This window comes from Eurosta solidaginis, chromosome 3, assembly GCF_040869045.1.
Source record: "Eurosta solidaginis isolate ZX-2024a chromosome 3, ASM4086904v1, whole genome shotgun sequence".
Taxonomy (NCBI): Eukaryota; Metazoa; Arthropoda; class Insecta; order Diptera; family Tephritidae; genus Eurosta; species Eurosta solidaginis.
The window spans coordinates 169,973,394-170,107,384 of NC_090321.1; the positions used below are offsets into that span (position 1 = coordinate 169,973,394).

The window sequence follows — 133,991 nt, forward strand, 5'->3', positions numbered from 1 at the left end:
TTCTATGACAGCAAGTACTTTGCTTTGTCCTCATTCACCATCAAACCCATCTTTACCGCTTCCTTTTCCAGTTTGGGGCAGAACATACGGCGTGGGTGTTCATTCCGCGTATGCCAGTAATTGAACGCTTTTATAGAATATTGTTCCAAATCGGTTAAGTTCTGCAGCTAGTATAATTTTCTCCAGCATCAAATTAAAGGAATCGCACGATAGGCGGTCGCCCTGTCTGAAAGCTCATTTAGTTTCGAACGGCTCGGATAGGTCCTTCCCAATTCTGACTGAGCTGATGGTCTTGCTCAACTCCATTTTGCACAGCCGTATAAGTTATATGTATATATAGGCAGCTCCTTTTCGTGCTGTTGAAGGCGGCTTTAAGATCAACGAAGAGGTGATGTGTGTCAATTCTTTTTTCGCAGGTTTTCCCATTATTTGGCGCATTGTGAAAATCTGGTCGATGGTAGATTTACGAGGTCTGAAGCCGCACTGATTAGGTCTAATCAACAGGAACATTGGTCTGTTTCATTCTTTAAATATCAAATGAAGGGGATGTATAAAGCCTCACCCCAGGCCAATAGTTTAGAGCTGATGCATCTATCGGAAAATATGGGTTATTACAGCCGATTGGTTTCTTCTTAACTCAAGACAAAATATTTAATGCATTATTGTTGTATGTTACATCGTTGCACCGAATATGAGTGACAGTCACGCAAGGCGACAGTTTTGCACTACAGGTTTAATGACTACTTCCGAGCTGGTACTAATCGAATGTAGGGCCGAACAGTTGGCACCCATCCTTATATGTATTATGTGCAGTAAAGAACTCGTTTAAAAGGTCTGCAATGAGGGGCAATTGCCATTTCGTGTGTAGTTGGGTTAGGTTGAACTGGCCGGCCCATGTGTAGTTGGCTACAACGCACAAAATATTCAATTCCACTATTAATGAATTTTTAGTGGTGGCCAGCTATGCTTGGCAGATGCCATGCCCGAGTTGGAAAAACATGTAAGCCCTCCACTAAGTTTTAAGTGGTGAGTGGAATTGCGGTGTCACAAATTTAGCAGTGAAAAAGATGTGTGGTAATGGAAAGTAAGTGCACTGTGCCCAACTATGATTTCGTAGGACAGCAAAGAGTCAGTTAAAAGTACTGCGATAAAGCAATATTTCTGCGCTGTTGTTGTTGTAGCAGTGCTTCGCCCTATCCAATGGGCGGCCGATCACAAATTGTCATCAATATCCTCTGACGGGAGTCCAAGAAAGCTTGATGATTCAACAGGTGTGGACCATAATGAGAGGGGTGCTAGAAGCGTTGGTTCCACAATACAGTTAAAGAGATGGTTGGTGTCATGTAGGGGCACGTTATAAGCAGGACATATGTTTTGTATGTCGGGGTTGATTCTGGATAGGTAATAGTTTAACCTGTTACAGTATTCAGATAGAAGTTGAGCTAGAGTGACTCGCGTTTCCCTAGGGAGTGTGCGTTCCTGTTCTGCAAGTTTTGCATATTGTTTTTTAAGTACAGGATTCACCGGACAATTCCTGTCATAGAGGTCCAACGCCTGTTTGCGGAATTCAATGAGGAACTGCTTGTGTTTTTTGGCTTCATACGGATGTGTTCTCAGGTACCGTATTTCCGCATAATGCTTACGGAGATGACTCCTTAAACCTCTGGGCGGTTTTGGCTCATCAATCAGATGTCTTTTGGGATGCCCAGGTTTCTGGGTATTCAACAGAAACTGTTTGGTTAGCATTTCATTTCTCTCCCTGATGGGGATTATTCTCGCCTCATTATGTAGATGGTGCTGTGGGGACATAAGAAGACAACCCGTGGCGGTTCTGAGGGTAGTACTTTGGTAGGCCTGTAGCTTCTTCCAGTGAGTGGTCTTTAGGATTGGCGACCATATCGGGGACGCGTAGCAAGAACTGCCAGCAAGAGATTTGAGGATTTTATTGTGGCTCTGGATTTTCAGTACAATTGCCACTGCATGCTGACCGAAATGTAGATCCCGATCGAACGTCACACCCAAGATTTTGGCGTGTAAGACAGTCGGTAGCGTAGTGCCATCGACGTGGATATTCAAAATGGTCGACATTTGGGACGTCCATGTTGTAAATAAGTTCGCCGATGATTTAAAAAAAAAATGTAAGGCGCGATAACCTCCGAAGAGATGTAAGGCCGAGCTTCTCTTCCAATTTGCGTCGAGCTCCTCTTTATTTTCCCTACAAATTGGCTGGACGGGACCTACATGTTTTATGCCGACTCCGAACGGCATCTGCAAGGCAGATGAGTTTTTACTGAGAGCTTTTCATGGCAGAAATATACCCGGAGCGCTTGCCAGACACTGCCGAGGGGCGACCCCGCTTAGAAAAATGTTCTTCTAATTGAAAAACCTTATTTCTAAAATTTTGATGTTGCTTTGCCCGGGGTGTGAACCCAGGGCATACGGTGTGTTAGGCGGAGCACGCTACCATTACACCACGGTGGCCCCCACGAGGACGAAACTAACTGCGCTAGTTCTAAACTACAACTTTTCCAACTGTATTTCGGAAAAGAACAAATGTATTTCAGATATCTTAATTGCATTTCAGAAAACCTCAACGTTATTTAAGAAAAGCTCAAATATATTTCGGAAAAAGTGAACCGTGTTTCAAGTTTTCCAAATCTATTCCAGAAAACCTCAAATTTATTTCAGAAAACCCCAAATATAATTCAGAAGTTTCAAAAATTATTTCAGAACTAGTCGAATGTATTTCAGAAAGATTCAGATATTACATAAAAATCCATCGAAAGTTACATTTAAAGGTTCACGCACATTATACGACGCGACGTGTAGCGACACGTTCCGCCAAAATATTCGCGGCAACGAATATGGTCGTGTCGTGTCGTACGACTGTCGCTAGGTGTGCATGGTTCCATAAGAATACATGCAGAGATTATTTTGTCGCTAAATATCACGTCGTATAATGTGCATGAACCTTTATTCTAAATAAAAATTCAAACAAGTTAAAATATGACAAAAGCAGCGTATTAAATAAAATTTGAAAAAACCCTATTAACCCGAAGCATCTAAGAAAAGTGGTTCAGTGATGTATAGCGCGAACACAATCAGGTGTTGCAGGTCGTTTTTTTTTTTGTTTTTTTTTGTTCTCCAAATAACCTCTTCTACACATACTACAAACGTTTTTAATTACGCATGTTTATTCATGTAAGGAATTGTCATATATGTGCCTCTTTAAGAATAATTTTATATTTACCATGAATATTAAATTGTATTGAGCAGCAGTACTGGCCCAAACCTAAGTAGATCTGTCAAAACGTTGCCTAATGTGGTCCTCTTCACTAACAGTTCTTGAACTCTTTCCGCAGTTTTCCCTTTTTTAAATGGGCAACAACGCATTTCCATGGAAAGCACACTTCATGTGCTTATATGTTATCTCAATGGACGCTCGAGTTCCAGACGCCTTGCATCTCCTTAAATTTTAATAAAAATTATTCACTTTTTCACAGCACGACTCATAGCCAAAAATTTCTTTTTGGAAAAACATTTCAGCTCTTTTGAAATACGTTTGGATTTTTCTGAAATACTTTTTCCATCTTCTGAAAATATTTTTTCTGAAATAAATTCGTTAAATCTGAAATACATTTCACCTTTTCTAAAATAAAATTGAGATTTTCTGAAAAACAATTGGTTTTTTCTGAAAAATAGTTGGAAAAATTTTAGTGCGATTCGCTGCAAAGATCTCCAATGAAAAATGGAAACTTTCTTATTTAGTTATGTGTTAAGGCGGTCAGGTAAAGCGCCGGCGGAACCAATAGTATTTGAAAAAACGATCTATTACCGAAGATATCAATGTTTATTGCAATAACAAAAAAATAAAAATAAAATTAAAGCATGATTACGCAAAAAAAAGTTCCAGTGAAAAAAGTAAATTGTTTACACGTTACACGTACGAAGTTTAGTTTTTAAATTCTGATTTTCTCATATCACATGTTTTAGAATTAAACCAAATTTTTTATTTTTGGAAAACACATACGAAGTTTTTTTCATATACTACACCTTTTCCAACTGTTTTCCAGAAAAAATAAATGCAAACTTCAGTAAATTGAAGCAAAAATTAATTTTTGACTACCGCCTAGAAATCTTGCTTCAATTAAGATAACGGCGATATGATCACATCAAGTGTGCTTTTAATGGAAATGCGTCGTGGCTTAATCAAAAAAGAGGAAGCTGCGGAAATATTTACTTAGCCATTGTATCCCCAAAACCACCCGCCGTGTCATGGTGATTTTTAGGAAGTCTGTGATAAAAGATCAGCAAATCCTTTAGGTCTGGGGAATCCAATGTTCAATCCAATTTAATATTCATGGTAAATATAAAATCATTCATCAAGACGTATATGACACTTCCTAACACGATTGAAAAAAGCGCAATTAAAGACTGCAGTATGTGTAAAAGAGGTTATTCAGAAAAGAAAAAACACGAACCGCAAAACCTGATTGTGCTCGCGCTATACTGCACTTAACGTTTTTGCTTAGATACTTCGGCATAACGTGACATGTCAGTCGGTATGTAGGTAATAGAACGTTTTCAAATTTTATTTAATTCGCTGCTTTTGTAATTCTTTTAATTTTATTAATTTTTTGTTTAAAATAAAATGTAATTTTTGATGGAATTTTATGAAATATCTGGGTCTTTCTGAAATACATTTGACTAGTTCTGAAATACCTTTTGCATCTTCTGAAAGAAATTTAGAGTTTTCTCAAATACATATGAGGTTTTGTGGAATAGGTTTAGAAAATCTGAAATATACTTGAGCTTTTCTAAAATAAAGTTGAGGTTTTCTGAAATACAATTGGTATGTCTGAAATACATTTGTGGTTTTCTGAAATATATATACCCTTACTTATCTGATTTTACTGAAATACTTTTCTTCTTTTCCGAAATACAGTTGGGAAAGGTGTAGTAGTGCTATATTGCTCCGTATTTTTTTTTTTTTGCTATTGCTCCGGCTCTGAACATGAAAAGAGCATAGACGTTTCCGTCAGTTGAGTAGTAGAAAATGTCTTCTCTGCCCGACGAGTTGAGCCAACTACCAAATATTTATCCTTAAATTTTATGAAAAAGAACTTTTTAAATTGTTTTTCACACCTCAATATAATATTAAGGGGAAAATTTGTATTCATAAATAATACTTTAGAACGTCAAACCACTGTCAGCCTAAAAACCACGTTGAGCGAATGAGGCGAAAAAAAAGCATGCTCAGTAATTGACGTGAAATCCCAACCATTGAGTGGATCAAAAATATTTAACGGTGCGTTTAGAAAATTATCACTCAACGATTCATCAACACTTGTGTTCGCTGAAAGCGCCGGTTTGAAAGTATTGGTTATGAATACAATTTTTATACTCACTTGAAAAAAATTCGATTCAGCCATGTCCGTCCGTCCGTCCGTCCGTCCGTTAACACGATAACTTGAGTATATTTTGAGGTATCTTGATGAAATTTGGTATGTAGGTTCCTGGACACTCATCTCAGATCGCTATTTGAAATGAACGATATCGGACTATAACCACGCCCACTTATTCGATATCGAAAATTTCGAAAAATCGAAAAAATGCCATAATTCATTACCAAATGCGGATAAAGCGATAAAACTTGGTAGGTGAGTTGAACTTATGACGCAGAATAGAAAACTAGTAAAATTTTGGACAATGGGCGTGGCACCTGCCACTTTTAAAGAAGGTAATTTAGAAGTTTTGCAAGCTGTAATTATGCTGTCGTTGAAGATATCATGATGTATGCTTAAAAAATCTGAGAACGACCACGACCACTTTTAAAAAAAAATTGTCAAAATTCAACTCCAGTAATTATATGGTGCAATAAAATACAAAAATAAAAGAAATTTTCAAAATGGGCGTGGCTCCGCCCTTTTTCATTTAATTTGTCTAGGATACTTTTAATGCCATATGTCGAGCAAAACATTACCAATCCTTGTAAAATTTGGTAGAGGCTTAGATTCTAGGACGATAACTGTTTTCTGTGAAAAAGGGCGAAATCGGTTGACGCCACGCCCAGTTTTTATACACAGTCGACCGTCTGTCCTTCCGCTCGGCCGTTAACACGACAACTTGAGCAAAAATCGATATATCTTTACTAAACTCAGTTCACGTATTTATCTGAGCTCACTTTATATTGGTTTAAAAAATGGCCGAAATCCGACTATGACCACGCCTACTTTTTCGATATCGAAAATTACGAAAAATGAAAAAAATGGCATAATTCTATACCAAATACAGAAAAAGGGATGAAGCATGGTAATTGGATTGGTTTATTGACGCAAAATATAACTTTAGAAAAAAACTTTGTAAAATGGGTGTGGCACCTACCATATTAAGTAGAAGAAAATGAAAAAGTTCTGCAGGGCGAAATCAAAAGCCCTTGGAATCTTGGCAGGAATACTGTTCGTGGTATTACATATATAAATAAATTAGCGGTACCCGACAGATGATGTTTTGGGTCACCCTGGTCCACCTTTATGGCGATATCTCGAAAAGGCGTCCTCCTATAGAACTTAGGCCCACTCCCTTTTAAAATACTTGTTAACACCTTTAATTTGATACCCATATCGTACAAACAAATTCTAGAGTCAGCCCTGGTCCACCTTTATGGCGATATCTCGAAAATTTGATACCCATATCGTACAAACAAATTCTAGAGTCACCCGTGGTCCACCTTTATGGCGATATCTCGAAAGGCGTCCTCCTATAGAACTTAGGCCCACTCCCTTTTAAAATACTCATTAACACTTTCATTTGATACCCATGTCGTACAAACAAATTCTAGAGTCAGCCCTGGTCCACCTTTATGGCGATATCCCTATATGGCGTCCATCTATATAACTATGGCCCACTCCCTCTTAAAATACTCTTTAATACCTTCCATTTGATACACATGTCATACAAACACATTCCAGGGTTACCCTAGGCTCATTTTACTACGAGGTGATTTTCCCTTATTTTGTCTCCATAGCTCTCAACTGAGTATGTAATGTTCGGTTACACCCGAACTTAGCCTTCCTTACTTGTTTCTCTTAATATTTTAATTAAGTGTAAAAAATAATTTAAGAAGACCTTTTTAAATGATCATTATTTCATTAGGCACTAGGCTCAACTCGTCGTTCATACAACAAACATTCTTCCACTCAAATAGCGGCGAAAGTTGAAGCGCGTTTGTGAGGGATTGATTGCGCTTGTAAGTACGTTTTTAATAAAAATAAGTTTTTGTGGCAAAATTACGTATTAATGCAGGCGGAAAACATGATTTTCGTACCCTTATATATAAAAGTATATAAAAAACAAAAACCGAAATAAAAAATCTGATGCTGTATTAAAATTTCCCGAACCAACGACCTTTCGAATAGTACTAGCTAATTTCTGGGTCTGGTATTTTTTCAAATTTTGTTGGCCTGTGTAATCGTAGATAGTGGATCGCCTACAATTGATCACACAGGCCGACAAAATTTAAAAAATAGTCAAGACTCAGAAATGAGTCGATACTTTTCCAAAGTCCTCTTGGTTGTCGAAATATTCTTACATAAAAATACGAAAACACGTTTCTCGGCTGCATGCAGACCTTTAGAGACCTTTTAGATTTAGTGCTATGTATGCTTTTGCCTCTACGTTCTTGCAAACAGGCAAAATTTCTTGCACGTTTTCAGACAGGCTTTTCTATATTAGGTTGGGAATTGTGCAGCAGATGGAGTAGTTTATATGTGACCTGGAATCATGAAGCGACCCTATTGTGCGAAAATACCGTTCTTCACTTTTTTCACAAATCGCATTTAAAGCCAAATCGGACCACAAATACGATTTTTTGAAATATTTCGATCCATGCGCCACCTATTGGAGTTTTTTTCTTATTATTGCATTGTCATCGGGTTCTGAACTATATTCCAAGTTTCAAGCTTGTAGCTTTTCGGGAAGTTAATTAATCTTTAATTACAAAATTCGTTCACAACGGCCAGCCGCTACACAGTGCAAGCTAAACGATAACATTAAACGCGTTTTCTCGAAAACTTATTTTCGCACTTTTGTCGTTTCATGATCCCAGGTCACATATAATTAATTGTAACTTAAAAGTTCGCGCTGCTGAAAGAAACGGTTCTCTGTTCGTGCCTTTGTTTCCGACGTCAAGGCTTCAGCTAGTAGGGGCGGCAGAGCTGCCAGATCTTGAGGCAGCAATTTGGCTAGATCCTAAAAAACTTCTAGTATATGCCAAGATGACGTATGTAGTTATTTCGTATGCCCTGGTACCTGCTACAGTTTTTCCGTTTCAGCAATAACAAAATTAAGCAACCTGCATCGACAAGTTTGTATTGTCCCACGAGTGCGATTAGAGTTCCCCCTGCTGATGCACTTAGTGCCTTAGTGGGAAAATACCTCCCTATTCTAATAGAGAAAGAGGCAACATTTTCCGCACTTCAAAAAATCTCTGAGCTTAAGAATAAAACATGACCGGACATATGAAAGTTATAATAAAATTCCTAGGAAAGCCCGTATTGCAACACTACGTGGTGCGATAGCCCCCACGCTCCGAATCCCAAGGTGTTTTGAAGTGTTCACTGTGAACAGAACTCTTTGGGGAATTCACCCTGATTCAGAGACCTAGTTAACGGATTGATCAAAATTTGATGAAGGAAAAACGGGAGCTGGCTTCTATGAACCGAACTTCAAAAAAATCGATACCAATTATACCAATAATTGTTTATACTCCCAGCCTCATCAATCTAAGCAGAGAAGCCCTACGAACTCCCACTGGGTACTTTACGGAACACTGTAGTCTACGATATCACCTAAGTAAGGTAAAGCTATCCGACACAGAATGAAACGCCGGTGCACATTCTCTGCTAATGCCGCTCTGACAAGGCGGAGTCTCTCCGATCTAGATGTGGAGTAAAAAAAGCTTAAACACATTAAAAGCCTCCATATACAGTAATGGGCTGAAAGGTCTCAAGCACAATATATCTAAATAAACGTGGCAGTGTATCGATGCCTTATAATATAATGACTTAAAGTAGACTGCAAATTTGTAAAAAAATTATCGAAAATTGCACAAACCTACTACACCTTAGAGGACAAGGAAGCATTGTCCGTAGACGTCCCAATTAGATTAGGCGGGATTATCGAAGATAATGTGTAGGTCCTACAACCTTAAACTAACAAAGTTACTCCTATCATAAAAAGAGAGGACTGCAGACTCATGACGGGTATTCCGATTGTACACTGAGTTCTGGCACCACATGCCTTTATATAAGACGTGGTAGCAGATAAAGGAAGTACGGGTTGCGGGAGCAAGTGGCAAAGGTGATAGACGGCTTCTAGTAATTGCCTAGAGGACGAAGTTATTTAATAACATAGATGCTGATTTTTGAAAGTGGTTTTCAGTTTGGTCGTTAAAGAACCTTCTGGTAACACTACGGACTCAGTCAGTCTGAGGTCCTCACGGTCCGGCCAGTTCAACCCATGAACTAATAAACAGATCACGCATTAAAAAAAAATTAGAGAGCGAATAAATAGTTGTTAGATGTGAAATAAATTTTCTCGGCGTAACGTCACAATTTTGACAACATGTTTCATTGCTGACGCAGTGGTCAGAATTTACTCCAATCGGAGTATTTTGCTCCGCTCTTACCTCCTACTACATTTTTTATCTCAAAAGTTGATTTAGGTCGAGTTGAAAACTAAATAATATTACTACTTAACTTCTTTTCGTTGAAGTTTTCATTGCATACGTATTTAAAGCTGATTGTTTACAAGTGACGATTGGACAAATTTTTTTCGACGTGGACTCATTCGCGTCTTAGGACATGTTTGTTCACAATTTACCTACAGTTTTTGTACTTTTTTCGTACGGCATGAGTATGGAAGGAGTAAAATGTAAGCAAACAAGTAAGGAAGGTTAAGTTCGGGTGTAACCGAACATTACATACTCAGTTGAGAGCTATGGTGAAAACATAAGGGAAAATAACCATGTATGACAGGTGTATCAAATGAAGGTATTAAAGAGTATTTTATGAGGGAGTGGGCCTTAGTTCTATAGGTGGACGCCTTTTCGAGATATCGCTGTAAAGGTGTACCAGGGGTAACTCTAGACTTTGTTTGCACGATATGGGTATCAAACGAAAGGGGTTAATGAGTATTTTAAAAGGGAGTGGGCCTTAGTTTTATAGGTGGACGCCTTTTCGAGATATCACCATAAAGGTGGACCAGGGGTGACTCTAGAATGTGTTTGTACGATATGGGTATCAAATTAAAGGTATTAATGAGGGTTCTAAAAGGGAGTGGTAGTAGTTATATAGGAGGTCGCCTTTTCGAGATATCGCCATAAAGGTGGACCAGGGGTGACTCTAGAATGCGTTTGTACAATATGGGTATCAAACGAAAGCTATTAATGAGTATTTTAAAAGGGAGTTGGCCTTAGCTCTATAGGTGGACGCCTTTTTGAGATACCAACATAAAGGTGGACCAGGGGTGACTCTTGAGTGTGTTTGTACGATATGGGTATCAGATTAAAGGTATTAATGAGGGTTTTAAAAGGGAGTGGTTGTAGTTGTATATGTGAAGGCGTTTTCCAGATATCGACCAAAATGTGGACCAGGGTGACCCAGAACATCATCTGTCGGGCACCGCTAATTTATTTATATATGTAATACCATGAACAGTATTCCTGCCAAAATTTCAAGGGTTTTTTATTTCGCCCTGTAGAACTTTTTCATTTTCTTCTACTTAATATGGTAGGCGTCACACCCATTTTACAAAGTTTTTTTCTAAAGTTATATTTTGCGTCAATAAACCAATCCAATTACCATGTTTCATCCATTTTTTCATATTTGGTATAGAATTATGGCATTTTTTTTTATTCCTCGTAATTTTCGATATCGAAAAAGTGGGCGTGGTCATAGTCCGATTTCGGCCATTTTTTATACCAAGATAAAGTGAGTTGAGGTAAGTATGTGAACTAAGTTTAGTAAAGATATATCGATTTTTGCTCAGGTTATCATGTTAACGGACAAGCGGAAGGACAGGCGGTCGACTGTGTATAAAAACTGGGCGTGGCTTCAACCGATTTCGCCCATTTTCACAGAAAACAGTTATCGTCACAAAATGCCCCTACCAAATTTCACAAGGATTGGTAAATTTTTGTTCGACTTATGGCATTAAAAGTATTCTAGACAAATTAAACGAAAAAGGGCGGAGCCACGCCCATTTTGAAATTTTCTTTTATTTTTGTATTTGTTACACCATATCATTATTGGAGTTGAATGTTGACATAATTTATTATATACTGTAAAGATATTAAATTTTTTGTTACAATTTGAATTTAAACAAATTTTGTTTTAAAAGTGGGCGTGGCCATTCTCCGATTTTGCTAATTTTTACTAAGCATACATATAGTAACAAGAGTAACGTTCCTGCCAAATTTCATCATGATATCTTCAACGACTGCCAAATTACAGCTTGCAAAATTTTTAAATTACCTTCCGCCCATTGTCCAAAATTTTACTCATTTTCTATTCTGCGTCATAAGTTCAACTCACCTACCAAGTTTTATCGCTTTATCCGTCTTTGGTAATGAATTATCGCACTTTTTCGGTTTTTCGAAATTTTCGATATCGAAAAAGTGGGCGTGGTTATGGTCCGATATCGTTCATTTCAAATAGCAATCTGAGATGAGTGCTCAGGAACCTACATACCAAATTTCATCAAGATACCTCAAAATTTACTCAAGTTATCGTGTTAACGGACGGGCGGACGGACGGACGGACATGGCTCAATCAATTTTTTTTTCGATCCTGATGATTTTGATATATGGAAGTCTATATCTATTTCGATTCTTTTATACCTGTACAACCAACCGTTATCCAATCAAAGTTAATATACGCTGTGAGCTCTGCTCAACTGAGTATAAAAATGTGCCCGGACGCGATCTGTAAGTCCTGCCAAAATTCAATATACAGCACTTCTAGAAGTTCAATATAAAAATTAAGTACGTTGAGTCAGTAGTGGTAGAGAGTGGTGTTTATTTTTTTTTTTAATAAAAGGATTTTTAATAAAACAAAAATGCTTGATTTTTCTCAAAGGAAACATTTAATCGAGCGCTACAATCATGTAGAAACTTACATCATCATCATCATTAATTGGAGCTTAACCGTGAGGTCTCTCCCTGTTTCACGATAACAGTCGCCAATTGGGAGCACCAAGCGAGGTCAAATCTTCCTACAACTGAATCTCCCAACTCATTGGAGATCTTCTCCTTCCTCTGATTCCAAACTGCGGTTACTTTCTTTCTTGGCCGGAGCGTATGTATATATTTGCATAACATGACCTAGCTAGCAAAGCTTTCTGTTTTTATTCGCTGCACTATCGTCATATCTGCGTAAAGCTCATACAGCTCATCATTATACCTCCTTCGATACTCGCCGTTGACATCACGGACCGGACTATAAATCTTCCGGAAAACTTTTCTTCTCTCGACAATGTCCATGATTCCGAGCCATACATCAGCACAGGTATCATGAGCAACTTGTAGAGCGAGACTTTTGTTCGTCAAGAGAGGACTTTACTTTTCAATTGCCTAAAGAAGCACTTGTTCGCAAGATTTATTCTCCGTTTGATTACTAAGCCGACGTTATTTTTGCTATTAAAGCTGGTTCCCAAATAGACGAAATCCTTCACAGTATCTAATTTATATTCCTCACCAGTGACGTGGCTACAAAGGCCACGTCTTATCGTCATTTACGGCAAGACCCACTTTTTTGCTTCTTTATCTAATACCAACTCTTCGGAATTTGCCCCGGGTCTTGAAACCTTTCGTCATTAAAAGAACATGAATATATACGTCAACCCGCTTCCCGCGGCAGCCGGTTCTTCGTACCGGAGCTACTCGGAATTTTTTTCCCGACCAAGGATTTTCATTTCAGTACAACCCCATTTAATTTGTTGCGTCCCTCCCACAAATTGTCATTCTCGCAGCAGCTTCTTGCTGCTCCAGGAAGGTATTGAGCCTAACCCCGGTCCTAGGCTGTGGTTCTGCTGCATATGTCGGAAAAGGATTTATCTTAGTAGGTCCTACTCTTGTCAATGTGTTACGTGTAAAAGATGGTTGCATCGTTCGAGCTGTTTTGGGTTAGAACCCAACGTTCATCGCCCCCGAAATTTCTATAAAACCTTTGTGGCTCCCTGCTATTCACGTCCAGAGAAGTTCCGCGGTTCACTCTCAAATGTACCTCCGCCACCTTCTAGCAGCGACGCTGCTCAGCAGTCCACATCAACCGTCCGCTGTTCCAAACATTTTTGAATATAAAGATATTGCATGCGCGAACTTCGGTGGAAAGCAGTGGAGCGTAACAAAATTCTAGTAGGTCACTGTCACCACACCTAAACTTTAGCACAATTTTTAACATAATTTAAGCACAGAAATACACTGATTGGAGTTTTAGTGAGTAAAAGTTAAAATTCTGAACACATTAGCTGAATAAAAAGTGTACAAATAATTATTAAATAATAAATACAGACAGTGGTAATTTAACAAACTCTGCTGTGGTAAGTGGTGAATGTGACCTACTAGAATTTTGTGAAGCTCGCCTCACACGATTTTTCATCTATGCAATGTCTCTATATTGTATCGTTTCTGCTGTTGCTCGCGCCAAATGGTGCTTCACCTAACGCGGCCGCTACAACCCATCACTACAAGCTACGTAACATGGATAGTAGCAATGCCGAGCACCAGCTTTTACCGCCGTCCTTTCCCTCCCTTTCCGGCACTCGTACTCGCGTAAGAAGGAGTCATCAACTCCTTGTCCCCCACACCATGTGTTCCGTATGCCGGCTCAGAGTTCATGCCTTGGCCTATGCTACCTTCATAGATGATCTGGGCTTACAAACGGAAATCGTCCGACCGGTACATTCGTTGCACCTTGCCGCCAAAACACTAGTACCATCTCATTGACACCAGGTACACCAGCAGCAATCCGATAGCACACTCGACAAAGCCTATATTCTTCAAAGCGCCTTCATCCACCTCTGACTCCCAGAGTGACGACTGCCTCCCTATGCACTTCAGAATTCTGCAACTTAAATGTAACGGTTTAACTGACAAGATCGCGGAGATAGTTTATTACGTGAATAAAAATAATATCCGTATAGCCGCAATTCAAGAAAAAAAGCTAACTGCCAGATCGGACCTCCGAACTTGCGATGGCTACAACATTTATAAGAAAGATCGCACAAGGGGTAATGGTGGTGGCCTTGCCTTTATCACTCATCACACCGTGCAATATAGTATATTTCAAACTAACATCAGCCGCAGGGATAATACCTTAGAAAGTCAAGGCATAACCATCCGGTCAGGCGATGTTGACCTAGAAATAATTAACATCTAATTCCCCCTGCCACCTGATGTCCAAGTGGCTATCGCCCTGATATCAGTACGCTACTCTGTAGCGAAACCCGTCTTATCCTTGGCGTTTTCAACGCTCACCACGATATCTGGCATTCCAAATGACAACAGCGGCAGGCAGCTAGCAGAGCAAATAGACAATACGACTTTCTGCACGATAAATGGCGACGCCCCCACCAATATTGCAGGTTATTGCCACAGTTCACCTGACATCTCAGTCGTCAATGCAGGGCTCACAAATTGCATTGAATGGCAACCGATCCTTACTTTAGCTTCTGATCACCTGCCCATACTCCTTTCAATTGAGCGACATACCAATTTTATCACCTCTGAAAAGCGGACTTTCATTAATTTAGAAAAAGCCAATTGGGAAGACTACACAACCTTTACAAATCAATATTTTGCTGATCTTCCCATTCCGACCGATGTCCGGCAGGGCGAGCATGCATTCCGCAAGGTCATCGCTTCTGCACGCTTCATCCTGATCGGTAGAATACCTGAAATCATACCGCATTTCCCGGCCGAAACCGCAAATTTAGCAAGAGAACGTGACCTTTCGAGACACCTCAACCCTAGAGAGCCCTTTATTAGGAGTCTTAACTTGGTTATCATGCGGCTGCTAAATGAACATAAACGTACCAAATGGGAGGATCATCTAAAGAACTGCAACCTCTCTGCGGGTGTTGGTAAATTGTGGTCAACCGTCAAATGCTTGTCTAATCCAACTAAACACAACGATAAAATATCTATAGCCTTCGGTGATAAAACTTTATCTGATTCGAAGAAATGCGCGAGCGGCTTTTGCCGACAATTTATAATGCCTTCTTCTATAGACAAAGCCAGACGTCGTGCTAAGAAGCTCATAAACTCATAAACGTAAACACGACGTCCCATGGGTGCACCCATTACCATCACACCCACAGAGGTTGAAGCAGCCATCCGTAAGTCCAAGCCCTCCAAGTCGGTAGGCCCCGACGGAATAGCCATGCCAATGCAAAATAACTTTGGCGATGAGGGAATAAAATTCCTCACACATCTTTTCAACCTGTCACTGGAATCCTTCGTTATTCCCGAAAAATGGAAAATGGCAAGGATAATCCCGCTACTAAAGCCTGGCAAACCGGCTAACGAAGGCGAACAGCATTGGAAACCGTTCTGCTCCCTCATTTCACGGCAAATCTTCGCCTAGTCACGCACCAACATGGCTTCCGTAAAATGCACAGCACCACCACCGCGCTCAATGCCATTAACGCTCAGATTAATTACGGATTAAATCAGCAAAAATCCCATCATAGGACGGTGCTCGTGGCACTTGACCTGTCAAAAGCTTTTGACATATAGAAGGCTCACACCTTCCCGCTTGTCTAACTTGTCTAAAAAGATGGACGAAATTTCCAAACCTAGAAAAATTAAACAGGGATTTCCACAGGGTGGTGTCCTATCCACGCTTCTGTTTAATTTTCACATATCAAAACTCCCTTCCCCACCAGACGAGTTACAATCATTTCCTATGCTGACGATTGCACATTTATGGCTACAGGACCTGGCTCTTCAATTGATGAATCAGTTTCTAAAATAAACAGCTATCTCCCCGATCTTTCCGGTTTCTTCACCTCGCGCAGCTTAGTATTATCACCTGTTTACGACGTGGAAGGAACAGATGTCGCAAAGATTGGACGTACGCGTCGATGGTGTCACACTACCGACTGTCAGTCACCTAAAGATATTAGGGGTAAAGCTCGATAATACTCTAACCTTCAAGGGTTATGCCACCGAAATTGTAAAGTACAAAGTAGCAACAAAATCCTCAAGTCGCTTGCCGGCAGCACATGGAGAAAAAATAAAGAAACGTTGCTAACCACATACAAAGAAATTGGCCGGCCGCTCATGAGCTACGCGTCACCAGTTTGGTCGCCTGGTCTTAAAAATACACACTGGAAAAGGCTACTGACCGACCAAAATACTGCAATCAGAACTCCCACCGGATGTCTCCTTATGACCCCTGAACACTATCCACACAGTGAGGCTAAAGAGCTCAATATTAAAGAGCACAACGAAATGCTGAACAAGTAGTTCTTGCTTAATTGTCACAAACCAGGACATCCTAGCAAACTGCTCCTTCATTTAGCACCGCCTCCACGGAGATTAAGGGAACATCTCCTAAAGCACTATGACGAGATTCGGCACCTGCCAACACAGCCGTTTGACCTACGCCTCCAACACCAATCTCCCTATGGTCCGCCCCTGTTGAAACATCCAGTTTCCTCGGACTCCCGTTAGAGGACTCTGATGACAATTTGTGAGTGGTCGTGCCCATTGAATGAGGCGAAGCACTGTTGATACAACAACAAGAACATCAACCATCCGGCCAGTCGTACTTTCCCCCCCTTCGGTTAGAATCATTGATCCTTTTTCAACTCAGCCGCTCGTGGGTTCAAGGGTTAAAAACTATGTGTCAGGAATCGTAATTCTGCCCGTAAAGTTGCATGCTGGACAACCTGGATGGACGTAGCCATTGACATATTCAGTAAATTTAAGACCCTTAGGGACCAGTCAGTTCAACCACTACATTGCTAAAGTCTGAAGTTAACTTATTTCACGGCTTCCTGATACGTTACTAGGTTTAATAATAAAACATATCGATCGCTGCAAATAACTGATAGATTTTAAACTCAATTTTAACTTCTACCTACAAATATATTTTTGTGTGTGTATGCGTATCTTTTCACTTTAGCCGGGTGTACCATAAGGTCCGGATGTACATACATCCGCCCAAGTACTATCAATATAACTGCTCACCACAAAACTATAAGAGGGGAGCGTTTTCTGCTGTTACAAAAAAGGAAAGAATGACAAACTTAAATTTTACGCATGCACCGTGAGTGCAGTTTTTTTTTTTTTTAACAAAAGAAAATGTTCGATCAATATCACATACACACATACTTTCATACATATGTATATTCCTCTATCCTTACGTATGTATGCATGTATATATTTAACTACCACCGTTAATTATGTTAAGTAATTGAATTCTAACGAATTTCGAAAATAATTATTTGCGCTTGGAAAGGGCTGTTTGAGCGTTGTTATGAGTAAAGAGGAAATGAGTATCTTTTTCGAGAAAGAAAAGTAGAAAAGGAAGAGCTTGAAGTTGAAGTGCTGCAGAAAACAACAACAGTAAAACATACTCTGTGACTAATGAGTATGTTCTTTCTAGCATAGCGTCAAACTCCAAAATCAGTGATGCACACAGGGCCGTAGAGAGAAAATCCGGGCATTTAGCAATTCCAATGGTGACAGACCTTTATGAAAATTTGCTTCGTAAATGTGTTTCAAGTGAATTATTTCGCATTCTAAGCTTTGAGAAATCTCCGACTTGTATTTTTCAACAAATTTTGCTGCGCTCGCCCGAAACTTAGTTTCATCCATGTCTTCAAATTGCCACAAAAAGGAAAACGTCTCGCTCAAATTTCTCATAGCTGCAAATCGTTCAGTAATGCCAGTGATTACCGAATCAACGATCAGCAGGAATGTATTGCTTTTAAAATCAGACTCTGAATCATGCGTTATCATCTCATTTAAATTATCTTCAGAACGTCTTTTGGATTTTCTCTTTGGAATGTCCGGAAACTTTGGCGAGATGAACAATTGAACAGCAACTGTTTTGCATTCGTTTAAAATTGTTTCCTATTGATTCCTGATCAACCTCAAATCAGCTAATAAGGCATCTAGATGTCGGACCTCAACATCTATGGTGGCGTCTCTAGCTTGAAGGACCACGTTTCTTTCATTAATGGTAGTCAGTATTACAAGATACATTCGAACTTGTTGATGTACTTGAGAATGCCGGTAACATCGCCGTATGCTTGAGCAGTCAAATTTGGCTTTTGGCTGAAAGACTATGAAGAGAGCTCGGTATATTTTTGTGAGGATGTCCCATCATTGTGGAGTGCTGCTGAAAATAGTAAAACATTTTTGTACAACTCCGAAGAATGTAATTGCAGCCATACAACATTGTGCAACATCAACACCACATAAATTGGGACTGTGGGTTGCACAAGGCGAGTAATCTTACTTAATTACTTACTTAATTGGCGCTTAACCTTCTAAACGGTTATGGCCGTCCAACAAGGCGCGCCAGTCGCTCCTTCGCTCCGCCAACCGGCGCCAATTGGTCACACCAAGGGAGTTTAAATCGTTTTCCACCTGGTCCTTCCAACGGAGTGGGGGCCGCCCTCTACCTCTGCTTCCATAGGCGGGTTCCGATAGAAACACTTTCTTGGCCGGAGCATCATCTTTCATTCGCATAACATGGCCTAGCCAGCGCAGCCGCTGCGTTTTAATTCGCTGGACTATGTTGATGTCTGCGTATAGCTCGTACAGCTCATCATTAAATCTTCTTCGGTACTCGCCATCGCCAACGCGTAGAGGTCCATCAATCTTTCGAAGAACTTTTCTCTCGAACACTCCCAAAGCCGCTTCATCTGCTGTTGTCATGGTCCATGCTTCTGCCCCATATAGCAGGACGGGTACGATAAGTGACTTGTAGAGTATGATTTTCGTTCGCCGAGAGAGGACTTTACTTTTCAATTGCCTACCTAGTCCAAAGTAGCATTTATTGGCAAGATTTATTCTTCGCTGGATTTCAGTGCTGATGTTGTTGCTAATGTTGATGCTGGTTCCCAAATAAACGAAGTCTTTTACTATTTCGAAATTATGGCTACCAACAGTAGCGTGGTTGCCAAGGCGCATATGCGCTGACTCTTTGCTCGATGACAGCAGGTACTTCGTTTTGTCCTCATTCACCATCAAACCCATCTTTACCGCTTCTTTTTCCAGCTTGGAGTAAGCAGAACTAACAGCGCGGGTGTTTAGGCCGATGATATCAATGTCATCAGCATATGCCAGTAATTGCACGCTTTTATAGTATATTGTTCCAGTGCGGTTAAGTTCTGCAGCTAGTATAATTTTCTCCAGCATCAAATTAAAGAAATCGCACGATAGGGGGTCACCCTGTCTGAAACCTCGTTTAGTTTCGAACGGCTCGGAGAGGTCCTTCCCAATTCTGACTGAGCTGATGGTGTTGCTCAACGTCATTTTGCACAGCCGTATAAGTTTTGCGGGGAAACCAAATTCAGACATAGCGGCATATAGGCAGCTCCTTTTCGTGCTGTCGAAGGCGGCTTTAAAGTCGACGAAGAGGTGATGTGTGTCGATTCTCTTTTCACGGGTTTTTTCCAAGACTTGGCGCATTGTGAAAATCTGGTCGATGGTAGATTTACCAGGTCTGAAGCCGCACTGATAAGGTCCAATCAGCCGGTTCACGGTGGGCTTCAATCTTTCGCACAATACACTTGAAAGGACCTTATATGCGATATTAAGAAGGCTGATTCCACGATAGTTGGTGCATTTTGCAGTATCCCCCTTCTTGTGGAATGGGCAAAGAACACTTAGATTCCAACCGTCGGGCATGCTTTCGTCCGCCCATATTTTGCTAAGAAGCTGCTGCATGCGCCTTACCAACTCCTCGCCGCCGAACTTGAATAGCTCCGCAGGCAATCCATCAGCGCCCAAGGCGAGTAATCAGCATTCGAGTTTTTGTCGAGAATTTGACGTTGTGCTCCGTTGTAAGCTCTTTTCATATCGGCGCCGTTATCGTACCCTTGTGCACGACAATCTTCAATCAAGTATGGCAAATTAGATCAGCTATTTTCTGACCAGTTTTTAGGTTACAATCCACGAAAGCCAAAAACCGTTATTGAATTGTAAAATTTGTTGCTTTCGAATTGAAATGGAGTTAGCGCAAAATGAACGTAGTCAACGTAGCATCAGGCATAGCATCAACGATAATAGCAAAATACTTGGCTTTCTTGCCTTGATCTAATATAGTTTCCCTCACGTGCTTTGCACAAATTTCTATAAACTCGTTCTGAATGTCTGGGGAAAGATAGTGAACTTGCAAACGTCTGTGCTGCTGTTGTGATTTCCAAACTTTCTCCAAATTATCTATAAGTATCGGATCATATTGGCTTATGAGATCTTAGATGCCCAAAAAATGTCCATCGTTTCGTTCACCAAGATATATACTTTCGCCTTTGAAAGCTAGGCCTCTTTCACCCAAAAATAAAATAATGTCCAAAATTCTATATAAAATTTCTTTCCACTTTTGAGTTTCAGTGATTAGTTGCTCATTGATAAGTGTATCAATTGTAGCCTCCTTTTGAATTAGATTTTGTAAAGATCGCCATTGAATATAACAATTAATGTGATCTTGAGTATTTTCGTGTGATGGCAGTTTATCGTATAGCTTCTTCCATACCTGGAATTTCGAATATCCGTAAAACAAATTTTAGGTCGATTTAAAGTATTGGTGCTTAACAGACGACATGGTAGGCAATAAAAAGCATTGCTACTGGCACTCCACACTAACCAATCATGCTCCACTTTCTCTCCATTTGGCAAGATTCTGTTTAACAACGAGGTAGGAAATGCCTCGTCCTGACAATCACGTGGAAAAATAACAGAACACTTTTGATGACCTCGACGAATTATTTCGTTGACTTCTTTATATCGCAAAAACTCATTATTCACGGTACCGATATCGATGTCGCTTAAATATTCTGGACTTTGATACAGAGTTGGTGGTATTGTTGGAAGACTTTTTGAAGATGAACCTTCATCAGTGTCACCACGAAAACTTTACGATTTCGGATTTATGTAAACATACATTTTTGTTTGATGTTTTTATTGTGTCCTCAGGCCCAGGCAAAAAATCATTATCAATATTCGGCTTAAAATTTGCACATGGAACAACTAAAGACTCATGAATTTAAAAAAAATGTCTTAGTACCTCTAAACCCCGGGGCCGGGGGAATCCCCCCCATAGACCTATTCATGGGCTCACAAAGACTTTTCTAATCGATGCCTGCTAGAACAAAGTAGACAGGTTGTAGAAATCAATAACATACTGTGAATGGTTCACCAAGTCTTGATTGTGGCTAGCTTATACAAAACTAGGCAGTGCCTATATGAACAAATCTAGCTTTACCTAAACAGACAAAAAAGCGTTAAAAACTGTCAAAGAAAGATCTAGCCAGGCCCTTAACAAAATTGAGCAATATTTTCTGGTCGGGTTGCAACTTCCCCTCCATGTACAAATTGCTTCTACCCTAGTATCAACGAAAGCGATACAGTCACAATTGGTACAGGTTGTTGCAAACTGTTTGCTCGCAGAACACAGCTAAAATTTGCCCATAATGATATCTTAAAGCAAAAGTCTTTGCTGTTTAAAAAGTGAAGAAAGGACTATTCACGTTAATGCAAAAACTGTCAGGACTAGTAAATATATCTATTGGAATGTATTGTCGCAATCTTCAGGCAAACGATGTAACTGAGCAGTGAGATCAAAAGTGCCGCGACGTTCCGGAAAAAAGAACGCTACCTCCACGGCTACTAGGTTAGAAGCGAACGCGACAGGAAGACTGCGGGAATGCTACCGTGGGTTGAAAATGGAAGCGAGACGATTTTTCAGAAAGAAAAGCAGAGGCAGAAAATAATGAGTACGAGGAATTTGAGCTGCTAAAAAATTCGGCGAGACGCCTTTTCAGAAAGAAAAGCAGAGGCAGAAAGCCATGAGTACGAGGAATTTGAGCTGCTAAAAAATTCGGCGACAAAATGAAGGTTTTAAGTACGGGAAAACTCCCCTCTCCAGCTCTACAAACGAAAACAGCGAGCTGGTAACCTATGCCTAGAGAGTGCTGTGCTCCTGAATAGAGAGAGTGATGAAACACCTAGGGAACATGATTAACCTGAGCCCGTAATCGATGATGATGAAATAAATGTTCCCCCACCCGACTAAGACGAAGTCATAATAGCAATAACCTGATTTAAAAATTGTATGACTGCTGATGGATTGTTTGCACAGCTATTTATATACGGCGCTGAGGAGTTGGTAAGGCGCATACATCCACTTCTATGCAAAGTATGACCGAAATGTTTTTTGCCAAGTCCAGAAGAAGTTGGATGCGGCAAACTGCGCACACTATCGCGGAATCAGCCCTCTTAGCAAAGGGGAGGGTACCTAGTGCACTAAATTTTGATTGCAATGCACTTTCATTAGCACTCCACCACAGTGCAAAAAAATTTCCGGCTTCACTACCAATACCCTAAAACTTCGGGAAGTGTCTTTATCGTTAATACAACAACAAGCTCTGAAATCCAACGAAGTATCACTCCTGCAAGTAAATGCTACTTTGGACTAAGTAGAGTAAATTCCTCTCTCGGCAAACGAAAATCATGCTCTGCAAGTCATTCATTGAACCCGTCCTAATGCATACATATATGGCGCAGAAGCATGGACGCTGACAGAGGATAGGTGATGCTATGCGAACGAAGGATGATGGTCGGGGCAAGAAGGTATTCCTGTTGGAACCAGCATACGGAAGCAATGAAAGAAGGCGGTCGCCACTCCGCTGAAAGGACCAGGTGGAAAACGATTTAACTGACTTGATGTTACCAATAGGCGGCGCCAGTTAGCCCAACGAAGAAGGACTGCCGCGACTTGTTGGCCGGCCAAACCCGTTTGAACGGCTATTGGCAATTAACTTTCTTAGCTTGGCACGGACAACTTGTATATAGTAACTGAAAAGCTCCCGACGACTCCTGTATGCATATCTGTTCTCTATAGAAAAGTGCTAATGTTGTTATGACTACAACATAATAACTACTGTTAATCGTAGACGATCACAAACTACGAATGAAAATAATGTGGTTGCATAAAACCGCAGAAACGAATGAGGAAATTAAATCGAAATTACCAATTTAACTAGAAAGAAACCCACACAAAAGTGCACATTAAAAATATCACCCTCATTATCGCTGTAGTTTGTTTATTTCACAATGTCATTATGTGCAGTCCAGAGAATATCTAGTATGATCACATTAAAATACATAAATCGACTCAACTTGTTATTGACCATGAAGAAAAATTATGCACGCGGAAAAGGAAAAGGTGAGAAGTTATAAAACCATATCACTCCCGCATTAAAAATGGATTTTGAAATTTAAAAAATATAAACCGCGAAAGATCCACGATAAAGTTAGTAAAACCATTCGAAACCGTGACTGCTTGTTCAATATCGTTGTGAGAATGTGTGCGATAGCTGTGGTATATTTAGTAAAGGGAGTTATCGAACATACTGAAGGAAAAACTTGTGGTGGGTAAACAGTAAACATTTTAAAAATTAAAAAAAAAAAAAAGAGTCAATTGTGGGCATTCATTCGAGTGTATTTCAGCTTTGAAACGCCTCTCAGCAAAATTGCATCTTTACTAGCTACCGTTCGAGTGGGAAAAAACTGTCGACGGGAAAAACTGTTGACCTTATAATTCTATTCAAACCCATCCATTGAACGTTTTCCATATTTTTGTATTCGCAATATCTCGTGTCTTACACCTCGTATCAAAGTAACTCACAGACATATCCACATAAGACCATCAAGCGTTTGAAATGAATTAATTGGTAATTGTACTAAGGAGCCCAACCTGAATAACATGCCCGAAAAAAGCAACGGAAATATGATGCAGTAGTGGTACAATTACTATATGCTCTTCGTGTCAGACACGGATCTAATTGCAGAAACGGTACAGTCGATAAATGCTTTAACGACCCCTCTGCTATTACAACGACCGTTGGCCGCCGCTCGCCTCCCTCCCCCGCCATCATTGTACGGAAAGCTGCCCTCACTACCCGTCAACCCGTGTGTGCGTGTGTGTGTATTCGTCATTAACACATAACAACTGTGTTCTTATTAAGTGGGGGTTTGTGGGACCTCTACTTGACCCTGGATTGACTGAGTGCTACCTCAGCCTTCGACAAAACCCACCTCATAATACTACGATCGAAATGCAGAATACACAAAATCGAACGATTCGAAGTTGGATCGAAAGAGATTGGAACACAGAATACCAAAATTGCCAAATCGAAAAAATTCCAATCCAAGTGGAAATGCAGAAAAAGGCTGAACAAAAGTTTGAAAATCGGGGCACCTTATATAAAATCCAACCCTTTATAAATATCTTGGTCGATTGTGGCTTGTGGTGGCATATGCATCTATATCATGGCGGAACGATACAAGGTGGCAGCATGGAACAGCTGATTATAAACTTTTTTTATTTGATTTGATACATCAACTTCCGGCGCAGTACGATTTTGACATTTGTCCCTCGTATTTACAAAAACAAAGTACATGGGATTTTTATTTATGTTTGTAGGTATGTCACTATGCTGCCACCTTGTATCGTTCCGCTATGATCTATATGAAAAATTTCATTGTGCCGCGGCTTTTACTATTGTGAACGCGTATTTCAAACATTCGCCAAATGTATGAATTCACAATGGCCCCAACCAATCGAAAATCGAATAACATCTCGCTTTCGATAAATTTTGCAATCTCTAGTCCACATAAAATTTTTCCAATTGTTGATTTTCAGTTTCTTACATTATTTTTACGAAATTTACGTTGCATCTAGTAACACAATGAAGAAAAAGGATGACGTAGATAACTTAATAGATGTAGAGTCAAGTGATGATGACGAAATCTTGTTAACTAAGCCAACAAACAAGCTAGGACTTGATAAGCAAAAAGTGGTAAATGATACTTCTTTTGTTCCTACTAAAGATGTGAATTACCGGAAGTTTCAAGATGATGACGAACCTCCAGCGCTACTAGTTGGTAATGTCGAACCTATATCCTCACCTTCGGTAAGTTACTTGTCTAGGAAAGAGATACCCTTTGGGAATAGGGTAATAGTCTATCACAAGGGTTGTAAGAACACCGCGCATTTGAGGGGCAACAGAAAAAGCAAGAAGGATCATACGTTCAATTAAATGGGGTTTTTGGCAATATGTTCGACCGCAAGTGCACGTCCAAAACTGTTATTATTTAATATTAATGGCAAGTTGCTCATACCCAGCAAACAATTGAGGTAACGTTTTACAAGAGGGTGTCCCATATTTCGGACACCCTTGTGGTAATTTTCTGTTTTTTGTAAATACCTTTCGACAGAAATAAAATTTAGAATTTCCGCTTTCGGTTTCTAAAAATGGAGGTCGAAATGCGTCTTTTGACAATTTTTGATAAAAATTAGGTGGTGCACCATGATTCATACTTGAATCATGGTGGTGCACCGTCTTGTAAAACGTTACCCAAATTGATAACTATACTCGAAAATAATTTGAACGCATGAGCTACATCAACTACAAATTCATGCATACGTTCAAATTAGTTTCGAGTAGAATTCACAATTTTCCTTTAATATTTAATAATAACAGTTTTGGACGTGCACTTGTGGTCGAACAAAATTACCTCGAACAGCTCATAATCGGTTGGTTTTGTTGGTCAGCTTTTCTGTTCGGCCTTGCTCCTGTTTGGCTTTATATGAGGGTGCTGCATTGACTGAAAAATTTCCATTTTTATGCGATATTTTGTTAGTACTCTTGCCATACAAGCTTTGCAATGAGTCAGCTTACAATTGCTTATCACTTAAAATGTTTTAAATATGCATACATATGGACCTGTCTAACTAAAATACATTCTTATGTATTTTGTTGCATCTAACACCTTTATGGGGGGTGGAGTAAAGGCGAACGTTGGACAGCAGCCGCTTAATAATGGTAAAGTCAATAATGTTAATGCGTCAAAAACAAATAGCAGTAGGAGCAACAACAGCATCAGCATACCATCAGTTAATACACTGGACGATAATGGGGAAGGCGATGGTGGAAGGGAAAACGATCCTACATTTTATACCCGTTCTACAGTCAACACACCCGCCCTAGAAGATGATGTTTACGAAGTAAGTTTTTTGACTAAATCACAAACATACATAAATATATAACATTTTTTTTATAGAGTTTAGACTACGACGTGTGTGATAACGTATTATTTAGAGAAGAACAAAAACGCATCGACAATGCGCTCTTCAATATTCGTAAAGATATTATACGTTGGTTTATTTTTATACAAATTGGGGTAGTAACAGCACTCATTGCCTGCCTTATTGATATACCAATCGAAGAATTATCTGCAGTGAAGTATACTTTTCTTAAACAATGTGAGTTCTATAATTGATTTTTTCGTAATAACAAAATTGTAAAGGTTCGTAAGCCGTCTGTTTCTCTTCGGCTATACAATATTTTTAATTTTTTTTAAACTTATATCGTCGGTACAATGCCAAAGAAACAAATATGCCATTTTTGTTTAAAAAAATATTATATATGTCAAATTTTGCAAAGCCAAACCAACAAATGTGGATTTTTTTGAAAAAAAAATTTAAAAATCATTTTTTTATTAAGATTACTTAGTGGTTTACAAAAGTCAACCTTCCAATCATATATGTAATACTCCTATATTGCTACAAAAGGCTCGGTACATTCCCAAACATCAGAGTGCCGATATATTGCTGTTCAAGCGTTTTTGTTTTTGTATTCAATAAGCGAATGTACCTAAATTAAAATTTTTTCTTGTCACACTTATGCTTCTACAATCACAAAAATTTTATAGGCTGACTTGTTTTGATTTCGAATTCAAAACACATTGCGAGCATTTTCTATTAGCAATATAGGAGTATTACATATATGCTTCCAATAGTGGTTGAAAAATACAAAATTAAATCTCTATTAATTAAATCTCTTTTTTTAACAATGTCTTACGCGTTTTTCTCAACACATCAAATATGCACAGTCGTTTCTTTGGCATTGGACCGACGATATAACAATTGATATTTATATAGAGATATTTTTTGGGCTATTTTATATATCTTAAGTTTCTTACCAAGTAAAAGAAAATGCATACAAGTTCAAGATTAGAATAATATCAAGTTTGGAGTAATATCTAGTCACCTTGCGAGTTATTTCCTACCCTTCATTTATGTAGTGAAATTGTTGATTATATTAGTCTTGCGGTTAAAAAAAATCATAAATGCGCTTATATTTTGATGTTGTTGTTGTGTTAACAGCGCTCCATTTAATGGGCACAACCACTCACAAATTGTCACCAAAGTCCTTTAAAAGGAGTCCAGGGAGATTTTTTTTTGTTTTTAGAGATATAATTTCTGTGGTGGGTATTCCTAAGATCCTCATAAACCAGGTTATATTCCGACAGTATTTTCAGTTCAATTTGTTTTTAAATGGCACCACGCCAGTCACAAAATCAGTAATGTTTTTTTATATTTATTTTTCCACCACTAGTACACAATGGTAATACCATAGAAGCCAGAACCATAAGGTAGCAGCTTGCCATTTGGTATTAATTTTTGTAATTGTTCGTATTTTCAATTAAGCTTGGTTTTTGAATGGCTCCATGCCAGGTTATATCCATGTTCATAAAAAAGTTAATTTCAATTTTTGCAATAAAAATTACAGTTTGTTTGATGTATGCACTCAGTATTGCATACTATGTTAAACGAGCTACTTATTCAGCATAAAGCATATATGCGACCAATTTTCTTTTATACGCCGTAATTTGTTCCGTTAGTTTTTATGATAATTTCGAGAATTATCTTTAATTTTAGTATATAAATAAATGTTAATTTTCAATATATGGCCTGTTGCCATGTGTTAACCACTGTCCCGTTACGATCCGTTATATATATAGAGCGAGTTCGTTTTTATATGGCACCACGCCAGTTTTTAAACTTCAATAAGCGATCAATTATAAATTCATTGATTCCTGTTAGTAGTGCAAAACCACCACCCTGACTCTAGGTCAGTGAAGCATTGTATCTCCTAACTCCACCAAAACGCCAGAAGGAAGCACAAAGCCAACCTTAAGGCCTATTTAAATTTTCAGCTCAACCAAAAAGCCCGAATAATTGCAGTTGAGCCGAGGATGACACTGCACGACCACTCCGACGAAACGACTAGACGACGGAGTGCCATAGGGAGATTGGTGTTAGAGGCGTAGGTTCCACATTACCGTTGTAAAGATGGTTGTTGTTGTATTAACAGTGTCATGTGGGGATACATCGCATGCAGGGCATACATTACGTACGTCGGTGTTTATTGTGGACAAGTAACCTATTACAGTATTTAGAACAAAGATGGGCCAGCGTGACACGTGTTTCCCTTGGTAGTATGCTTTCTTTTTCTGCACGAGTAGGATATTGTATATTGTTATTGGGCGCGTCCTGGCAAAGACGTTTACCGATTCTGTGTGGATCTAGGGTCTCCTTATGTTTGTCTGGATCAAACGGGTGTGTTGGCAGGTGAGGGATCTCATCATAGTGCTTATAGAGATGCTAGTTATTATTATTATCTACCGGTCGTAGTCCTCAGATATGTAACAACTTAGATAAAAATTATCGAAATAGAAAAATATATGTATGGTAACAATTTATAATTACAATGACATTATAACAACAATTTTTGTAAGAAATTTGCTACGGCTTAAATAAATACACATGTACAAGCATTTATATATTAATAGGAATACTGGAACATATCAATTGAAAAGAAAGTAATCAATAACATCAGCTTTAAAATCTTTTTTACATGAGTTAAAATGGGCATGATTGCAAACAGAGTTACATAAGGAGATCATTCTGTGAATAGGTTCATTATTTGCAAAATTCGTTCTACGCGTTTGAACGTAGAAAATGTATTTGTCCCTTAGACACCTTTCAGGTGCATAGAAGGGGTGAAGAAAAAGTAGTTCCGGAGAATCGATTTTGTTGTCGTAAATGTCTTTGATAAAGAAAATACCACAAGTTTTCCTTCGAATATTAAGGCACTGAATATTTAAAATTCTACATCTTAGTTCATAAGATGGCATCGATTCAAAAGTGAACATTCGTCGAAGGGCGAATTTGGTGAATCTCCTTTGAACTCTTTCTAACCGGCTGGAATGTGTGACAAAGTCTGAGTCCCAAATGATGCAGGCATATTCCAAAATGGATCTTACAAGGCTAATGTAAAGACTTTTCAGCGTTAGCGGATCAAAAAAGTCTTTGGAATTACGTTTGAGAAAGCCGAGTTTTGAATTAGTATTGGAATTATCCATTGTCGAAGCAAAGATGAAAGGAATATTTTTGAAAGAAATGAAGGTAAAGCCATGAATGCTATATTTCAATCGCTGGATATAGAACGCGCAAATCCTGTTATAACATGCAAAACCGCTAAAGAATTGATGGACAAATTGGAAAGTGTATACGAAAAAAATTCGGGAATTCGTGCCATGATTTTGTATGAAGAATATTTTTCACTCAAGATGAAGGATGATGAAACTGTCGCTTCGTACGTAGCCAAAGCAAATCAATTAGCATCAGAGATTGAGCAACAGGGTGAAAAATTTTCTGACAAAATGAAGATGGTGCGTATTATTAGTAGTTTGCCTGTAAAGTTCAACAACTATAAAACTATTTGGTATAATACAAAAGAAACTCGTAAAATTGATACGCTTATGGCATCTTTGCAGTTAGAGGAGGATAATTTGAATCGAATGAACAATGAACGGAATGATTCATCAGGTGCGGCATTTGTTGCTAGGTTTAAACACAATAAACACAAAGACTCCAAAAAAGATTTCAAGCCAAAGTCAAATGTTGCTGAATTGAAGAATAGAACGAAATGCAATGCTTGTGGTCAAATGGGCCATTGGGCAAAAGATAAAAAATGTCCAAAGAAAACAAATTTGTCGAATAGCAATAAAGCTGCAGACATTGGTGCTTTATCGGTAACCTTATAACAGCTGATTCGACAAACCTTATGGGAATCAATGCAATCGATTATTGGTGCCGCTAAGGTCGTAACCGTATCGTAGCCAACCAATTGGTTTTTGGTTACCGTCGTAACGATAAACAGCTGATTACGTTAGGGATACGACTACAGCGATACGACAAACGGCACCAATGACTGCAGCTTAAAACTGAAAATAAAAACGAACTAGCATGGTGTACAGTAGTATATTCGGACAAATCAAACGAATAAAATCCAGATTACTGGTGTGCTGATTCAGGTGCAACACATCACATGACTTTTCGTCGTGAGTGGTTCTCAGAGCTAATAGAACATAGTGGTCAAGTAAAATTAGCCGATCTTCATCGTGTCCAGATTCATGGAATTGGTACCATTCTTATAGATGCGAAGGTAAACAATCAGTGGGAGCAGCGTCGTCTTGAAAACGTGATGTATGTTCCAGAACTTGGTGAAAATTTGTTTTCGACAATAGTTATGACAGATAAAGGTTTTCAAGTTTTATTTGAAAGTGGTGGTTGCAAAATACTTGATCAACAGCGTAAAATCGTTGCACTAGGTAAGCGTGATAAAATGAAACAAATACGCATGGAATATCGTGTACGTACAAATGAAGTTGCAAATGTTGCAGCTGTTTCGCTTGAGCAGTGGCATTGTCGATTGAGCCACGTCAACATCAATTCAATAAGAAAAATGGTTAAAGATGGTCTGTAATGAGACTTTCGACTTGTCCAACAGTGAAAGATTTTTTTGTAAGGATTGTCAATACGGAAAAATTACGAGATCAACTCATAAGGAATCGATCAAGCGATTATCAGTTGCTGGAGAATACATGCATGCAGATTTATGTGGTCCCATGGAAGAAATTGGAATTGGTGGCGCTTGTTACTTCTTGTTGATTAAAGACGAAGCAACAACGTTTCATTTCACATATCTTATAAAGTCGAAAAGTGAAGTACATGGATGCTTGAGCTCTTTCATTCCAATGGTACAGAAGGCTTTTCGTTTCGACAACGATACTGAATTTGTCACTGAAGAAGTCAAGAAATTGTTAAGAAATGAAGGTATTCCAATCGAATATATTGCACCGTATACTCCATAGCAAAATGGGAGAATTGAACGTGATAATCGAACAATTCAAGAATGTGCAAGAACTATGCTTATTGCTAGTGGTTTACCAAAATATCTATGGTCTGAAGCTGCTCGTACAGCAACGTACTTATTGAACCGCACAACAAATAGCAAGTGTGCAGGGAGCACACCTTATGAAAAATGGGTTGTTCGAAAACCATGTTTGGATCACATCAAAAAATTTGGAAGAGAATGTTTTGTTCAAGTTCCAAAACAAACGGGTCGACAAAAGTGGGATCCAAAAGCGAAGAAAGTATTTTTGATTGGATTTGAGCCCACAACCCAAAACTTTCGACTATTTGATCCGAACAACAGAAAGATATTTCTCAGCTGTAATGTTCGTTTTAGTGAGCAAGTATCAAAAAATGTCGGTTTTAATGAGCAAGTATCAAAAAAATTTGTACTTCGGGATGACATTGATACTGATGATGAAGAATTGTCTGAAAATGCTTCAGGTGAAATCAGCTGATAATAATGATGTTTTTCTTGACGCTGAAGGAGAATAAACTGCGGAAACTCATGAACGGGTTCGACCCCAGAGAAGTAATCAACACTTCGATCTGCGAGAAAGTGTAAAGAGTCCAGATCGGTTAATTGAAAGTGGATTTTCAGCAACAATTGTTGAACCAAAAACATTTGAAGAAGCAATGAACTCACCCGATGCACAACAATGGAAGAGTGCAATGGATGAGGAGTTTAATTCATTGATCAAGAATCACACATGGGATTTGCTAGAGCCACTTGATGATCAGAAAATTATTGATAATCGTTGGGTGTTTAAAATCAAAGAAAATACTGATGGCTCAATTGAGAGATATAAAGCGCGTCTTGTGATTCGTGGGCTCACTCAGCAATACAGTGTCGATTACGAAGAGACTTAGTCCTGTCGTCAAATATACATCGATTCGTGGAATTCTGTCTCTAGCGTCAATGAATAAAATGCGGCTAAAGCAGTTCGACATTAAAACTGCATTTTTGTACGGTGAGCTGAAAGAAAACAAAGTGATTCAGACTCATGCGTTTTCATTCGGCGAAAGGATAAGACAATAACGATCATCGCGATTTATGTAGATGATGGGTTGATGGTAACAAATAACATTACTGAAATTAATTCGATAATTTCATACTTTCAAGACAGTTTTGAAGTAAAAGTTATCGAGGCAAAGCGATTTTTGGGTCTTGAAATTGATCAACGTCAAGATGGTTCAATACGCATACATCAGCAGGCTTATGCTAAAAAGATATTGAATCGGTTTGGTATGATTGAAAGCAAAACTGTATCAACTCCAATGGATAACAATCAGAACCTTGGTGATTTCGCAAGAGATAAACATGATGCTGTATTTTGGGACACGATCAGACATAGGCTACGCAATCGGTGTGGTAAGTCGTAACTGCGGTGAAACGCATATTCAAGTACATTAAGGGCACGATCGATATGGGTATTGTTTATAAAATTGATTGTGTTCTTGATTTGGTCGGCTACAGTGATGCCGATTATGCTGGCGATAGCGAAACAAGACGATCGACGAGGGGGTATGTTTTTCATATTGGGTCCGGTTTCGTAAGCTGGGCATCAGTAAGGCAAAAATCGGTCTCAACATCGACAACGGAATCTGAATATGTGGCGGCTTGTCAGGCAATCAAGGAACTAATCTGGCTTAAAAGTTTTTTAATTAGTTTGTTGTATGAACCAAAACTAAAAACAACTCCCGTCTTTCATAAAAGAACCAAGCACATCGATGTCCAGTACCCCCAGCGGGTAAGGGGGTCAGAATATACCCGCGGTAGGTATGCCTGTCGTAAGAGGCGACTAAAATCCCAGATTCAAGGAGTGTGTAGCGCAACCCTTCAGGTTGCCAGCGCAATATATAGCTTCTCCAAACCCAATTGTCAACCTCACCTATCCGCGGCGAATCCTGTTTCACTAACAGACGAGGCTCTGGCGCCCAAGCTCCTCATGGAACTTTGGGGTGGGGAGGGAGGGGATGGCCTGAAGGTTTAATGTGGCCACATAAATCGTTCCCGAGATGGTCTGGCTAGCACCTTAATGGTGCTGTGGTACCGGAGCGTACCGGATCTGTATCCGGCAAAGGACCTCGGTAACACACCCCAAAGCCTTCGGGGAGCAACCTTATCGCTACAACAACAACATGTCCAGTACCAGTTTATCCGAGAAAAATTTCAAGATGGTCAATTCAGCTTAGAATTTATAAATACTTGTGAGCAGATCGCGGATATATTTACGAAAGCATTGAATAGGAATCGTCATAAATACTTGTGCAGTTTGATGGAGATGACATCATAAGAGAACGTCGCCGATTTTGTTTAAAACAATGAGTGGGAGTATTGGAATTATCCATTGTCGAAACAAAGATGGCAACTCTCTTATTCTGTATTCTATTTCACTATTTTTACCTTCGTTAACTACAGTTGAAATGTGACGTTTATAGAAGAAGCACTTCAATAAAATTTTCTTTCCATAAAAGCGAATTGTTCAACTGTTAATTAAACGTGTTTTCTTTTGTGCGCTTATCTTTTTTATTCACTTAATTGGTTCGGTCCAAAGGACTTCTAAAGCATTTAAAAATTAGCAGCACTGATTATGCACTCCCTATGAAAGTCGAATCTAAGCTTCGAGTCTAAGTATACTCCTAAATCACAGTAGTAAACAGTAGTTGTACGATTGAATGAGTCGCTATCGTTAAAGTAATAGCTGTTCATTATGCATGCGTTTCTCCGAGTGAATGTGATAATATTACACTTGGAGAAGTTCAAGAAAAGACCGTTACTATTACACCATTTTATCAATTCCAAGATGTCTTGATGTAGCTCTATACAGTCGCTAATGTGATTAACTCAACATAACATGAAGCAGCTACAAAATTTAAAACATTGTCAGATGTCATTTATAAATAAAGAAAAAAGTAAAGGGCCCAGATTACTACCTTGTGGCACTCCTGATGTAACGATTATAGGATTGGAGCGATTGCTGCCGATCTTTACTATTAATTTCTTGTTTTGGAGATACGACTCAAGCCAACTTAGAGCGTTGGAGTGGATTCCGAGTTTCTCGAGTTTATTAAGTAAAATATTATGATTGAAACTGTCGAAAGCTTTTACGAAATCAGTGTACAGAGCGTCCACTTGTTTGCCGTCCTTAACCCCGTGGAGGTGGGGCTAGATCAAGCAGTTGTTTGCTAGGGTATCCTGGTTTGTTGGTGTGGCCTGCTCAGCAGCGTTGCTACTAGAATGTGGTGGACGTTGAGAGTGAACCGCGGGATGTCTTTGGACGCGAACAACAGGGAGCCACAAAGGTTTTGTAGAAATTTTGGGGGCGACGAACGTTGGGTTCTAACCCAGAACAGCCCGAACTGTGTAATCATCTTTACATGTGACACACTGGCAAGAGTGTGACCGTCTGAGGTAGATCCTTTTTCGACATATGCAGCAGAACCACAGTCTGGGACCGGGGGTTAGGTTCAATACCTCCCTGAAGCAGGAGGGTATGGAGCAGTCCAGCGGCAAGGAGCTGTTCCGAGGATGACAATTTGTGGGAGGGACGCAACAAATTAAATGGGTTTATACTGAAATGACAGCATTTAAAACCATAAATGCCTTCGCCATAGAAAACTCAATTACCCTTTTGCATAACAGTTCATTTCTCAGTCATACTTCGAATGTAGAATTAATTTGGCAATCTATCGAAGCCTCTTAATCAACAGAAGCCTCTCTGCTATTACAAATGAAGAGGCTTCTAATTAAAGAGCAACCCACTGTCTTAGGACCAACATACTACACATTTTTAAGTCTTTTTCGAGTCATTTGTCTATAGTATTTTGAACATTTTCAAATTGTTTCTTCTGAGTTTTATCTAGGTGCGTAAATATGTTACAGTGGGCATACTTTTAGAGTGAGACCAACAGGTTAGAAACGAATACTACATAGGTACAATGCTAAATCACATATTTGTATATTTATAAAAAAAAGGCCAAAGACAGTAAAAATATTTCAATCCCAAAAATTTCTGATAGCTCTTCGGTTGTTGTTTGGTTTATAAAAAATGCTTTTTAAATGTAAGATGAAGTGACAAAAATGATTAATCATTTTATAATCACTGAGAGAACTAATAAGTTTACGGCGTTTATTCCCTAGAAAATTGCAATAACCTATAGCATATTTTACTAGCTCTGTTAATTTCGATGTGCAAGAATAGCACTATTTACATATTTAAAAAAAAAAAACGAAGTAGCTATTCGTCCGGAACATTTTTACTGACCAGAATGAAGAATAAGGAAGAAAAATGCAAAGTAAGGAATAAAAAAACGGAAATTTGTGTACTGAATTTTCCGGACGAATTCGGCCAGCCGTAAACAAATTACCTTATTTCTTTTATTTTGATCTTTCTTTCATATTTGATGAGGAATGTAGATTAAATATATATATTTTTTTAAATATATAGCTGTTGACAGCAATATAGCTCCTGACATGAATCCAGGAGCAAATTTAGTTTTTCCATATCTATATTGGATGGGCCTGAGTATTGTACCCGTGATATTGGGAGCTACTTTGGTTACCTATGTGGAGCCGATCACAGCTGGCAGTGGTATGCCACAAGTCAAAAGTTATCTAAACGGTGTAAAAATTCCACGAATTGTGCGCATTAAAACGTTGACTGTGAAGGCAGTTGGTGTGGTTACAGCTGTCGTCGGCGGTCTAGTCGGAGGCAAGGTATGCAGCAGAAAAATTAATTTAAGTATAAGATAATAAATATATACACAAATCATAATATTTAGGAAGGACCAATGGCTCATGCAGGTGCGGTTGTAGCAGCAGGCATTTCTCAAGGAAAAAGTACAACATTTGTCAAAGACTTCCGTATATTTCGTGCATTTCGAGATGATCATGAAAAACGTGATTTTGTTTTGGGAGGCGCTGCTGCTGGTGTAGCTGCTGCATTCGGCTCGCCAATTGGTGGAATGCTATTCTCTTTAGAAGAGGCAGCCAGTTTTTGGAACCAAAATCTTATTTGGCGTACACTTGTTGCGTCTGTAATAAGCTCATTTACACTTAACATAGTGCTATCCGCTTATCATGGTTTAAATAATTTCACTTTCACGGGTCTTTTCAATTTGGGAAAATTTGAGCAACCATTAAGTTTTGAATACTTTGAATTGCCCATATTTATGTTGTTTGGTGTAACTGGTGGACTTCTCGGCGCCATGTGGAATTCACTTAATACGCGTATTAATCGCTTTCGTTCACGTTTTATTAAATTCAAACTAGCACGGATTCTAGAAGCAGCACTCGTGGCAGTGGTGGGCGTAACATTAGCTTGTATAATGATATTTTTCATAAATGATTGTCGCCCTCTCGGGAATGATCCAACCGATTATCCAGTGCAGGTAAAAAAATTATATATTTCAAAATTACTTTGTAACTTATTATTCTATTTAACAGTTATTTTGTGAAGACAATGAATATAATGCTGTGGCAGCACTTTGGTTTCAAACACCGGAGGCGACCGTACGTTCACTTTTTCACGATCCACCAGGTAAAATAAAGAGAATTTATGTGTTTCACTCGTGTTCTTTATTTAACCCTGTTCAGCAAGAAGATATATATATAGCTAGAGGCTCAGAAGGTAGGTGTGAAGTTGCAAGATAGAGTTAACGTGTCTGAATCTGTTCCATATAAGAATGACAAAATTAGGCCAGATCGATACATTATAGATATTAAGTGCGGTGTATCTACTACAGCAGCACAAGCTTCCCAAGGCCGTCGGTTCTATGTACCGGAGCGACTCGGGATTTTTGCGGACCAAGGACTGCCATTTCAGTGTAATCCCATTTAATTTGTTGCGTCCCTCCCACAAATTGTCATCCTCCCAGCAGCTCCCTGCAGCGGGTATGCTCCATATTCTCTTTCTCCGGGAAGGTATCGAACCCAATCCGGGTCCGTCTCCTGACCCCGGTCCTGAGAAATGGTTTTGCTGCATCTGCCGGAAAAGAATCTTCTTAGGACGGTCATACTCTGTTCAGTGTGTCTCGTGTAGGATGGTTGCATCGGACAGGTTGTCCCAAAACCAGACGTTCACGTAACTTTTATAAATCCTTTGCGGCTCCTCGCTGTCCACGCCCTAGGACCTCCCGTAGTCTGCGCCTTAGCGCCCCTCCCCTACCTTCCAGCAGCCCCGCTGCTCAGCAAGTCACAACAAGTACCCGCTGCTGCTCGCGCCCCACGGTGCCAACAACTCAAACAGCTACTACCACTCATAACTACTACCTTCGTAGTAGAGTCGGTAGCAATGCTGAGCATCAGCCCTTGCCCCCGTCTCCTCCCCCTCTTTTCCGGCAGCAATCGTGTAGGTCAGGGAAACAGACTCTTAGTCCCTACCTCCGTTTGCACCGTTTGCCAGCACAGAATATATATGTTTGCGACATCCGCCAAATGCAGCTCCTGCCTTGGGTGGTGCCACTTTCCTAGATGTTCTGGTCTCCGCGACGGCAACCCCCCGACGGGTTTAATCGCGCCATGTTGCCAGGTCGCAAACCCAAATCATCCGGGTACCCCAATGCTTGCCCAAGGACGCCCAGTCCCAGGGCCACAACAGCAATTGCGTCCAGGCCTTCCACAACCCAGGCGTAGTCACCCGTCATTTACCCCCAGAGTGGCGGCGTCTCCCCTTATGCACTTCAGAATTCTGCAGATGACTGTAATGGACTAACTGGGAAGATTACGGAGATAGTCGATTTCATGAAGCGGCACAACATCCGCATTGCTGCGTTTCAAGAGACTAAACTCACAGCAAGATCTGCATTGCAGACCTGCTCTGGGTATAATGTCCACAGGAAAGACCACGAGGGCGGAAATGGAGGCGGCCTCGCGTTTATCATACACCACTCTGTGCAATATTATATATTTGATCCTGGCATCGACCGCAAGGTCAATGTCTTAGAACGTCAAGGCCTATCTGTCCGGTCAGGCGATGCAAACCTAGAAATCATCAACATCTACATCCCTGTTGCCACCTGTTGCCCCAGTGGATACCGCCCTAATATCAGAGCCTTACTCACTGGCAACAATCGCATTATCTTAGGCGATTTCAATGCCCATCACGATCTATGGCACTCAAACTTACGGGCGGACAGTAGGGGTGAGATGTTGGCGGATCAAATAGAAGAAACGACGTTCTGCACAATAAACGGAGACGCCCCCACACGTATGGTAGGAAGCTGTTACAGTTCGCCAGATATCTCAATCGTGAGCGCAGAACTCGTAAACTGCGTCAACTGGCAGCCGATGGTAACATTGGCATCCGACCACCTGCCTATACTTATTTCGCTCGAGCGTACCGCCGACTTCATCGTCACCGAAAAACACACTTTCATAAACTTCAAAAAAGGAAAGTGGGAAGAATATAAATCTTTTACAGACAACCTCTTTGCTGCCCTCCCTATCCCGACTGATACCCGCCAAGGGGAGCGTGCCTTCCGTAAGGTCATTGAATCCGCCTCGGCACGTCTCATTCCTGCCGGGAGATTTCCCGAAATCCGGCCCCACTTCCCGGCGGAGGCCGCAAACTTAGCGAGAGAACGTGACCTTATAAGAAAGCTTGATCCACGCGACCCCCAAATAAGGGATATAAACCAACGCATCAGATTGCTGCGGGCGAAATGGGAGGAGCACCTAAGAGGTTGTAACCTCTCCACCGGTGTGGGTAAACTTTGGTCCACCGTAAAGTTCCTATCGAATCCGACTAAGCACAAAGACAAAGTTTCCATCGCCTTTGGTGACAAAGTGCTGTCGGATGCGAAAAAATGCGCGAGTGCTTTCTGCCGACAATATATAATGCATCCTACGGTCGACAAAGATAGACGGAGAGCCAATAGACACGCACATAAACACAAATTTAGCGCGTCACCAATCACCGTCACCGCTAAAGAGGTTGAGGACGCCATTGGTCGTGCTAAACCATCCAAAGCAGTGGGCCCAGACGACATAGCCATGCCGATGCTTGAAAGCCTAGGGAAAGAGGGTTTCATATATTTAGCGCATGTCTTCAACCTGCCTCTTTCCATCTTTGCCATACCCGAAAAATGGAAAATGGCCAAGGTGGTCCCGCTACTAAAGCCTGGGAAACCAGCTAACATAGGAGAGTCGTATCGCCCGATATCTCTCCTATCGCCAGTAGCCAAGATGCTTGAAGCCATTTTGCTCTCCTACTTCAAAGCAAATTTGCAGTAGCCTGTCATCAGCATGGCTTCAGAAAACTACATAGCACCACCGCCATCAGCACCTAGATAAATTGCGGTTTAAATCGAAACACCCACCATAGAACAGTACTCGTTGCGCTAGACCTATCAAAAGCTTTTGATACGGTCAACCATGGCACGTTACTGCAAGACCTGGAAGGGTCTACCCTTCCCCCATGTCTTAAAAGGTGGACCGCAAATTATCTGGGTGGTCGGCAGGCATCGGTGCCATTTAGAAATGAAACATCAAAGCCAAGAAGAATTTAACAAGGGGTGCCACAGGGTGGTGTACTATCCCCAATTTTGTTTAGTTTTTACATATCTAAGCTACCTTCGCCACCAGAAGGAGTTACTATCGTTTCCTACGCCGATGACTGACTGCACAATAATGGCCACAGGCCCAGGCCCACAGATCGATGAGCTTTGCAACAGAATAATCGGCTACCTCCCTGATCTCTCAAGTTTTTTCGCGCCGCGAAACCTGGCATTATCGCCGACTAAATCCTCCGCGACCTTATTTACAACATGGACGTCCCAAATGTCGACCATTTTGAACATCCACGTCGATGGCACTACGCTACCGACTGTCCTACACACCAAAATCTTGGGTGTGATGTTTGACCAGGATCTACATTTTGGTGAGCACGGAGCCGCAATTGTTCCGAAAATCCAGAGCCGTAATAAAATCCTCGAATCTCTTGCTGGCAGTACTTGGTGAAAATACAAAGAAACGCTCATTACCACATACAAAGCAATTGGCCAGCCGATTGCGTCTACGCGTCCCCTATATGTTCGCCAAGCCTAAAAATTACCCACTGGAAGAAGCTACAGGCCTGGCCAAAATACTGCTCTCAGAATCGCCAAGGGTTGTCTTCTTATGTCCCCAGAACACCATCTACACAATGAGGCGAGAATACTCCCCATCAGGGAGAGAAATGAGATGCTAACCAAACAGTTCCTGTTGAATACCCAGAAAACTGGGCACCCCAACAGACATCTGATTGATGAGCCAACACCTCCTAGGGGCTTAAGGAGTCATCTCCGTAAGCACTTTGAGGAAATGCGTCAAGTGAGAACTCAGCCGTATGAAGCAAAAAAACAGAAGCAGGTCCTTGGTGAACTCCACAAACAGGCATCGGACCTTTATGCCAGGAATTGCACGGTGAATCCAGTGCTTAAAGAACAGTACCCAAAACTTGCGGAAGAGGAACGCATACTCCCCAGGGAAACGCGAGTCACCTCAACTTCTTTCTGGATACTGTAACAGGTTAAACTCTTACCTATCCAGAATCAACCCCGACATACAAAATGTATGCCCCACTTGCAATGTGTCCCCATATGACACCAACCATCTCTGTAACTGTAATGTGGAACCAACGCCTCTAACACTCCTTTCATTATGGTCCACCCCTGTTGACCCTGTTTCCTTGGACTCCCGTTAGGGGATATTGATGACAATTTGTGATCGGTCGCAGCTGTTAGGTGGGGCGAAGCACTGCTACAACAACAACAAGTCTGCACCATCACTTTAGATGTTCGATCTGAGGTGAGCAGTGAAATTTTATGTAAACGGCCAAAATGGCTAGGTTTAAGTGGTCTCAACTTTAACTCCAGCTTGAACTCGCACTTAATAAACCATTTTAAAATAAACAAAAATTAAAAAATTGCAGGATTCTAGCCAACTCTAGCTGTAGGTTAAACTCGCACTAACAAGGTTAAACTCTACTTAACGAACCGAACCGATGAACACCAAAAAAATATTTCGTTTTGCTTGAAATAAAATGTCATGCTGTTGTTGTTGTAGACATAAAGACATTCCCAGAAGGTTTTGGGGAAAGGGTTGCGCTATACAACCCCTTGAATCAATTGGGTATTTTAGTCGCTTCTTCCGACAGGCATATCTGCCGCGGGTATATTTTAAGCTCCCTAAACCGATGAGGGCTCCGTAGTTGTTGTTGTAGTTGTGTTAGCAGGTTCTGCGTGCAAGAGACTCGATGATTATGTTACAGCTTTTTACTTTAAATACAAATACTTTGAAGCCAGGACTGGGTAACATAGGTGAAAGGTTGAACTGGCCGGTCAGTGAAGACTTCACATACACTGAATATGTGCCCATAGTGGTACTTCAACTTTTTTGAAAACAAAATGTAAACAAAAAAGTCAAAGGTTATTATAACTGTACTATAAACAGTTATCACAGTAAACCAGTCACCACATTTAACACAAAGCAATTTAGTTTTTCGCCGCGGGGCCAAACTCATCAGCTTTCAACAAAGTCCAAATGCGAACAAGTTCCAAACATTTTTTTATTATGTAACCTGCGTATTACATACATAAAATGTACTTCCTTTTTTATAGGCTCCCACAAAATTTTGACCTTAACAGTATTTACTGTTGTATATTACTTACTCGCCTGCATTACGTTTGGATTAAATGTTTCACTTGGTATATTTATACCAACGGGTCTGGTTGGTGCTGCATGGGGCCGTTTAGTGGCTATGATAATATTTTATATATTTCCTGAAGCGGTAAGGATTAATTTATATTTATTTATTTGTTAAATTTTTATTTATTTATATTTTACGCATATTCTAGACTTTCCTGAGTCCCGGCAAGTATGCACTTATCGGGGCTGCCGCAAACTTAGGTGGCGTACTTCGCATGACAATAAGTCTTTCAGTTATACTTATGGAGACAACAGGCATTGAAACATCATTCTTCTTTCCTTTAATTGTGACACTGATTAGTGCAAAGTGGGTGGGAGATTATTTCACTGAAGTAAGTCACATTCAAGGTGCTTAAAAATGAATGGACAACCTTGCGACCGATGTTTTTTTATGTTATGCTCTTTGAAATAAATGAAAAAAGATAGATCGAAACCTTAACTCGTTTCGAGAGTGTCAAGATTATTTTTTATAATATTGATAAAAATATTTGCTTTTGCTTCATGTTGGTTTTACGAATGGAATAAAAAAATTGCAGTATTTGTTTTAATGTTCTGGTGAAAATTTTAGCTTATTTACTTGGATTCATAATAGTACTCTGTTTTACCTTTGTTTCTTTTTTATAGACATTAAAACTTAAAAAATGTGCAAACAAAAAATTTTATTTTTTTTACTAAAGGTGAACCATCCATTTCTGAACAAGTTGCATGCTAAGAATTTTATATATTATGTGTCTACTAATTGTGTTGTTTGTAAATATTTGAAGGGCATATATGATATACAAATCAAAATGAGTGGTGTACCTTTGTTACCATGGGAATTGTTACCTAAATATAAGGGACGCAAAGCTTCAGATATAATGAGTTCACCTGTAGTTTGTATTAAGAAGCGTGACAGCGCTAAATATATATACAATGTATTACGACGCTGTAAGCACAACGGCTTTCCTGTTGTTGAAGATGTGGAGGATGTAAGTAATGTTTATAACGATGTATATACTTACATGTGAAAAAATTTTTTATCCAATATTATTAATCAACTTTTATTGTACTTTAGGATAAACGACAAAATGGGCGCGTTTGCGGTATAGTACTACGTTCCCAACTGATTGTCATTTTACTGAAATCTCTTTATGAGGAGAAGAAACGTTTTTGGGAAAAAGAAGTATCAATACAAACATTCAGAGATGTTTATCCACGTTATCCATCTATTGATGTTAGTATGTAATTATTGGCGCCATAGAGTATAAACCTGTTAAGGTAACGCTGTTATGGAATACTTATTCTATGAAAAAATTAAGTGAAAAAAAGTTTTCATGCATTTGAATACATTTTTGTTAAAAAATTTTTTCATTTCGCTACTTACCAGAACAAGTATTCCGTCTCAATAGATACTACAACAACCTGGCAATGAATGAAAAGTTTAACAGTTTTTTGCCTGCTGTAAATTATTTTTTATTTGGATTAACAGGTTTACACTTCGAGTCGACTGTGTATTTTTCATAATGTTAAATATAATAAATTAAATTTATTTTTTTCTAATCCTAGAGTGTTCGCATGTTACGTGATAAAGAGAATTATACAGTGAACTTGGACATATTCATGAATCCATCGCCAGTGCGCGCTAGTGAAGTGAGTTAATTTCTTACAAACATTGCAATATCTCGCAAAAAAAATGGTTTCCCACCGTAATTATAAAGTTCGATTACCCCCAGCGGATTAGAGGCTTAGAATACACCCGCGGCAGGTATGACTGTCGGAGCGCAAACCTTTAAAGGGGTTGCCATTGCAATATATAGCTTCTCCAACTCAATTGTCAACCTTACCTACTCGTGGCGACGAAAGTTCCCCATGGATCTAGGGGTGGAAATCGTTCCCGAGATGGCCGGGCCTTAATGCCATTTGAACTAGTCATAAGGTCAATTGACCTTGTGTCCGCTGACTTTATAAATTATCTCATTGTCATTATAAGTTTACAACATTTTAATTAAATCTGTCCGCTTAAAGTGGGTCACACAAACATACGGGCTAATATTAGTGTTTTAACAAGTAAAGGTGTCTTAAGTTCGGGTGTAACCGAGCATTATATACTCAGCGTGAGCTTAAATTGTACATTTTATTTCAGATTTCTACATAACACGTGGCACCGCCCGTTTAAAAGAAAAATGTCTCCCCATTTCCTCTTACAGTAAAACTTGATAAGTGAAATATCATTGATTCAAAACTATTTTTTGCTAAGTTATAGCTTATTATTCTAGACTACGACCCTTTTAAACTCGCTTCCCAAAGCAGTCGGTTCTATGTAACGGAGCGACTCGGGATTTTTCCCGACCAAGGACTCTCATTTCAGTGTAACCCCATTTAATTTGTTGCGTCCCTCCCACAAATTGTCATCCTCCCAGCAGCTCCTTGCAGCAGGACTGCTCCATATTCTCTTGCTCCGGGAAGGTATCGAATCCAATCCGGGTCCGTCTCCTGACCCCGGTCCTGAGAAATGGTTTTGCTGCATCTGCCGGAAAAGAATCTTTTTAGGACGGTGTCTCGTGTAAGGGATGGTTGCATCGGACAGGTTGTTCTGGGCTTGATCCCAAAACCCGACGTTCACGTAACTTTTATAAATCTTTTGTGGCTCCTTGCTGTTCACGCCCAAGGGCGTCCCGTAGTCTACGTCTAAGTGCCCCCCCCCCCCTCCCCACTACCTTCCAGCAGCCCCGCTGCTCAGCAAGCCACAACAAGTACCCGCTGCTGCTCGCGCCCCACGGCGCCAACAACTCAAACAGCTGCTACCACTCATAACTACAATCTTCGTAGTAGAGTCGGAAGCAATGCTGAGCAACAGCCCCTGCCCCCGTCTCTCCCCCTCTTTTCCGGCAGCAATCGTGTAGGTCAGGGAAACAGACTCTTAGTCCCTACCTCCGTTTGCACCGATTGCCAGCACAGAATATATATGTTTGCGACATCCGCCCAATGCAGCTCCTGCCTTGGGTGGTGCCACTTTCCTAGATGTTCTGGTCTCCGCGACGGCAATCCCCCGACGGGTTTCATCGCGCCATGTTGCCAGGTCGCAAACCCAAATCATACGGGTACCCCAATGCTTGCCCATGGACGCCCAGTCCCAGGGCCACAACAGCAATTGCGTCCTGGCTTTCCTCAGCCCAGGCGTAGTCACCCGTCACTTACCCCCAGAGTGGCGACGTCTCCCCCCATGCACTTCAGAATTCTGCAGTTAAACTGTAATGGACTAACTGGGAAGATTACGGAGATAGTCAATTTCATGAAGCGGCACAACATCCGCATTCTGCGATTCAAGAGACTAAACTCACAGCACGATCTGCATTGCAGACGTGCTCTGGGTATAATGTCCACAGAAAAGATCGCGAGAGCGGAAATGGAGGCGGCCTCGCGTTTATAATACACCACTCTGTGCAATATCACATATTTGATCCTGGCATCGACCGCAGGGACAATGTCTTAGAACGTCAAGGCCTATCTGTCCGGTCAGGCGATGCAACCCTAGAAATCATCAACATCTACATCACCCTGCCACCTGTTGCCCCAGTGGATACCGCCCTAATATCAGATCCTTACTCACTGGAAACAATCGCATTATTTTAGGCGATTTCAATGCCCATCATGATCTATGGCATTCAAATTTGCGGGCGGACAGTAGGGGTCAGATGTTGGCGGATCAAATAGAAGAAACGACGTTCTGCACAATAAACGGAGACGCCCCCACACGTATGGTAGGAAGCTGTCACAGTTCGCCAGATATCTCAATCGTGAGCGCAGAACTCGTAAACTGCGTCAACTGGCAGCCGATGGTATCATTGGCATCCGACCACCTGCCTATACTTGTTTCGCTCGAGCGTACCGCCGACTTCATCGTCGACGAAAAACGCACTTTCATAAACTTTAAAAAAGGAAAGCGGGAAGAATATAAATCTTTTACAGACAACCTCTTTGCTGCCCTCCCTATCCCGACTGATGCCCGCCAAGGGGAGCGTGCCTTCCGCAAGGTCATTGAATCCGCCTCGGCACGTTTCATCCCCGCCGGGAGAATTCCCGAAATCCGGCCCCACTTCCCGGCGGAGGCCGCAAACTTAGCGAGAGAACGTGACCTTGTAAGGCAGCTTGATCCAGGCGACCCCCAAATAAGGGATATAAACCAACGCATCAGATTGATTGTGGATGAACACAAGCGGGCGAAATGGGAGGAGCACCTAAGAGGTTGTAACCTCTCTACCGGTGTGGGTAAACTTTGGTCCACCGTAAAGTCCCTATCGAATCCGACTAAGCACAAAGACAACGTTTCCATCGCCTTTGGCGACAAAGTGCTGTCGGATGCGAAAAAATGCGCGAGCGCTTTCTGCCGACAATATATAATGCATTCTACGGTCGACAAAGATAGACGAAGGGCCAACAGACACGCACATAAACACAAATTCAGCGCATCACCAATCACCATCACCGCTAAAGAGGTTGAGGACGCCATTGGTCGCGCTAAATCATCCAAAGCAGTGGGCCCAGACGGCATAGCCATGCCGATGCTTAAAAGCCTAGGGAAAGAGGGTTTCAAAAATTTTGCGCAGGTATTCAACCTGTCTCTTTCCACCTTTGTCATACCCGAGAAATGGGAAATGGCCAAGGTGGTCCCGCTACTAAAGCCTGGTAAACCAGCTAACATAGAGTCGTATCGTCCGATATCTCTCCTATCGCCAGTAGCAAAGACGCTCGAAGCCATTTTGCTCCCTTATTTCCAAGCAAATTTGCAACTAGCCTCCCATCAGCATGGCTTCAGAAAACTCCATAGCACTACCTCCGCGCTAAATGCCATTAGCACCCAGATAGATTGCGGTTTAAATTAAAACCCCACCATAGAACAGTACTCGTAGCGCTAGACCTATCAAAAGCTTTTGATACGGTCAACCATGGCTCGTTACTGCAAGACCTGGAAGGGTCTACCCTTCCCCCATGTCTTAAAAGGTGGACCGCAAATTGTCTGGGTGGTCGGCAGGCATCGGTGCTATTTAGAAACGAAACATCAAAGCCAAGGAGAATTAAACAAGGGGTGCCACAGGGTGGTGTCCTATCCCCACTTTTGTTTAATTTCTACATATCTAAGCTACCTTCACCACCGGAAGGAGTCACAATCGTTTCCTACGCCGATGACTGCACAGTAATGGCCGCAGGCCCAGGCCCACAGATCGACGAGCTATGCAATAAAATAAACGGCTACCTCCCTGATCTCTCCAGTTTTTTCGCCTCGCGAAACCTGGCATTATCACCGACTAAATCTTCCGCGACCTTATTTACAACATGGACGTCCCAAATGTCGACCATTTTGAACATCCACGTCGATGGCTCTACGCTACCGACTGTCCTACACCCCAAAATCTTGGGTGTGACGTTTGATCAGGATCTACATTTTGGTGAGCACGCAGCCGCAATTGTTCCGAGAATTCAGAGCCGTAACAAAATCCTCAAATCCTTTGCTGGCAGTACCTGGGGAAAAGATAAAGAAACGCTCATGACTACATACAAAGCAATTAGCCAGCCGATTACGTGCTGCGCGTCACCCATATGGTCTCCAAGCCTAAAAATTACCCACTGGAAGAAGCTACAGGCCTGCCAAAATACTGCTCTCAGAATTGCCACGGACTGTCTTCTTATGTCCCCAGAACACCATCTACATAATGAGGCGAGAATACTCCCCATCAGGGAAAGAAACGAGATGCTAACCAAACAGTTCCTGTTGAATACCCAGAAACCTGGGCATCCCAACAGACATCTGATTGACGAGCCAGCACCGCCTAGGGGCTTAAGGAGTCATCTCCGTAAGCATTTTGAGGAAATACGGCACTTGAGAACCCAGCCGTATGAAGCAAAAAAACACAAGCAGGTCCTTGGTGAACTCCACAAACAGGCGTCGGACCTTTATGCCGGGAATTGCCCGGTGAATCCAGTACTCAAAGTAAAGTATCCAAAACTTGCGGAAGAGGAACGCATACTTTCCAGGGAAACGCGTGTCACTCTGGCTCAACTTCGTTCTGGATACTGTAACAGGTTAAACTCTTACCTATCCAGAATCAACCCCGACATACAAAATGTATGCCCCGCTTGCAATGTGTCCCCACATGACACCAACCATCTCTTTAATTGTAATGTGGAACCAACGCCTCTAACACCCCGTTCCCTATGGTCCACCCCTGTTGAAACAGCAAGTTTCCTTGGACTCCCGTTAGAGGATATTGATGACAATTTGTGATCGGTCGCGTCTGTTAGGTGGGGCGAAGCACTGCTACAACAACAACAACAACCCTTTTAAACTTGTTTCGTATAAAAGTGGGCGTGGTCTTAAACCGATCCCGTCCATTTTTACTAGAAATATTTTCTGCTATAAGGAAAATATGTATACACAATTTCATTAAGACATTTTAATTTTTCTTCGAGTTATGGCTCCCGAAACATAGAAAATTGCTTAGTCATAAATGGGGCGGTACCACGCCCATTTTTTCAGATTTAACGTTTTTCCTATTTATTGTTATACATCCACTTGGGAAATGAAATACCATTGATATAAAGCTCTTTTTTGCAAAGATATTGCTTATTTTATTCGTCCACGACCCTTTTAAAAATCTTTTATATAAAAGTGGGCGTGGTCCTTAACCGATTTCGTTAATTTTTCTTCAGAGGATTCCTTATAGTAAAGGCAACCGCTCTTTTTTTTTTTGATTTATGATTAATATTTGTAAAATTGATTTTATCACATGTGGGCGGTGCCACGCCCATTTAAAAAAAATTTCCACATTTTTATCAAGAGTCTCAATATCAGTCCACATGTCAAATTTCAACATTCTAGGTGTATTATTTACTAAATAATCAGGTGTTTTGTTTTTTCCAAAATGTTATATACACTCATGGCCAAAATAATAGGTGTACACAGCTTTGGTTCTATATCATTACAAGATTTTGCGAACGAAAACAAATTTTGTATGGTAATATTAATAACTTTATTTTATGTTAATAATAATGAGCTTACAGGCCGTGGTTAAATAAAACACAATGTTTAAAATTTCATGACCTCCTAAGACAAAACAGAAGGGAGGCAAATAGACTGAGAGCAGAAATCGATCACACTCTTAATTCTCACCATTCAACCAAATTCTACGAAAGTGAAAATATACTGTTGGACAACCTCACAAGCAATATTAAACAGAGACAAACAAAAAAGTACGAAAAACTAAGACAACAAGAGAAGGAAAAACTCAATATTAGGGTGGTACCACAATGGTTCCGAAATACCACACAAACTGAAATACCACATGATATACAATGGCTGTTATCGCTGGGCCCGAAATATGCCCTCTCGACCGAAAACAAGAAATTTCCTCTATTTAAGTTTATAGCAGACGGGGAAAACATTATACAAACGGCGAAAGATAAGGAATCACAAGAAGTGGCAAGAAACAACTTCACGACACTGATAAACGACCATCTAAAAAACAATACGATTTCCACACGAGACAAATTCACACGCAAAATACTGGAAGAGACAAAACGGTTCCTCAAACACAACAAACAATTACTTGTACTGAATGCCGACAAGGGCAACGCTACAGTGGTGATAGACAAAAACGAATACGATACAAAGATTCAGACACTGGTGAACGACATCTCTACCTACAGAGTTTTAAAACGCGATCCGACAAACAAGCTACAAGACAAAAACAATGAGATTGTTCAAAGGATGTTCAGCAACGGTGCCATAGATATCCAAGAAAAGAACAACCTACTGTGTAAAAATGCTATTAATCCCAGAATCTATGGATTACCAAAAATTCATAAAGAAGGCATACCACTCCGACCTATTTGTTCATCTATCGACTCCCCGTCATACAACCTCTGTAAATATGTCGTGAGAATACTCAAAAATATCACTTGTTCTTCGAAATATAATGTCGATGGCTCAACAGAATTTAAAAGTAAGGTCAATGGCACATATATTTATGATGACGAAAGCCTTGTTTCCGGTTGATTTAGTCATTGAAATCATATCCGCAAAGTGGGAAAACATAAAAAAATATACATCCTTAACAAGGGAACTATTTATCACAATGGTGAAATTTTGCATAAAAGAGAATCGATATTTTAAATACAATGAAAAAATATACGAACAACGTACAGGAATGCCCATGGGCTCACCAGCCTCCCCAGTCATAGCTGACATTGTCATGGAGGAGCTGCTAACAAGATTCGAAAATGAAACTACTAGCAAACCACGCCTACTTACAAAGTATGTAGATGACTTATTTGCCATTGTAAAAACTGAAGAAATTGGAAACGTTCTCACTGAACTCAACAGCTACAGCAGAAGCATTAAATTTACAATAGAAGTTGAGAAATATGGTCAACTACCGTACTTGGACACGTTAATCAATAGGAGAAACAACAAATTATACATTGACTGGTACAGAAAACCCACAGCTTCGGGAAGACTAATTAACTATTATTCAAAACACGAAAAAAGTACAATAATAAATACCGCCAAAAGCTTCATAAGACGGGTACTTACAATAAGCGACAGAATGTACCACAAGAAGAATATCACGATCACCAAAAAAACTCTAGAGGATAATGAGTTTCCAAGTAGCTTGGTCAATAAACTGGTCCGAAATTTCTATACCAGAGCACGTAATGAACGTAAACCCGAAGAAGCAAATAACAAAATATACAAAGCGATAACCTATGTCCCAAGAATAGCAGAGCGGATCAAGAGATCGGATTTATATGCCAAAGAAAAGGTCAAAATAGCGTTCACATACAACAATACATTGAAACAAATTTACAGTAATACAAAGGACAGAATTCCAAAGGATGAGAAATCCAACGTAATATACAGAATCCCATGCAACGGTGACGGGTCTCACTTATGCGAGAAGGTATATGTGGGGACAACAAAATTAAAATTAAAGACAAGGATTTACGGCCATAAGTCCAATATTAAACTTAGGAACAACGCTTCGGAAAATAAAACGGCCTTAACGGCCCACTGTAAGGATACGGGCCACTATCCCGATTTCCAGAATGTTACTATATTGGACATAGAGAAACAATATAATAAGCGCTTCACCATGGAAATGCTCCACATTATGAAGACGCCTAATGATAAGAGAATTAATTTTAAAAGTGACACAGACCAATGCGCATATGCATATCGCAATTTATTGCTTAAGCAACAACACAAAATGCAAGTCTCACGGCGCACATGAAAGAAAGCAGCGTACAGAAATTATTCCGCTAGCCACACATTTAGGATCAACAAATCACAATGTTGGATGACGACATATTCGTTGTTCTATTGTTTGTATCCCTATATATTTGTTTGTGCATATTTTAGTTTACACTTACTGTACTTTAAAATTGTATACATTTTTGATGTTTATTTTACTTTTGTTTTCCGAACATATGATCAGTCGATAAAGAATAACCACAAGTGTAAGTTGTGTCTCGTTTATATGTATGTATACTTAGTTGCATAACGTAAATTTTAATGACCATGTATCTGAAATGAATGTCCCCTTTATATACATTTGTGTTTACTTACAGTCCTGAAGATGGCTTCAGACTGAAGCCGAAATATTGACAAATTAAAAAAACCAATGAAATTTTAAACATTGTGTTTTATTTAACCACGGCCTGTAAGCTCATTATTATTAACATTAAATAAACGCATAAGGCTATAAAAATTACCAAAAATTAATAACTTTAGTTACCTATACTAAATATATGAAAATTATTATAATTCATCCATTTCAAAGATAACTGTATCATAATAAAAATAATAGGTGTATGAAACTTTTCCTAAAAATCAGAGTACACCATTGAAATAAAATTCCTTACTCCACTGTTATTTTAATCACCGGTGTCTTCTCCATGTTTTGTATAACTTAGCCTTTTCCATTGGTCACGACCATAATTAATTTTTGGTAGGTTTCCAGTGGAGTGCTATCCCATCCCAATCCTTCACCTTCTGCTAAAATAACTCGTTTGTTTTGAAATGAAAAGGACTCCAGTCATCTTCTAAGGTCACTTCACAAGTTCTCAATCGGGTTGGGGTCAGGGGATTGACTTGGTCATTGCATACATGTGAAAATTCCTTTTCTGAACCACTCAGATACCAACCGAAGAGTATGTTTTGTACCGTTATCTTGGTGATAACTCAATGTGAAAGGGGTGTTTTCCTCCGCATATGACAGCTTAACATTTCGCAAAACATCCTTGTACTCCACTCTAATAATTTTCATATATTTAGTATAGGTAACTAAAGTTATTAATATTACCATGCAAAATTTCTTTTCATTCGCAAAATCTTGTAATTTTTTTACAAACGGCGATGATTACTAGGACATGTTTCTGAATTTCACTTCTTCATCAGCTAGCTTTTCGGGAGCTGAGCATTGAATTCAAATCTCCAACATTCATATCAGTGCAAAGGCATCGCCGTTTGTAAAACTTACAGTTTTTCTCTAATATCAATAACAAAAACCATTGTATAAAGCAATATGCGCAAAGCTCGCTAATTAAATACATAAAATCTTATAATGATATAGAACCAACGCTGTGTACACCTATTATTTTGGCCATGAGTGTATATATAAAGTGGGCGTGGTTATCATCCGATTTCGCTCATTTTCAATACCAATCTATTTTGGGTCCAGATAAGCTCGTGTACCAAATTTGGTGAAGATATCTCAATATTTACTCAAGTTATCGTGTTAACGGACAGACGGACGGACGGACGGACCGACATGGCTCAATCAATTTTTTTTTTTCGATACTGATGATTTTGATATATGAAAGTCTACATCTATCTCGATTCCTTTATATCTGTACAACCAACCGTTATCCAATCAAAGTTAATATACTCTGTGTGCAAAGCAAGCTGAGTATAAAAAGGGTACTATTTAACCCTACGGTTTGTAAACCGTAAAACGGTATTACTTTACGAAGTTTATCAATCGAAAGTCATACAAGCATGCAACAAAATTTACGCAAACTTGATAATTCACGCTACGATTTTGGTGTGTGACCAAGTTGGTAAATTTATTCAACTCAATGAGGGTACATGCCAATTTATTTTTCAGTGAATTCAATAAGCACTAGAAAAAAATAGAACTCGTTTAAAATAAAGAAACACTTTCTTTTCTTTGCTGGTGGCTACATTTAAATTGTGCTTTTGATACAAATCACCCTAAGTTTATAAAGTGTGTTCATCTAACTGAGCTGGTAAATGCATAAATTTATACGCTTCGCAAACTTATACGATTAAATGAATAATTTTAAAGTTATCGGTTATTTTATCTTCCATTTTTTATGCGACGCTGGTAAATATTATTTTCGTGGAAGCTTTATTATATATAAAAGCCGTGTTTTTTACATGCATATACATCTACATTTGCCACAATTGCGCAATGCCGATTAAAATATTTGGCAGCACGGCGGTAGCACTGCAGCAAAATTGGTGTATCCTCCCTCGTCTAACTTTTTCTTGATTATTTTCTACAAAACTTAAGCAAATAAGTATCATTTACAAATATGTATAATATTTACACAAAAATACTTACATTTCCTCTGTTGTTATTTCGTTTTTTAATTAGAGATGGTAAAACAGATTAAAAAAGTCGATAAAAAATACATAATAAAACTTAGAGGCACTGATTTTATAAACACCTATTTCATAAGTGTGGATAAAGTTATGCACTTATCAGTCCATACAAAGATTCAATGCATATGGTATATGCACCTAATGAAAGACACAGCTTATATTTATAAATAGATGTATTTTATAATTACATTGGAAATAGTACCGATATTTCTGAGGCAGAATGTTACAAAAAAGACAAAAGTATACCGGAAAAGTTATGCTATTTTGCTTATTTGTCTAGTTGAGTAGAATACGAGTCAGGGTAAACTATTTTTCAAACAGCACTAAAATCTGTAGTTATGAGTAAAAAACCGATTTGTCGTACATTGACGCATTCATTCCCTTGTACCAAAGTTGGATATTGGTATTTCCAAACTGATGGGACGTGACTATTGTATTTAACATTTCGCAACATTTTTTTTAAATAGTTGCATTGTAATAAAGGGGACTTTATTTTAGTAAAAAAGATACCGAAATTTATTAAAAACACTAAGTTATATAAGCTAATATATGAGCTGGCGTGACGTAACAAAAAACGGAAGTCCCCTTTGGCTTGAATTTTGAAAAGGCATAATTCTTCGAATTGGGTAGAACTATTCGCGTGAAACTTTTTGTCACGATATTTAAATATTTAAGGTTAATGTTCCAATTTACTATATTAAAAAAATCTTTTCAGTTTTTTTACCAGACAAAGTATCTGGCGTCACGTTACCTGACGTTATGTTACTGAAATTAAATCCACTAGTATGTAACCCCCGATAATCGGGTAACAACGAAAGGCCTTGCCTTTCTTCGCTTTGAAGCTACCGAAGCGTTTATGTGAATCGACCATTATTAAATGAAAATGTAAATATGTATGTGTGTAAGGACATATGCTTTTGTGCTAATTAGAATTTGACTCTACAAAAACAATGCAGGGGTAAATAAGAAACCTTAAACGCTAATATCTCATGAACAAATTAACCAATTTAAATTTTTATAACTTTGTACAAACATGCTCATGAAAAGCTTTCATTTGATATATATTTCATTTATGTACGTATTGTAGTTTAGCCTAACTAAGCGCCGTGTTTTAGAATAATACTATAGATTTAAATTTTTTTGTTTGGATATACCAATTTTAAAAAATTCTGTAGAAATTCCCAATTAAAGGGATGTATGGAGATATTCAATTGGAGTTAGCGCTGTGATTTTGTTTTGAAAATATAATAAAAATAAAAAAATAAAAAAAATTTGACGTTTAAAAATAAAACGTGAACCGAAACAAGTTAACCTATAATTATCTGCAAAGTCAATTTGTAGAATTAGATCTTCTGGGCTAATGTTATTTTTTTTTTCTTTCGAAATAGTTTTGTTGGCAACGTTTAATAAAAAAGTGGCATTTAAACGAAGGTAACTGTACATATAGTTCGTATAAAATATCAAATAAAGAACCTTCGGTGTATGTCAAAGCAATGCGGTCTTAAACTTTGCGCCAATGTTTCCATTTGACAGCTTCATCCATCAATGGCCAATATTTTAGGGGCACTAATTCATTTCCTACATCCTGAACACAATTGTAGCATTTATTTATCATACATTTTCCAACCTTTTTCTATACTTTGATGCCCTTTCTTTTGCTTTTAAACGGCTTCTCTCCAGCCTTAGTGGGTCAGTTTTTAGTTTTTCCCTATAGCACTTTGGGTATTTTTTACAGTTACTCGAAGAATCCATCTGCATAAGACATGATTAAGTTGGAATTCAGAATAAGGCATCACCTATCGAGAAAAATACTTACCATATGTCGTGACGTTAGGAAACTTTGAAGGTCAATATGAAAGTAATTACTTGCTTAAATGGCGTGATTTTTAATTTAATTTGTAAACTTTGTCAACTTTTATTAAAATACAAAACTATTTGCATCTACAATCGCCAGCGCAGATAAAATAAGATATAATAAATAGCCTCTGTATTGCGTGACGTTATTCTAGAATATCGTTTAAAAGTAAATCCAAAATTTACCGTTAATTGAAGCGTCACTGCTCCTTTACATTGATTTTACGCCTAGTTGTTGTTATTGCCAAATTCTAGCTATTCGAGTTGAATTGCAGAGTTAACCTTAGAAATTTAAACAGCAAAGAGGAAATGCTCTTGGAAACAAAAAAACTGATTACCACGTGAACATGAAATTTGTGTACCGATAACTCACCATCGCAATTAAGGAAAATTTTGAAAATATTAATTTTATAACATTTAAATATTTTTCTTTAATAATTCAAGCAATTTTTTTTTAAATCATAGTTTAGTTTTTCGGTTAAGGTGGACCTTTCTGTGGAAGTTCCCATATGCATTGATCTAAAATTTCTTAACGACTTAATAAAGAAGAAATAAGCAACTTCTCAACGGCGTGCCTGATAGTTAAGAAAATGTTTGACACGTGAAAAGAGAGGTATTTGTCCAACAAAGCCTTAGATTTTGTAGTTTTTCAACTTTGAAGTTGCTTTGCAATACTAATTTATATATTCCTAGAATTACGATGAAAAATGTTTTCACTAAAAAGTCCAAAGCTAGCTCGTTATAAAATTAAAGGACTTATTCAACTTTTAATGGCGAGAAAGAAGTAATTTTGCAACGGATTTTAACAAGTAATTTTACTGAAAAGAGTGAAATTTTTTTATTAGCTTGTAGTTGCTTTTCAATAAACTTTGAACAAATTTATTAATTTCGTACCATATATAAAATAGTGTTGTCAGGCAACCTCAAAGTTAGAAGAACCAGTAAGAAGTGAAAAATGTGTGGTAATTACTCACACAGATCAAATATTTTCTTAACTATCATGCATACTAATTTTAAACCCGCAAAGACATTATGAAATACTGAGTTTTTACCCGTAACTGAAGTTTAGATTAGAGAGGCTTAGATATTTTCTCACAGGGCTACAAGAAAAATAGCTTTATTGCCCAGGTATTTTTTGGTGTCACACAGTCTAATTAATAACAACAACTTTTGATATTTCTTTCTAGGCCGACTCTGCATCGAAGATATTTAAAAAGTTTCGTGCGCTTGGTTTGCGTCATATGATTGTGATCGATAGAGAAAATCGTGTTGTTGGTATTATTGCACGCAAGGATTTTCTATATAAATAAGAACTTTCACATGCATATATTAAATGATACGTATATGTATCCAAATATCATTTGACTAAGAGTGTTATCAGTTCTTTTTAATCTTTTGATGTCATTTTATTCGAATGCTAGTTTATAAAATATATTATTTGACAGTTTAATTGTGATGGTTTTCAACCACGGATTGCATGTAATACATTAAATTTTGATCAAAGTATTAGTTAAGTTTTCATAACTAAGAGCCGACAATTATCATCATAATAATAATACCATTATGCGTTTATGTTATGTACCTATGTATATGAGTAATGGTAATGACGAATTTTTAAAACATGGATATTACTTTATTTAATTAATTCACTGTTATTAATTGATTTGTATATATAATTGTGTACTATACATTTAAATATGTATGCAGATGTATGAACTAAAACAATTTTTATCAAATATTTATTTTAACAGCGTATGCAATATTCCATTCACATTTTATAATCACAGTTGAGGCACTATTTTTATACATAAAAGTATTTTTAATAAAAGTCCGATTATGGTAAATGTTAATCATAACGTATTTCTTCGTACAATTTTAAGACGAAGTATTTGCCCAAATGAAAGTTTGCGTTTAGACCACAAGATCGTTTTCATTTTCAGCATGTCGAGCGTGTCCCGCAGATCTGCTTCTTGTCAGTCATGGCTCATGACCTCACATACCAAGTGTGGTATTTATTTGAAAATCTGACTTATACTGCATGAGTTTATCTCCAAAATATTGGATGATAATATGAAATTTTTGTTTTTGGTAATGGTCGTCTAATAGAGTAGGAAGGGATTCAGTTAGCTGAAACAGAGTGTATCGAACTACATATACTTATAGCGTTTTCTTTTCTGAAAAAATTGTTTCCGAAATAAATGGTAAAACCTTAATAGAGTTACTTCTGCCTTTGGAAAGTGTCACTTTTATAGTGCATGAAAAGAACATAAATGGCTACCCCGTGTGTCAGCTGATTCCCACTACGCGTTGTAAATAATAAATTTGCTGTAACATTGTGAAGTTACGAAAATAAATAGTGACGATCAGCTGGTTGCAGTGTTACACTACCGGTAAAAGTCTAACGATTTTGCGTTGCGAGCATGGGACAATTTTCACAAAAGAACGAAATACCCCGTAAAGGCGTTGCTTGCTTTTTAGAATAGAACAAATTATAATTACAACCCTTGCACACCGCACAAAAGCGCAACACTTTTGCCAGAAAAGAAAAGGCAATAAAATTCTATACGGCAAAATACATTTTTTTCTCTAATGTTTGAGACATTTTTGTTGGCAGTAATCGATTCAAGAATGATTGGAGTTATGTGGTAAAAATGCAATATACATTAGAATCCCATTAAGGAAACACATTAGAGAACAATTTGAAATTTATATTTTTCTCGATTTTCGTAAATTAGAAGTATTTAAAGATAGAAGAGATAAACTCACGAATAAGTATACCAAAATAAAAATGATGGCGAGCTGAATAAATTTAAACAGGCCCCTCCTATATATGTCTGTATGAACAAAAAATTAGCTGATGCATTTGCATCACATTGACATTTGTTCGCTGTTGAAATGACCAATGAAATCAGTCCTTCTAACAGGAAAATCAGATTGATTGAGAACCTGTAATTTTTACAGAATGTTGTTGTCTTGACACCAACAGATTTTCTTTTGATTAAATAACTAGCAACTAATAACTAAATACGAAATTTGTTTTTTTTTTACGAAAATTTCTGTTGACCTATAGCCTTATGGCGATCAAATTTACTGAATTGTTAATTCAAGAACAACAAACCTGAATTACGGATTTTACGGCTTCATTTTTTCGGTGTAAGCTATTAAAAATAATAATCTTCCCATTATATCATTAAATAATCATCGCATATAATTACTTTAAGGAATTACGAATTTTCGAAATTTTATCAGATTATTGTTCCGCTCCGTTCATGAAAGGTATGCGGTTTTCGACAAGGTCGAAGAAAGTCCCATCATCTTTACTTGCTTGTTAAGGGATTGAGCCATAAGCAAAAAGTAATTTCTTCAAGTGCAATTCCATTTTAAAAATCGGATGTCAAATAACAAAGTTACAATAAAAAAGTTAAACAAAAAAAATTAAATTAAAACATAAGCTTCAAATTTAGAAACCGATTTTTGCAACCATTTTCTGTTGCTTTTTTGTCTTAAGACTCTTGCAATGCATTTTTGAGGAACTTCCTGGAGAACTAGTCTTGAAACTTGGAACACAAATCGAAAGCCGGCGACAATTTAACGTAAGGGAAAAAACTTTGCTAGGTGGTATAGGGATCGTTAAATTCTAAAAAACCTCCGAAGTTAAAAAATTTACTTTCGAGTTTTAAGGAACTTCCCGTTTACTCAGATCTGAAACTTTGAACGAAACTTTGGGCTCTATCCGGTTTTCATATTTGGGATAAAAGAGTTTCTTAGATGGGACAGGGATCGAGATATTTAGAAAAGCCATTTACAAAATGTGGAGTCTTGCGAATAATATTTGAGTAACTTGCCGTAGAGCCAGATTCTCGAAACTAAGGTACCTCCATAAATTCAGAAGAAAAACACCCAGAAAGACAAAATTTAGAAGGCAAAATTCAGAAAGTAATCAAACGGCAGAAAAAACGTTTAATTTTTCTCAAAACTTAGAATAGTTTATTTATTTGGAAGGTATTATGCAGTGCTGCCCAAAATTGTTTATATTGAAGGCAAATCACAACACGTACAAAATTGTATATACACTGATATATTTTTTTTTTGTATTCAAAAAATAAAAATTATTTTTTAATGTTCAAAAACCTCAAAAGTTTCAATAGATCGATGGCATTCAGATCATCTCTACCATTTTTTTTTTTACGACAAGTGAATTATTACCGGGGTTACAGCTTCGGAATTTTTGTGAAAAACTGAGTCTAAAAAGGGCGGATCCACGCCTATTTTTTTTTTTTTTTTTAATCGAATTCCTGGCGACTTAAACTTTAGTCCTATTGTATTTGAACGAGTTCGCTTCATTAATATCTAATTTAGGTCGATGCTAGCCTTAACTTAGAAATGGTTGAGACCACGAACAACTACTTCAAGATGGACCTGTGGAGAATTTCACGATGTTCAACTTCGAACTGAGCGGGAGCAATACATAGGATGCAAGTATTTGCGCAGTACTAAATTTTGCGACCCCGGGTCTCGTACATCTCAGAACATGCGACTTATCGTGGCTTTTAATACCATTAACATAATGGCAAAATAAAGACGTATGCAAGTCTCTAAGTCTTATCTCGAATTCCGGGGTTAAGCCCTGAAATGTCTGGAGTAGTTTCATAGATGTTAAAAATTTTTTTTTATCTTGAATCAGTGACTAGCACAATAAAAAGGATTTAAATAATTGTCGTGGGATGAAAGAAATAATTAAAATTTAAATTTTCTTAATAAATCAATTTTGAATACAAATTCTTTTCAGTATCTTAATATTTTTGAATAATTTTTAGAAGCCAATTTGTTAGTGTAATTTTTTTTTATACCGAAGTATATGAAAGTGCTTTTGCTTTGCACTTAAATATGAAAAGCAAAAAATTCCATATGAATTTTATTTATATGTGAGGGTAAGGCGAATTCAGTATAAATTCAGTATGAATTCGCCTTGACTACAACATGTCAGTTTATTTGTCTGATCAACGCCCTAGATCGATGAGGAGTGTGATGACTAGCACCTAGGACCAACCTAATTATTTTCTAGCTTTTAGTATTATTATTACTTCATGTATGTATTGTTTTCAATAAAACCGTTTGACTCAAAAATTTTTTAAATTATTTTATTATAACTTGTCTGCAGTCCTAATGCTTGCATATGTCTCCAAACAACAACTATGAATCAATACTTCGGAAAAACCAAACGGCTGAAAAAAAATTCAGAAGTCAAAATTAAGAAAGCAATCAGACTGCAAAATTTAATGTTTTTTTGTCGTCTGATTATTTTCTGAATTTTGACTTCTGATATTAGACTTCTGGATTTTTACTTTTTTTGGCTTTCTGAATTTATGAGGGGAACCTGATATTAGAAATATTCAAAACCCGAAGACAATGCAACATGAGGGAAACCGTTTTTGCTAGGTTGTCCATGGATCCCTAAGTTACTACCCAGTTACCTGAAAATTCGAACTTTTCGGGCTTTACTACGTTGTAACATTTGTGGGACAGGAATCGAGATATTTAAAAGTGCATTTACAACAAGTGCAATCTTGCGACCGCTATTTGAGCAACTTCCCGTAGAGCTAGGTTCTTGAAATTAAGAGCATACTTCATACCCCATGGCTATGCAACATCAGGGGATAAAATTTTCGATAGGTGGACCAGGGAACGTGAAAATTAAAAGAATCGCCCGAACGTGAAAATGTTGCTTTCGAGTTTTAAGGAACTTCCCAATAACACAGAGAACTGAAACTGTGAACGACACTTCGGGCTTTATAAGGTACAATAAAGCGTATTTATTTACAGTGGTTGTGTTAAAATTTGAATGTCAAAGTTCAACAAGATTATATCCTTATTTAAAGAGATATTTTTCGTTTTTTTTGGTCCATTTATATAAAAATTGTTTATAAAACTTTTATTTTTAAAATATGAATGTTCGGCTCGAAAAATGTTGTAATTGTTCAGGAACGAAAAGAAAGTAGCAAAATTTTTCTTGAAAATTTCAATTACAGCCTTATAAGAAACTAAACACTCCACAAACGGGTATTTAATAATTGGATAAACACTCTCTCTCACAAAGGAACTCCGAGCCGTCCCAAAATCGGCGCACCATATATAGTTTTTCTGCGCAGACAGTTTTTCTGTTTTTTGAAAATACCTCCTGACAGAAATATATTTAATATCTGCTTTCAGGCGATTGTTTTTAGGAGCAAACGCGTATTTTGATACCTCTCCCGACGTGTTTTAACTGCCGACCATGGTAGTTACGTATTCGTATTCTATATTTTTAATTGCAAAATCCCATATAATTTTAATAAAAATATATTGATTTTGTGGCATAGTTTAAAGAACTAATCATACTTGTTCTAAATTAGATAGTTTGTTTTAAATTTTAAAATGATCGAGACCTGGATAGGTCATATATATTCCATTGACAAAATATCTACCCCTTACCTAAATTTGTGTTCGGTGTTCAAAAATTAAGGGCCTGGAAAAGTTGACAAAGTCATAACGCCATAGCCATATCCATATTTTTACTTAACCATATCTTTTGATATCGGTTATTGGTGTCTGAAGTTAAAAAATGTGACAATTTTACGAAAAAGAAGTAAATGCAAAAAATTACTAACAAATCCTGCAAATAAGAAGGCCCACTTGCAGAGCGACAAGTTAACTTTTTAACTTAGAGTTAACCTGACATGGAGCGTTAAATTGACAAATTTTTTGAATTAACTCTGAGCTAAAAACATTACTTGCCGTACTGCAAATGAGCCTAAACCACTTAGTCAAAACGTACCCATAACGAAAAATTAAATATCCAAAAAGTTAATATATCGCTCATTTGCTGCAACGTCGTCATAACTCAAAAAACATGACTTTTGAGTTAATAACATATAAACGTAGCCATGATAATGATCTATGTTGTATAAAAACTCTTCGTGATCAGTTAAAAATTTATAAAAATGAAAATATGCCTTTATATGCGCAACATTTTGAGTTATGACGCTATTGATGCAAATGGATATGGATATGGCAAAAAACAAAAAACCAATTGGCTGTCTATGGTATGGTTATTGCAAGGGCGTTATGGTATGGCACCATTGACCAATTAGATTGAATTCCTAAGCTTGGTTTGATCATCTGTTTTATATTGTGACGAATATTACCATCTCTAAGGTTATTAAATAAAGGCACAACAACAGAAACATTAAGCAAGCTACATAAACACATTTATCATCATTTACCCACATACATAAAAGGCAACGAAGAGATAACTCACATACAGATGTAGTCATCGGTGGAAGTATTACTCACATATACACGCGCATATGGCTATGCGAGAGGCTATAAACGTGTATCTGTAGTTTATAGCTGGTAGCGTATAGCTGGTAACCAAGTAGAAAATTCTAGCAGAAGAAACGTCTAGACATTTGGGCATATAGTATAAAAGCAGCGAAAGCTGAGTAATCTGTAATCAGTTTGATTTAAGCACGCTATTGGTTGCGAAGTATAAGTGTTATTGTGAAGTAATCTCAAAGTAGTCAGTAAATACCATTTTGCATTATTGAATAGTGGAGTTATTTATTCAACAATTTAGCGATACGAACGTTAGTAGAAGGTTGCAAATAAGCGGAGTTTCCCGAAATTCGTTACAATATGAATATGGATATGGCAAGTTTGCCACGAGATTCAAACCAACGACTATTTTGGAAAAAACTCAAAATATAGATATTTTTTTTATTTGAAAATCATCAAAGCAATATTCGACGTATTCTCCCTTAAAATAATAAATAGACAATATAAAAACAAACACAAAAATTCCTAAAAATTAATATTTAGTAAGGCTGAGGCTAACGCTATAGTGTAGACGAAGTAAAATAAATATTAATACTAGTTTGCATAAATTCACAATCGCTCTTATAATCATATTATTTTAATCCAATTTTAAATTATTTGTCTTGTATATTAAACCTTCTAAAGCGCGATTAACACGTACTATAATAGAGTAACCAACTATTAGGGCAGCCAAACTAACAAATGTACCGATGCCTTCGTATATGAAACGTGGTGCAAAAATTTTCCATACCATCAAATGCCGACAATGAATAGTACAAGAAAGCATAGCACAAAAGACCTGCAAATATACCAAAATTTAAAAGAACAAGTATATATTTGGATATACAAACATTATTTACCTTAATTCCTTGCAGTATAGCAAATTGTGTAGCGAGTTTAAATGAACTACCCATAAAAGTTACTTCATTTTCATAGAGTAGAAATTCACCACGCACCATATCTACGCCGATTCCCTCTGTTGGTGATGTTATAGCACTATTTCCATTAACACTGGGTTTAATCGTACCTTCTATGAGTTTCGGATAAAGCGCAAAAAGGGCAAATGTCAGTAAACTGAGTAAATTGTACATGGAGAAAAAGAACATTTGGCCGCAAAATGTATTAAGTATAACTAGGACACCAGAAATCAAATGTGAGTTGCCAAGGCCACTTGTTCGTCCAACAAAAGCAGCTTTCCAATCTATTTGCGACAATGTTGTCTGATGGGAAGTGGCATAGAAGCAAAAGTGCGCCAATAAAAACCAACTGACAATTGCAGTAAATGTGGGTTGAATGCAATTTTCTACAAAAAAATGTAAATTGATTGGTATTAGTTTAAAAAATGTAAGAATATGTTAGTGATTATGTATTGTTGCTTTAATTGTAGATTGTAGAGAACGACTGAACTTCTTACGTATCTTCGGCTTAATTCATGAAACTTCCTAACAGCTAATGAATAGTACGAGTAGTAGTGCTATATTGAATGCCCGATGGAAGCCGAGTCAACTTTCCTTTTGCGTCAGCATTGCCATCATTAGTTCTTTTTTCTTCCACTTATGTAAATATATTTTTATATTCAGCCCTATTCTGCATTTCGACTTGGATTGGAATTTTTTCGATTTGGCAATTTTGGTATTCTGCGTTCCAATCTCTTTCGATCCAACTTCGAATCGTTCGATTTTGCGTATTCTGCATTTCGATCGTAGTTCCGTTTTTCTAAGTTGCAAATTAGTTGGTGGAAAAATATTTTCTTTTTATTTTTTTATTAATTTATAACAGAATTTTAACAAAAATGTAAGTAAAACTTGTTAAGAAACGTAGAAGGCTTGATGATGATTGTTTTTTATATGTTTCCAGGACAAAAACAACATGTCGATGTCGAAGTCCTTGGACGTATTTGCCCCGCAAAAGTATCTAACACATACTTGAAATCATCCTTGTTAAGTCGAAAGTTTTTTTTGAACCCAAATAAGAAATTAAGTCATTAAACTTTACCACTTTTAAGTTAAATTTCTTACAATTCGTCACTCATCTCAAATGGATTACACAAATCTCGCAATGTTTGCCTTTCCATTCTCGCCTGGCAATTTTGTATGCGTTGCTTTCCAACTCCATAAATAATGCCGCGGCTATTGAATACATTATAATAGATAGCTATAATTTGTATCTGTTCGTTGGGTCCAGTTATATGCCAAAGCAAGCTGCCGGCGTAGAGGAAGGTGAAGCGAAAACGTAAACAATCCTTGCGGAAAGAATAAATAAACCTTTATAAAGTATTTTAGGCCAGTGCAATGAAATTAGCATCCTTAAAATTCAGAAAATGTCAACTATATTCGTGCAGGAATCCGTTTTAACAAAACTTGGTGGCCACGGCAGGGAATTGGCCAAAAGAACGACAAAAACACACTTACAATTATGAAAACACTTCACTCAAAAAAATATAACACTGCGGCAATATATTCTATTGCTTTTTTTTTGTACAAAATGGCGTGGATAATAAAATATAAACGTTTTTCAATGTTTTTTACAAATTTTCTTTAATTTATTTTGTTCCAATGTTCACACATTCCGTACCAACAGCTGATTTCGAAAAATCATTTGCTCTTCCTCTTCTCTTTACGATTCCGTCGTAATGCAGAATACCAAACTTCGATTAAAGCGGAGCGTAGAACGGGAACGTAATCGAAATGCAGAATAGGGGTGATTCTTTATTTGACTCAGGGCGCGAAACGTGTTCTACAATCACGTATCGAAAAACAATTTTACTGAAACGATAATTATGAATCCGTCAAACTATTCGTAAAAATGATAAAGAGTAATAAATCTAATGAGCAGATGCAACCACAAGTTCAGATGTGTCCTAAACCCGATTCGCAATTTCAGAGCTGTTGTGATTTCAAAAACTGATACAGGCCCAGTTTGTTTGGGTGTCGGTTTAGTCTCGAAATTAATTGGAACTTATTCGAGTTGTCTCTTTTTCACTATGAAAGTAAATATTTTGTCAGTCGTTCTTCAAAAATGTGCTTACCTAAATTGATAGCAGTTCGGTAGCGTAATATTGAATGTATCAATATGATGACAACCGCAATCGCCACACAAGATATCATACCTATTGTAGCACGTGGTTCGAGCAATACAATCAAAACCATACTCAAAAAAGTTCCAAATACAATCGTTGCCGAGGAATATACATTTGTTAGCCCATATATCATAGCATCCCTTTGATTTAGACGCGCTTCAGCATCATCATACATACGTTTGATATTTTTAAAAATCTGCGGCACCACATTCTCCCATTGGCTTATTTTAATAGGCATGGTATAATTTGGTAAAACGAAGAAGGTCAACATTGGCGAAATACATATAACAACGATCTGTGTTAGCATAAGACCATAAATTACCAATGCCATCGTATCGATATGTATTCGTTTTACATTTTTTGCGGCGCTATTAGCTAATAACAAATGACCACCAGCGCAAATTGAAGCTATTGTAGGTCCATAACGTGCTAACCATACATTAGGCGAACCGCCAGTTAAACTACCACTATGTCGTAGATAAAGACGTGTAAGCGTTGTATATAATACTATCATAACTACGGCTAAAACATATGTTTTCCCACTAGCTGGTTGCTTAAGTGAAAAACCTCCAGAGTTACTAGAGAAGTCCGCACAGTTGCCCTGCTCCTCTCGGCAACGGAACAATGTGTAAGCATAACGCACAAGTGAAATAGCCAAAATACTAAATAATAGCAGTCGTACTGTGGTGGAGTTCAGTAAATGTGACAATTTTAAACGTTTGTTAAGCTCAAAACGTACACACTTTTGATGAACTTCAAAAGCTAATAGCAACATAGAACCCACCAATAAGTATGATAATATTTTGGGCTCTTGTATGACGAAGCTATTTGAGAAATATATACTAACGGATATGGTAAAAATGATGCGCGTTGGCATATTAACAAAACGTTGCACTGATGACCAATTGTTTGCAATTTTGCGCCAATTTTCTAATATATGATATACAAAAATAATTGTACTGATGATGTTTGTAAAGAAAATTGCAGCATGTTCATCTGATTTGAATGCGAAGTTATTGTAATAACGATAACCGAAAAAACCAGCCGCAATATTGAAAAGATATGTGTACATAACTGTTTTTGGTGTAAAAATGCGATAATACTCCAATGGTTGTAAGTTGTTGATTAACAAAAACGAAAACAATAAAGGCAATGCTGTAAATAAGAGTCCATGCGTCATTTGTTCGGCGTCAAATTTTACCCAAATTTCACGACATGTCTTGAGTATAAGCCTCATATTAGCATTTAAATCGCCAATAAATGACTTAAAGCCCGCTTCATTATATACAGTTTTAACACGATGAGTAAATAAAATATATTCATTATGCATATTCTCTAAATCATCGACACTGAATGTACGTTTGTTTTCCAATGCATAACTGAAAAAGTATCTGTAAATTTGTTGGGCATTCTGCCAAGCGTGCAGTAAAAGTGTCTCGTATTTGCGCATATATGGAACATGTACATCTGGTACAATATTGAAATTAATTAGACCCAAATTAGAATATGGTATTGGTACGCCAAGTATAGTTGCTAATGTTGGTACGAGATCGATCTGCAAAATTAATATAATTAATCAATATTAATACTGAACAAATCATTTTCGGTTCATAATGCACAGTTAATAAGTAATTTACGAATTTTACAATTCAAAGAGCAAAATTAATTGGTAATTTGTATCAGAGCTACGAATCGCGTAAAAAGGCGATGCGTTTCAGTATAATTATTTGAAGCTTATCCTTTTACGAAAAACATTTACCGATTCATGAACCGGTTCCCGCCTACCTCTGATTCACCGCATTGGTTCGGTTCAAGTGGTATCTATGTACATTCATTAAGCTGGTATTGTTTAGGCTTTCAAAAATGCTCTTAACAGCCGATATATGCGTCAGCGACGGCGAGTACCGAAGAAAGTCTAAGATGAGCTGTCATGTTATGCGAATGAATAAAAAAGTATTATAATCTGAACCCGCCTATGAAAGCAAGGGAGAGGGCGACCCCCACTCCACGCTTCCCAAGGCAGTCGGGTCTATGTACCGGAGCGACTCGGAATTTTTCCCGACCAAGGACTGTCATTTCAGTGTAACCCCATTTAATTTTTTGCGGGGACTGCTCCATATTCTCTTGCCCCGGGAAGGTATCGAACCCAATCCGGGTCCGTCTCCAGACCCCGGTCCTGATAAATGGTTTTGCTGCGTCTGCCGGAAAAGAATCTTTTTAGGACGGATGATTGCATCGGGCAGGTTGTTCTGGGCTAGATCCCAAAACCAGACGTCCACGTAACTTCTATAAATCTTTTGTGGCTCCTTGCTGTTCACGCCTAAGGGCGTCCCGTAGTCTACGTCTTAGTGCCCCCTTTTATGAAATTCCAGATATAATGAACACGCACTATTCATATATTTGAATTCAATTATATTTGTTCAATATAAATTCAAAAACCATATAAAAATTTTCACATCAAAAATAACATGAAATATAAAAACTTGAAACTCGATGTTTAAAGAAAAATTAAAGTTTTAGCAATAACAAGTATTTCATAACAACGTGTAGTAAATCCCTACACTACACCCCTCTTCCAAATTGTTCCATATTTAACAAATTAAATGTAACTCTTTTTATTTTATCCGAACAACTATATTTACTCGCATCCAAATATGCAGGTTTAATTCTGTCTATAGAAATATTCATGAATTTATTATAATAATTAATTTTGAACCACTTTGGTGTTTTCTCTATTACCTCAAATGGTCCTTCATATGGCTCTTGTAAACCGGTTCTCTTTCTATCAACTCTAACTAATACAAACTTGCAATCATTTAAATCTTTTGGAACATAAACTAGTGAATTTTTATGATGAGATATGTTTGATGCACAATTCTTTAAATTTTGTTTTAATTTTAACAGAACATCAGATGAGTCAAAGTTATTTTCAGATCGAACTACCATTTGCGAAGGAAGTCTTAGATTTTCCCCATATACCATCTCTGCAGCTGTAGATTGAATGTCTTCTTTATAGGATGATCGCAAACCTAACAACACTATAGGTAACTCCTCATACCATTCAGCTGCACTTCCATTTACCATAATTGATGCTTTAAGTTGCCTATGAAAGCGTTCAACTATTCCATTAGCTTGCGGATGATAAGCAGTGGTTATGATTTTATGACTTCCTAATAGTTTTGAGAGCTCTGTAAAAACCTGCGATGTAAATTGCGCTCCCTGATCAGTTGTAATTGTCAACGGAACTCCAAATCGTGATATATACTCACGAAAGAAAGTTTCTGCCACATTTTTCGCGGAAATATTTTGAAGAGGATATGCTTCCGGCCAACGAGAATTCCTATCTATTAAAGTTAATATAAATCTAAAATCATGTGATGGAGGAAGAGGTCCAACGATATCTAAATGTACATGTTCAAAACGCCCTTTTGGAATTGGTATTTTCGAAACTTGCGATTTTGTATGTCTATAAATTTTACTTTTTTGACAATTAATGCATTCTTTCGCCCACTGGTTTACATCTTTATTCATTCCTGGCCAAAAATATCTATTAGTGATTAACCGGCGTGTTGCTTTAATACCAACGTGGGCTATACCATGTAATTTCTCAAACACTAATTTTCTTAACACTTGAGGTATATATGGCCTTGTTAAATTAAGTGATGTCTCACACCAAATTTTAATATTTAAAAATGGAACTGATATTAGTTCTAATTTATGTCTACAATTTAGATTTTCTACTAATGATTTTATCTCATCATCTTTTCCTTGTTCAATAAATAACTCTTTTAAATTTACATCAATGGTTTCTAACGTTAAAACTTCGGGTATCCTTGACAACGCATCCGCAACACAGTTTAATTCCCCTTTTATGTATTTAATGTCACTAGTAAATTGGTATATGAACTCCAAATGTCTTGTCTGTCTGGGACTTCGATCTACCTTTGAATTCAATGCAAATGTAAGTGGCTTGTGATCCGTATAAACTGTAAAAGATCTACCTTCCAACCAATGTTTAAAGTGTTTAATAGTTAAATAAATAGCAGGTAACTCTCTATCAAAAGTACTATATTTACATTCAGACGGACTAAGTTTCTTAGAGAAGAAAGCTAACGGTTCTTTAGTATTGTTGATTTCCTGTTGAAGAACTCCTCCAATAGCCCTATTTGATGCGTCTACAGCAACAGAGAGAATTGCTTCACTGTTGAAATGTGTTAACAATGTTTTCTTAGCAAAACTCTCTTTTACTTTCTCAAATGCCTGCAATGTTTCATCAGACCAATCAAGTACCTTATCTTTCCTCTTCGATGCCTTTGTTATCATGCTGTGTATTGGGCCTAGCATTTCAGCAAGCTTTGGTATATACCTATGGTAAAAATTAACCATTCCCACAAACTTTTGCATTTGTTTGATTGACATTGGCCGTCCAAAATCAAGAATTGATTGAATTTTCTCCGCTGATGGTTGAATACCTTCAGACGATATGTTGTAACCTAGGAAATTAATTTTACCTACTCCAAAAACGCACTTAGATGGCTTGATATTCAATCCGTACTTATCTAAACGTTGAAATAGTATATTAAGATGTTGTAAATGTTCTGATTCATCTTTACTAGCTATCAATATGTCGTCCAAATAAACAAACATAAAATCTAAATCGTGTAACACTTCATTTATAAACCTTTGGAATGTTTGCGCTGAATTTCGTAATCCAAAAGGCATTCTGACGAATTCGAACATTCCAAAAGGTGTGGTTATGGCAGTCTTATGAATGTCTTCTTCCGCAACAGGTATCTGATGATAAGCCCTAACCAAATCTATCTTTGAAAATATTGTTTTTTTTTTTAATTCAATATGTAAATCATGTATGTGTGGCAAAGGGTATCGATCAGGTACAGTGATTAAATTAATCCTACTATAATCTCCGCAAGGACGCCAGTCATTTGCGTCTTTTTTAAGTACTAAATGTAATGGCGATGTTCCATGTGATTTAGATGGACGACATATTCCTGATTTTAATAAAAAATCGAATTCAGTCTTTGCTATTTTAAATTTAACAGGATCTAAACGTCTTAGCCTACAAAAAGGTAATATTCCATTCGTTATAATATGATGAACTGTCGAATGATTAACCTTTTTATTATAATCTGGCTCAGAAGTTAAAGAAGGAAAATTTTTTAAAAGTTTTGTATATTGATTTTCAACTGAAAATAATTTAGGCAATGAAATATTGCAAAACCCGGATATAGCATCTACAGATAAACTAGTTAGAGGATCTATTAATTTCTTATTCTTTATATCTATTAAAAGTCCATATTTTTCTAAAAAATCTGCACCTATGATCGGTTTTGAAATATCTGCAATAAGAAATACAAACGGAAATTCTCGACGGAGTCCCAAATTAAGTTTTAATAATTTTTTTCCATAAGTCGAAATCATGCTGCCATTAGCAGCCGTTAAAATAATATCTGAAGATTTTTTGTAAATTTTGAATGTAGGTGAAGGAAGAACTGAAATCTCAGCACCACTATCTATTAAGAATTTTAGCTTGCTTTCTTTATCTAATACAAACAAGCGACGTGTTGAAAAATTCAAAATGCTGTTGTTAGTCGCTGCAACAACAGCGCTGTTTAGTTTGTTTGACTAGGACCATTTTTCTGGAAAGCACACGGTTCTTCACATTTACGAGCTTTACTGCCGAAATGGTAATGATACTTACATAACCAGTTTTGAGACTTTGATCTACCTCGCGACTGAGAATTCCTGCGAAAACTAAAATTCCGCCTTTTTGGACGTGACTGTCTGTCATTAATTTGTGTTTTAATCTCGTTAATATCTAATTGTAAATGATTAAAACGTTCACATATTTTTGTTGTGGCCTTCGCTAAATTCTCTACAATTTTTCCCAATTCATCAATATTAATCGAAGATGTAACAACTCTATTTCTAACTGCACAAATTTCATTACCACTGGTTATCTCCCAAATTTTATCTGCCAGTTGCAAAAGATCATTAATATTATTTAAATTAGCACTAGTCAATGCAACATAAAGATTTTTTGGAAGTTTACGTAACCAAAGATTTTTAAGGAAATTTGAATCGATAGTATTACCTGCTAGTTGGTCAAGGGTCCTATAATATTCAGAAGGTTTCCGATCACCTATCTCAGTATCTGATAAAATTTTATCCAATCTTCTATCCTATCAATAAGAGTTTTCTTTAAATTGTCATATTTTCCACTTTCAGGTGGATTTTGAATAACATCTAAAACATTTGCAATAATGTCTTGTGGCAAGGCAGTTATTACAAACTCGTATTTAGTCAAATCTCTAGTTATACCTTTTGTAGCAAATTGCGTCTCAGCATGTACGAACCATCCTTCTGGACAGTTCGACCCAAATTGCGGTAATTTTACCGAAGTGGCACAAATTTCATTCCTATCGTAAGGATTGCGTATATTTTCTGACGAGAACTCACATGGATCCTCTATATCTATAAGAGACCTGTTTTGTCTATCTCCCGCGCCCGTTTCACGCGGAGAATGAAACATTTTGAAAAAGGTTCACAAAAAAATAAAAAAAATAACAATCCTATAGACTTCTATAAATATATTATAAAATTAAAATCAAATTATAAGTTAAGTTATGATGCATATTGCACATCTCTGCTAAGTCAACAATATGCCTAGCTTCTCTACGTAGCCTCAAACAACTAGTTAGGAACCAAGTCAAATGGCAAGGTCAATTGATGCAGAGCAAAACAAACCAACAAATGATCATCGCTTGCCTAACAACAATCCAACTCAAATGCCCATCGCTTGCCTAACAGAGCTTGCCCAACAACAGCGCAACTAATCGCACGAAAGCACTACGTGACGTTACCATAGTAACATCATGTGCAAGCCAACAGCATAACAACCCACTGCATACGATCACAGCATAGCAACATCATATGCACGGGCTTGGTATGCAACCCAACGGTAGAACAAGTAATCGCGCGTGGTTCTATCATAGCAACGGGAGGTTTAATATCCAGCCCAGCAACGCACTGCACAATGTCACTGCTTGCGCTTGCTTAGCATAGCAACGTGATGGTCGTAGGCAGGCATAAAGAGAAGCGATAAAACTGATCGCGCGACGTCACTGCTTGCACTTACCTAGCAACTTGCATCACATGCGCTAGCAACAACAACCGAATGTGCGACCGTTTTACATATGATAACAGCAGCAGCAGAATGGCATTAGGAAAGGTATTTAAGGAGGCATCATTGCCTTTCGAGGGTAATTCAGTTTAATCAGAGAAGTTGCACGGTCAACTAATTAGTCGCTAAATATTTAAAGTTATTTTAAATAAAGTGTTAAAGTAAAGTGTTGTGTTGTGTTATTTATTGAAGGAAAGCAGGGACCATAAGGACCTGCATAACTGGCGCCCAACTATAGTGCAAACCCAAGAATTCTGAATTATTTAAATAAAGGAAAGGTAAAAAAAAAAAAACTGAATACAAATACAATACGCTAAAACAATAATTATCAAATGATGCTAAACGTCTTCAAACAGACAAAGGATGTTGATTTAAAAACTAAAGGCACCCTCTAAATTTAAAAAAAAATTTGGAAGTGTCATCTGTAAATCGCAGGACGAAATACTTCATCAATCAACAGGATCTTCATTACCTACTTCGATATATATGTACGTATGAAAAATTATTAGTTTTAAAAATTGCATTAATAAATATCTATATTCTAATTAAATTATAAAAAAAATTTATAGTGTTACAATAAAAAATTTTTAATTAAAAAATGGATAGAAATGCAGTGGCTAGTTTACTGGCGTCGACAGTAGAAGTGGTTGAAGAGAACTTTAGGGAACAATTAGCAGAGTTAAGACGAGATTTTCAGAGTATTATACCTAGAAAAGTAGAAGTTTTCAGTTCCGTAACTATTGTTGCAGGCACGCAAAGTAGGCATACGGATCTTAATTTGATTAAGTCTCTACCAGAATTTAGGGGTAAAATATCTGAATATCCAGCATGGAGAGAAGCAGCTAGGTTCGCGATAAACTATTATACCGAGGGCTCGGAGCCATATTATATTGCCATGGGTATTCTGCGTAACAAAATAACGTCGGCAGCTAATGAAAATCTCAGCGCTTTTAACACTCCGCTAAACTTTAAAGCCATTATTTCTAAGTTAGACCAATTATATGCAGATAAACGACCACTCCACATATTAGAAAATCAGCTCAATATATTGAGGCAGGGACAAATGTGAATATTATGATGTAGTTGATAGGCAACGTACTTTGATTCTAAACAAAAATATTATGACATATAGCAGTAATGAGGAACTTTGCAATGCGTTTAATGTAAAGGCTAGGGAAAACGCTTTAAGGGTATTCATTTCCGGTCTCAGGCGGCCACTTTGCGATACCCTTTTCTCTGCGAACCCACCAGACTTACCCAGTGCACTAGCTGCAGCGCAAGAGTTGCAACATAATCGAGACAGATATAACTTCGCGCATACATATGCCTCGGGAAGATTGCCACAAGTACATCAAAGTACCCCATTTTCTAATACTCCTCCTCATCCAAATCGATCAAATCCAAGCAGTTCAGCACAATACCCCGTTCCAATGGAAATAGATCAGGGAACCTCTTGTTTCAGAAGAAATCCTCAAATCAGAAACAATCCTTTCGAACAGCGAAATCGCCAACAAACATTTCAACAGGGAAATAGTTCAAATCGACTAAATTCTCATCAACAGCGGACGCGGCAACAAGCCAACAACTTTGCCCAACCTCAACAACAATTCAAGAGACCTTACAATAACACTACCTCCACTCAAGCACCCTTTAACAAACTGCAACGTATTAACGCTATGGAAAATAATTCATTTTCCACGGCAGTGGACGAGTACGAAGACCCTTTGTCGAATGAACCATACTACTCCGAAATGGAAGATAATCAGCCTCTAGATGAGATAAATTTTTTAGGCTAAGGTCGAACTTGCCCTTCATTACTCGAACTTTACCTAATGGGCAAGTTCTTAAAATTCTGATAGACACGGGAACCGCGAAAAATTACATAAAAAAATATGGTCAATATTCTAGGAACGACTGCTACTTTTTATATATTACCCCAATTAGATACTTTTGATGGAATCATTGGATATGATTTGTTGAAAGATATCGATGCAAATATTGACACAAAAGCTGGACTGATTTTCCATAAAAACGGAAAAGAGAATCTCAACTTTTTTCAATGTCAGGAAGTTAACATGGCTCATACGAAAAAAATTGAAACACCTTGTAGTATTGAAACACTTAAACAAAATAATTTTAACGCATTTGCGAACCCCAATAGAGCTCTTCCGTATAACACAAATGTAATAGCAAGTATAGACATGGTAACTGATAAGCCAATTTATTCAAGAAGCTATCCTTACCCAATATCAGTATCGAATTTTATTAACAACGAAATTGAGTCCCTACTTAAAGACGGCATAATAAGGAAATCATATTCACCCTATAACTCGCCTGTTCATGTAGTTTCAAAGAAAGGGTTAGATGATGACGGAAACCAAAAGTTGAGAATGGTCATCGACTTTCGGAAGCTAAATGAACATACTACATCTGACAAATATCCAATCCTAGATACTACAGTAATACTCTCAAATTTAGGTAAGTCCAAGTTATTTACGACACTCGATCTTAAATCAGGGTTCCACCAGATTTGCCTTCGAGAGAAAGATAGGTGCAAAACAGCATTCAGCGTAATCAATGGCAAGTATGAGTTTTGCCGTTTGCCATTTGGCTTGAAAAATGCGCCAAGCATATTTCAAAGGGCAATAGATGACATTTTGCGTGAAGACATTGGGAAAATATGTCACGTTTACGTTGATGACATCATCATTTTCTCACCAGACGAAAGTTCCCATTATAGGCATGTCGATTCCATTCTAAAGAAAATCGAGCGAGCAGGAATGCGAGTGTCCTTAGAAAAATCTAAATTTTTTAGGAACGAAGTCGAATTTTTAGGTTTCACAGTCTCGCATAAAGGAATTCAAACATGTCCTAGTAAAGTAGATGCCATCCTAAATTACCAACAGCCGAAATCGTTAAGATCTCTACGGTCCTTTTTGGGTCTGTCGGGCTATTACCGTAGGTTTATAAAGGACTATGCGCATATTTCAAAACCACTTACGAAATACTTAAGAGGTGACAATGGCCACGTTACTAGTAGACAGCCCAAAAAGATTAATATCTCATTAGACGAAGAAGCAATAAATGCCTTCAATAAACTTAAAACTATTTTGGCCTCAGAAGACGTACTTCTCCAACACCCAGATTACTCTAAGCCGTTCGAGATAACAACCGATGCCTCATCCGTAGCACTAGGAGCTGTGCTTTCGCAAAACGGCAAACCTATAACTATGATATCTCGTACACTATCTAAGGCTGAGGAAAACTATGCCACGAATGAACGTGAACTGTTGGCAATAGTTTGGGCATTCCAAAAGTTAAGGCATTATCTGTATGGCATTAAAAACATACATATTTTCACAGACCATCAGCCGCTTACATTCGCCATGTCAGATAAAAACCCCAATTCGAAAATTAAAAGATGGACCGCATTTATAAATTCATTTGCTCCGAAATATTTTTATAAGCCCGGTAAAGACAACAAAGTAGCGGATGCACTTTCGCGTCAATATATTCACAATCTGGATGACTCAAGCGCTACAGCTCATAGTGAATTATCTCTTTCAGACACAATAAAAACCATAAAAAATCCCGTAAACCAATTTAGATCCCAGTTAGTGCTGACACCATCCGAGGTGAACAGCAAATCCACCAAAATTCTATTCCAAAAACTTGTTAGACATTCCATACACTTTAAAACTGCAGAATATCTTTTACAAACAATCCGGGAAAAGGTTAACCCAAATGTAGTAAACGGAGTTTGTTGTGATCTCGAAACTTTAGCCAGAGTTCAGTCGTTACTCTTGTCCAATTTCCCAGGAGTAAAGTTTATACATACGGAAAGGATTGTAATTGACTTAATAAAAAGAGAAGACCAAATCGAGGCTGCTACCACGGAGCACAACAGAGCCCATCGCTCAATTCAGGAGAACTACAAGCAGTTGATATCTGAATAATTTTTCCCAGATATAAAGAAAACCCTTACAACAATTACTAAAAATTGTAAAACTTGTTCGGAGAATAAATATAATAGACACCCATCAAAATTAGAAGTAGGAAAAACACCAATTCCAGAATATCCTGGCCAAATCCTCCATGTAGACATATTTTCGGTAGATAAATTTCATTTTTTTACCTGCATAGATAAATTTTCCAAATTTACAATTACGATTCCTATCGAATCCAGATCAACAACCGATGTTAAAACTGCTCTACTTTTAGTACTGAACAAGTTCAGAAAAACCAAAATAGTTGTTTCCGATAACGAGAAATCCCTTCATTCCAATACAATATCCAATTTATTGAAATATCATTTCGAAATTGAGCAGTTTTTCATACCAGCCTTACACAGTAAAAGTAACGGCCAAATAGAAAGAGTACATTCAACGCTAACAGAAATCGCAAGATGTATAAAAGCCGAACAAAATATAACAGATACCAATGAATTGATTTTACTTGCAACATATAAGTATAATAATTCAATACATTCTACTGTAAATGCGAAACCCATAGATGTAATTAATAATTTTCCCAAAGATCACCTAGACTCAATTAAAGTAGCGCTTACTGTTGCACAAGAAAATGTCGTTAAAAAATCTGTTAACAATCATAGAAAATTTAATGAAGGAGAAAAGGTATATGTTCGCCGCAATAAACGCCTAGGGAATAAATTAAGCAAGGTGTACGTGGAAAACATTGTACAAAAAGATTTAGGAACAACTGTGTTGATAAATGCCAAAAAAGTCCATAAGGATAACTTAAGATAAGGATTCAGCATATCAAGTATAAACGCAACTGGTTTGTCAAAAAAAAAAAAAAAAAAAAAAATCTTTTAAATCAAAGGTATTAAGTCATCAATTCAACGACTTCTACTGATCACCCAATAAAAAACAACTAGCTTTAAATTTAATTCAAAACCATGAAACATAGTTTTTACGAAATATTGGATTCCTTAAATTTTGATGTAAAAAAAAAAAATTTTTTTATTTTTTGATATTAAATTTTGGAAATTATTATACAAAAAATCGTACATATGTATACGACAACTGTAGTTTTCTTATAATAATTTTCTTAAGATTCTCTACCAACCAAAATCACATGATTATATAAAAAAAAATCTAACTACAAACATAAAGAATGGAAGTAAAACCAAATAATTTTCATGTAAGGTTTTCCTAGCTTATTAACTCGAAATAAAATGTAAATAATACGGAAACAATAATTTTTCGATTAAATTGAGAATACTAACTTAGAAAATATGTATACAATTACCTTAAAACGCAAATTATAAAAGTCCGCATAAAATTGTTCTGAAATGTACATATATATATCTAATTTAGTGAAACAAAAAATTATGAATTTTTGCTATATTTTTCAAGAACTTATAAATAAAATGGAAATAATATTTGAATTAAAAATGTACATATGTATACAGAAAAAAAATATTTTCAAAACCAAATAAATAAATAAACTATTATTATATTTAAAAATATTATAATTTTTTTCAAAACACTTCCTATAAAAGCTTACTTATAATTTTTCTGAATTGTAAATAGAGAATTGACATGGTTTAGTAAAAAATATCTTAACATTATAAATATATTTTAAGAGCTACAATAACTCAAGATTAAAATGGAAATAATAAGTATGAAAACAACGTACATATGTATACGAAACACACTATTTCAAAAATTAAATAAATAAATTATTATTATATTAAAAAAAATTTATAATTTTCTTTAAAACGGTTTTTATAAAAGCCAAATTCTAATTTTTTTTATGGTAAATATAGAAATATTTTTTATCGAAGCCTAACTTTACGAAGCTACAATAATTCAAAAATAAAATGAAAATAATAATTATATAAAAAAACGTACATATGTATACGGGAAACATTATTTACAACATTATAAATCATTGATTACCACTTAAAAAAAAAAAAAAAAAACATGTTATATCTTTTAGAAAAAAGCTTATTGTAAAAGCCAATTTAAAATTTGTAAGAGAAGTAAATATGGAATTCCCGTAATTTAGTAAGAAATTGAAAGAATTAAATATTTGCAGCTAATTAAAATTTCAAAAGATGTCAAATTATAACTCTTTAAAAAAAAAAAGTCACACAAGAACATCGAAATCATTATTTCTTTACGAAGTCCGCAAAAGAAAAGGATATTTAAATTATAGAAAATATATCTTTTTATTTTTTTAAAAATATGTATAGTTATAAGTTCGTCGGATCAGGGACGCTCCGAATTTAAGAGGGGGAGGAGTTAAGTTATGATGCATATTGCACATCTCTGCTAAGTCAACAATATGCCTAGCTTCTCTACGTAGCCTCAAACAACTAGTTAGGAACCAAGTCAAATGGCAAGGTCAATTGATTGAGAGCAAAACAAACCAACAAATGATCATCGCTTGCCTAACAACAATCCAACTCAAATGCCCATCGCTTGCCTAACAGAGCTTGCCCAACAACAGCGCAACTAATCGCACGAAAGCACTACGTGACGTTACCATAGTAACATCATGTGCAAGCCAACAGCATAACAACCCACTGCATACGATCACAGCATAGCAACATCACATGCACGGGCTTGGTATGCAACCCAACGGTAGAACAAGTAATCGCGCGTGGTTCTATCATAGCAACGGGAGGTTTAATATCCAGCCCAGCAACGCACTGCACAATGTCACTGCTTGCGCTTGTGATGGTCGTAGGCAGGCATAAAGAGAAGCGATAAAACTGATCGCGCGACGTCACTGCTTGCACTTACCTAGCAACTTGCATCACATGCGCTAGCAACAACAACCGAATGTGCGACCGTTTTACATATGATAACAGCAGCAGCATAATGGCATTAGGAAAGGTATTTAAGGAGGCATCATTGCCTTTCGAGGGTAATTCAGTTTAATCAGAGAAGTTGCACGGTCAACTAATTAGTCGCTAAATATTTAAAGTTATTTTAAATAAAGTGTTAAAGTAAAGTGTTGTGTTGTGTTATTTATTGAAGGAAAGCAGGGACCATAAGGACCTGCATAACTTATATAATAATCATATATATATAAATATTTAATAGTTGATGTGGATATGTTGTAACGTTACAGCTGAATGACTGCACAGGAAGTGCACACGAAACGCAGTGACTGAAATCACTACCACATACTTTAGCGACGCTCTGATCCACGTATTAGCGCTTCCTTTTGCTTTTCTTCTGCCTTTAAATTGTGTTTTCAAATATTATGAACTGTTCGATATTTTGCAATTGTTGCTATGTCAAGTCATAGCTCTTCAAACGATGACGAAAGTAGAATGGCAGACATTGTAATATACATACATATTTATCGAATGTAGAGGTAACTCATAAGCGCCGACGTTTGCTGTTGCAGTGATGAATTACTCTATATATAACTGCGCTGTTGGTGACTAATTGAGAGCAAAAATGTATAGAACTTTCTAAGTGATTCAAGATGCAGTGAGTATATTTGAGGATATGTATGTGCGTATGTATTGGGCAATTTGACTGCTGACTCAGATGTACTTTGGGTTTGTGTTATACTCCGACAGCAAATAAGTCGTAACTTGACTGTACGACGTGCGCTAGTTGACGATTTCCGCTTTGTACCGTTGCTAGCATTCGTCCCCAAACGTTCACATGAACAAGAAAAACAAAAATACAAAAGATACTTACACTGCTGTAAGATTTAACTTATGTTATGCAAATTAGTTGGGAAGAACTATATCTTTTGGTGTTGCTGGAGCAATTTGTTAATATCAAGCAGCTGAAGAGAGTGAAGATGCATTGGCGCAGTCGGTAAAATGTTTGTTGTGCTGCTCGAATACTTTGGTTTCTGCCAAAACTTTACGATTTCATGTGATTGGTCTGAAGATAAAGTAACACCGAGAAGCCTTCTAGAAATATTGATTGTATGGATTGCTGGCCTTGGAGGGTGGGGCCGTGTGTAGAAGTCCACGAAAGTGGGGAAAGCTTCTGACCGCCATTCACCTGGGAATGGCCAGAGCGATTCTTTTGCATGCGGTTCAAGCAGCTCACTACTGCCGGTCGCTTGCGGCCAAGTATCCTCTGGGTAGCCGCTAAACACCCGTTTAGCGGTGAGCTAATGTGAGAAGGCGACAACCTGGCTAGGCCACTCTGACATAATCGGTTTAAGGGCTAGCCGGGGGAGATTTCATCGGCAGCGTCTGTACACCTCTAGGTGCGGCTGCAAGCGGGCGTCTGTCTTGGAGCAAGCGGCTCGCTATATAAACGTGCCAAGTAATATTTTCACCCCCGCTGAGCGGGTTGTGCGCTGGGCTTGGGACCCGCCACGTAAAACCATACTCCAATGAAATATAACAACAAGCCTCGGATAAATACACTCTCTATTGATGACGACCATGGCAAACGTTTGAAGGACAATGAATTGAGGGCATGCACCTGGAACGTCCGCTCCCTGAATGGGATTGGTGCAGATGCCCGGCTGGTTGATGTCCTCGTCAAAGCAAAATCTGACATCACCGCCATCCAAGAAATGCGTTGGACGAAGCAAGGAAGAAAGAAGATCAAAAATTGTGACATATATTGGAGTGGCCATGCGAATAAGCGCAGTTTCGGCGTCGGATTCGTGGTGGGAGAGAGACTTTGTCGCCAAGTGCTGGCGTTCACGCCTGTGGACGAGCGTCTCGCCGCTATTCGAATAAAAGCAAAATTTTTTAATATATCATTCATCTGCGCCCATGCGCCGACAGAGGAGAAAGACGATGAGGTGAAAGACACTTTTTATGAACAATTAGAACGCACATACGAGCGCTGCCCCCGTCATGATATAAAAGTCGTGCTTGGCGACTTTAACGCCAGGGTGGGCAAAGAAGGTGTTTTTGGCCCTACAGTCGGAAAGTTCAGCCTACACAATGAAACTTCTCCTAACGGACTGAGGCTGATTGACTTTGCCGGTGCTCGAAACATGGTCATATCAAGCACGAGGTTCATGCATAAAAAGATACATCAAGCTACATGGCTGTCTCCTGATCGAAATACTCGCAATCAGATCGATCACGTTGTGATAGACGGACGGCATGCCTCCAGTGTTTTAGATGTGCGAACGATCCGAGGACCTAACATTGATTCGGACCATTATCTCGTTGCAGCCAAAATACGCACCCGCCTCAACGCGGCTAAAAACAAGGAACAAAAAACACAAGGAAAGCTAGACGTCGAAAAGCTTCAATCACAACAGACTGCCAATGATTTCGCAACTCGACTCTCACACCTGCTCTCTGAGGGCACAACTCATCCTGAAGGAATACAAGAGCAGTGGGAGCATATCTCCAAAGCACTTCATACTGCCGCCGAGGAAAAAATTGGTTACCGGCGGCCACGAAAAAACAACTGGGATGATGAAGAATGCCGCGTTGCAACCGAAAGAAAAGACGCTGCCTACAGGGCTACGTTAAAAGCGAGCGCGACAAGAGGAGTGTGTGAACGCTATCGTGAGTTGAAAAGGGAAGCGAGACGCCTTTTCAGGAAGAAAAAAGCAGAAGCAGAAAGGCGTGAGTGCGAGGAGCTTGAGCTTCTAGCCACCAGGAATAACGCCCGAAAATTCTACCAAAAAATACGGCGACACACGGAAGGTTATAAGACCGGGGCAAACTCCTGTAGGAATGAAAACGGCGACCTTGTAACTGATGTCCAGAGAGTGCTTAGATTATGGAGGGAACACTTCTCTGCTCTCCTAAATGGAGGCAGCAGTTCACCGCGCAGAGATGAAGAACCCGATCCCGCAATCGATGATGATGGAATATATGTCCCCCCGCCCGATTATGACGAAGTTAGAATAGCAATAACTAGATTGAAAAACAACAAGGCCGTGGGCGCTGATGGATTGCCTGCGGAGCTATTCAAGTTCGGCGGCGAGGAGTTGGTAAGGCGCATGCAGCAACTTCTTAGCAAAATATGGGCGGACGAAAGCATGCCCGACGGTTGGAATCTAAGTGTTCTTTGCCCAGTCCACAAGAAGGGGGATACTGCAAAATGCACCAACTATCGTGGAATCAGCCTTCTTAATATCGCATATAAGGTCCTTTCAAGTGTATTGTGCGAAAGATTGAAGCCCACCGTGAACCGGCTGATTGGACCTTATCAGTGCGGCTTCAGACCTGGTAAATCTACCATCGACCAGATTTTCACAATGCGCCAAATCTTGGAAAAAACCCGTGAAAAGAGAATCGACACACATCACCTCTTCGTCGACTTTAAAGCCGCCTTCGACAGCACGAAAAGGAGCTGCCTATATGCCGCTATGTCTGAATTTGGTTTCCCCGCAAAACTTATACGGCTGTGCAAAATGACGTTGAGCAACACTTCAGCTCAGTCAGAATTGGGAAGGACCTCTCCGAGCCGTTCGAAACTAAACGAGGTTTCAGACAGGGTGACCCCCTATCGTGCGATTTCTTTAATTTGATACTGGAGAAAATTATGCTAGCTGCAGAACTTAACCGCACTGGACCAATATACTATAAAAGCGTGCAATTACTGGCATATGCTGATGACATTGATATCATCGGCCTAAACACCCGCGCTGTTAGTTCTGCTTACTCCAAGCTGGAAAAAGAAGCGGTAAAGATGGGTTTGATGGTGAATGAGGACAAAACGAAGTACCTGCTGTCATCGAGCAAAGAGTCAGCGCATATGCGCCTTGGCAACCACGCTACTGTTGGCAGCCATAATTTCGAAATAGTAAAAGACTTCGTTTATTTGGGAACCAGCATCAACATTAGCAACAACATCAGCACTGAAATCCAGCGAAGAATCAATCTTGCCAATAAATGCTACTTTGGACTAGGTAGGCAATTGAAAAGTAAAGTCCTCTCTCGGCGAACGAAAATCATACTCTACAAGTCACTTATCGTACCCGTCCTGCTATATGGGGCAGAAGCATGGACCATGACAACAGCAGATGAAGCGGCTTTGGGAGTGTTCGAGAGAAAAGTTCTTCGAAAGATTTATGGACCTCTACGCGTTGGCGATGGCGAGTACCGAAGAAGATTTAATGATGAGCTGTACGAGCTATACGCAGACATCAGCATAGTCCAGCGAATTAAAACGCAGCGGCTGCGCTGGCTAGGCCATGTTATGCGAATGAAAGATGATGCTCCGGCCAAGAAAGTGTTTCTATCGGAACCCGCCTATGGAAGCAGAGGTAGAGGGCGGCCCCGACTCCGTTGGAAGGACCAGGTGGAAAACGATTTAAACTCCCTTGGTGTGACCAATTGGCGCCGGTTGGCGGAGCGAAGGAGCGACTGGCGCGCCTTGTTGGACGGCCATAACCGTTTAGACGGTTAAGCGCCAATTAAGTAAGTAAGTAAGGATTGCTGGCCGTTTGTTGTACATATCTAATATTCCGCTTTGAGTAAAATCTCCGCTTTGAGTAAAATTTCAGCAGGATTACGCTCTTCGGCTCCTGGCGGGGTCGCCAAATTTTATGAAATTCCAGATATAATGAACACGCACTATTCATATATTTGAATTCAATTATATTTGTTCAATATGAATTCAAAAACCATATAAAAATTTTCACATCAAAAATAACATGAAATATAAAAACTTGAAACTCGATTTTTAAAGAAAAATTAAAGTTTTAACAATAACAAGTATTTCATAACAACGTGTAGTAAATCCCTACACCCCCCCCCCCCTACTTTGCAGCAGCCCCGCTGCTCAGCAAGCCACAACAAGTACCCGCTTCTGCTCACCTCCCACGGCGCCACCAACTCATACGACTGCTCCTACTCACACCTACATTCTCCGTAGTAGAGTCGGTATCAATGCCGAACATCAGCCCCTGTCCCGTCTTCTTCCCCTCTTTTCCGGCAGCAATCGTGTAGGTCAGGGAAACATACTCTTAGTCCCTACATCCTTTTGCACCGTTTGCCAGCACAGAATATATATGTTTGCGACATCCGCCCAATGCAGCTCCTGCCTTGGACGGTGCCACTTTCCTAGATGTTCTGGTCGCCCCGACGGGTTTCATTGCACCATGTTGGCAGGCCGCATACCCAAATACACCGGGTACCCCAATGCTTACCCAAGGACGTCCAGTCCCATGGCCACAACAGCAGTTGCGTCCTAGCCTTTCATAACCCATGCGTAGTCACCCGTCACTTACTCCTAGAGTGACGACGTCTCCCCCGCTGCACTTCAGAATTCTGCAGTTAAACTGTAATGGATTAACTGGAAAGATCACGGAGATAGTCGAGTTCATGAAGCGGCACAACATCCGCATTGCTGCGATGTAAGCGACTAAATTCACAGCAAGATCTGCTCTGCAGACTTGTTCTGGGAATATTGTCCACAGAAAAGATCGCGAGAGCGGAAATGGATCCCGACATCGGCCGCAGGGATAGTATCTTAGAAATTCAAGGCTTATCTGTCCGGTCAGGCGATGCAAACCTAGAAATCATCAACATCTACATCCACCCTGCTGCCCCAGTGTATACCGCCGTATTATCAGCGCTTTACTCACTGGCAATAATCGCAATCGCATTATCTTAGGCGATTTCAATGCCCATCATGATCTATGGCATTCAAACTTGCAGGCAGACAGTAGGGGAGAGATGTTGGCGGATCAAATAGAACAAACGACGTTATCAATCGTGAGCGCAAGACTCGTAAACTGGGTCAACTGGCAGCCGATGGTAACATTGGCATCCCGCCACCTGCCTATACTTATTTCGTTCGAGCGTTCCGCCGACTTCATCGCCACAGAAAAGCGCACTTTCATAAACTTTAAAAAAGGAAAGTGGGACGAATACAAATCCTTTACAGACAACCGCTTTGCTGTCCTCCCTATCCCGACTGACGCTCGCCAAGGGGAGCGTGCTTTCCGCAAAGTCATTGAATCGGCCTCGGCTCGCTTCATTCCCGCCGGTAGAATTCTCGAAATTCGGCCTCACTTTCCGGCGGAGGCCGCAAATTTAGCGACAGATCGATCCCGGCGACCCCCAAATAAGGGATATAAACCAATGCATCAGATTGCTTGTGGATGAACCCAAGCTGGCGAATTGGGAGGAGTACCTAAGCGGTTGTAACCTCTCTTCCGGTGTAGGTAAACTTTGGTCCACCGTAAAGTCCCTATCGAATCCGTCTAAGCACTATGACAAAATTTCCATCGGCTTTGGCGATAAAGTGCTGTCGGACCCGAAAAAATGTGCTAGCGCTTTCTGACGACAATATATAATGCATTCTACGTTCCACAAATATAGACTGAGGCCCAACAGACACGCTCATAAACATAAATTCAGCGCGTCTCCAATTACCATCACACGCCATCGGTCATGCTAAACCATCCAAAGGAGTGGGCCCAGACGGCATAGCCATGCCGATAATTAAAAGCCTAGGGAAAGAGGGTTTCAAATATTTATCGCATGTCTTCAACCTGTCTCTTTCCACCTTTGTCATTCCCGAAAAATGGAAAATGGCCAAGGTGGTCCCGCTACTAAAGCCCGGGGAAACCAGCTAACTAGGAGAGTCATATCGCCCGATATCTCTCCTATCGCCAGTAGCCAAGACACTTGAAGCCATTTTGCTCCCCTACTTCAAAGCAAATTTGCAGCTAGCCTGTCATCAGCATGGCTTCAGAAAACTCCAAACAATCACCACCGCGCTAAATGCCATTAGCACTCAGATAAATTGCGGTTTAAATCAAAATCCCAACCACAGAACAGTACTCGTTGCGCTAGACCTATCAAAAGCTTTTGATACGGTCAACCGTGGCACGTTAATGCAAGACCTGGAAGGGTCTTCCCTTCCCCCATGTCTTAAAAGGTGGACCGCAAATTATCTGGGTGGTCGGCAGGAATCGGTGCAATTTAGAAACGAAACATCAAAACCAAGAAGAATTAGACAAGGGGTGCCACAGGGTGGTGTCCTATTCCCACTTTTGTTTAACTTCTACATACCAAAGCTACCTTCGCCACCAGAAGGAATTACTATCGTTTCCCCTACGTCGATGACTGCACAAAAATAGCCACAGGCCCAGGCCCACAGATCGATGAGCTTTGCAACAAAATAAACGGCTACCTCCCTGACCTCTCCAGTTTTTTCGCCTCGCGATACCTGGCATTATCACCGACTAAATCCTCCGCGACCTTATTTACAACATGGACGTTCGAAATGTCGACCATTTTGAACATCCACGTCGATGGCACTACGCTACCGACTGTCCTACACCCCACAATCTTGGGTGTGATATTTGATCAGGATCTACATTTTGGTGAGCATGCAGCCGTAATTGTACCGCAGATTCAGAGCCGTAATAAAATCCTCAAATCTCTTGCTGGCAGTACTTGGGGAAAAGATAAAGAAACGCTCATTACCACTTACAAAGCAATTGGCCAGCCGATTGCATGCTACGCGTCCCCTATATGGTCGCCAAGCCTAAAAACTACTCACTGGAAGAAGCTAAAGGCCTGCCAAAATACTGCTCTCAGAACCGCCACGGGCTGTCTTCTTATGTTCCCAGAACACAACCTACATAATGAGGCGAGAATACTCTCCATCAGGGGGAGAAATGAAATTCTAACCAAAGAGTTCCTGTTGAATACCCAGAAACCTGGGTATCCTAACAGACATCTGATTGATGAGCCAACACCGCCCAGGTGCTTAAGGAGTCATCTCCGTAAGTATTATGAGGAAATACGGCAACTGAGAACTCAGCCGTATGAAACCAAAAAACACACAAGCAGGTCCTCAGTGAACTCCGCAAACAGGCGTCGGCCCTTTATGCCAGGAATTGCCCGGTGAATCCAAAACTTGCAGAAGAGGAACGCATACTCCCCAGGGAAACGCGAGTCACTCTAGCTCAACTTCGATCTAGATACTGTAACAGGTTAAACTCTTACCTATCCAGAATCAACCCCGACATACAAAATGTATGCCTCGCTTGCAATGTGCCCCCACATGACACCAACCATCTCTTTAATTGTAATGTGGAACCAACGCCCCTCTCATTATGGTCCACCCCTGTTGAAACTGCAAGTTTCCTTGGACTCCCGTTAGAGGATATTGATGACAAATTGTGATCGGTCGCACCTATTGGATGGGGCGAAGCACTGCTACAACAACAATCACACTCCACTGGAAGGACGAGGCGGAAAAGAATTTAAATTGCCTTGTTATTAGCAATCGGCCCAGCCAAGAAATGAATTCTAAACGAAGCGAATGTTTTAGTATTTTTTTTAGTACTAGCTTATGCCCGTGGGTTTTACCCCACGTTTCTATAAAAATATGCAGGCTACGCGTAACTGGCCATGGGTTAAACATGAGTTGGTAAGATTGCCTTCTGCTACAGCTAATGACTGTTGTTGTATGATATAATCATATTTGTAACAGGATTCCCCTCGCGTAGGTGAGGTTAACAATTGAGTTGCAGAAACTCTGAAGCTATAAAGGTTTGTATTGCGCTCATCAATCCCTTGATTCGCAGCTAATGATCGTCCTTGAGCTTCATTGATAGGGATAGGAAATTTAAGGCATTTAAAATTGAAAAGATAAATCTATCGGTATCAATGGAATCCTTGGTTTCCGATAAAATGAATTGCTTCAATGACATTCGTAAAAGTTTTGTGATCAAAAGCCTTCTCCCCATATGTGTAATACTCCTATATTGCTAATAGAAAATGCTCGCAATGTATTTTGATTTCGAAATCAAAACAAGACAGCCTATAAAATTTTTGTGATTGTAGCAGCATAAGTGTGACAAGAAAAAAATTAAATTTAGGTACATTCGATTATTGAATACAAAAACAAAAACGTTTAAACAGCAATATATCGGCACTCTGATGTTTGCGAATGTACCCAGCCTTTTGTAGCAATATAGGAGTATTACATATATGCTTGTCCCACTACATAAGCGCGGAGAATCGAAATAACGAAGCATAAATATTATGATATTATGGGCCCTTTTTAAAGGATCAATCGATGAGGAGAAATTTCTGATGGCTCAAAAGAGCTAATAAACTCAATCGGATATGCACAGCTTGGGACTCTTCCACGACTGTGTTAATAGAGTGATAAGTTGTCTTGGTTCTAGTGATATTATGATCTTCATTTTAAGGTTCCTAAAATGCCTCTTTTCTAAAGCCATTTATAGTTTGTAAAGATAGATTCAATATTTGGAAGAAACATTAGCTATTAAAGCTTCAGGGTATGTCATAATTTCTCAAAAACTTGCAGGAAGTTATTTAGCAAAAGCTGCTGCTGAAGTGTTTCCGCCAAAACGCCCTCTCAAATTTCTAAAGAGAGTAGATTTTGTACGTAAAGCTGTCTATAAACGAAAAAGCACGTATTTACTTAAACTGCGGCTGTTCCAGCAAGTAACAGAAAAGCACCACCTTTGGGATGATCATTACACCTTAAATTCTTAAGGGTTCGGTCTAAAATTTGCATCGACACACATCTCACACCCTCACTTTGGCCTGACCCTTTGCTTATGTTGCATATCGGTGTATCAGATGTTTGCAGACAGTAGTCATTTAAATGCGGAGTTGTACGTCCACCACACAAAGGGTGTCCGCGGAATAATAGCCAAACACAACTCTGCAATCAATCTTTACGTGTTGAAATAGCCAAAGTTTTAAGGCAGCCATAATTGTGAAAGTCCCATTTGCCTTGTTTTTTTTTTCAATTCCATATATTATTGGTGCTGTTAGGACTTAACGTCATATAGCTCCTTACCAATTTTCATTATTCTATTTGTATGGGAGGTGCCACGCCCCTTCTTACTCACCCCTTATTTTCTTAGTGGTGTTAGGAATTGATCCAATTTAACTCTTTACTGGATTTCAATGTTCTTGCATGAATACTTCCAGAGTTATGCTGTATCAAACATACCATTTTTATCGTAGGTGCCACCACCTTTTTTTATATTGAAGTTATGTTTAGCCTATGACCATCTTTGGAAGGTTTCTAGTGGGTGATTCAAATTTAATTGTGATCGGCCGATCCCTTTAGGGCGCAACCCGATTTATACCTACATACATACATAATCTGAATTTTATATATATAGATAGATAGATAGATGTAGCTAGACTGAAGTTAACAAAAAATGTTAAAGGCGGAAGATTGCTAAACATCAAAAAGGAATAACAGCCAAACAACTCTGTAGTCAAACTTTAGCTGTTATAATAACCTAAGTTTGTACGGCAGCCATAGCCATGACCATCCTTGGAAAGGTTTCTAGTGGGTTGTGCAAATTTGGTTGTGATCGGTCGATCCGTTTAGGACGCAACTCGAACTATATCTACATACATACATAATTTGAATTTTATATATATAGATAGATAGATAGATAGATGTAGCTAGACTGAAGTTAACAAAAAATGATAAAGGCGGAAGATTACTAAACATCAAAAAGGAATAGCAGCCAAACAACTCTGTAGTCAAACTTTAGCTGTTATAATAACCCAAGTTTTTACGGCAGCCATAGTTCTGAAAAATCCTATTTGTAGGGAAGGTGCCACGCCCTCTTTCCCCCAATTCCACATTTTACTGGAGGTGTTAGGACTCAACCTCATATAGCTGCTTACCAATTTTCATTATCCTACCATTACTACATCCAGAGATATGCAGTATGATAAATTCCATTTATATGGGAGGTGCCACGCCCCTTCTCCCCAACCCCACATTTTCTTGGGGGTGCTAAGGATTGATCTCATATAACTCCTTCCTGAATTTCAATATTCTAGCATGAATACCTTCGGAGTTATGTATTATCAAATATTAATTTTGCATGGGAGGTGCCGCGCCCCCTTTTATATATCGATATCATTTTTAGCCTATGACCATCCTTGGAAGGTTTCTAGTGGGTTGTGCAAATTTCGTTGTGATCGGTCTATCCGTTTAGGACGCCACTCGATCTATACCTACATATGTACATACATAATTTGAATTTTATATATGTATATAGATTTAGTTCGAGAATTTGTAACAAGCATTGTCGCAAAAAAGGGGCAAAAAAAAACTCTCCACAAATTTTAGTTCTACTCCCATATTCGTAGCGTATAACAAAGCTTGCCCTCTAAGAAGATTCAGAGGAAAAGCAAAGTCACCATGGTGGAACAATGAGTTGAGTATTCTAAGAAGACGGGTAAAAGAAATGTTTAAGCAACAAAGACCGCGGAAAGCGAAGGGTGTCGGGACGAGTACAGGGATCTACTGAGGATCTACAAGCGTTAAATTTCCAGGGCGAAAAGAATCTCATGGAAAAGTTTCTGTACGGACACAGAGTGCTCCAGCGAAACAGCATGGTTGAGAAAAGTCTTAGCAATGGGAAACATAGTCCAGGGACTAACTAATAAAGAAAGAGAACGGTGAATGGTCACGTAATAGTGAAGAATTCCTTGAGGTGCTTCTCGATACACATTTCCCATCGGGCGATGGTTTAGAAGAGCCAGCAGACAGCACTCACACTTCGATCACAGAGCGGGTAGTGCCGATCTTGGTGACCGATACCAAGATCGAATGGGCAGTGAAGACTTTTGTAAGTTGAAATCGCCGGGCCCAGATGGTATATTCCCGGTCATGCTACAAGTTTCAAGTAGAGCGGTCGTGGAATTGAGAAGCTGATAGATGTGTACATAAAATCCAACGTGGATGAAAAGCTGCTCTCAACAACACAACATGCGTACACCAAAGGCAAGTCGGTAGACACCGCATTGCACAGGGTGGTAATAAGCATAGAGAAAGCGCTGGAATATAAGCCACGGTCACACACGGACACACGGTATGGTTTTAAATTTTGTATGCCAAAAATTGTCTACTGTGAATATTTTTACCGAATGCATCTCGCATTTTTTACAGAAATTGAATTAAACTCAAATAAATTAAGTTGAAATAAATGGCATAGAGGGCTCTACTCGTTAAAAACTTAACAGCATATTGTCAGCCCCGTCCTTACATGTTATAATTCTATTTATATTTTTTAATAATAAAAATACGTTAAGTAAGCAGTAATTACTTTGTTCCGCCAAATATAAGAAAAAACTTAACGCCGGCACATATGGCTCGTCTTGTCATCGAAACGACTTTCATCACTTTCTTCATTTTCGAAGTTTTCTGCTGTTGCTGGCACTTGCTTTTTTATTAAATATCTGATCAAAAAAATTCTTTAGTGGCGTTTTATGCAACATATTTCCTTACCTTTTCATTTCTAGGTTGTGTAAATGATGACACTTGATAATCGATTAATGTTTTATTATCAGCTGATTACCAAGCTGCCACATCATCATAACGAAAAAAAAATAATAAAATTTCGATGTCATTTGATACACACATTACAAATTTCACAATCCGAGTTGCCCAAATAGATTTGGAGCCAAAAAAGGGCAAACATTTTAAAGAGGGCCAAAAAAAGGGCTAGGGGCTAAACCCGAATTACAGAGCTACAATTTACTACCCTTTCCTGGACTACATGATTTCTTCATTGACGTCAAGGTTCAAAGGTGATTTTTTGAAAATACTGCCTCTGGAGGGACTGATTCCAGCATACTCTGCAGGAGTAACGATTGAAGAAATTGTACTTGCTGCTAAAGTTTATAAAGAAGATCTCACCAGTCACAATGAGACAGTGATGAAAAATGAGATTTTATTGTGGCATAACCATTTCAAAAGTGATCCATTCAAGAGTGCACAAACAGCTACTGATGCCCTGAAAATCATTAAGTCAGCACACTTTTCTTCATTTTTTCCAAACGTGACGACTGTGTTGCAAATATTTGCGACTATGCCCGTGACATCAGCGAACGCAGAGCGTTCTTTTTCTGTTCTCAAGCGCTTGAAGACTTATTTGAGAGTCAACATGTCTGAAATTCGACTGACTGGTCTGGCACTAGGGAACGTCCACAAAGAAATAGAAACGGACATTGAAGAAATAACCGATCTTTTCTGTAAATCGAAGCCCCGACGACTCGAATCTTTGGATTGGTCGATAGAAGATTGAACCAGCAATAAGTGGGTTTGAAAGAAAGGTTTTTATGACTATTTTTATATGGTTGTTATATCATTATCTCGAGTGTGCTGAATAAAAGAAGAACTTCATTTCAGAAAATATTGCTTGTACTTTATAAGTAAGTTATTTAATTTTTTAAATTTTGAAAATCCTCGTTTTGTCATGTCATTTTATATTCTGTATACATTTATTCATGGCGGAACGATACAAGGTGGCAGCATGGTTACATACCTACAAACATATATACAAATCCTATGTACTTTGTTTTTGTAAATTCGATGGACAAATGTCAAAATCGTACTGCGCCGGAAGTTGATGTATCGAATCAAATAAAAAAAGTTTATAATCAGCTGTCCCATGCTGCCACCTTGTATCGTTCCGCCATGCATTTATTTAACACATCATGGAAAACAAAATTTGAAAATGAAAAAATTTCAAGCCCCCCAGTACCAAATCCTAGATCCGCCACTGACAGTGGGTATTGTACGAGGCCACGAAATCAGTGGACAGGGGCACGCCGCAGGGAGGGGTGCTATCACCTCTGCTGTGGACGCTGGTCATCAACCAACTGCTCAGGCGATTCGATGAGGGACCCGTAAAACTTACGGCTTACGCAGATGACATTGCAATAGTCATAAGTGGAAAGTGCCTTCCAACGATTTGCTCTTTGATGGATCGGGCGCTTCGGAATATTCATACCTGGGCATCAAATGACGGGTTGAAAGTCAACGCGGAGAAGACGGATATGGTCTTGTTTACAAAGAGGTACAAGATCCGAAATTCAATCAATCATAAGACGAACAGACTACCTGATTCTATAACTGCGCTTCGAGGGCGATCTTAAGGCCACAATATAGGTGGACGGTTGGCGCAAGGGTGCTCAAATGGCGCACGAGGCGCTACATGTGTACACAGATGGTTCCAAAGTAGTGGAAGGAGTAGGGTCTGCGGTATACTGTGCTGATCCGGAAACAAACAGATCCCACAGGCTGCGGGATCACTGTAGCGTTTTCCAAGCGGAAATAGTAGCCGTAACCAAAGCAGAGAATAGCTTAAGCTGCAACCGTGTTAACTCTTATATTGACAGTCAAGCAGCAATTAAGGCAATAATCTCGCATAGCACAGTATCTAAATGCGTGTTAGAGTGTAAGCAGTCCCTGGAGAGAATCGGGACAGGAAGAAGCATACATCTATATTGGGTCCCAGGGCATATGGGAATAGATGGGAATGAAAAGGCGGATGAATTAGCTAAAAAGGGCGCATCCCTTGAAGCTTGCTCCGTAGACGTCCCAATTAGACTGGGCGAAATTAAGCGAAAGCGAAAGGTGCACATGATCGACCAAGCAGGGAATGCGTGGATTCAAGCGCGGGGCTGTAAAGTGTCGAAGATTATGTGCAGGTCTTACAACCTTAGACTAACAAAGTTGCTTCTATCATTAAAAAGAGAGGACTGTAGACTCATGAAGGGTATTCTGACTGGACACTGCCTTCTAGCGTCACATGCCTTTAAATTAGGCTTGGTCAGTGATAGCAGATGTAGGAAGTACGGGCTGGAGGAGGAAACGATCGAGCACGTTCTGTGCTCGTGCCCTGCGCTTGCCAGGCTAAGACTCCATCTATTAGGAGTGATACAGCTGTCAGATCTAGAAGCAGCAAGTGGCTTAAGTCCTAGAAAGCTTCTAGTATTTGCCAAGAGGACGGAGTTATTTTATAACATAGGTCCTGGTTTTTGATAGGGTTTTTCAGTTTGGTCGTTAAAACAAAGTTCTGGTAACACTACGGACTCATTCACTCTATGCGATGTCCTCATGGACCGGTCAGTTCAACCTAACCTAACCTAAACTATATTCGTAAATTAATTGGTGCTTAACCGCTTAAATGGTTATGGCCGTCCAACAAGTTGCGCCCGTCGCTTCTTCGCTCTGCTAACTGGCGCTAATTGGCCACACCAAAGAGGCGGAGCATCATCTTTCATTCGCACAACATGGCCTAGCCAGCGCCAGTTTTACGGCTCTGGATTTAAGCTATAATTGCGTTAGCATGCTCCCCAGTCTTTTTTGGTGTATGACAGTCGGTAGCGTTGACATTTGCCATGTCCATGTTGTAAATAAGGTCGCCGATGATTTGGTCGGCGACGTCAGGTTTCGCGAGGCGAATAAACTGGAGAGATCAGGGAGATAGTTGTTTATTTTATTGACATAGCTCATCAACGGGTGGACCGGGATCTGTAGGCATTATCGTGCAGTCATCGGCATAGGATACAATGGTGACTCCTTCTGTTGACAAAGGGAGCTTCGATATGTAGAAGTTAAACTAAAGCGGGGATGGGGCACCACCCTGTAGTACCCCTTGTTTAATCGTATGGGTTTAGATGCTGCGTTCGTAAATTGCACCGCTGCCTGCCGACCAGACAGATAATTTGCGGTCCACCTTTTGAAACTTGGAGGAAGAGGAACCTTTCCAAGCCTTGCGCTACGAGTACTGTTCTGTGGTGGAGTTTTTGATTCAATCTGAAATTTATCTGCGTGTTGATAGTGTTTAGCCCGGTGGTAGTGCTGATTATTGGCAAGACGCAAGTTTGTAGTGAAATAAGGAATCAGAAATTTTTATGGGTCTTGCTATTCATGACTAGGATTGTTAAATAATTTATCAAAATGTTGTGCTAGGAACAAATTTTCAAATAAATGCAAATACTAAATACAAATGGCTTCAAGTGTCTTAGCTCCTGGTGATAGAATGCATTACCTATTGTCGTCATAAAGCGCTCGCGCGTTTTTTCGCATCCGCCAGCAGTTTATCGCCAAAGACGATGGATATTTTGTCGTTGCGGTTATTCTGGTTCTATAGGATCCTTACGGTAGACCATAGCTTACCTACACCGGCAGAGAGCCTTACCTCCTCCCATTTCACCCGCTTGTGTTTAGCCACAAGCTGTCTAATGCGTTCGTTTATGACCCTTATTTATGTCTCCGTTTATCGTGCAGATTGCCGTTTCTTCTATTTGGTCTGCCAGCATCTCACCACTGCTGACCGCCTGAGTATGTCACAAATCGTGGTGGGTATTGAAATCACCTAGAATAATACGGTGTTTACCAGTGAGTAGTACGCTGATGTCAGGGCAGCATCCACTGGGAGCAGGTGGCAGCAGGGATGTAGATGTTGATAATTTGTAAATTTGCATCGACTGACCTTACAGATATGCCCTGACGTTCAAGGATACTGTCTCTACGGCCGATGTCGGGATCAAAAAGATTATATTGCACTGATTCCGCCTCATTTCCACTCTCGCGATCAATTAGTTGACGTTGTACTCACAGCAGGTCTGCAAAGTGGAACTTGCGTGAGTTTAGTCTCTTGGATCGCAGCAATTCGGCTGTTGTGATGCTTCACAAAGTCGGATATCTCCTTGATCTTCCCAGTTAACCCATTACAGTTTAACTGCAGTAAGCTGAAGTGCAAAGGGGAGACATCTTCAGTCTGGGGGTAAGTGACGGGTGACTGCGCCTGGGTTGAGGGAGGCTAGGTCGCACGTGCTGTTATGGCCCTGGGAATGGGCGTCCTTGGGCAAGCATCGGAGTACCCGGTGTAGTTTGGTTCGCGGCCTAACAACATGACGCGATGAAACCCGTCGGGGATTGCCGTCGCTGAGACCAGAGCATCTAAGAAGGTGGCACCGTCCAAGGCAGGAACTGCATAGCGCAGATGTCGCAAGCATATATATATATTCTGTGCTGGGAAACTGTGCACAAGGTGATAGGGACTTAACAGTCTCTACGACTAAGATTGTTGTTATAGCAGTGCTTCGCCCCATCCAATAGGAGCTACACGAATTGCCATCAATATCCTCTAACGGGAGTCCAAGTAAACATGCAGTTTCAGGAGGGGTGGACCATAGTGAGAGGAGTGTTAGAGGCGTTGGTTCCACATTACAATTGAAGAGATGGTTGGTGTCATATAGGGACACATTGTAAGCAGGACATACATTTTGTATGTCGGGGTTGGTTCTGGATAGGTAAGAGTTTAACCTGTTACAGTACCTAGATCGAAGTTGAGCTAGAGAGACGCGCGTTTCCCTGCGGACTGTATGTATGTATGTATTTATTTGAAAATTTGTTCCTAGCACAACAATTTTGACAAATTATTTAACAGTGCTAGTCATGAATAGCATGAGCTAGAGAAATTGAACATTTATAATAATAATAAATTAGATTAATCAAATTAAATTAAATATAACGGACAATAGTGAAATATTTATGTATGTAAATGTAAATCTTAAAACTAAAGAAGAGTAGTTAATAAATATTAAAAGACAGCAGTAGTGATGATAACCTTTGGCTGGTTATAGATTGAATAGTATTTAACAAATAAAGAAAGAAGACACAGAGAAAGGAAAATGACTTAGAAATGAACATTTTAACAACAACAATTTGAGATCCAGTTTAAGAGTCGTTAAAAAATGATGTTAGCTCTTTTCTGAAGTGCAGAGCATTACTTAAGAGTGGAAGACTTGTAGGTAGCGAGTTCCAAAGACGTATTGCAGTAACAAAGAATTGGCGCTCAGAGGTTAGCGAGCGGTATCTGATGTACTTAAGAAGAAGCACCGATATTGATGATTGCAGAAAAATAAGCTTACGATATAGATAGTCAGGTTCCTTCGTGTGTATCAATTTATGGAGGAAGGACAGTGTTTTGACTTTTAAAAGATTTTCGAAAGAAATGTTTAGCAACCTTTCAGCATAATGAGATACGTGGTCAAATCTTTTCAACCCATAAACATATCTAGCAATGTTGTTGTAAACAACATTTAGTTTGTTCTTGCACAGATAGTCACAGTTTGAGTAAATCACACAACCATGGAGTAGCGTAGGTATTAAGTACGCTTTAGCCAGAAGTAGTCTTATGTGCAAAGGCGTGAAATACTGTGTTAACCATAGTGTACGAAGCATTCCATACACTTTCCCAACCGTTCTAAAAATATGGTCTTTCCATGTCAATTTTTTGTTAAAAATTACACCTAAGTTTTTCGCCGTATCTACGTATTCTATAACGGAATTGTCGAACACTACATTCTCTAAATCATTAGTGGGAAAAGACCTTCTATGAATAACAATACATTTTGACTTATTCGGGTTTATACATAAGCCATTCATAGCAGCCCATGAAAATATTTGATTCAAATCGTGGTTTAAGTTACTTATGCACAAGCTAGTTTGATTACGAGGACAACACGTAAACAACTGCACATCATCAGCGTAGATATGAACATTACAATACTTAAGGACATCGGGTAAGTCATTGATGTACAGAACAAATAACAGAGGACCCAGGATAGAGCCTTGAGGGACGCCTCTTAAGACATGAAGGAACTCAGACTTTTCACCATCTATACATACTGATTGAGTCCTATCGCCAAGATATGATCTTATAAGGGCAACTGCATGACCAGTGAAGTTAAATAGGTTTTCCAGCTTCCTACAGAGCAGAGTGTGGTCTACAGAATCGAAAGCTTTGGAGTGGTCAAGAAGTGTTAAGAAGGCAATGTAACTTTCATCCACTCCCTCACGAATTTCTTCTGTCACAGATAATAGTGCCGTTGTACAGCTCCGCTTAGACCTGAAACCGTACTGACTGTCTGACAGGAGCTTGTATTCATGTACATATGATACGATTTGTCCATGTAGAATACGTTCAACGGCCTTAGAGAGGAAAGGGAGTATGGCTATTGGTCGATACTCATTATTTTGTTTACGGATTGGAATAACTTTTGCAGCTTTCCAGTATATTGGGAAGACACCGGTCGTCAAAATTGAGTTGACCAAGTAAGTAATGTGGGGAAGGATTTTGGGAAGAATGACTTTTAAAAACTTTGAACATATACCATCAAGCCCCATTGCGTTAGACTTCACAGAAAGTATGGCTTGGACAACATCACAATTATCGACACAAAAAAACTCGAAAGGGCTAGTGTCAACATTAACACGCACGGAGTAGTTATCAATACACACATTGTCGGCTGAGTTTGGTAGTCTTACAAAAGTATTATTTATTTCGTTGATGTCGACATCAGGGGGATGAGACAGATCACTTTTGGGCTTACCAATTCCTATTTGTTTGATTTTGTTCCACTTTTCTTTTGTATTCAAAGCAGAACTAAACTTATGCTTACAATAATTTGCCTTGGCCAGCCTTATGGCTTTGTTTGCAGTAAGCCGAGCTGTTTTAAAGCAGCTATGCGCTTCGACTGTTTTGTACCTTTTCCACCGTGAGTAGGCTTGGTTACGAAGGTGGATGAGGTGTTTTAATGTAGCATTGAACCAAGGGCTATTCTTGTATTTAGGTGTTTTTATTTTTAGTGGAACGTGATCATCGAATAACTTATTTATATTATCCTGCAGAAACTTTGTCTGGTCATTAACCGATGTTAACGTACGAATCAAGCTCCATTCAACCGACTCAACGGACTCAGCAAGAGAATAATAATCTATACCTCTGTAATCGCGATACGCGAACGAACTTGGCCTACATGATGTTTGGAAGTTGTAGTTTAGGAATATCAGGTCGTGTTTTGAGAAGCAGGAGGCGGATAGTTGCGTGTAGTGAATCATTTTATGAAGATCATTGACAAAAAATAAATCTAATAGAGAAGAGTTAGTATTTGTGAAATGTGTTGGTATAGCACAGTTTGTGGGAAAAAGTCCCAGAGATTCCATGCTTTGTTTTAAAGTGGCATCCACCAGTAGGTTACTATTAAAATCTCCAGCGATGATAATATTGTCATAGTCTAATAGTAACGATTGAAGAAATTCAATAAACGCGGAAAAATCTACTAGTCGATTCGGTCTATATGCACAGCCGATAAGAAGCCTACTATTATTATCAGAAAACATATGAACAAACACATATTCCACAGGATCACCTGGACTAGAACAACAACACAATTTACAGGACATACTACTTTTTACATATATCGCAACACCACCACCATGACCACTTCTATCAACTCTGAAAAGTTGGTATCCATTTATCTTCACCATATCCTTTCTATGAAACGAAGAAAACCATGTTTCTGAAACACATATGACATCAATATCGGAGCCTTCTGACAGAAACCTCAACTCGTCAAGCTTTTTATAAAGGCTTTGCGCATTGATATGAATAACTTTCAGCCCGTTGGCTTTTTTGCTGACTATGCGCAACAAAGTATATAGACAGTCTTTGGAACCCGGGGACTCATTATCGGAGACCAACATTATAAAAATAATTAAGTGAATGATTTACACTGAATTTGGCTAACAACATAATTAATGATTTTGTGATGTTGTAGGTGGAGAAAAAGACAGAGAAGGAATAGATTAGAAGAGAGCAAAGAGAAAAATTTATTAGCAGGGGGCTGTTAGTTAAGCCTTTGGTGGCCCTCCAGGGCGTTGTTCGCAACCGGCGTGTCGTCTTCACGAAAGGAAGTATTGTTTTCCGAGTCGAGACTCTCGAGAAAACTCAGGCTGGGGACTGCTTCGGGTCGGTCGCCGATTTTTCGCTTTATATGCACCACACCCCGCATTGTGAACACCGATAAAACCTTTTTCCTCTTCTTTAGATGGATCGCAGCCTTGAAGATCTCATAGTTGTTTTTGGTCAGCGATGCATTAACAAAGATAGGCTCATTGGAATTTATTCCCACATGCACGAGTCGCAGCCCTTTGGTGTTGTTGTGGCACCTGAAGTTCGCAATCGTTTTCAACAGCGTATTTCGGTCCGCGGGTGTGTAAAATTTAATGATAACGGCCGGATCAACCGTACCGTGGGGTAGTTTGCGTTTCGGCCGAAAAACACTTTTTAGGGGGGTGGCTGTAAGTTTAGCGTGAAGCAGAGGTGGTGGAAAATCTTTTGTAAGTTTTCCCCTTCCTCGAAGGGAATCCCATGAACTCGGACGTCGCATGCAGCAATTTGGAGTTCTTGTTTAGATATAAAGTTTTCCTGCTTACATACTCTCTGTTTTAGTGTGGCTATTTCATTTTCGAGATGCCCAATCCTCTCAAACATACCCTCCATGCGATTAATTCTACCACTTAACTCCTTTAACTCCTTCTTCAGGCCTTCAAATTTATCTTCCAGTTTTCTGCATGTAAACTCCATCATACACTTTTCTGCTTCCATTATTTTATTGGACAACGAGTCATTGTACTTTATGAGTCGTTGGTCGATTGTACGGATGAGGTTAGGAGATGAATCGCTTAGACGAGGAGCCTTTTTAATTATTTCACCTTCATTGCCCAAGGTCTCGCCACGACGCTTTCCAGAATTTTGAGACATGGTGTTCCAAAAAAAAAAAAATCCAAAAAATAGATGAGTTTAGTGATGGACGATATGGCGATTTTGAGCTATCAGTGAAAATAGATATGGATATTTTTGAATATCGGCTATTTTTTATAGCTATAGCGATCGCTTTATTTCAACAAGCGATTCCATACAGAAGAGCGATTTTGAGCTATCAGTGAATATAGGTATGGCTATTTTTTACAGCTATGGCTATTTTTTACAGCTATGGCGATCGCTTTAATTTATCTTTAATAAGCGAATCTGCAATTATTTGTATACTTGTATATAAGAAATGAATGTTTAAGTCTTTTTACCAGAGTAGATTGAATGTTATACATTAATTTATACTAAATTAAATTTTATTAGAATATATGAACCAAAATTGGAATAAAAAGAAAAAAGTATGTACCTTTAATTGTAAACTAATGTAATGTGAAATTCTAATTTTCTGAGATGTTATGATATATATTATTAACTGGCTGACGACAATATGTTCAGACTCGTATTACACTCAATGAGATGAAACTAGCTGAAATAAATGTATATGCATCTTTGTTTTATAAATTTTGTTAATTGAAAATGCTTTGATTTTTAAATGTAAGATGAATCAACCCGAAATAAATCTGTATATATAACACCATAAAAACATGATTTATTTACTATATTATACTACACCGATGTATTTAGAAATACTCCGTATGAATTTATTCCGAAAGTTGTATTTGGCTGCATAAATTTGTACAGTAAAGTGAATCAATTTTTAATGAAAAATACAGAGGAAAAATATAGCAAATTCTTCAAACTATTACAAAAATATTCTTTAGCAGAAAATTAGCCACCCACTGCAGTGCCCTAGAAATTAGCCGGAGAATTCAACCATATATAAACCATATGACAAATCTTGAATTGCATTCTCCCAAAAACCTTAAATTTTGAGTTAATCTGTTTACAATAAGACGAGTGATATATATTTCTTTTATACATTTCATGAAATTAAAGTTTTAAAATTAACTTATATTGCTTGTTTAATATTTTGAGAAATATTAATTATTTTATTATAAATACTTAAATATAAAATCAAAATATAACGAATTTTATATTTTATGATTGGCGTTTAAAAAGATAAGCATTTTAGCCTTTTCATAATCTAAGCGCATTCTTCTCTCGCTTAAAATAAGGCCGGCTTGAGAAAAAAGTCTTTCACAGGGAACCGATGTTCCTAAACACCCCAACTTTTCGCGAGCTATAGGAGATAGATTGGGATACTTGTAATTGTTTTTTCTGCCACCATAAAAAAGGATCAGCTTTGCAATTACAGTTTCTTCTATATACCTCTGCACTTCGATAATTGCTCTTGAATGAGTTGTGCCTTGCGGTCTCTTTGATCTTTGCGTTGATTATTTTTGAGTTCGATCTTTCGCTTGTTTGTAAAAATTACCCAAACCACGTGGCTGCTTTTCTAGCCGAATTCACAATGTCGTCGTTCTAGTTGTTGCACAAGTTTGCTTTGTTCCGTTCGCTGTTTCGGAAAGTAAAGCACACAGATGAGCAATGATGAACGATATCTCACTATCGATGATTGCATCGCTGCTATTAGTATTAGAATTCCATGCTGAAGGAAAATCGCCAATCGCTATAATCGCTATTGGCGATATTCTGCCAGAGGTGATTGTCATTCAAAAGAATCGAATGAAGGAAAATAGCCAATCACTGATATATTTGGATTGCAATAGCTATAGCGATTATAGCGATTATAGCGATTGGCGATTTTCCTTCAGCATGGAATTCTAATACTAATAGCAGCGATGCAATCATCGATAGTGAGATATCGTTCATCATTGCTCATCTGTGTGCTTTACTTTCCGAAACAGCGAACGGAACAAAGCAAACTTGTGCAACAACTAGAACGACGACATTGTGAATTCGGCTAGAAAAGCAGCCACGTGGTTTGGGTAATTTTTACAAACAAGCGAAAGATCGAACTCAAAAATAATCGCCAATCGCTATAATCGCTATTGGCGATATTCTGCCAGAGGTGATTGTCATTCAAAAGAATCGAATGAAGGAAAATAGCCAATCACTGATATATTTGGATTGCAATAGCTATAGCTATTAGCGATTTGTCAATAGCGGCGATGCAATCACCAATAGCGAAATATCGAGCCATCACTAGATGAGTTGGAACCAGGTGGCAGCACAGGCGTAGATGGTATAATTTATTTTAGGCTATCAACCGATAGATGGCGCGAATGCGATTGTTGAATTACTGAAAGCTTTCAGCACAGGAATTGGCGGGAGATTTTCAGTTGTTGGTAGCTATGTATATTATCAAACTTTCTTTGTTGTACCACTGTTGTTATTGCATTATGACAATTGTGATTCTCATTAAATTCACTACAAATGATGAGTTTCAGCTGCACTCCGTGCTCCACACTTTGGGAGTTGCTAGAGATTTTGATACTTTTGAAAGTTTATCATAAATTCTCGACAGAAATGATAAAATTTTTGAATTATTTGCGCGCTCACTTTAAAACAATACTTCACACGAACAGAGTTGCCATATTTTTTCCACTGTGCGTTCCTCTTCTGCCAGTTCTGGGTATTTTTCTTTAAGAACTGGATTCGCCGGGCAATTCCTGTCATATAGGCCCGACGCCTGTTTGTGGATATCACTGAGGACCTGGTTGTGCTTTTTTGCTTGTTGTTGTTGTTATTGTAGCGATAAGGTTGCTCCCCGAAGGCTTTGGGGTGTGTTATCGATGTGATGGTCCTTTGCCGGATACAGATCCGGTACGCTCCAGTACCATAGCACCATTATGGTGCTAGCCCGACCATCTCGGGAACGATTTATGTGCCACATTAAACCTTCAGGCCATTCCCTCCCTCCCCACCCCCAAGTTCCATGAGGAGCTTGGGGTTGCCAGAGCCTCGTCTGTTAGTGAAACAGGATTCGCCGCGGATAGGTGAGGTTGACAATTGGGTTTGGAGAAGCTATATATTGCGCTGGCAACCTGAAGGGTTGCGCTACACTGCCCCTTGAATCTGGTATTTTAGTCGCCTCTTACGACAGGCATACCTACCGCGGGTATATTCTGATCCCCTGACCCGCTGGGGTTCATACGGCTGTGTTCACAGGTGCCGTATTTCCTCAAAATGCTTACGGCGATGACGCCTTAAGTCCCTAGGCGGAGTTGGCTCATCAATCAGATGTCTATTGGGATGCCCAGGTTTCTGGGTATTCAACAGAAACTGTTTGGTTAGCATCCCATTTCTCTCCCTGATGGGGAGTATTCTCGCCTCATTATGTAGATGATGTTCTGGGGACATAAGAAGACAGCCCGTGGCGGCTCTGAGCGCAGTATTTTGGCAGGCCTGTAGCTTATTCCAGTGGGTTATTTTTAGGCTTGGCGACCGTATAGGGGACGCGCAACATGCAATCGGCTGGCCAATTGCTTTGTAAGTGGTAATGAGCGTTTCTTTGTCTTTTCCCCAAGTACTGCCAGCAAGGGATTTGTGGATTTTATTACGGCTCTGGATTTTCGGTACAATTGCGGCTGCACGCTCACCAAAATGTAGATCTCGTCACACTCAAAATTTTGTGGTGTAGGACTGTCCGTAGCGTAGTGCCATCGACGTGGATGTTCAAAATGGTCGACATTTGGGACGTCCATGTTGTAAGTAAGGTCGCGGAGGATTTAGTCGGTGATAATGCCAGGTTTCGCGAGGCGAAAAAACTGGAGAGATAAGGGAGGTAGCGGTTTATTCTGTTGCAAAGCTCATCGATCCCTGGGCCTGGGCCTGTGGCCATTATTGTGCAGTCATCGGCGTAGGAAACGATAGTAACTCCTTCTGGTGGCGAAGGTTGCTTAGATATGTAGAAATTAAACACAAGTGGGGATAGGATACCGCCTTGTGGCACCCCCTGTTTAATTCTTCTTGGTTTTGATGTTTCATTTCTAAATTGCACCGATGCCTGCCGACCACCCAGATTATTTGCGGTCCACCCTTTAAGACATGGGGGAAGGGTAGACCCTTCCAGGTCTTGCAGTAACGTGCCATGGTTGACCGTATAAAAAGCTTTTGATAGGTCTAGCGCTACGAGAACTGTTCTATGGTGGAGGTTTTGATTTAAACCGCAATTTATCTGGGTGCTGATGGCATTTAGCGCGGTGGTGGTTCTATGGAGTTTTCTGAAGGCATGCTGATGGCAGGCTAGCTGCAAATTTGCTTTGAAGTAGGGGAGCAAATGGCTTCAAGCGTCTTGGCTACTGGCGATAGGAGAGATATCGGGCGATATGACTGTCCTATGTTAGCTGGTTTCCCAGGCTTTAGTAGCGGGACCACCTTGGCCATTTTCCATTTTTCGGGTATGACAAAGTTGGAAAGAGACAGGTTGAAGACATGTGCTAAGTATTTGAAACCATTTTTCCCTAGGCTTTTAAGCATCGGCATGGCTATGTCGTCTGGGCCAACTGCGTTGGATGGTTTAGCAAGGCCGATGGCATCCTCAACCTCTTTGGCTGTGATGGTAATTGGTGACGCGCTGAATTTATGTTTATGTGCGTGTCTGTTGGCCCTCCGTCTATCTTTGTCGACCGTATAATGCATTATATATTGTCGGCAGAAAGCGCTCGCGCATTTTTTCGCATCCGACAGCACTTTATCGCCAAAGGCGAGGGAAACTTTGTCATTGTGCCTAGACGGATTCGATAGGGTTTACGGTGGACCAAAGTTTACCTACACCGGCAGAGAGGTTACAACCGCTTAGGTGCTCCTACCATTTCGCCCGCTTGTGTTCATCCACAAGCAATCTGATGCGTTGGTTTATATCCCTTATTTGGGGGTCGTCGGGATCGAGCTGTCTTATAAGGTCACGTTCTCTCGCTAAACTTGCGGCCTCTGCCGGGAAGTGGGGCCGGATTTCGGAAATTCGACCGGCGAGGCGGATTCAACGACCTTGCACAAAGCACGCTCTCCTTAGCGGGTATCAGTTGGGATAGGGAGGGCAGCAAAGCGGTTGTCTGTTAAGGATTTGTATTCGTCCCACTTTCCTTTTTTAAAGTTAATGAAAGTGCGTTTTTCTGTGACGATGAAGTCGGCGGAACGCTCGAGCGAAACAAGTATAAGCAAGTGGTCGGATGCCAATGTTACCATCGGCTGCCGCCTGATGCAGTTTACGAGTTCTACGCTCACGAATGAAATATCCGGCGAACTGTGACAGCTTCCTACCATACGTGTGGGGGCGTCTCCGTTTATTGTGCAGATGGTCGTTTCTTCTATTTGATCCGCCAACATGTCACCCCTACTGTCCACCCACAAGTTTGAATGCCATAGATCGTGATGGGCATTGAAATCGCCTAAGATAATGCGATTGTTTCCAGTGAGTACGGCTAAGGCGCAGACTATGGGACGTCTTAGGGCGTGAACAGCAAAGAGCCACAAAAGATTTATAGAAGTTACGTGGACGTCTGGTTTTGGGGTCTAGCCCAGAACAACCTGTCCGATGCAACCATCCCTTACACGAGACACACTGACAAGAGTATGACCGTCCTAAAAAGATTCTTTTCCGGCAGATGCAGAAAAACCATTTCTCGGGACCGGTGTCAGGAGACGGACCCGGATTGGGTTCGATACCTTCCCGGAGCAAGAGAATATGGAGCAGTCCCGCTGCAAGGAGCCGCTAGGAGGATGACAATTTGTGGGAGGAACGCAACAAATTAAATGGGGTTACACTGAAATGGCAGTCCTTGGTCGGGAAAAATCCCGAGTCGCTCCCGTACATGGAACCGACGGCCTTGGGAAGCGACTCACTAATTGTAATATATGTCCTTGTATCAAAAGCTTTTGATAAGTCTAGTGCTACTAGCACTCTTCTATGGTGGAGTTTTTGATTCAATCCGCAATTTAGCTGCGTGTTATTGGCGTTTAGCGGGGTGTTAGTGCTATGTGGTTTTCAAAAGCCATGCTGATGATTGGCAAGACGCAAGTTTGCATTGAAGTAGGGAAGCAGAATAGCTTCAAGTGGCTTGGCTACTGGCGATAGGAGTGATATCGAACTATAAGAATCTCCTACATTAGCTGCTTCTCCAGGCTTTAATAGCGGAACCACCCTGGTCATTTTTCATTTTTCGGACAGGGACAGGTTGAAGACATGCGCTAGATAATTAAATCCCTCTTTGTCAAGTGAATGAATGTTACATATTGCGCTTGCGCATTTCTTCGCATCCAACAGCACTTTGTTGCCGAAGGTGATGGATGTTTTGTTGTTGTTGTAGCGATAAGGTTGCTCCCCGAAGGCTTTGTGGAGTGTTATCGATGTAATGGTCCTTTGCTGGATACAGATCAGGTACGCTCCGGTACCACAGCACCATTAAGGTGCTAGCCCGACCATTTCGGGAACGATTTATATGGCCACATTAAACCTTTAGGCCATTCCCTCCCTGTTGTTGTTGTTGTTGTAGCAATGCTCGCCCCACCTAATAGCCGCGACCGATCACAAATTGTCATCAATATTCTCTAACGGGAGTCCAAGGAAACTTGCCGTTTCAACAGGGGTGGACCATTAGGAAAGGGGTGTTAGAGGCGTTGGTTCCACATTACAATTAAAGAGATGGTTGGTGTCATGTGTGGACACATTGCAAGCGGGGCATACATTTTGTATGTCCGGGTTGATTCTGGATAGGTAAGAGTTTAAACTGTTACAGTATCCAGAACGAAGTTGAGCAAGAGTGACACGCGTTTCCCTGGGGAGTATGCGTTCCTCTTCCGCGAGTTTTGGATACTCTTCTTTAAGTGCTGGATTCACCGGGCAATTCCCGGCATAAAGGTCCGACGCCTGTTTATGGAGTTCACCAAGGACCTGCTTGTGTTTTTTCACTTCATACGGCTGGGTTCTCAGGTGCCGTATTTCCTCAAAATGCTTACGGAGATGACTCCTTAAGCCCCTAGGCGGTGCTGGTTCATCAATCAGATGTCTGTTGGGATGCCCAGGTTTCTGGGTATTCAACAGAAACTGTTTGGTCAGCATCTCATTTCTCTCCCTGATGGGGAGTATTCTCGCCTCATTATGCAGATGGTGTTCTGGGGACATAAGAAGACAGCCCGTGGCGATTCTGAGAGCAGTATTTTGGCAGGCCTGTAGTTTCTTCCAGTGGGTGGTTTTTAGGCTTGGCGACCATATGGGTGACGCGTAGCACGTAATCGGCTGGCTAATTGCTTTGTATGCGGTCAAGAGCGTTTCTTTATCTTTTCCCCAGGTACTGCCAGCAAGGGATTTGAGGATTTTATTACGGCTCTGAATTCTTGGAACAATTGCGGTTGCGTGCGCACCAAAATGTAGATCCTGATCAAACGTCACATCCAAGATTTTGGGGTGTAGGACAGTCGGTAGCGTAGTGCCATCGACGTGGATGTTCAATATGGTCGACATTTGGGGCGTCCATGTTGTAAATAAGGTCGCGGAAGATTTAGTCGGTGACAATGCCAGGTTTCGCGAGGCGAAAAAACTGGAGAGATCAGGGAGATAGCCGTTTATTTTATTGCATAGCTCATCGATCTTTGGGCCTGGGCCTGTGGCCATTATTGTGCAGTCATCGGCGTAGGAAACGATTGTGACTCCTTCCGGTGGTGAAGGTAGCTTAGATATGTAGAAATTAAACAAAAGCGGGGATAGGACACCACCCTGTGGCACCCCTTGTTTAATTCTCCTTTGTTTTGATGTTTCGTTTCTGAATTGCACCGATGCCTGCCAACCACCCAGATAATTTGCGGTCCACCTTTTAAGACATGGGGGAAGGGTGGACCCTTCCAGGTCTTGCAGTAACGAGCCATGGTTGACCGTATCAAAAGCTTTTGATAGGTCTAACGCTACGAGTACTGTTCTATGGTGGGGATATTGATTCAAACCGCAATTTATCTGGGTGCTAATGACATTTAGCGCGGAGGTAGTGCTATGGAGTTTTCTGAAGCCATGCTGATGAGGGGCTAGCTGCAAATGTGCTTGGAAATAAGGGAGCAAAATGGCTTCAAGCGTCTTTGCCACTGGCGATAGGAGAGATATCGGACGATATGACTCACCTACGTTAGCTGGTTTCCCAGGCTTTAGTAGCGGGACCACCTTGGCCATTTTCCATTTCTCGGGTATGACAAAGGTGGAAAGAGACAGGTTGAAGACATGCGCTAAATATTTGAAACCCTCTTTCCCTAGGTTTTTAAGCATCGGCATGGCTATGCCGTCTGGGCCCACTGCTTTGGATGGTTTAGCGCGACCAATGGCGTCCTCAACCTCTCTAGCGGTGATGGTAATTGGTGACGCGCTGAGTTTGTGTTTATGTGCGTGTCTATTGGCTCTCCGTCTATCTTTGTCGACCGTAGGATGCATTATATATTGTCGGCAGAAAGCGCTCGCGCATTTTTTCGCATCCGACAGCACCTTATCGCCAAAGGCGATGGAGACTTTGTCTTTGTACTTAGTCGGATTCGATAGGGACTTTACGGTGGACCAAAGTTTACCTACACCGGTAGAGAGGTTACAACCTCTTAGGTGCTCTTCCCATTTCGCCCGCTTGTGTTCGTCCACAAGCAATCTGATGCGTTGGTTTATATCCCTTATTTGGGGGTCGCCTGGATCAAGCTGTCTTATAAGGTCGCGTTCCCTCGCTAAGCTCGCGGCCTCCGCCGGGAAGTGGGGCCGGATTTCGGGAATTCTCCCGGCGGGAATGAAATGTGCCGAGGCGGATTCAATTACCTTACGGAAGGCACGCTCCCCTTGGCGGGCATCAGCCGTGATATTGGCTAGTGGAATAGCTTCCACCCATCTGGAGTACCTCTCTATGCAGGAGAGGCAATACGCGTAGCCGTTCGATTGCGGGAACGGGCCCACTAAATCAATATTTATGTCCTCGAAACGTCTATCTGGCACCGTGAAGGTCTGAGGTTCGCTGCGCGTGTAGCGCGAAACTTTACATCGCTGATACTGCTAACAATTTTTTACCAACCTTCGAATGTCTGAATTCATTCCCTTCCACACGAACTTACTTGCAATTAGTTTTATAGTGGTTTTGACACCCAGATGAGCTAACCCATGCAACGCATTAAAAACTATTTCGCGAAATGATTTCGTCACATAGGGTCGGAGTCATCCCGTAGAACTGTCCCAGATAATCTCCACATCTGCGCTTTGCAACTTGTGCTTACTCAGCCTCAGCGCTGTGAATTGGATTTAGAATTGGATTTCAACAGGTTCTGCAATTCTCTGCACTCCATCTGTTCGTCTCGAAGCGCTTCTTAGTTTACCGATGTACCACCGCTGACAATCTCGATGCGCGATTACATGTCTGACACAACATTGCTTTCCCCTTGAATGTGTTCAATTTTATTCGCAAATTGACTAATAAAATCCAGTTGCCTCGACTGCCGGGGCGAAAGTCTCTCCCATTTCTGTTCAAAGGCGTGTACCAGCGGTTTGTGGTCTGCATAAATAATAAATTGCGCACCTTCCAAAAAATAGCGGAAATATTTCACAGCCGTGTATATAGCTAACAATTCCGATGTACTATACCGCCGCTCAGTATTGCTGAACTTAAGGGAGAAAAATCCCAATGGCTGCCAACCTCTTTTAACACGTTGCTGTATCACTGCTCCCACTGCCTTATCCGACGCGTCAGTCATAAGCGCCAACTCTGCTCCTTTACTTGGATATGCTAATAAAGCCGCGTTTGCTTATTGATGCTTTAATTTATCGAAGGCTTCAGAAGCTTCCGGCGTCCACTTTTCGCGTTTTTTACATGACCCCAATATATTCTGCAAGGGTGTCTCAATATATGCCGCGTGGTAGAAAACGTCTGTAAAAATTGATGGCGCCTAAAAACTTCTCTGTTCATGTGCCACTTTAGGCTTTGTTCTGGCCCGTAAAGCTGCGTTTCTGCTCGGCAATGGCTTAATACCCTGAACTGTAACCGAATGTCCTAGAAATTTCACCTCTGGCAAGCCAAGCTGATATTTTCCTATGTTTATGACTAGCCCTTTCTCCCAATACCTATTTAAAAGCGTCCCGAGGCCAATGTCTAAAATTAGTTTCTTTTGTCCATATGTATTTATGAATGTGTTGTTTGCTGCTGTCAATTTCGCCAGCGATGACTGAGGGTTGCCGTTGCTGTTGCGTGGAACAACAGATATTTCCGCGCCAGTACCTATCAAAAAGGTAATTTTAGAATTTTTATCTTTAATGAAAAGGCGACTTGCATAATTCACCATCCTTTGCTTAGTCGCTAAAAAGGATGGGCCTACTAGTTTCCCTGAATACTAGGGCGAAAGTCGCATGGTGTTCTGCATTTGGTGGAACGTGGATTGAATCTACGATCATACCAGCATACTTCATTAGACTGCGCGAACGTGGGGCACGACTGCGTCGACGATTTGCACTACGCTCGTTTCGACTACTACTACCTAACTCTAAACGCTCTAACCGGTTGTTCAACGCCAAAATCGATGCTAGTACGCCATTACCCTCGCCGAAGTCGTTCACCTCGTTTATTAATAGCTCATTACTGCCCGCCATGATGTTGTCCGCATTATCTGCTAAACTATCTAGATTTCCTGCCACCGTTTCTAAAATTTGCTGCACATTTGCCGGTAGCTGACGTAACTACAGAGATTTCAGCGCAGTTTTATCGAGATGGTCATCTGCCAGGTCGCGTAATTCTCGCAGAAAAGTAGTCGGCTTTTTTCCGTCGATTGTATTGGCGCTCAATAGACGTTTCATTCGCGTATTTTCTGATTCGCTGAACTCCTTGATTAGCCCGCTGTCGTTATATTCGAGCGAATAAATTGTACTTCAACTTGTTGAAACCATAGCCGAACGTCAGGTTTCCAGAATGGCGGAAGCTTTACTGCGACACGAGCTATTTGCAACGCATTTGATGCATCTACAAAAATATCTCCTTCAGTATTCATGTTTCTTTATCACATCGGGGTCACCAATTGCAGTTTATTTCTTTACCCACTGGAAGAAGCTACAGGCCTGCCAAAATACTGCTCTCAGAATTGCCACGGGCTGTCTTCTTATGTCCCCAGAAAACCATCTGCATAATGAGGCGAGAATACTCCCCATCAGGGAGAGAAATGAGATGCTGACCAAACAGTTCCTGTTGAATACCCAGAAACCTGAGCATCCCAACAGACATCTGATTGATGAACCAGCACCGCCTAAGGGCTTAAGGAGTCATCTCTGCATTTTGAGGAAATGCGGCACCTGAGAACCCAGCCGTATGAAGTGAAAAAACACAAGCAGGTCCTTGGTGAACTCCATAAACAGGCGTCGGACCTTTATGCCGGGAATTGCCCGGTGAATCCAATACTTAAAGAAAAGTATCCAAAACTCGCGGAGGAGGAACGCATACTCCCCAGGGAAACGCGTGTCACTCTTGCTCAGCTTCGTTCTGGATACTGTAACAGGTTAAACTCTTACCTATCCAGAATCAACCCCGACATACAAAATGCATGCCCCGCTTGCAATGTGTCCCCACATGACACCAACCATCTATTTAATTGTAATGTGGAAACAACGCCTCTTACACCCCTCTCATTATGGTCCACCCCTGTTGAAACGGCAAGTTTCCTTGGACTCCCGTTAGAGGATATTGATGAAAATTTGTGATCGGTCGCGGCTGTTAGGTGGGGCGAAGCATTGCTACAACAACAACACTGCTAATACGCGTCCAAAAATATTGAGAGAGGTGTCAAAAAACGCGTATTGACATCAGTATTAATAATTCGAAACCGGAAAAGTGCAGTTTACGGTACCCACCGAAATTTGGGCAAAAATTCGAGTGAGGTATCAAAAGACGCGTATTCACGTGTAGATCAAGAATCCGAAAGCGGAAGTTAACTTTTTTTACCCGTTCAAAAGATATTAGCGAAAAACCGAAAAAAGACCCGCGGGTCCCTCCGAAACCGGGGGTGGAACACCTTTCTGCGTTGGCGGCCTTCGGGTGCGCTTATAAAAAATAACCCTGGGCTACGCCATGCCAAGTACGGGTGTGTGGTATAACCGTGGCTACCGCACAACAACAACCACATTAAAATCGCCAACTTCAACTGCAAATATCTCCGACTTCGGATTATTGTTCTCGAGATTAATACGCGTCTTTTGATACCTCACTCGAAAATCTTGGCCCAACTTTAGGGTGGGTACCGTAAACTGCACTACTACCATGTTATCTCTGTCCAGAGATATTTGCAGTTGAAGTTGGCGATTTTCATGCGGTTGTTGTAATGTTGGGGTACCCACAAAAAATTGTGAACATAAGTGTTTTTCGCGGATATAGTTTTGGTCTCCAAACCGGTGTTGGACCCACCCAGGGTAATTTTTTATAAGCGCGGCCGAAGGCCGCCAATGCAGAAAGGTGTTCTGCGCAAGAATACTGTGGATCCCACCCCCGGTATCGGAGGGACCCCAGGGTTTTTCGTTAATATCTTTTGAGCGACTTAAAATTTTTCTTTTGGACGCGTATTAGCAGTGTCATGCTATCGTATAGAATTACCATAAAATCAAATATGAAAGTTCAACTATGTGTGTTACGATGGAATGACGAATGGTAAAATCTTGTTGTTAGCTCGTATACCACCTACGTGAATATTTTCGACTAACGATTATCGATGTTCAGTGTTGCCGCTACATATATAACAACAAAATATATATATGAAGGCTCTATTGATATAACTCCAAAGGAACGATAACAAGAACCGAATATCGAATCAATTACATTCTTACCTGTTGCATTGTCGTATTATCTGAGCCAAATTCGGTACCTACGAATGTATTTGCTTTGTTATATGCAAACAGTAGCGCGTTTGTTTCATCCTCACTTTCACCACCATGATCGCCAGATGAGGTCATACCATGATCCCCCATGACAAGCAATGTTGTGTCGCTGTCCATTTTAGCAACAACAGACCTAATAAAATAAAAATAGTTAATGTTCGATATTGTCAAATAAATTTGAATGAACTCACTTAATAACTTCATTCATCTCAATAAGTTTGCGAGCCATCTCTTCGTGTAGCGGTCCGTGTTTATGTCCACAATGATCAACACCTAAGAAATGGGAAATTAGCACCTGCCAATCGTCTTTTCCCAGTTCTTTAGGCAAGTATTTTTTAATTTTATTGTCCACAGTATCCAAATCGAAAATATCAAAACTAGGATAGGCATAGGAACGTTTAAATCGTCGTGGATACAAATCAGTCCATGTACTGTCTCCCAAAAAGACAATTGGTATATTATGAGTCACGAGTTGATCGATAATATTGTCTTCGTTAATTTCGGGTGAAGCAAAATTTGAGCCCATATCAACAAACGTTGGTAAACTGCCGGTTGTAAGTCCCTTAAGTCTTTGTAGCGTAGTTGTTGGTGGATCTGCTTTAAATTGCATGAGACGTGCATTATTGGGAGAACTCTGTAGCAGATCATAAATAATTGTCAACTTATTTTCATATGGAAGTGGATTTGTAATGTTCTCCTTAAAAACTCCAAAGTCATATTTGAGCGCATCAATAACCAAAATAATCACTTTAGACTTTGGTGGCAGGCATAGATTGGAAGTTGCATTAACATCTTTAAAAATTTCTTGCACCATTTCTTGGTTTATATAAAATTCCTGTAAATTCAAATTATTATTCCCTTCCACATATATTTGTATTTAGATTATGAGCTTACATCACTTTCATTTAAGGAAAGCCGCTGACACGAGCTAACATCAGTTTTAGACACCCGTGAAAGTAAAAATCCTCGTGAGAATAGCAGTACACCAGATGCGATCAAATAAGCAATCCATATTAGTACGAGTAAATAGTTCAACGCAAAATTCATATCTTAAGTTGAATATCGTAAATCATTTACTTCCAAATTGAATTAAAGTGTGGCAAAATAACAGATACTTCTGACTAGAAATAGTTTTTAATCTTAATTTCACGTATAAATCAGCAATTGCTAGCCTTCATTCTTTCGCTCTTATTCAGTTATTATTTTAATAAATAGTTATTATCTCATAAATGCAAAATACAAATTCCTGGGTTTTTCAGCTGTTGGTGTTAGGTGTGTTCTTTTGTAAATACAAGCAATCTAGGGCAAGCTGCACATGACGCTACGCGTCATAGACGCGTATTAGACGCTGCACGAGAAATCTGTACGCTTTGATGCCGAACACATGTACTTGAATGGGGAGCTGCACACGAGGCGTAAGCTGCACCAAAGCGACAAAGCATGAAAGCTGCATGTAGCTAAGCGTACAGCAATGTTGGTCGCTTAGCTTACGTACGCTTGAAAAAAAGGAAGAATAGGATGTTTTTTTTACATTTTTTTGTATGCAAATTGGTTTAACTAGTTAGAAAATGTGATTTTAGTTAATAAAGGTGCTCGAAATATAGCTGGAGACATTGGTGCTTTATCGGTAACCGTATCGGTAACCTTATAACAGCTGATTCGACCAATCTTATGAGAATCAATGCAATCGATTATTGGTGCCGCTAAGGTCGTAACCGTATCGTAGCCAACCAATTGGGTTTTGGTTTACCGTCGTAACGATAAACAGCTGATTACGTTAGGGATACGGATACAGCGATACGACATACGGCACCAATGACTCCAGCTTAAACTAATCGAGATAGATATAGCCATGTCCGTCCGTCCGTTTGTCCGTAAACACGATAACTTGAGTAAATTTTGAGTTATCTTAATAAAATTTGGTATGTAAGTTCCAGGGCACTCATCTCAGATTGCTATTTAAAATGAACAAAATCGGACTATAACCGCGCCTACTTTTTCGATATCGAAAAATTCGAAAAACCGAAAAAGTGCGATAATTCATTACCAAAGACGGATAAAGCGATAAAACTTGGTAGGTGGGTTGACCTTAAGACGCAGAATAGAAAATTAGTAAAATTCTGGACAATGGGCGTGGCACCGCCTACTTTTAAAGGAAGGTAATCTAAAAGTTTTGCAAGCTGTAATTTGGCAGTCGTTGAAGATATCATGATGAAATTTGGCAGGAACGTTACCACTCCTATTACTATATGCATTCTAAATAAAAATTAGCTAAATCGGATAACGAACACGCCCACTCAAAAAAAAATGTTTAAATCAAATTTTAACAAAGAATTTAGGCCCCTATTATGAGACAAATTCGATCTTCGACTGTGGTCGAACGAGTTCATCGAACGAATTTTCATTTGGTATTATGACGCGCGTTCGATGAAGACTAGCGTAATTGTGAATTTCGATCGTTTCAATTATTCACAATAGCTTATTTCTATCAGCTGTGAAACAAAAATAATAAACAAGCAAAAGTGCAAAAAAGTAAAGAAAATATAAATAAACCTAAAAATTAACACAAAAAAAAGCCTTGACATATAAAAACATGACTTCAACGGAATTTTGGTTCGATGATTCGTCAGATGAGGAGGAAAGCATATTGGAATTAGCCAGAAGTAGAAAACTATTGAGGGATGCTTCCAATCCTTTAGAAATGAATTCCGCAGCGTAAGTAGCGTTTTAAACAAGTCATTGAATGTGTAATAGTGAAAGTTTTGTTTATAGATTTATCAAAAACTTCAGGCTGTCTAAGGAAGCTTTCATGGACTTGCTGTCCAGTACAGACAATCTTCTGCAGCAATGCTCAAGAGCTAAATCTATACCAACCATTCTAAAATTGGCCACATTTCTCAGATTTTGTGCTCAGGGATCCTACCAATTGAGCATTGGGAACGAGAATACACTCGGACTGGCACAACCCACGGTGTCTGTGGTGCTATCAGAGGTGTTAAATGTATTGGAAAACTCTCTTTGTCAACGATGGATAAAGTTCAATTACGACGAAGCTGAACTGCAACAAGCTAAATTGTATTTCTTTAACATTAGCAGAATTCCAGGGATTATTGGCTGTGTTGACGGCACGCATATTAAAATTGTTGCTCCCAAAAAAGAACTACAACATTTGTACTACAACAGAAAAGGATTCTACAGCATTAATGCCATGATTGTAAGTATACCAATGTGATATTAATTTCAGGTTGTAAATGCATAAATATTTATCTTTATATGTTTTAAGGTTTGCGACCATTCCATGAGTATACGGTACATAAATGCAAAATATCCGGGAGCAACACATGATTCTATGGTGTTCAGTATGTCGGCATTGAAATCACATTTGGAACAGCAACATCAAGATGGTACTCGCAACACCTGGCTTCTTGGTATATGCTTTTTTTACATATAGATTAAATGTATTCCTATAAAACATAAATTTGCCCGTGCAGGTGATGCTGGATATGCATTAAAGCCATACTTACTGACGCCGTTCAGAAATACTGAAGATGGATCTGCACAACGTATTTACAATACACAGCATGCGAAAGGTAGAAATATCATAGAGCGAACAATTGGAGTCTTAAAAGATAGGTTTAGGTGCTTGTTGCAGGCAAGAGCCCTTCACTACACACCAGAAAAAGCAACAAAAATTATAAACGTGTGTGCAGCTTTACACAATATTTGCATGTTTTACAAAGTAGACATTTCTGTAGAAGAACTTTCAGATGAGGAGCACGACCATGATATCACACTCGCCGAAATCGAAGCAACCATGAACTCAGAAGCAGAAGAAATCAGAAATCAAATATTAAGAACTTTGTAGTCAATTAGTTTTATTGAAATATAAAACTATTATTCCTATAAATATATTTTTATGTATATGCACTTATATTCTTCGTTTTCAATTCATGTGTGTATATACTTAGACTAAAAAAATAGTTGGTAAATTCATTGATAATACTTAAAAGCTAAGCTTAATTCTATTCTAAACTAGGTAAAAAAATATCACTTCAGTTTCAATTTATTCGTTAACACAAAACAAAATTCAGGTCATATTACAGATATAGCGCGGAGTGGAATTCTATTTTTGCATTTGAAGCTTGTACAATTCAAGCTTCTCTTTTTTTAATTTTAACATTTGTTTCTTATAATAATATTTTAACGCATATGTCCTTTCCGCATATTTTTCAGTCTCCATTGCACTTTTTTTAATCTCTTTTAGAGTTTCGAGCATTTCTTTATGGAACCTTTTTTGATCACTGGTTTGCTCTTCCAATAACTTTAACCGTTCCGTTCTGCTACATCTTCTTCTGGTATTTCTCCATGGCCTTTCCTCGACAACAGCAACACTATGCTCGCTTACCTCCAAATCTTCAATAGGTTCTGTATTATCATCCAATCGCTCCTCATTCATGCTAACTTCACACTCGACGACCTCATTTGCATTTAGCCCATGCTCTTCTCCAGGTGGATCTACGCTGGTGTGAAGCTGTAGTAAGCCCATTATAGCCTCTTCTGCATGCGTATATGCATTCAGTCTGTTTGGCCCACCACCAGTGGCGCGATATTCCACCATGTTCTCCGACATTTTCTTTTTCGTTTTCGACTTCATGTCAGCCCACACCTAAAACGACAAAAAAAAAAAAACATTTTTTTTTATGCTTAAAGGACATCTATGGTTCCTTAGTTTACCTTCATCCACTTCTTTGTCTCTCTTACGGGTGGTCCCAGGCAGTTAAGCTCCGCTGTTATCTCTTCCCACATTTTTGTAGATTGTACTTTTGTGCAAATTCCTTTTGCTATCACGGGATTTTCCTCCATTAATGAAATCAGTCTTTCCAGCTGTTGTTTTGTACTCACCACTTTCGACCTATACAAAAGTGATAAAAATAATATAAAGTTACTATTGGGTACCAAAAAAGTAGAAAGAAAATACAAAAACTTACATTTTAAACAATTTTCATTCAATTCGTTCGGCGTCGTCAACAAAACCTTGTTCGATTGAAGTTTCGATACACAACGAAAATTTCGACAGAGATGAGGTGTCATAATACCGATTCCAACTTCGATTTTCGATGTTCGATAGCCAGCGAAGATCGAAGATCGAAAAATGCTCATAATAGGGGCCTTAATATCTTTACAGTTACTTACTTACTAAATTGGCGCTTAACCGTCTAAACGGTTATGGCCGTCCAACAAGGCGCGCCGGGAGTTTAAATCGTTTTCCACCTGGTCCTTCCAACGGAGTGGTGGCCGCCCTCTCCCTCTGCTTCCATAGGCGGTTCCGATAGAAACACTTTCTTGGCCGGATCATCATCTTTCAGTCGTATAACATGGCCTAGCCAGCACAGCCGCTGCCAGCACATGTCTGCGTATAGCTCGTACAGCTCATCACTAAATCTTCTTCGCCATCGTGTAGAGGTCCATAAATCTTTCGAAGAACTTTTTTCTCGAACACTCCCAAAGCCGCTTCATCTGCTGTTGTCATGGTCCTTGCTTCTGCCCCATATAGCAGGACGGGTACGAGAAGTGACTTGTAGACTATGATTTTGGTTCGCCGAGAGAGGACTTTACTTTTCAATTGCCTACCTAGTCCAAAGTAGCATTTATTGGAAGGCTGATTCTTCGCTGGATTTCAGTGCTGATGTTGTTGCTAGTGTTGATGCTGGTTCCCAAATAAACGAAGTCTATTACTATTTCGAAATTATGGCTCCCAACAGTAGCGCGGTTGCTAAGGCGCGTATGAGCTGACTCTTTGCTCGATGACAGCAGGTACTTCGTTTTGTCCTCATTCACCATCAAACCCATCTTTCTTTTTCCAGTTTGGAGTAAGCAGAAGTAACAGCGCGGGTCTGATGGTGTTGCTCAATGTCATTTTGCACAGCCGTATAAGTTTTGCGGGGAAACCAAATTCAGACATAACGGCATATAGGCAGCTCCTTTTCGTGCTGTCGAAAGCGGCTTTAAAGTCGACGAAGGGGTGATGTGTGTCGATTCTCTTTTCACGGGTGTTTTCCCAGATTTGGCGCATTGTAAAAATCTGGTCGATGGTAGATTTACTAGGTCTGAAGCCGCACTGATAAGGTCCAATCAGCCGGTTCACGGTGGGCTTCCATCTTTCGCACAGTACACTTGAAAGTACCTTATATGCGATATTAAGAAGGCTGATTCCACGATAGTTGGTGCATTTTGCAGTATCCCCCTTCTTGTGGACTGGGCAAAGAGCACTTAAATTCCAACCGTCGGGCATGCACTCGTCCACCCATATTTTGCTAAGAAGCTGCTGCATGCGCCTTACCAACTCCTCGCCGCCGTACTTGAATAGCTCCGCAGGCAATCTATCAGCGCCCACGGCCTTGTTGTTTTTCAATCTGGTTATTGCTATTCTAACTTCGTCATAATCGGGCGGGGGACATATATTCCATCTTTAGGAGAGTGTGCTTTATCCTAACCGCAATTAATTAAAGAGTTCGATTGGTTATGCTCACAAGTACAATAACTTTATTTGAAGTAAATTTTAGTTTCTACATTCAAAACGTGTGTTGTTATCAAAGATGACTACAATATAAGAAGCATGACGGAACGATACAAGGTGGCAGCATGGTGACATACCTACAAACATAAATAAAAATTCCATGTATTTTGTTTTTGTAAATTCGATGGACAAATGTCAAAATCGTACTACGCCGAAAGTTGATGTATCAAATCAAATAAAAAAAGGGTATGATCAGCTGTCCCATGCTGCCACCTTGTATCGTTCCGCCATGATAAGAAGTAAGAAAAACTTAGTGAGAGCAAAAACATATCGATAAATATATAAGTATGTCAGAGTTGCCAAGAGTATGCATGATGCGTTAGAATGCTATTTACTCCAACACCATCATCATCGATTGCGGGATCGTGTTCTTCATCTCTACGATGTGAATTGCTGCCTCCATTTAGGAGAGCAGAGAAGTGTTCCCTGCATAATCTAAGCACTCCCTGGACATCAGTTACAAGGTCACCGTTTTCGTTCCTACAGGAGTTTGCCCCGGTCTTAAAACCTTCCGTCTGTCGCCGTATGTTTTGGTAAAATTTTCGGGCTTTATTCCTGGTGACTAGCAGCTCAAGCTCCTCGCACTCATTCTGCTTTTTTCTTCCTGAAAAGGTGTCTCGCTTCACTTTTCAACTCACGATAGCGTTCACACACTCGTCTTGTCGCGCTTGTTTTTAACGTAGCCCTCTAGGCAGCGTCTTTTCTTTCGGTTGCAACGCGGCATTTCGTGGCCGCCAGTAACCAATTTTTTCCTCGGCGGCAGTACGAAGGGCTTTGGAGATATGCTCCCACTGCTCCTGTATTCCTTCAGAATGAGTTGTTTTCTCATAGAGCAGGTGTGAGAGTCGAGTTGCGAAATCATTGGCAGTCTGTTGTGATTGAAGCTTTTCGGCGTCTAGCTTTCCTGTGTTTTTTGTTCCTTGGTTTTAGCCGCGCTGAGTCGGGTGCGTATTTTGGCTGCAACGAGATAATGGTCCGAGTCGATGTTAGGTCCTCGGATCGTGCGCACATCTAAAACACTGGAGGCATGCCGTCCGTCTATCACAACGTGATCGATCTGATTGCGAGTATTTCGATCAGGAGACAGCCATGTAGCTTGATGTATCTTTTTACGCATGAACCTCGTGCTGGATATGACCATGTTTCGAGAACCGGCAAAGTCAATCAGCCTCAGTCCTCAGTCCGTTATGAGAAGTTTCATTGTGTAGGCTGAACTTTCCGACTGTAGGGCCAAAAACACCTTCTTTGCCCACCCTGGCGTTAAAGTCGCTAAGCACGACTTTTATATCATGACGGGGGCAACGCTTGTATGTGCGTTCTAATTTTTCATAAAAAGTGTCTTTCACCTTATCGTCTTTCTCCTCTGGCGGCGCATGGGCGCAGATGAATGATATATTAAAAAATTTTGCTTTTATTCGGATAGCGGCGAGACGCTCGTCCACAGGTGTGAACGCCAGAACTTGGCGACAAAGTCTCTCTCCGACCACGAATCCCACGCCGAAACTGCGCTTATTCGTATGGCCACTCCAATAGATGTCACAATTTTTGATCTTCTTTCTTCCTTGCTTCGTCCAACGCATTTCTTCGATGGCGGTGATGTCAGATTTTGCTTTGACGAGGACATCAACCAGCCGGGCATCTGCACCAATCCCATTCATGGAGCGGACGTTCCAGGTGCATGCCCTCAATTCACTGTCCTTCAAACGTTTTCCATGGTCGTCATCAATAGGGAATATATTTATCCGAGGCTTGTTGCTATATTTCATTGGAGTATGGTTTTACGTGGCGGGTCCCAAACCCAGCGCACAACCCGCTCAGCGGGGGTGAAAATATTACTTGGACGTTTATATAGCGAGCCGCTTGCTCCAAGACAGACGCTGCTTGTAGCAGCACCTATAGGTGTACAGACGCTGCCGATGATTTCTCCCCCCGGCTAGCCCTTAAACCGATTATGTCACAGTGGCCTAGCCAAGTTGTCGCCTTCTCATATTGATGTTTAGCGGCTACCAAGAGGATACTTCCCAGGTGAATGGCGGTCAGAAGCTTTCCCCACTTTCGTGGACTTCTACACACGGCACCACCCTCCAATCTTTACAGTTGTAAATCTGAGTAAATTAACTTTCTATGTTAAGGGATCCAAGCCGATTAATAAAACACGTTTTTAGTTTTTCACCGAATCGAATAATAATGGCGAACCGGAAGTTCTTCTTTATTTCTTTTCTTTCTTATTCGTACACAGTTGCATTTTTCTTATATTTAAAAATAGATCAGAGCTGTATTCTGCTTTTCTTAATCTGTACCATGGTTCAACTATATACAGGTTGCCTCATCTGTAAAGCAACAAAATATGTCTGTTCAAATTGTCAAAATCTGTGTATGAGTTTTGAATGTCAGAATAGTGTACACCGGCTGCCAAGAAAACTCACGAAGTTTTTATCAGTGAGTTTTTTTGTTCACAGTTTTGCTTTACAGAATCAGAATTTCAAAGTTTACACAATTTCTTGTGTACACTTTAAAACTCACAGTTAGCGAATAGGGCCCCTGTACAAAATAGCACGTTCCGGACACAATGTTACAATAATGGTGCGTTTACAACTCGGCCAAACCTGACAAATTATCGGCCTCGATCAAATTACTGAAAGACAGTCCTAACAAATTTCTAGTGGATCCTGTTCTGTTTTCTCGTCGCACACCAGCGGTGGTTGACACCACTTTTTCATTCTATAAGCTTCAATAACGTTTAATTCGATTTCTTTTATTTGTTTGAGGAATTCAATATTACATTTAATTTTGAAAAGTATTTTGGTTCTGCATCCACCGATACCTTTGTAACCAGGGATTTCATCGGGGCTGAAATTTGGCCACAGTTGTTTTGGGATGGAGGACAACTGAATTAAATTAATAGGACTGCCGATATCAAAAAGGGAAACAACGTTAATAGTGATTAATTTTATAGGAGTTTTGAAAACTATACCTACTGAATTATATTCGCCGATGACATCAACTGGTTCATGTTGTTGTTGTTCATCTTCGTATCCGGTGACTGTTGCTATTTCCCGCCTCCTCAGTATCTTGGCCGGGCTTGGACAAGAACGGTGGTCATGGCCCATCTGCCAACATTTAAAGCAAGAGCCATCTGGGCGGTTTGAGAATGGGCAGTATGGCTTTATGTGCCTATTCCTAGAACAATTGCAACATTTTAGTTTTTCAGCTTGCTTTTGCTCTATCTGCCGTTGGTTGGATAGTTGCGTGCAATGGTTGGGTGGTTGTGTCACACCTGACGTGAAATACTTGTGTTGATATCGGTTCATCAACGCCTTGAGCTCCTCCACATTTCGTGCCGTCATGAGGATTTCGATATGTGGAGTTGAGTTACCAATGCCATCTATAATAAAGCCTATCAGTTCCGTTTCGTCGATATTAGCTCGTTTACCAATCGCCTGCATGGTGAGCGTATAGCAGTGGAGTGATTCCTCCTTCTTTTTCCAGCGTCGTTGCGCAAGCATTTTGTACACCTCTTGTCGGGTGATTCCCATGTCAAATTCATTGAGTAGCGCCCTCTTCAGTGCTTGGTAGCATATTGCCGACGTAGTCGACAAGATGACCCGGGCTGTACCTGAGGAGTCCATAATCTCCTCGAGGTCACGAATGAAATTATGTACAGGATAGGTGACGTCATCCCCATTGAACTTGGGGAGAGCGTGTTCGATATCGCCAAATTGCAGGCGGTTTTGGTAAAAATGCTTTGTGGGTTTTTCCATTTCCTGAATTTTTCTTTGCAATAACAAAATTTCCAAAGGTTTTTTTTAGAGATATAACCTCGGACTCTAATTCGGCGTGCTTGACTTCGGCGGCACTACACATGGCGGTGTTGTCAGTGGTATTGATATCGGTGGCTATGAGACTAGTGGCAGCAGCGGAGCGGTTAGCGGCGGTGATGTTGGTGACGGCAGCAATGTTATCGTAAACGACAGCTACGTCAATGGCGTGTTGTTGTTGTAGCAGTGCTTCGCCCCACCTAACAGCCGCGACCGATCATAAATATCCTCTAACGCGAGTTCAAGGAAACTTGCTGTTTCAACAGGGGTGGACCATAAGGAAAGGGGTGTTAGAGGCGTTGGTTCCACATTACAATTAAAGAGATGGTTGGTGTCATGTGGGGACACATTGCAAGCGGGGCATACATTCATTCTGGATAGGTAAGAGTTTAACCTGTTACAGTATCCAGAGCGAAGTTGAGCAAGAGTGACACGCGTTTCCCTGGGGAGTATGGTTCCTCTTCCGCGAGTTTTGGATACTTTTCTTTGAGTACTGGATTCACCGGGCAATTCCCGGCATAAAGGTCCGGGCGGTGCTGGTTCATCAATCAAATGTCAGTTGGGAAGCTCTGGTTTCTGGGTATTCAACAGGAACTGATTGGTCAGCATCTCATTTCTCTCTCTGATGGGGAGTATTCTCGCCTCACTATGCAAATGGTGTTCTGGGGACATAAGAAGACAGCCCGTGGTAATTCTGAGAGCAGTATTTTGGCAGGCCTGTAGCTTCTTCCAGTGGGTAATTTTAGGCTTGGCGACCATATGGGTGACGCGTATCACGTAATCGGCTGGCTAATTGCTTTGTATGTAGTCATGAGCGTTTCTTTATCTTTTCCCCAGGTACTGCCAGCGAGGGATTTGAGGATTTTGTTACGGCTCTGACTTCTCGGAACAATTGCGGCTGCGTGCTCACCAAAATGTAGATCCTGATCAAACGTCACAACCAAGATTTTGGGGTGTAGGACAGTCGGTAGCGTAGTGCCATCGACGTGGATGTTCAAGGCAGTCGGTTCTATGTACCGGAGCGACTCGGGATTTTTCCCGACAAAGGACTGTCATTTCAGTCCACGCCTATCGTCGCTTAAATAATGCTTAGGAGACCCATCTAGCGGCAGTGGTTAAATAACTAGCTACAGCCACAGGGTGTACCGAAAAGCGGAGACACAACCCTCTGATGGCCATAGGGTATGACATATATCAAAATCAGTTGCGATGAATTATGGACACACATAGAATACATAGAATTAGTGTAGAGGGTGAAATAAAAACATATATTTCAGTTACATCTGAGTATAATGCGTGTTACGGTCTGCTGCTACGGCATATGGCTGCGATCCACTTGGGAGCGTGTTCACGGGAACACACCTAGCGATGTGGCGAAGGTTGCGATGAAAATTATCGAAAACAAGAAGGAAATGACAGACCGGCGATCACTAAGGGAAAAGATCCCCTTTTTTTAACTACCACGTTTTCTGAGACGACACGAAAAAGAAGAAAATTTCAATTAAGTGGATGGCACGCGTCCGGAAAGGCCAAAAAAGAAAAATGAGAATACAGCAATAAGTGTGTAATAGATACTCGTGTGGACTTGGCATTTCAGTACAAGCCAACAAAATTTGAAACAAGTTGAAGTGACGATTAATTGTACTACGAAATTGATATCAGCAACCATAACCTAAAAGTCTAATGAGTTGTGAAGGCTTTGACTAAACTCCAAAACGTGTGCGTACGTGGGTCTCATCGTTGGAATTGCGTGTCGTCTATGAAAAACGGCAAACTCATACAGAACAAGTGGTTCCAACATATTTTTCCAGCTAAGTCTTTAGGAAAAGGCACTCCGTTCAACTATAAAAAAAAACAAAGAAAACTAGTTGTACACCAGGAAAGTGCAAATGAAGTAACAATATTACAGAAGTTACGAGAAAGATATCTGCAACGTTATCAATCAATCTGCAGAAAAATAAATGTGATCTAAAAAGACAACATTTGAAAATCGTTTATAACATACTTCTCTGCTATTAACTATAAAAAGCAGAACTTATTCCATTTATGTTCAATCCGTCATCTTTTACTAAGTATAAAATATACGAATTTTGCTGAACGCATTAAAACAGCGAGGAGTCTCACTACAATTGAAAAGTTGGTTCAAACATTTGCAAGCGGTTAGGTGTACATGAATGTGGTTGCAGTAAAGTTACAACCACCTGTGGCACACACTTTATATGCTCATGTGCCCGTTGAAACGGCAATGTTAGCCACAACCCATCTATATGGTCCAACAACGACTCAATTGGCAACACCACCACCAGACTTACAGAAACCACCAGTTACAACAACAACAGCAGAGCCGTAATTACAGTGCGGCAACAATAGCGCCAACGAAATCGCGCGCTGCCACCATCCGCGCGCACGCTACCATACTCGACGGCGCATCGTCGCGCGCAATAGCCACCAGCTTTACTAACAACGGCAGCCGGGCCGCCAACTATAGGCCGCTGCAGCATCACGACGCGGACCGCAACAACAACAGGGCCCCGAACCTAGGCCTGTTGCAACGCCACTCACAGTAACCACAACATTTAGAACAATGGGTGAGTTCGTTCCATGTCACTGACCACTACACTCCACTTAAGTCTTAATATGCAGTACATTTCTTTTACAAACGCTTATTATAAAACCTTAGCAAAATTACTTTGAAAGCGCGAACGCAAGATTCAAACCATACGCAGGCCGTTCATGAGAGCGCAATTTTGTGTTGGGTGTAACCAAGCGAAAATTTTTTTTTGTTTCGTTTGGTTCGAAAATTACTGCTAACATGCGGTCCTGGTCTAAGTAACAAGTCGTAGCATACCTATAAGGTTCTTTTTTTTGTATTTCATACACTCAAAAAAAAAAAGAAAGGAACTAAGTATAAATACCTTTCCCCGTTTGGAGGGTTATCAAGAACTAAATGTAAAAAGGTTGCAATCAATAAAATTTTTTTTTCTATATACAATTTAAGGAAAATATATCCAAAGTTCTCAACAAAAACTCACAAACAAATAAAATAAAGACGTATAGAAACATTTAAGCATATACGTAACATATTTTTGTATTATACCTTATATAACACAGTTGTAGATGTACATACATACGAGCATATGAGAAAGAAATGAAAATATGCGAAAGTTTAAATAATTCAAAAGAAAGAAAAATTTAAGCTAATTGTATTTATTCTAGAGCTTTGCTTAATTTACAATTATTAAGAGATAAATATTGATGATAATGCTTTGATTAATAAAAACCTGGTTGAGATTACTGTTCAAATTCTTCCTAGTAAAGACCTTCAATGTGAAGAAATTGAACTTTCGGGAAATATTAATGAAAATTTAACAGAAATTAATGATGAAGATTCTAAAGAAGAATCTCAAACTAAAGCTTCATGTTCTGGATTTCCAAGTCTTCTTGATAGTTATAAGCTGTTGGTAATAGTGTGACTCAAAGTGGTCTTCGTCGTTCTAGTAGATTAAAATATAGACATGACAGCTTTGATTAATTTCATTCATTATACGTTCCGAATATTAATAGTTTAATCTAAGTATCGACTTTATTGATCTTCTTATTTAACATTGAATAAAACAAAATGACTGGCGTCCTGTGGAGTAACTCCAGTATTAGCAATTTAAGTTAAAATAAAACAAAGAGTTTGTAGACATTTCAAATAAGTTCTTAGATGAGGACAGCTTGGTTGGCAATAACCACCTAAGAAATTATATCGAACGGTTATAAGGAATTTATAATGAATTGTCAATAAATTTAAAAAAAAAAATGGGAATGCTGATGATTCGTCTCATTTAGAAGGCACTTAGGGAACCAGGTAAGGGGCCACCGAAATTTAGGTGCGTCGGTGGCCATGGATTTTGAGGGTGGGACAAGCACCGGGCGTCGCAACAACACCCGCGGCGCCCCCTATGTATATTCGGCCCTTTCCTTTTTTATTTATTTTAATTTTCAGCTTTTTTTTGCAATTTTATTTTTCAGCAGTTTTTTTTGAATTTTGATTTTAGAGTTAGTAACCGGTCATGTCCGGTTCGGTAATTTTTGTTGCGTTTAGTTTCTTTTGAGTTTCTTTTCTTTTGAATTTGAATTTAAATCTTTGAATGTTAACGGTCTGTCCGTGACATCCGGTTCGGCCGGATGTTGTTTTCTTTTGAATTTATAAGCGTTTTGAGTCGGTCTCTGCGCTTCTGCCAGGTTTTTTGAATTTGACAGCTGCTAGTTTTGATAGGCATGATAGGAACATTTTTCTGTTTATGGCGCAGGAACAGTAAGGTTGGCAAGGACCCGCCCCAGCCGACAATGACTAGCCACTGTGCACCAACATATCATGCCGACCGCCTTCCTTACTGCTTCCATCGTAGATGCGATTCAATAACAGATGGCGCCCAACGTGGCACCTAAGGCGCTGGCCGCGAGGGTCAGTCGGGTCAACCTGTGAGGTTGACCATCCCACCAGTCCGAGTGAGCAGCCACAGAAGCTGCCACCTACGTTGCGGTGGGATGGTTGGACGGATCAGGTTGTCCGGGCTGGTCATCGGGGGCAGTGGCCGAAGGGGTCACGGGACTTCACGTCAGTCCTCCGGATTTTTTTGATTTCACCCAGTGAGGCAGTGCTGCACGCACTTTATTTTTTTTGTAATTGGGGTTTTTTTTTTGTTTTCCCGGAAAGTTGTCTGCAGTCGGCATTGGAAAATATATGTCCGCTAATTGGGTTTTTTTTTCTCTTATTAGTAAATTTTAAAAAGTTTTTTTTTGTAAAGTAGTTTTTTTTAGTTATATGCCGAATTTTGTGTTGTTTTGTGTGAGAGTGTGTGTGAGTTGGAAGAACCCCAGCTCATCCCACGTCCCAGGTGGTAGATTCGAATACCACCTGGACTGTGACGGGTTGAGCCGGGATTCAGAGTGGCACTCCTTCCTGTCCCGCCAGACTGGGGGAGCGGTTCCGAAACCGCTCCACCCATTGCGGCGGAGGCAGGAGGGGTGTCCAGCGAGGATGGACGGGAGGCCTCAACACCCCCAACCAGTCCCAGGGGCAAGCCCCCTGGAGACTGCCCCTGCGTTGCGGCTGGGCGTGTTGAGACCGACCCGTGTGTGCCTGGAGTGACCCTAGTGACCCCAACCAGTCCCGGAGGGGGCCTTAAGACCCCCTCGCACTGCGGTTGGGAGCACTAGGGACATGTATGAATGAGTTTATGTAATTTTTTTTTCATTTTTTAGTTTTGCCTGTATCCCGAGTGCCTTCGGAGGGGGATGTCAGCATTCCCATGAGTATTAGGACACATATTTAACTGAAAATTTTTTTTTGCGATTTTTTTTTGCAGTAATTATTCGCGCTCAAATTTTTATTTTTTTTCCTCCATATAATTTTTTTTTCTAAGCGCCGTACGGGCATAAGTTTTGCTTGACCAAAAATTTTTTTTTCCCCCCTGAACATGTCGCGCGACCAGCCATTCGGGCATCAGGGCCGGAACACACCGTTCGGGAGCGCGGGGAATTACAGGGGAAACCCGAATCGGGGTAGCAATAATAGGGGGGCTTTCCCCAAGGCCAAGCGTCCCTTGGTGGTGCACACCCCAGTAGGGGGACATCGCGGAGATCCCGCGCTGTTTAACATAGGCTCGGACCTGAACGACCCGCGCGACAAAATAGACATACCCGTAAGCACCAGTCAGGTGAACGTGCACGATATCTCGGGGCTAATGCCCAATGCGGCGATCTACGCACCCGAAGGAGCTGGTGCCTTACCCCCAAACCAGGACATAGGAAATTTCGGAGACGCTACAAGCGATCGGACCTTAGGAACGCAGGACGAAGCCAACCGTGCAGGCTCGTGGGTGGACGTGCTACACCAACTGTTTCAGGCTTCGCAGGAGGAAATGCGGAGAGAGATGGGCTCAATTAGATCCAACATGGCCCAGCTCAACGCCGCTCTCGAATCCACGCAGCAAGCGCACCAGCAACACAGGAACGCGAGTAGGATGGACCGTAACCCATTGCCATCGGGAGTACCACCAATGTACCCGACTCCAAGCAGCATCACCGTAAAACCGCAGGAGTGGAAAATCGCGTTCGACGGCAATGGCAGCGTAGCCGATTTTCTGTTTAAACTGAACACTTTGTGTGAGCGCACACAATGCCCGGACGAACAAATAATGGCCAGTTTCCACCTGTTCCTTTCTGGACGAGCCGAAGAATGGTACTGGCTGTTTACCAAACAAAACCCAAATGCGACTTATGCCTTCTTGTGCTACTCGTTAAAAAGAGAGTTTGGCACTTTGAAAACGGACCACGAGATCATGATGGAGATCTCCATGCGGAAGCAAAAGGCAAGTGAGTGTTATGACGTGTTTCACGCGGACATAATCTCCTTGAACGCGCGCTTAAGGGAGCCAATGTCAGAGCTTCTACTGATTGACATAATAAAAAGGAACGTCAACAGTAGCCTTAAGCTAATGCTTTTTAATGCGGACGTGAGGAACCTCCATGATCTACGCGATGTAGCACGCAGAGGTGAACAAGTGCTGAAAGAGAGCAAGCTGCTGGGAGCCATTTACCCAGGACGGCATGTAAGCGAGGCACGCGTGACAACCCCGGACATGAAGATGGAAGGCGAGGACGGCGAGATAGACCCGCAGATAGAGGCGCTGGAATATAGACGCAGCAGAAGACCGGACTACTCGGGAATCCAATGCTGGAATTGCCAAGGAATGGGGCACTCCTATATATATTGTGAGGAACCCATAAAAAGTCCTTTTTGTTTTAAATGTGGGTATAAGGGTGTATTCACCCCCAAATGCCCTAGGGACCATCGCAGGCAGGGAAACCAGTACCCGAGCGAGAAGGCGGGGGAACCTCGTTCGGCTTCATAGCCCCCACATCAGCCAGTGCTCGAGGCGTCGTCCCGTGCGCTGACCCAGAGGGCGAATCTCTGCATGGAGGTGGTGAGCTTCCGAGGTGCTGTAGTACCCTGGCAGAAGAGCCCTCCAAAGTAATAATAACTTACCCTGACAGTACAGACAGTTCTGAAGCCGAGAGTCGAACGTCCTCTTTCACGATGGGCGAGCAAATCAAAATTCTGCGACGCCAGCATAGGGATGTCGCGTGCCAAACGCAACTTTTCCCAACCCTAAAAGAAAGGGAGGATAGGTATGAACAATTGAGACATACCATTTTTGACCAATATCCGGTATCGGACAATATTTTGAAGTGTAGGAAGAGATACCACCGGAGAGTACAGGAGCGTAGACTGCTGCAAGCCACCACGTTAACGCTTACAGAGGACGAAAGGCCTTTAGTAAAGGCTAGAATTAAAAATAGTTTTCTTGTAGGGTTGTTAGACTCGGGAGCCAACGTCTCCATCTTAGGGAAAAATGGAGTAGAATTCCTAAAGGATAACGGCTTCGAATATCAGCCCTTACATGCGTTCGTATATACCGCAGGCGGCAACAAACAAAAAATTTTAGGCTCAGTATCTCTGCCGGTCACTTTTAAAAATCTCACAAAGATTATTCGTTTTTACCTTGTTCCCTCATTGCTCCAAGAAGCATACTTCGGGGTAGATTTTTGGAGAGCATTCGCGTTAGCTCCCGAAATATTCCCGAGCGTAGAGTGTTTAGAGACTAGGCTTGAAAAGGAAGAGGAACTTAACCTCCATGAATTGTCACCAGAACAGAAATCAGAATTGCGAAAAGTCATCGAGACGTTTCCTTCGTACGAGAAGTTAGGCCTAGGGCAAACTAAATTAGTGGAGCATCACATCGACACCGGTGATGCTGTACCCATAAAAAGCAAACATTTCCCTCTTTCGCCGCCGAGGCAAGCCGAAGCTTTTAGAGAACTAGACAGGTTACTACAGTTAGGAGTTATAGAGGAATCCAACTCCCCGTGGTGTAGTCCTGTAGTACTGGTCCGGAAACCAGGCAAAGTCAGGCTGTGCATAGATTCGAGAAAGGTCAACGCGGTGACTAAGAAGGATTCGTACCCCCTGCCTCATATCAACGGCTTATTGAGCAGACTGAAAGATACGCATTTTATTAGTGGCATTGATCTGAAAGACGCGTTCTTCCAGATCAAATTGACAGAGTCCTCGAAGGAAAAAACAGCATTCGCAGTTCCGGGGAGGCCTCTGTACCACTTCAAGGTGATGCCGTTTGGTCTGTGCAATGGACCGCAGACTATGAGTAGGCTGATGGACAAGGCGATCCCTTCGCGTCTGCGAGAGAACGTCTTTGTCTACCTGGACGATCTGATGGTATGTAGCACTAATTTTGAGGATCATCTAAACTTGCTAGCGGAAGTGGCGAACTGTTTGAGAGATGCAGGTCTGACAATAAATGTGGAAAAAAGTAAATTTTGTCAGAAGGAAATACGCTACTTAGGGTATTTGATAGGCAGCGGGTGTCTGAAAGTGGATCCGGGAAAAGTAGAAGCAATACAAAACTTCCCGATCCCTAAATCCCCTCGGCAAGTGCGTAGGTTTGTGGGCATGGCGAATTGGTACCGAGCATTTATTACCAATTTTGCTGACTTGGCAGGTCCCTTGACCGACTGTCTCCGCAAATCAGCAGGCCCGTTTAAACTCACTCCTGAAGCTATAGAGGCATTCGAAAAACTAAAAGTAGCCTTGAGTTCGGCGCCTGTCTTGGCCCAACCAGACTTTTCAAGGGAATTCGTAATACAATGCGACGCTTCCAAAATAGGTGTTGGCGGAGTGTTGTTCCAGGTCGACGATGAGGGCGCTGAGCATCCAATCGCGTTCGTATCGAAAAAGCTGAATAATGCTCAACGCAATTATACAGTAACCGAGCTGGAATGTCTCGCAGCCATAATTAGCGTGAAGCGTTTCCGACCCTATGTCGAAGGATTACCTTTTCGGATTGTTACGGACCACTCCAGTCTCAAGTGGTTGATGACACAAAAAGACTTGAGCGGGAGATTGGCGAGATGGTCACTCCTACTGCAAAGATACGATTTTAGAATGGAACATCGTAAGGGCACCCTGAATGTAGTACCAGACGCGTTGTCGCGTTTTGACGTTGACGAGTTAACTTTCACTACCACACCCGGAGAAATAGACTTAGTCTCTCCCGAATTTACCAGCAATGAGTATTTAGACTTAATTCGGACCGTCACCGAAAACGAGGAGTCACTTCCGGATTTACGAGTTGTGGACGGTGTAATCTTCAAGAGAGTTAAGTTTCGTAAGGGGTTGGAAGGGGAAGAAGACTCGCTGTGG

General features: G+C 39.9%; 4 protein-coding genes across 5 annotated transcripts; 2 read left to right on the forward strand and 2 right to left on the reverse strand.

Annotated features, from left to right (window-relative positions):
* The first annotated feature begins 23,344 nt into the window (after window positions 1–23,344).
* On the forward strand, window positions 23,345–57,408 carry ClC-b (chloride channel protein 7). Of its 2 annotated transcripts, none has more exons than XM_067773840.1 (12): window positions 23,345–23,465; window positions 26,097–26,309; window positions 26,366–26,567; window positions 35,798–36,066; window positions 36,132–36,740; window positions 36,796–36,889; window positions 41,949–42,118; window positions 42,186–42,368; window positions 42,801–43,004; window positions 43,091–43,249; window positions 43,582–43,665; window positions 56,740–57,408. In XM_067773840.1, the coding sequence occupies exons 1-12, from the start codon at window positions 23,445–23,447 to the stop codon at window positions 56,860–56,862; spliced, it is 2,331 nt and encodes a 776-aa protein (XP_067629941.1). In that variant the 5' UTR covers window positions 23,345–23,444; the 3' UTR covers window positions 56,863–57,408. The 2 variants fall into 2 exon arrangements, with proteins under 2 accessions (XP_067629941.1, XP_067629940.1); XM_067773839.1 differs by lacking the exon at window positions 23,345–23,465 and adding an exon at window positions 24,890–25,215.
* Window positions 57,409–63,274: 5,866 nt separating this feature from the next.
* PIG-O (phosphatidylinositol glycan anchor biosynthesis class O) lies at window positions 63,275–115,587 on the reverse strand. Its single transcript, XM_067773841.1, has 6 exons — window positions 115,220–115,587; window positions 114,517–115,160; window positions 114,275–114,458; window positions 65,934–67,539; window positions 63,766–64,208; window positions 63,275–63,704 (listed from the first exon to the last, which is right to left on the reverse strand). Exons 1-6 carry the CDS (start codon window positions 115,370–115,372, stop codon window positions 63,504–63,506), a joined length of 3,231 nt encoding a protein of 1,076 aa, XP_067629942.1. The 5' UTR covers window positions 115,373–115,587; the 3' UTR covers window positions 63,275–63,503.
* A 1,205-nt stretch (window positions 115,588–116,792) lies between these two features.
* On the forward strand, window positions 116,793–118,138 carry LOC137246779 (putative nuclease HARBI1). Its single transcript, XM_067777790.1, has 5 exons — window positions 116,793–117,040; window positions 117,098–117,539; window positions 117,609–117,753; window positions 117,817–117,915; window positions 117,965–118,138. The coding sequence occupies exons 1-5, from the start codon at window positions 116,919–116,921 to the stop codon at window positions 118,021–118,023; spliced, it is 867 nt and encodes a 288-aa protein (XP_067633891.1). The 5' UTR covers window positions 116,793–116,918; the 3' UTR covers window positions 118,024–118,138.
* A 116-nt stretch (window positions 118,139–118,254) lies between these two features.
* Window positions 118,255–119,461, reverse strand: LOC137246780 (uncharacterized). The gene is made up of 3 exons (XM_067777791.1): window positions 119,314–119,461; window positions 119,060–119,237; window positions 118,255–118,991 (listed from the first exon to the last, which is right to left on the reverse strand). Coding segments are annotated over exons 1-3 (723 nt in total). The 5' UTR covers window positions 119,316–119,461; the 3' UTR covers window positions 118,255–118,448.
* Window positions 119,462–133,991: the final 14,530 nt, after the last annotated feature.

Bases quoted from the DNA above. Each gene is read 5' to 3' on its own strand.
- ClC-b (XM_067773839.1), top strand. From the start codon at position 24,991: ATGAAGAAAAAGGATGACGTAGATAACTTAATAGATGTAGAGTCAAGT. The intron at 25,216-26,096 runs GTAAGTTACTTG...GGTGGAGTAAAG, and splicing joins AACCTATATCCTCACCTTCG to GCGAACGTTGGACAGCAGCC. The intron at 36,890-41,948 runs GTAAAATAAAGA...CCTTTTTTATAG, and splicing joins ACTTTTTCACGATCCACCAG to GCTCCCACAAAATTTTGACC.
- PIG-O (XM_067773841.1), bottom strand. From the start codon at position 115,372: ATGAATTTTGCGTTGAACTATTTACTCGTACTAATATGGATTGCTTAT. The intron at 114,459-114,516 runs GTGAGTTCATTC...TTATTTTATTAG, and splicing joins GAGATGAATGAAGTTATTAA to GTCTGTTGTTGCTAAAATGG. The intron at 67,540-114,274 runs GTAAGAATGTAA...TTAATTTTGCAG, and splicing joins ATAATACGACAATGCAACAG to ATCGATCTCGTACCAACATT.
- LOC137246779 (XM_067777790.1), top strand. From the start codon at position 116,919: ATGACTTCAACGGAATTTTGGTTCGATGATTCGTCAGATGAGGAGGAA. The intron at 117,754-117,816 runs GTATATGCTTTT...TTGCCCGTGCAG, and splicing joins TCGCAACACCTGGCTTCTTG to GTGATGCTGGATATGCATTA. The intron at 117,916-117,964 runs GTAGAAATATCA...AGATAGGTTTAG, and splicing joins CAATACACAGCATGCGAAAG to GTGCTTGTTGCAGGCAAGAG.
- LOC137246780 (XM_067777791.1), bottom strand. The intron at 118,992-119,059 runs GTAAACTAAGGA...TTGTCGTTTTAG, and splicing joins AGACAAAGAAGTGGATGAAG to GTGTGGGCTGACATGAAGTC.